The sequence below is a fragment of the Cyprinus carpio genome, chromosome A9, assembly GCF_018340385.1.
Source record: "Cyprinus carpio isolate SPL01 chromosome A9, ASM1834038v1, whole genome shotgun sequence".
NCBI lineage: Eukaryota > Metazoa > Chordata > Actinopteri > Cypriniformes > Cyprinidae > Cyprinus > Cyprinus carpio.
The window spans coordinates 26,127,647-26,271,825 of record NC_056580.1 but is presented as its reverse complement, the minus strand read 5'-3'; the positions used below and the strand labels follow the sequence as shown (position 1 = coordinate 26,271,825).

The 144,179-nt window shown below is 34.4% G+C and overlaps 10 protein-coding genes and 1 long non-coding RNA gene across 17 annotated transcripts in view; 6 read left to right on the top strand and 5 right to left on the bottom strand.

Moving 5' to 3' along the window:
* Nucleotides 1-40,790, bottom strand: part of lrp2a (low density lipoprotein receptor-related protein 2a) — a 90,501-nt gene extending 49,711 nt beyond the window's left edge. Inside the window, exons 1-26 of the mRNA XM_042764459.1 lie at nucleotides 40,636-40,790; nucleotides 29,774-29,887; nucleotides 28,066-28,188; nucleotides 27,674-27,790; nucleotides 25,842-25,952; nucleotides 24,414-24,527; nucleotides 24,185-24,301; nucleotides 23,926-24,069; nucleotides 22,716-22,835; nucleotides 22,489-22,617; nucleotides 21,068-21,237; nucleotides 16,843-17,066; nucleotides 16,083-16,289; nucleotides 15,770-15,972; nucleotides 13,805-13,945; nucleotides 13,467-13,670; nucleotides 11,910-12,102; nucleotides 9,499-9,624; nucleotides 9,114-9,244; nucleotides 7,359-7,496; nucleotides 6,937-7,218; nucleotides 6,112-6,351; nucleotides 5,728-5,847; nucleotides 5,309-5,425; nucleotides 4,139-4,519; nucleotides 1,063-1,311 (exon numbers count right to left, since the gene is read on the bottom strand). Of these exons, the coding sequence (XP_042620393.1) occupies nucleotides 1,063-1,311; nucleotides 4,139-4,519; nucleotides 5,309-5,425; nucleotides 5,728-5,847; nucleotides 6,112-6,351; nucleotides 6,937-7,218; nucleotides 7,359-7,496; nucleotides 9,114-9,244; nucleotides 9,499-9,624; nucleotides 11,910-12,102; nucleotides 13,467-13,670; nucleotides 13,805-13,945; nucleotides 15,770-15,972; nucleotides 16,083-16,289; nucleotides 16,843-17,066; nucleotides 21,068-21,237; nucleotides 22,489-22,617; nucleotides 22,716-22,835; nucleotides 23,926-24,069; nucleotides 24,185-24,301; nucleotides 24,414-24,527; nucleotides 25,842-25,952; nucleotides 27,674-27,790; nucleotides 28,066-28,188; nucleotides 29,774-29,887; nucleotides 40,636-40,732 (4,312 nt within the window). The 5' untranslated portion in view covers nucleotides 40,733-40,790. The remainder of the gene's footprint in view (nucleotides 1-1,062; nucleotides 1,312-4,138; nucleotides 4,520-5,308; nucleotides 5,426-5,727; nucleotides 5,848-6,111; nucleotides 6,352-6,936; nucleotides 7,219-7,358; nucleotides 7,497-9,113; nucleotides 9,245-9,498; nucleotides 9,625-11,909; nucleotides 12,103-13,466; nucleotides 13,671-13,804; nucleotides 13,946-15,769; nucleotides 15,973-16,082; nucleotides 16,290-16,842; nucleotides 17,067-21,067; nucleotides 21,238-22,488; nucleotides 22,618-22,715; nucleotides 22,836-23,925; nucleotides 24,070-24,184; nucleotides 24,302-24,413; nucleotides 24,528-25,841; nucleotides 25,953-27,673; nucleotides 27,791-28,065; nucleotides 28,189-29,773; nucleotides 29,888-40,635) is intronic.
* Nucleotides 40,791-42,435: 1,645 nt separating this feature from the next.
* zgc:172182 (coiled-coil domain-containing protein 89) lies at nucleotides 42,436-48,773 on the top strand. The gene is made up of 7 exons (XM_042764282.1): nucleotides 42,436-42,768; nucleotides 45,757-46,229; nucleotides 46,583-46,713; nucleotides 47,208-47,344; nucleotides 47,657-47,733; nucleotides 48,241-48,340; nucleotides 48,423-48,773. The coding sequence occupies exons 1-7, from the start codon at nucleotides 42,709-42,711 to the stop codon at nucleotides 48,507-48,509; spliced, it is 1,065 nt and encodes a 354-aa protein (XP_042620216.1). The 5' UTR covers nucleotides 42,436-42,708; the 3' UTR covers nucleotides 48,510-48,773.
* Nucleotides 48,774-55,634: 6,861 nt separating this feature from the next.
* Nucleotides 55,635-83,816, top strand: col28a2a (collagen, type XXVIII, alpha 2a). 2 transcript variants are annotated; one of them, XM_042764280.1, is made up of 36 exons: nucleotides 55,635-55,768; nucleotides 56,932-57,087; nucleotides 58,927-59,501; nucleotides 61,332-61,352; nucleotides 61,682-61,741; nucleotides 63,613-63,666; nucleotides 63,916-63,960; nucleotides 65,341-65,367; nucleotides 65,476-65,520; nucleotides 65,630-65,674; nucleotides 66,420-66,473; nucleotides 69,323-69,391; nucleotides 71,112-71,180; nucleotides 71,299-71,367; nucleotides 73,081-73,149; nucleotides 73,478-73,546; nucleotides 74,489-74,557; nucleotides 74,644-74,712; nucleotides 74,841-74,912; nucleotides 75,036-75,104; nucleotides 75,257-75,328; nucleotides 75,992-76,060; nucleotides 76,250-76,318; nucleotides 77,449-77,517; nucleotides 77,660-77,728; nucleotides 78,135-78,203; nucleotides 78,411-78,479; nucleotides 79,001-79,069; nucleotides 79,180-79,260; nucleotides 79,384-79,419; nucleotides 79,839-79,875; nucleotides 79,963-80,520; nucleotides 81,571-81,824; nucleotides 81,936-82,158; nucleotides 83,187-83,378; nucleotides 83,779-83,816. In XM_042764280.1, exons 2-36 carry the CDS (start codon nucleotides 56,934-56,936, stop codon nucleotides 83,784-83,786), a joined length of 3,648 nt encoding a protein of 1,215 aa, XP_042620214.1. In that variant the 5' UTR covers nucleotides 55,635-55,768; nucleotides 56,932-56,933; the 3' UTR covers nucleotides 83,787-83,816. The 2 variants fall into 2 exon arrangements, with proteins under 2 accessions (XP_042620214.1, XP_042620215.1); XM_042764281.1 differs by having other exon boundaries at nucleotides 56,924-57,087.
* Nucleotides 83,817-84,773: 957 nt separating this feature from the next.
* Nucleotides 84,774-89,484, top strand: bbs5 (Bardet-Biedl syndrome 5). Of its 2 annotated transcripts, XM_042764277.1 has the most exons (12): nucleotides 84,774-84,994; nucleotides 85,484-85,566; nucleotides 85,657-85,722; nucleotides 86,155-86,204; nucleotides 86,288-86,415; nucleotides 87,046-87,181; nucleotides 87,289-87,384; nucleotides 87,478-87,540; nucleotides 88,099-88,233; nucleotides 88,391-88,474; nucleotides 88,771-88,794; nucleotides 89,026-89,484. In XM_042764277.1, the coding sequence occupies exons 1-12, from the start codon at nucleotides 84,933-84,935 to the stop codon at nucleotides 89,125-89,127; spliced, it is 1,029 nt and encodes a 342-aa protein (XP_042620211.1). In that variant the 5' UTR covers nucleotides 84,774-84,932; the 3' UTR covers nucleotides 89,128-89,484. The 2 variants fall into 2 exon arrangements, with proteins under 2 accessions (XP_042620211.1, XP_042620213.1); XM_042764279.1 differs by lacking the exons at nucleotides 88,771-88,794; nucleotides 89,026-89,484 and adding an exon at nucleotides 88,585-88,760.
* A 561-nt stretch (nucleotides 89,485-90,045) lies between these two features.
* klhl41a (kelch-like family member 41a) lies at nucleotides 90,046-94,785 on the top strand. The gene is given in 7 exon segments (XM_042764276.1): nucleotides 90,046-91,033; nucleotides 91,036-91,454; nucleotides 92,674-92,831; nucleotides 92,913-93,020; nucleotides 93,108-93,293; nucleotides 93,929-94,075; nucleotides 94,380-94,785. Coding segments are annotated over 7 exon segments (1,785 nt in total). The 5' UTR covers nucleotides 90,046-90,378; the 3' UTR covers nucleotides 94,492-94,785.
* fastkd1 (FAST kinase domains 1) lies at nucleotides 94,605-106,314 on the bottom strand. 5 transcript variants are annotated; one of them, XM_042764273.1, is made up of 15 exons: nucleotides 106,052-106,314; nucleotides 104,506-104,948; nucleotides 103,961-104,029; nucleotides 102,158-102,283; nucleotides 101,675-102,073; nucleotides 101,218-101,328; nucleotides 100,199-100,330; nucleotides 98,695-99,181; nucleotides 97,881-97,995; nucleotides 97,664-97,792; nucleotides 96,808-96,939; nucleotides 96,431-96,544; nucleotides 95,433-95,577; nucleotides 95,232-95,346; nucleotides 94,605-95,157 (listed from the first exon to the last, which is right to left on the bottom strand). In XM_042764273.1, the coding sequence occupies exons 2-15, from the start codon at nucleotides 104,838-104,840 to the stop codon at nucleotides 95,065-95,067; spliced, it is 2,502 nt and encodes an 833-aa protein (XP_042620207.1). In that variant the 5' UTR covers nucleotides 104,841-104,948; nucleotides 106,052-106,314; the 3' UTR covers nucleotides 94,605-95,064. The 5 variants fall into 5 exon arrangements, with proteins under 5 accessions (XP_042620207.1, XP_042620208.1, XP_042620205.1 ...); XM_042764274.1 differs by having other exon boundaries at nucleotides 104,506-104,945; XM_042764271.1 differs by having other exon boundaries at nucleotides 104,506-104,883.
* Nucleotides 106,315-107,122: 808 nt separating this feature from the next.
* ccdc173 (coiled-coil domain containing 173) lies at nucleotides 107,123-112,954 on the bottom strand. Its single transcript, XM_042764270.1, has 9 exons — nucleotides 112,676-112,954; nucleotides 112,374-112,573; nucleotides 110,969-111,142; nucleotides 110,686-110,891; nucleotides 110,425-110,581; nucleotides 110,215-110,354; nucleotides 108,852-109,044; nucleotides 108,486-108,650; nucleotides 107,123-107,657 (listed from the first exon to the last, which is right to left on the bottom strand). The coding sequence occupies exons 1-9, from the start codon at nucleotides 112,740-112,742 to the stop codon at nucleotides 107,304-107,306; spliced, it is 1,656 nt and encodes a 551-aa protein (XP_042620204.1). The 5' UTR covers nucleotides 112,743-112,954; the 3' UTR covers nucleotides 107,123-107,303.
* A 3,546-nt stretch (nucleotides 112,955-116,500) lies between these two features.
* Nucleotides 116,501-124,132, top strand: LOC122146163 (D-3-phosphoglycerate dehydrogenase-like). Its single transcript, XM_042764268.1, has 12 exons — nucleotides 116,501-116,723; nucleotides 117,293-117,444; nucleotides 118,318-118,383; nucleotides 118,771-118,825; nucleotides 119,107-119,205; nucleotides 119,293-119,425; nucleotides 120,499-120,647; nucleotides 120,742-120,894; nucleotides 122,180-122,318; nucleotides 122,745-122,872; nucleotides 122,998-123,214; nucleotides 123,754-124,132. Exons 1-12 carry the CDS (start codon nucleotides 116,586-116,588, stop codon nucleotides 123,906-123,908), a joined length of 1,584 nt encoding a protein of 527 aa, XP_042620202.1. The 5' UTR covers nucleotides 116,501-116,585; the 3' UTR covers nucleotides 123,909-124,132.
* Nucleotides 122,697-125,594, bottom strand: LOC122146165. The gene is made up of 2 exons (XR_006160864.1): nucleotides 125,457-125,594; nucleotides 122,697-123,937 (listed from the first exon to the last, which is right to left on the bottom strand). It is a non-coding gene; the product is annotated as an uncharacterized LOC122146165 (long non-coding RNA).
* A 259-nt stretch (nucleotides 125,595-125,853) lies between these two features.
* Nucleotides 125,854-131,832, top strand: klhl23 (kelch-like family member 23). Its single transcript, XM_042764267.1, has 4 exons — nucleotides 125,854-126,189; nucleotides 128,189-129,406; nucleotides 130,233-130,385; nucleotides 130,552-131,832. Exons 2-4 carry the CDS (start codon nucleotides 128,194-128,196, stop codon nucleotides 130,860-130,862), a joined length of 1,677 nt encoding a protein of 558 aa, XP_042620201.1. The 5' UTR covers nucleotides 125,854-126,189; nucleotides 128,189-128,193; the 3' UTR covers nucleotides 130,863-131,832.
* Nucleotides 131,833-134,075: 2,243 nt separating this feature from the next.
* LOC122146164 (rRNA N6-adenosine-methyltransferase METTL5-like) lies at nucleotides 134,076-135,898 on the bottom strand. The gene is made up of 5 exons (XM_042764269.1): nucleotides 135,600-135,898; nucleotides 134,745-134,859; nucleotides 134,470-134,651; nucleotides 134,230-134,314; nucleotides 134,076-134,151 (listed from the first exon to the last, which is right to left on the bottom strand). The coding sequence occupies exons 1-4, from the start codon at nucleotides 135,697-135,699 to the stop codon at nucleotides 134,292-134,294; spliced, it is 420 nt and encodes a 139-aa protein (XP_042620203.1). The 5' UTR covers nucleotides 135,700-135,898; the 3' UTR covers nucleotides 134,076-134,151; nucleotides 134,230-134,291.
* Nucleotides 135,899-144,179: the final 8,281 nt, after the last annotated feature.

The following is a 144,179-nucleotide window of genomic DNA, read 5'->3' as shown; positions in this document are numbered from 1 at the left end:
AAGAAATAGAGTACAGAATGATTTAAAATATAATTACAATTTAAAATAGCTTTTTATATTTAAGCTTTTTATTTTCATATATTTTTAAATGAATTTTATTCCTGTGATTTAACAATAATAAATATTAAAAAATTATATATATATATATATATATATATATATATTTTTTTTTTTTTTTTTTTAAATAATAAAATATTACAAACAACATTTTAAAAATGTAAGCATTTATAATAAAAAAAAAAATCTCATTTTAAAATAAAGTCTTCGATACTAAGAAATAACACAAATGAAAGTATGAGAATTATGAAGTGACCAAAAAAAGTTAAACAATACACTTGATGCTTTTCATTTACTGTCCAATATTCAATCAATCTAATAAAAAATTAAACCAATAATTTTTCAAATTAAAATTTAGTTTTGCAATGAAATTCTTAAGAATGGACAATTTATATTTGCCTACAAAACTCCAATTGCAGTCATTCAAGCATAAGCCTTTAAATCAAAAGGCTTTCACAATGATGAGAAACATCAGTAATTCAGTCAGGTGTGTCCAACTTGTGACTGGCAGTCAGTGCTTTGTGCTTCATATTTGGATCGCAATATGTGATTATAATTTAAAGTAGACCGTTATCTCAAAACATATCAAATAACCTTGACAGGACTAGAAATTAATCCAAACATGCATCAGCTCTCAGTTATGAAACTAAGCAAGACATATCTGACATGGCCAAATAGAAGGATAAAAAAAGAGTCCCATTGAAAAGCAACATTCAGAAAGAAGATGAGGTATATCGGATGACAGCATTTTTCAACAGGTTATCTCGAGGGAATGGGCTCTTGTCAGTGGCAGAGCTCATAAACAACCCTTTGTTTGGTGATTACCACCTAATTACCCCCCCCATAAGAGAGTTTGTGACTGACATTATGTTATTTGTCTTATCAGTGGTAATCCGAGAGGCTACACAAGACCAATTGGCCTCCGGAGTCTAATCGTGGCTCCACTCCACTAATATCTGTCTTAGCACTGTCAGAGATCACAAAGCTCAGAGGAGACGCACAAACCTGAGGCCTTGCAGGTGCGTCCGTCTGCCTCTAGAGTGTATCCATCCTGACAATGGCAGCGGAAGGAGCCTCTCTCATTGAAGCAGTGCTGACTGCAGACACCCGGAGGATGGCATTCATCGATGTCCTCGCAGGTCTTTGAGTCGTTACTCAGCTGGAAGCCCATAGGACACGTGCACTGGGCTCCAAACGGGCCCTGAATGCAGCCGTGAGTGCAGCCCGCATTGTTATCCGTGCAGCTCTCCTGATCTATGAGGAAGCAGAGAAGTTCAGATGAAAGACAATGTGAAGAAAAAGCATGCATGACGATACAAGGTATTCTGCGAACATGCTGAGCACAACCATTAAAGGGCTGAGCAATATACAAAAAATCTGTATATTTCTAGATTTACTAATAAAAATGCATACAGTACAAAGTTTTTTTTTCCTTTTCATTCAAATGAACCATTTTTGTGACCAAACAGCCATTTTAATAAATTAAAAAAGTTTGATGCAAGACAGGGTTATTATATTAAACTAAAACCATTTTTAATTAAATAAAATATTTAAAAAACATTTTTTATTTCCACTAGTTGCCAAGGAAATATTTCTCATTTTCATTTAGTTTAACTAAAATAACTAAAATTAAAATTGAAATAAAAATGAATAAAAACTACATAGAGGTATAAAAAAACTGTAAAAATTAAAATGAAAACGTAAATTATAAAAAATAAAATAATTAAACCTATTAGTAAAAACTATAATAGTATATCACCGATGCTACAATAACACTGATGCAAAAAGTAAAACTATAGTTAAAAATGACCATGAAATGTTTTCCACTGCAAAAACAGCAATATTTATTTACATATATCAACATTTTAATAAACAAAAAAATTCCACATGGACAGTTATGTGAACGTTATCGATAGTACAAATGAATCAGTGAATCGGTTCGTCTGGTAGAAAAGGAATCAAAATTACAAACTCTAAAGTAATTTTTGTTACTATAAAGTTAAAAAAGGGAAATGTAATGTTTAAAAAGGTTTTCATTCAAATGAACCATTTTGTGACCTAACAGCCATTTGTGCCAATTAAATTCAAAATGCTTAATGCATGTAAAATACAGTAAAAATAATAAGTTAAAAGTGAGGCATATTTTACACAGTTCTTCACTAATTGAACAATGAATGAAGAATATTATTATTATTATTATTATTTATATATTTTCATGCACCATCTACATACATTTATATTAAAGCATTTTAATATAGAAAAATGCCACATGAACAGTTCTATGAACATTACAGATGATGCAAATGAATCAGTGAATCAGTTCGGCTGTTGGGAAATAAGTCAAACTAACCTACTCTAATGTTGTTTTTGCTACTAAAGTTTAAATAAACAAAAAAGGACTGGCAAACCCAATCTAATGTCACTGTCCTCAAGAAACTCAATGTCCCAAAAAGTGCATTAAAATCATTATAATATTCATAAAGTTGCTTAATTTCCAAAATCATTATGAATATATGGTGAATATTCAATATATTGCCCAGCCCTAATGTTTACTGTTTAAATCGAAGTGGTTGTGTACCATTTCTACGGACTAACACGTAATTTCTTTCAAAAACAGTACTACAAACTACATCTCTAAGTGACTATAATGCTAAACACACACAATCTTGCCATATTTAGACACTCTGATCATAACTGGACGGTTGGTGAGTACAGCCAGACAGATACTGAGATAGATTAGTGCTTCATGCAGAGGATTGTGGGTGATTAGGGATATAGCCTACCTGGTAAGGGCTCATCTGTGAGAGGGGAGAGCAACATGGAAGGAAAATCACAGATCATTGCAGTGTTATTTTCCAGATTAGCTAAACACATGCATGATTTGATGACACATGGGATTTATAACACAGACGACACACTGAAATATTCCATGTATTGAAATCAACCGACTGACCACATGGATGGCCATTTAATGGTTTCAATATCAACAGAAATATTAAAGATTTTAATGCAATCGAATGTTCTGACATAAGGCTGATGATACACGGGGCAACATTTTGAGCACTGTTGCCAGGCAACAGGCAAACAGGTCTAAAGTATCCAGAGAGAAATGTGTTACCCATTCTCAATGGGAAAGTGCCCAAGAAACATTGCTCAATAAAAGTTGCCCCGCAAAATTGCTCAAAAAGTGGCCCCATGTAACATCAGTCTTTCAATGCAAGATAAGCTCAAATAACAGTTTGTAACATGAATGTGGGTAACCAAACAGCTGCTGGACCCCATTGACTTCCATAGTATGGACAAAAAATAAATAAAAACAGAAGTTAATGGGCACCATAAACTGTTGGGTTACCCACATTCTTCAAAATTTACTCTTTTACATTCAACAGAAGAAAGAAACTCATACAGGTTTGAAACAATTTGAGGGTGAGTAAACAATGACAGAGTTTTCATTTTTGGGTGAACTATCCCTTTAAGAATGTTTAACCATATAGACAGCTCATTAGGTTTAAGAACAGAGTCAAGATGTTCATTAGGGAGCTAATAGCTAATAGGCTGACCATCAACTTCTAATCTTAACAAAAACTAGTCAATATGCTTTATTTATAAAGTGTATACACCATTCAAATACCACTAAAAAAAGAAAATAATACTTTTATTCTGCAAGGATAGATTTAATTGATCAAAAGCAACAGTAAAGACACTTCTAATGTTACCAAAGATTTATATTTTAAATAAAAGTTGTTCTATTCATTAAAAAAACTGTTTTTAACACTGATAATAATAAGAAATGTTTCTTAAGCAGCAAATCAGCATATTAGAATATTTTCTGAAGGATCATGTGACGTTGAAGACTAGAGTAATCAAAAGTTTGATCACAGGAATAAATGACATTTTAAAAGATATTCAAATAGAAAACAGTTATTACTGAATATTTAATCAAATAGATGCAGCCTTGGCGTGCAAAAGAGACTTCTTTCAAAATCATACAAAAATAATAACAATCCCGAACGTTTTGCAGAATAGTGTACATGTATTACGTACTGCTGTAAATCTCAGTGAAACATACGGCATGACTTACTGCAGAGAGGGGATTCGTCGGCGCCGTTGGGACAGTCTGGCGTGTTGTCGCACACCCTGCTGAGGTTAACACACACACTGTGTGCAGGGCACTGCCACTGCCAGCTGGGACAGCGGAACGGCGGCGTGGGACAGTCTCGCTCGTCGCTGCCATCCCGACAGTCATTATCACCGTCACATATCCAGCCACGGAAAACACAGTTCCCATTATCACAGCGGAACTGCGAGGTGGGGCACGTGCGCGGTGGGCACGCGTGGTGTTCGTCTGAGCCATCTTCACAGTCTGGGTGTCCGTCACATTCCCAGATCGCAGGAACACAACTGCCGTCTGACTGGCACTGAAACTCACTCTCATGGTGACACATGCCGGGTGGCCTAGTGGCTGGAAGGGTCAAAGGTCATGCTAGCTTAACATAAGATACATCATAAGATACATCATAAGTTTCCTGAGGTTTATATTAAATGAGGATTAATCAAGAACATGTCTAGGTCATGTTTCACCCCAAAATCATTCATTTTTTATAATGATTAAATTGAATTAAAAATATAAAATAATAATTTTTTTCTTTAAAAAAAAAAAGAAAGTTTTTTTTTGTAGGATCTTTAGAATTTTTTATTTTTTTTTTATTTTCATAATTTTAATTACTGTAATGCAAAACATTTCACATTCTTAGTACTATAGTGTAAATAAATGCAATAAGAATTATAATCTTATTTTAAAATAATGCATTTATGAAGTATGTGTTGTACCAACTTTAGAGTAAATAAAAATTGCTAATTTAAATTTTTTTTAAATCATTGTTACAGTACTTGTTTTATACAGTTTTAAACAATTATAACAATGTAAATTTAATATGAATCACCATTGAGAATGATGGGAATTACACAACTATGTTAATAACATTTTTAAAAATATATAATTATAAAAAAACAAACATCCAAAATAATGTCAAAATGCAAAATAATTATAATTATTATTATTATTTTCTTAAAATATGTAGCCTTTTCACTCCATTTATAATTTTTATCTTTAGATTCTAGGGTGAACAGTGACCTGGAAATGTTTTTGTTAGATTCACCCATTTATATACTGTACATGTAATGCAATTTCCTAAACAATTATCATGGTACTACTGAAGATTATCAGAACTGTTTATTTGTTTATACTTACGACAACCAGATTCATCCGAGCGATCGTTACAGTCAAACACCCCGTCACATCGGTAGTAGGAGTTCACACACTGATGCCCATTTGCACACTTAAACTCATAAGCTGTGCAGTTGTACACTGATGATCAGAAGAACAAGAATCACTCAGATCAAGAAAAACAAATCAACACCAAAAAATCTGTTTGATCTGATTTGAACTTCCATAAGAGATTTTATTATACTGTTTATTTTGTGAAGATTTGTGTGCAAGGAGTATTCTTCTATGTTTGCACAGCTATTGGTAGGCATGTCTGGTTTATGTTGAAATACTTAGTAAAGAATTTAAATGGTATTACAACATTTTTAATATATACACCATTTTTATATAAACAATATGTACCGTTATGATGAAATTTGCTCCTGCATATAATGGACTCTTACCACAGCCCTGTTCATCCGCTCCGTCTGCACAATCTCTGTCTCCATCACACACATAATTGGGGTCAATGCAGCGGTGGTCCGGACACTGGAACTGACCAGGGTGGCATGTGCCTATAGAATCTAGAAAAAGAGACATCAGAAGAAAAGTTTGATGCTCAGAAGATGCTCTTTCAAAGCTTGGAAACTTAATGGCATTCTCAGTTACATTTCATTCAGAAGAATACAAAGTTGAACAGCACAGAGCAATTAGCTGAAATAAAATAAGTGTAATTTTTTTTTTATTCAATTTTATTTCAGATCAAGTTTATTCTATGTCAAGTAAAAACTGATTATGTTTTTTTTATGGTTATGTTTTCAGTTAACTATAATATCCCTGGGTCTCACCACAGTTGTTCTCATCGGATCCGTCTCCGCAGTCATTGTCGGTGTCACAGAGCCATGTGCGAGGGATGCATTGATGGTTGGCGCAGCTGAACTGGTCGGCCTGGCAAGTGCCAGGGCTCTGGGTGGGACACTCCCTCTCGTCACTGCCATCAAAACAGTCATTGTGTCCGTCGCAGTGCCAGCTTCTGGGCACACAGTGCTGATTGGCACAGGTAAAGGCAATGGGCGAGCATGTGTTATCTGTGAGCCAGCACAGTGAAGAAAAATGAACACATTTATTTTCATAAATGTGAAAATAAATCACTCTTCAAGTGAAAAAAACTTTAAAATCTCATAAAAATGACAAAACCATCTCATAAAAACATCAAAAATCTCATAGAAATGCATGCATTCTTTTAACTCAAAGAGTAGAGCATGGCGCTAGCAACGCCAACATCATGGATTTCGAGTTTCGATGTTAATTTTAATTTGCTTTGGTTGAATTTATATTTATTGCCATCTTAGCTTCTCTAGTTTTAAGACATGTACAAAGTGTTTTGTTAGTTTTAGTGCAAAACACTTCATACACTACTCCTAAATGTAATGCACGTAAATGTAACGATGTGTATTGTGAAAAGCACTATACAAATAAACATGAACTGAACTTAATTGAATTTTGAATTGTTAAATTCACTGCTGTGCCAAGCTGAAAGTTGGTAAGAGGAACTGTGTAAAGAGCTTTGATAAAGTAACCTAATAAATGAAAACTGTGTCCTGGCGATTGCTCATTGCTACCTGCTTATCAGCACATGAATATTTGAATGAAATATAATTATAAAACATTACTATTAGCGCCACAGTTGGCCTCATCGCTGTTGTCATGACAGTCATCGACGCCGTCACATTGGTAGCTGTGGGGGACACACTTCCCGTTAGTGCATGAGAAGGAGTTGGAGCCACACTGGAGGGTCGGAGGCTCATTGGATGGATCATCCACACACGTCTGCTGATTCGCTTCCAGCTTCATTCCGTATGGACAGCCACACACTCGCTGGGAGTACGGCGCTGGGAAACAGAAATGACTGCAGTCTCCATTTGGGTTTGTTTGCCTGTTGCAGAAATTAGATCCTGTTGGGGGTAAAATGCAATGAACATTGATCATTCAACTATTCTGCAACCACATTTAGATAAATGGCCCTGATATGTTTGTGGAGACATTACATTCAATGGCAAATTGAGTAAATTAATCAAAAGAAAGTGAGCCTCACCAATCTGTGAATCAGCGTTGAAGGATTTGACATGCATGATGTGGCTGATCCCTTGGCGGATGATCATCATCTCCCCTCCGTCTGTTTTACGGACCCGCACGATTCCACCCAGCCGCCAGTCGGTGAAGTACACATAACCTGCACCAGCAAACTTCATTAATGTAATCGAACAGGCCATCTCTGAGAAATAACAGTTCATGATAGATAGACAGACAGACAGACAGACAGACAGATAGACAGACAGACAGACAGACAGACAGACAGGATTAGTTAGATAGATGGTTAGATAGATAGATAGATAGATAGATAGATAGATAGATAGATAGATAGATAGATAGATAGATAGATAGATAGATAGATAGATAGATAGAGAAACAGACAGACAGACAGACAGACAGACAGACAGATAGATAGATAGATAGATAGATAGATAGATAGATAGACAGCCAGACAGACAGACAGACAGACAGACAGATAGATAGATAGACAGACAGACAGACAGAAAGACAGACAGACAGACAGACAGACAGATAGATAGATAGATAGATAGATAGATAGATAGATAGATAGATAGATAGATAGATAGATAGACAGACAGAGAAACAGACAGACAGACAGACAGACAGACAGACAGATAGATAGATAGATAGATAGATAGATAGATAGATAGACAGACAGACAGACAGACAGACAGACAGACAGAGACAGACAGAGACAGACAGACAGACAGACAGACAGATAGATAGATAGATAGATAGATACATAGATAGATAGATAGACAGACAGACAGACAGACAGACAGATAGATAGACAGACAGACAGACAGATAGATTGATAGATAGATAGATACATAGATAGATAGATAGATAGACAGACAGACAGACAGACAGATAGATAGATAGATAGATAGACGGTAGGACATGATTATAGATGGTAGGAAGGAGAGACAGACAGATAGATGATAGACAGACAGACAGACAGATAGATAGACAGATAGATAGACAGACATAAGGTGTGTTCACACATTTACTGACAGACATACAGATAGATATAGACAGACAGACAGACAGATAGACAGGTAGACAGACAGAAAGGTAGGTTGGATTGATAGATAGATAGATACATAGATAGATAGATAGACAGACAGACAGACAGACAGATAGATAGATAGATAGACAGACAGACAGACAGACAGATAGATAGACAGATGGTCAGACAGTAGGAAGGAAGGAAGACAGACAGATACAGACAGACAGACAGACAGACAGACAGATAGATAGATAGATAGATAGATAGATAGATAGATACATAGATAGATAGATAGATAGACAGACAGACAGACAGACAGATAGATAGATAGATAGATAGATAGATAGACAGACAGACAGACAGACGGATAGATTGGATGGTAGGAAGGATGTATGACAGTTATTTAGACAGATAGACAGACAGACAGATAGACAGAAAGATAGACAGACAGATAGACAGACAGACAGACAGACAGACAGACAGACAGATAGAAAGACAGACAGACAGACAGACAGATAGACAGATAGATAGACAGACAGGCAGAAAGATAGACAGACAGACAGAGAGATCAGACAGACAGACAGACAGACGGATATAGATAGACAGACAGACAGATAGATAGATAGATAGATAGATAGATAGATAGATAGATAGATAGATAGATAGATAGATAGATAGATAGATAGATAGATAGATAGATAGATAGATAGATACTAATAAACTCACCTCCAAAAATAGTAAGTCCAAACGGATGGGAGATCTGAGTGATGCGATTCAAAGACAACCTGTTTTGTCCGTCAAAGTTGCTGTGCTCGATCTTATCAAAGAAGGCGTCCACCCAATACAGCCGCATGGCACTGAGAGGCAGAGACACGATCAAGAGGAGAGCGTTTTAGACCAATGCTGAGAAACAGGATTATGTCAGATCATGATTTAAGGAGATTAGGAGCGAATGCGCAAAACAAAACAAATAATGATGAGTCACGGCTTTAGGAAGCCGTCAAAGTTAAACCAAAGGGAGGAAGAAATATGAATGAAACAGAAATGGGTTATTGTTTGTGGTATTATGAGCACAACTGAATGCTGTATTATTGTGGTTTCAGTAACTCACCTCCAGTCAATGGCCAAGCCATTGGGCCAGCCGAGAGTGGTGTTTACAATCGACTGAGCATGTGACCCATCACCCCAGGCCCGCATAATCTTTGCAGGACGGTACCAGTCAGTCCAGAAAATATAACTGCCGAGCACAAAGACACACACATGGCTTTAAAGGAAATAGTTCATCCAAAAATAAACATTCTGTCATCATTCATTCATACTCATGCCATTTTTTTTATTTTAATTTTTTTTTTTTATTTCCTCAGATGAACAAAAGCTTCATTAGTTAGCAATTCTAATGAATGGCCACTAGAACTTTTACGCTTCAAAAAGGACACAGAGTCACCGTAAATGTACAATGATAGTTGTTCATATTATATACACAACAGTTCAAAAGTTTGGGTTTGGTAAGATTAGTTAAAATGTTTTTAAAATAAGTATTTTATGCTTACCAAGAGCATTTATTGCATTTATTTGATCAAAATACAGTAAAAACAGTAGTATGGTGAAATATGATTACAATTTAAAATGTTTTCTGTTTCAATATATTTTGAACTTTAATTCATTTATATTATTTTTCAGGATTCTTTGATGAATATAAAGTTCAAAAGAACTGCATTTATTTGAAATAGAAATCGTTTGTTACACATCAATTGTATTATCTGTCACTTTTTATTAATTTAATGTATCTTTGCTGCATAAAACAATTATTTTCTTCGAAACAACTAAAAACTTTTGAACAGTAGTGTGTGTGTGTATAAAATATAACACATAAGTATAACACATTTCAGATTACTCAAATTGTTCTTTTGTATTTCTTCAATTTCTGAAGTCTTCATGTACTACTTTTATAATATACCTTTCACTTTTAGTTTGTCAGCCTCAGTCCTCATTCATTAAACTCAAAAGAGGTGTCAAAAGTCATACAGGTTTGGGAACAATGCCAAAATCACCACAAATCTTCACCCCGTGCCATCACCAAAACCATCAGCTGAGTTTTATTTATAAACTGGGAGGTATAGACAGTTTATCTCAGTGCTATGTGGGGTTTTCCCCACTAAGCCAAGTTCTTAGTGTGCACTACAATAACAGCCTTCATGCAGCACTAATCTAGTCTCCTGGGTCCAGAGAACTCATGACTTTGAAGCCATTGGAAATGTCCCACTAGCACGGCATAAAGAGCTCCTTTATCTGTGCCAGGTTCAAAGCAGAAGCAATCTATGAATGGCTGGGCACCTCCTGCACTATGAAAGGTGTGACTGGACACAAGTGGACCGATTGTTAATGCTTTTTCATGGTCTTAGGGTGACAGAGAGGCTCCCCCAAGCTGTGTTTTTGGCTTATGGTCGCATGCTGAATTGTGTTTGTTGACATTTGAACGTGCCTGGGATTTCAAACCCATGGTCACAACCATTTTTTTCCACAAAAGAGGAAGTTTGAGTGTGTTCATTTTGAGAATGCAATATTTAACCTAAAATAGCAAGGGTTCTGTTCCAAAATCTATTAAGCTCCCTACATAGACATAATTTTATGGCTTCATAGTGAAAGCTTTCCAAAAGAAAGGCAGCATAACTATAGCATAATTATGTATCCCATAATGCAAGACAAATATTGATAAATAATATAATATTTATCAATTATATATAAATACGATTCATTAAATAACAGTTCACATCATCAACTAAAACTATAAAATAAAATAATAAAATAAAAAATAAAAAAATAAAAAATAAATAAACTAGACTTTTATAAAAATCTAAAAACTTTAAATAAAAAAAAATACAAAATTAGAAGCGTCCCCTTGGCAGCTAACTGAAATAAATAAGTATAATTTGGGTTTACTAAAATAATTAAAACTAAAAATGAACTAAGAAATAAATTAAAACAAAAATTTAAAACAAAACAAAAGCACATATCACAATTACAAAAACATAATAATTCAATATATTGATAAATACTAATAGTTAAAAAGTATTAATAAATAATTAACAGTTTATAAATAAAACTAAAATTACATTAAACAAGTTTCGATGAAAAAGAAACAATTAAAAATAACTGCAATAAAATTCAAAATGTACTGTTTTATCTAATATTTGCATGTACTACGTTTATTAATCTCTTCTTTAGCTTAGCAGCATGTTAATACCAAACTCTATTGAAAGTTATTAACAGAAGTCCAGTCTCATGTGTGCTTTGCATGTTATTTTTATGATGCACAGAGTTGCGGCCTATGTAGATCACTTCAAATTGGTCACTTATGAGGTTCCATTTCACTCGTCCTATAGAAGGTAGCTGCCTAATTAGGCAGAACACAGCAAGGTAGCTCACTAAGCTTTGAAACAGAGCCATTGTATTAACTACTTTTCTTTTCTTATGTCTATAAAATAAAATATCATAAAAAAGACTAGCCAATAAAGGACTCACCCAGCCACCGGGTGGACCACTATGGATCTGGGGTTATTGAGGTTTTGTATAATGGCTCGTCTGGACTTATCTGCGACCTTCATGACAGATATACTCCTGTAGCGTGGATCCGTCCAGTACAGGTTCTTCGATATCCAATCATAAGCGAGATCTTCCACACCATTCACCCGATTGGCTGCTAGTACCTCCCTGCCTGTGCAGTTTAAAGCAAAGCAACACAAAGATTAGAGCGCAATCCACTGCCAGTCGTATGCAAACTAAAAAGATATGAAAGCAAGAAAGAACTCAGATTGCAGCAAATGTTTTTACAGCAGTCATTAGTAACCTCCAGTTGAAGTATAAAATAGGATGCATTACACTGAGCAAAAGTGACAGTACAGACATTTATAACGATCTCAAATGATTTCCGTATCAAATAAATGCTGTTCTTTTGAACTCTCTAATCATCAAAGAATCCTGAAAAAAATCTATCTTGGTTTCCACAAAAATATTAAGCAGCACAACTGTTTTCTTGATTTTGTGACACTGAAGACTTGAGTATGCTGAAATTCAGCTTTGCATCACAGGAATAAATAACATTTATTAAGTTGTAATATTTCACAATTTTTACTGTATTTTTGTCAGTGCAAATGAATATGCTTTCACTTAGATGTGGCTCACGGGTGTTGAATGAAACGAGCAAACTCTATATTGTTTTGGGTTGAGTCGGGGGAGGAGGGTATTGGTGTCCTGGATTTCTATTAGAAATGTAGTCCAACACCAGTGAACTCATGTTGTTGGCCTTTGAAGGCAGCAAAATGTGTTGTTGGCACACAGCAAATATCCAGAGGGCTGAGTGGAGTATTCAGTTAGTATCAGTTTCTCACTTTATCTGCTTACAAGTCAAGCACATTTCATCAAACAGAGCACAGATTTTGTTCTTTTTTCACCAGCAAAATGAATGGGATAAAATACCTTGAAATGAAGAACACAAGGGTTGGAAATTACAGGAGGCTTGGGGCAAAAATAAATGCCCCCCAAATTCAAGATATGGGGCAAAAAATGTCCCTGCACAGTTAATTAATTACAACTGTCACAGTTAAAGTAAAATATACAAATGAATAAAAAATGTTGATTGTGGCATTACATTTATATTTTCTGACATTGCACCAAACATTTGTTTGTATGCATTGTTTTATGCAGCATTTAGCAAACACACATATCTGTTGAGTGCATGAATGCAACGGCTCATTGAAGGGGTTTAGATTTTGACCTGCCGTTTTTTATGCATTCTACTAATCAACTTTAATAATAATTATTATAATATCAATTATTTATCATAATATTGCACCGCTACCCTGTAATAAGTAGTTAATTTATAAATGTTTATTTTGATGTTGATCATATTGGTAACAGCCTATAGTATTCTGACAGATTTAATTAATTGATTAAATTTATTTTTACATAAAAAAGACAACAGGCACATTTACAAAGGTAAAAATTGCATATACGTATGTCTGAAAGAAGTTAGTTGAAATCGCTTACAGCAGCTTTACTGAAATATGAACGAATTCTCACCGGTTCCATCAATTTTCTGTTTGTAGATGATGTTCTTCACTGTATCAGAGAAGAAAACTGAATTGTCCGCAGCACTGAAGTCCACTCCAACGAAATAAGATGGAGTTCCTGTGATGGGGAGAATGATGTCTTCCTGTGTGGACAGGTTGAAGGGGATCCCTCTGACTGCCAGCTGACTGGAGAACAGCAGAAACTGCCGCACAGCTGCAAGACACATATTTTCTCAAGTTGCTGCATCCCAAAATGTAGATTTTTTGTGTGATATGGCCTCTTTTAAAACACATAAGATGCAAAGATGCAATAATAATTTGCATCTTTGTAGACCAGATCCGTCTTACCCAGGCATCTCTTGCCATCAGCATGTAGATCGTATCCCATTCGGCAGCGGCAGCGATATCCCAGGCCGCCGTTATCAGTTCTGTGACTCAGAACACAGATGTGTTCACAGCCTCCTCGATCGGCGCCACAGGGGTTACTTACTGTTCAATCAAACAAGCGTAGATGTCAATAAATCACAAAAAGTATAGCAATAATTTCATGATATCTGTCAGTATTTTTGATTAAAGTGGCTATGTTTAAAACCTCTCCTAATCACAGTAATTCAACACCGCTGTGCAACAGGACAGATTAACAAAACATTTACACTACAAATATGATGCAATATCATTGCATTTCTGGTTATTTTCATGTCTGTTTTCAGTGATTTCAGTTCAAAACTATTTGGGCCACATTCACACCTATATTGAGCACTGACCACTTGTGATCTCATACCAAAGACAAATCTTAATATTAGATGTAAACAAGATCATTGGGAACAGGAATTGCACCAAATATGTGATCTTAGAGCACAAAACCAGTCTTATATTGCACAGGTCTATTTGTAGCAATAGCCAAAACTAATACATTGTATGGGTCAAAATTATCCATTTTTCTTTTATGCCAAAAATCATTAGGATATTAAGTAAAGATCATGTTCCATGAAGATATTTTGTAAGTTTCCTACCGTAAATATATAAAAACTTCAGTTTTGATTAGTAATATGCATTGCTAAAGACTTCATTTGGACAACTTTAAAGGTAATTTCCTCAATATTTTGATTTTTTTGCACCCTCAGATTCCAGATTTTCAAATAGTTGTATCTCGGTTGTATATTGTCCTAACAAACCATACATCAATAAAAAGCTTATATATTCAGCTTTAATATGATGTGTAAATCTAAATTTTGTAAAAATTGACACCTAAGACTGGTTTTGTGGTCCAGGGTCACATACATAGTTTATTGCAAAATATGTTATATATATTACAATATTTAAATATTAATTTTTTTAATATTTACACATTTGCATGTATTTGATATATTTTATACATTTGCATATTTCAATGTTACATTTGGGACATTTTTAATTTTACATTATACACATTTAGAATTTCAACATTTTCAACATTTTACTATTGTAATATCAAAAGCAAAACTAGCTTGTGGGTGTGATCTAATTAGAGATAATGAAGCCAGATGGGAAAGACTGGACATCGCTTTGGTTTCATATGGATTGCTTTATCACATAATATTTGTTTCGATAAGACTTGCTTCGTTTAAAAGTTAACATGTCAAGCTTTTTATAGATACTGTATATCTATCATGTCTCTGTGTTGAGTATTTGCTGAGTTACAGTTCATTTTAATGACACATTTCTAAATGAAGATCATACAGACCAAGGCGGCAGACAGTGCACCCTGTTTGTTTTCTTTATTTTACAAAAGCACAAAGTTTTGTTGTTATTAAGTGTGTATACAAAATGATGTATGGCTCTTATCTGTACGATCAAAACTGAAAGGGGCTTTAAAAAATGCAACAAAACATGCCGGCGCGTTCATCGACCCCAGAGGGTTAAAACAACTCCAAATATATTGTATTTTTTACTTAAAATCAGTCAATATTGCACCAGATTTTTTTATTACACCATTTGCGATTTACTACTTTATGAAATAAGTAGTATATTCCCTCAAAAAGCAAGACTTTCAAAAACTGAATTTTTGTTATAATGTAATAACATTTGTTGTAATGTAATGAAGTTGTAATGTAATCTGAGGTGAAACTGGCCGTTGTGTTATTTTAGTACTGTTTATCTATCATTATTAGTATTCAATAATATTTTGAATTATAATATAAATATTTTTTATATTTTTCAGTTTTTTAATTGCAATATTAGTTTAAGCTTCAGCATTTTGATGCTGAATTCCTAACAGTTTAATATACATACTGTAATAAAGAGTGCCAGATTTCAGACTTTCTAGCTCCTTACCAAAAGGCTGTCTGTATGCATGGACCATCGTCAGGCCATGTGGTCTCTGAGAGGTCCTGTAGAGCTCTTGTGGGCTGTTGTCACTGTATTTATTAGCCTTCATAACTGCCATCTTAGTCCAGTCAGTGTAGTAGACTGAATGCTCAAACAGAGTAATAGCAAATGGATGAGGAATCACAGACCCACCATGGACCACAGTTTTCCTATTGGAGAATTCAAATAAGATCTTAACAGACTTCCGGAAAGTGCAAACAACTTTTGAAAATCAGCATGCATTTCCAAATAAAACATCTCTGCAACCCCTAGAAGATACCTGTGCAAGCCATCATAAGTCGTTGTTTCGATATAATCATATCGGCTGTCCACCCAATATACTCTTTTAGTCTCAAGGTCCAAAGTAATCCCAGCAGGCCAGCCGAGTTTGGTCCTGATGATCCCGTAGCGATTGGTACCATCCATGTAGGCCCTTTCCAAACCCGGTTCCCCATTCAAAGTATCCCAGTCAGAGAAGAAAAGGTACCTAAACTCAAACAAAACAACCTCATTGTGAAACAAGAGACACTGTTTTAATCGCATTTAACATCTAAAACAGAAAATCCTGAATTAAATGATCCCATTATAATGATGGATCATGATTTATTAATCTCACATTGCACTGAAAGAGATGAAGAGCAACTTGAACTTCAAAGGTATTTACACAAATATATTGTTAGCACTCAGTTTGGAGAGCATCGGGTTACGGATAAAACCCTTGGGGATAAGAACAAGATTTTGAAATGAATACCCAAAGAATGTTATTTTCAAACACCAAAGCGATGCAGCTATACGCACTTATTGTCACTTCTCAATTTAGCATGAGGCCACCTGGCCGTATGACCCTATCGGGTTTCCATGAAGTTCATCTTTGCTTAATTACTTCGGACTAATCCTCACAGACAGTGTACAACATTCTCCTTCTCAGTATCTGAGATCAGCTTCATGATTGCACTTACAATGGATGTGGATTAGTTGGAGGAAGCAAGGGTAAGATTAAAGTCAACGGGAAGCATCTGACGTCTCCCTTGGGAACTCACCCCACGGTCGGGTCAAGTGCAAGACCTCTCGGGTTGCCCAGGTGCTCGGCGATTAATGTGACCCGATTGCTCCCGTCCAAGTCCACCATGTCGATTCTGTTGACGCTGGCCTCCACCACGTACAGCTTGTTATTCACCCAGTCCACGGCCAGGTTTTCAGGATAGTCCACAGATACGTTCAGCACCACCCGCAAACGTGACCCGTCCATATCCACTGAAAACACCTTTTTGGAGCAAACAAGTTGTGGTTAGGGAAGTTGTCATTGAAGTTTTGATATCCGGCTGAAAAGACCAGCATATGTTGTAAATATTGTAAAATATCATAAATAATAACTATTATAAGTAACTGAAATTACTAAATAAAAACTATCAAAATCACTGGTAAAATAAAATAAAATAAAATAAAATAATGAAATTAAAAAGAAATAAAATAAAATATTAGGTGAAAAACTAAATGAAAATTAGAAATGCTGGTTAGAATTGAAATTACTAATTAAATTACTCAATTAATAAAATAAATATTATACATACAATTTTATAAATAATAAATATTATAAATTAACTGAAATGACGTAAAAACAACTAAAACCATTTTTGTACATTTAAATGATGAAATACTGTACAATAAAATATAAATAATAGATGAAAAGCCTAAACTAAGTGAAAATTAGAAATGCTGCCTTGCCAAGTTGAAGAACGGAATATACTTTAATTGAATTCACTTTCACTAAATTAACATTACAGAAATCTATGATAAATAATAAATATCATAAATACATGAATGATTTAAAAATTAACTGAAATTACTAAATAAATAACAACTACAACATTTTTGTTAAAACGAATAAAGTGAAATAAAATAAAATATAAATATTAGATGAAATATTTTAAACTAAATGAAAATTAAACATTTTGAAATTATTAACTAAATTTCTAAATAACTAAAATGAATATTCTAAATAAATAAATAAAAATTAAACTACTAAAAACATAAAAAACTAAAGAACTAAAACCGAAATACAATTAAAAATAAAATGGCATAATGAATACAATGGCTAAAAATTAAACTAAAATTAAAACTGAAACTATAAAAATAAAAGCAGTACTATATATATAAAAAAAATAAAAGTATACAAGTAATACAAAAATAACACTGGTTTAACCATCACAAATCCCTTGCCTTCCCAGCTTCACTTGAAAGACCACGATGGTCAATAAGCCTCAGGTTTGGATAACGAATGTCTAAACTAGTTTCTATGTGGCACGAAACCAGCCTATGAAAACTGATCTAAGATGGTCTTTTCAGCTGTAATCCTACAAGAACATAATCAAAACTTGCTCAAAACTTGACATTACATTCTCTTCTTAGATAATCATGGTAATAAGATTGTGGTCTGGCTTATATCATCTGACATCTGATAGTTTGGCTTTCTCCGCTGCCCCAGAGATGGTACTCTGAAACCACTGCCCTGTTGATTAAAAGATGGCACCAGTTTCTCAGGCTGGATCCCTTGGCATCATAACACAAGCTAAGGCACCAATGCTCTTTGCAAGCTTTGCCCTTCAGAAACCAGAGCCAAACGTCTAAAGACTATGATTCTAAGCTGACCCGTTTAACAGACACTCAAGCTGTGAAGGTGGTCTGGTGGTGTGGATCTCTGAGACCCCCTGCCATGATACTCCGAAGCCCGTCTCCTCACATGTACCCACTTTTTTTGTTCCATGGCTGATCTCCAAATCACAAAGTAGCCAAGAGTTTGAAACAAAGCTCTCTGAGCTGGCCAAAAAATGCATAAAAAAAGGGAAGAATATTGCACGCTCACTCCAGATCCTCTCAGGTTGCATAAAATTACGCAGAAATATGCAAGCATTTCCCTGCCTATCAGACACTTTCTGGAGATTAGAAAACGTGGAGTCTAGCACTGATTTGAGTCAGTTACTATGACTGCGGCCCTTTGGGAGTCAGAATGGACGCCCATTATTAGCGTATTAGCAGTATCTACAGGCATCAGCTGAAGAATTCCCTTTCCGCTGATGAAGAGCCAACTTCTTTCATAGCTTCCACAAGCTGTTTTTTTTTCTTTAATCCTCAGAGACCCAAGCACTGATATCTATTATATATTTTCTTCTTTTTCTCACTTTTTTTTTGTGTTGGGATGAATTTTGGTTAAACATTAATAAAGCAAAATGAAAAAACAAACAAACAAACAAACAAAAAAAATTTCAAGGTTGTAAAATGATTATTCATTATTCTATGAATTCCATGTTGGGAAATAAAAAATATACATATTACCGTTTTTACAATATAACTTACATTACAATATAATTAGTATATATACTGTACACTAGTACATTAAAAATGACATTCAAAATGAAAAATATTATTTTAAATGATTTAAAATGACATTTAGATGATTTATATTTCAAATAAATTTTGTTTTTTTTAACTTTCTATTCATAAAAGAGTCTTGGGAAAGAAAATACATCACAGTTTCTACAAAAACATGATATAATGTTTTCAACATTAATAACTATAAGCAATGTTTCTTGAGCAGAAATCAGCATATTAGAACGATTTCTGAAGGATCATGTGACACTGAATGATGCTGAAAATTCAGCTTTGCATCACAGGAATAAATTACATTTTAGAATATATTTAAATATAAAGCAGCTTTTTAAATTGTAATAATATTTCACAATTATTACAGTTTTTACTGTATTTTTAGTCATATAAATGAAGCCATGGTGAGCATAAGACACTTCTTTTAGAAACATTTAAAAATCTTACAGCCCCAAAACTTTTGACTGGTAGTGTGTCTACATATTCATATTATATAAGTGTAAAATGTATTACAAAGCAGTCATTAGTGGTGTCAATGACCCTGCTGTGTGACTCTGACATGCTGGAAAATTCACATTATAAAATCATTAACTTTTTGCTATTATGCATTTGAGAGTTGAAAGTTTGAACCCATTATTTAAACACTTTAAATATGTTTTAATTTCAAAGTGGGTCTCTGAGGGTTAACATAATATTGCTCGGTCTTGGTTGCTTCAGGAAGAGTTTAGGGAGGCTTGAAAGATACTGGCAAACTCTATTTGAGACAGACTTTATTTGGGCCTTTAGCCAAACGTTGTTGCTGGGGTGTATGAGAGGTGAGATCAGAGCAGACTGACTGGCACAATGAGTGAGTGAGTGTGTGTGTGTGTGTGTGTGTGTGTGTGTGTGTGTGTGTGTGTGTGTGTGTGTGTGTGTGTGTGTGTGTGTGTGTGTGTGTGTGTGTGTGTGTGTGTGTGTGTGTGTGTGTGTGTGTGTGTGTTGAGGGTCAGGGACGTTAGTACATCTCCAGGGAGGAAGAGCTGGTATAATGCAGAGCTTTGTTATCAAATGTAACATCGATATCTTACAAGGTTAGAACTTCAGTAATCTGTGAAATTCCACTTATTAAATTCAGGAAAACTGAGAACTTGTGGCAGGTGCCAGAGCATTAAATGAATGTAAGTGGGAAATATTAATGCCACACACCAAGCAATGAAATACAGTAAACTGTGCTCTAAGTCCATTGACTGGTCCAAGACTGCAGTATATATATATATATATATATATATATATATATATATATATATATATATATATATATATATATAGTTTATGATCAATATGGTAATTAATTAACTATATGTTAACTGTATTTAATTTGCATTAAACATCTGGGATTCAAGGGCTGTTCGATTACAATGACTGAATTTTACACACAAAAAAAATGCAAATAGTGTCAAAAAGACTGAAAAATATTGAGATACACTGTTTAAAAGGTTTCTGGTCGGTAAGGTTTTCTATTTGATTATATTTTATAAATGCATTTTATTTCTGTGATCAAAGCTGTATTTTCAGCATCATTACTCCAGTCTTCAGTGTCACATGATCCTTCAGAAATCATTCTAATATGCTGATTTGCTGCTCAAGAAACCTTTCTTATTACTACCAATGTTGCAAAACAGTTGTGCTGCTTAATATGTTTCTGGAAACTGTGATACATTTTATTTTTCAGGATTCTTTGTTGAATGGAAAGTTCAAAAGAGCAGCATTTATTTGAAATAGAAATCTTCTGTAACAATATAAATGTCTTTACTTTATAAATATCAGCCCTAATGCTATTTTTAGGAACTATATGCAACTTCAAAAGGACTGTTGTTGTTAGTCTGTAGTCTGTAGACCATTTACCTTATTTTGGATTGTGTCGGTCCAAAAGACCCTTTGCAGCTGGTAATGATAGTCCACACCAACAGCAACTCCTCTGTTCTGGGACTCGACCAGGGTTTGAGCGCTGTGTCCGTGGACATCAGCAATCAGCAAGTCTCTCCCATTGGAGAATATAAGCGAAGGCACCCCAGCTAAAGATGGCCAAACAAAGTGAATTAATGTGGAAGGATAGCTTCAAAGTGAAGGATTCAGTTTGACAATCTTTAGAGAACTCTTAATATAAATGTACTTTTGATAAGGCATAACAAATAAGTGAGAGAGTTATTCAGTTCCAGGGCCTGCCAAACAAATGGTTGGGAGGTAGACATTTCAGGAGCTTAATAACATGATGGCATTCAATGCAAACTGAGGTGCTTGAAGAGAGATGAGCTGCAAAAAGCCTGATTAATGGGCATATAAGATAACAGTTAACACCAGGAATATTAGTCTCAAAGCCATGATACTTACGTGAAAGCATGCAGGAAAATATAATGCAGAAGTAACAGAAAAAATTAAAAACAAACAATGAATAAATAAATACAATAATGAAAAAAAACTTGTTTAAAGTATATTTAAAATAAATATTAATTACAGTAATTTGATATGATTTATGAGAAAAAAAGACACTGGGTAAATAAATACAATAAATACATACAATATTTAATGTGGTTCATTATGGGAAAAAGTGATTAAATAAATACAATGTAAAAAAAAATACTAGTTAACCTGTGTAAAGTATATTTAAAATAAATATAAATTAATTTAATATGATTTTTCATGAGAAAGTAAATTGAGTAAATAAATACAAACTTGTGAAAAATATATTTTAAAAATAATATCAATTCATCTAATATGATTTTTTTTATCAGACAAATGTACACTGAGTAAATAAATAAAATTAAAAATACTTGTAACAATCTGTGTACAATATATTTAAAATAAATATTAAATAATTTAATATGATTTATTATGAATGGCTATCTGAATACACAAACTGTAAAATATGTTAATTTTGTCTGTTTAATTTCAATACATGATGTGTTCTAACCACACTCTAAAAAATTATTTTTCGAGGATGTAATTGGAGTGTTTTACAAGAAACATACATACTATTTTCTACTAATGTCTTTCTATTTCAGAATGTCAAGTTTTATTCATTGTGTTACTTGCCATTTCTTTCTAACTAACTGTGAAATTTAGCAGAATAACAGAATACTTTCTGATTGTAATACTGAAAAGTGCATGCTCTGTAAAGCTGTTTTGAAGCATGTTGTGAAAAGCTCTATACGAATAAACATGAATTGAACTGAAATGAATGAATCTATTGCAGCACTTCATCAAACACCTCCTACATACAGATATTGAGTATATAGGCAGCATGTTAGAGGCCTGAATGAACTCACATGACGGATTCGCTCGGCAGTATCTGTGCTGCTCCAGAAGGTAACCGTCCCGACAGCTGCAGCGATGGCTTCCGATCCGATCCTCACACAGCTGGTCACACATGCCCCACAGACTACAGTCATCATTATCTGCAAAGATGTGCACAGAGTACAGGGAGAGTTGATGACAAGTCACCAGTTTGATTGAATATGAGCAGCTATTTGTAATCATCGATCAGACGTTTTACCAATGCATGAGCGGCTGTCGTTTCTGCTGACCATGTATCCTGGCGGACAGGAACAGGTTCCTCCTTCGGGAGAGGCGAGACAGTGATGCTCACAGCTCAGAGATGCACAGCGCCAGATACCTGACACAAAACACAGCCGTACAGCACTCGAAATGTTAGGAAACACTTAGTTAAACCAAACACAAGCATTTTGGCAGATTGACATCATAATAAATGATAAACAAAATCTAAGACTACAACTAAAATTACACTGTATAAAATATTTTTTGTAGTTCTAAATAAAGATTATACCGCTATGTTTTACAATAAAAAACAATTTCAGTCTTTTTACTCCAAATTTTCACATTTAATTCAATTTGTCACTTGCTGTTTATTTTGAATTATTTGTGAAATTTACTAGCAATTTTTGAGTGAAAACTTTTCCACATTTTTTTCAGTGTATTAAAAATCATTTAACAGTAATAGAAACACAGCTGAAATAAAATAAAATATAAATATTCCATTATAAAATAAGAATTTAAGTACTAAAATTACTAAAACTGAAATAAAAAAAATATAGAAATATTAAAAAATGTTAACCAAAAATATTAAAATTGTCAATAGCAATAAAACTGAAAAATAATATTGTTATTAGATGAAAAACTTAAACCTAAATTATTAATTGAAAATAAAAAGAACTAAAGCTGAACAAAAACTAAAACTGAAATAAAATAGTAATATAAAAATACAAATAACAAAAGCACCTAACAACATTATTAACATTTAAATTAGCAATTTAAATGTAAACTGAAAATATAAAAGTGAAAAAAAAATTTTTTTTAAACTGACTGAAAATTGTTTCCACGGCAAATTTTTCAGCCTATTAAAAATGATTTTAAGTAATAGAAATAATGCTGAAAATAAAATATAAATATTTTATAAATAAATATAAAATACTTACTGTACATACATGTAAAAATTAGAAAATTAGAAATGTGGCCTGGCAATTAACTGAAATATGTTTTTATTTAATAAAATAAGTATTAAAATGACTACAAAACTAGCTAAAATGAACTGAAATAAAATAAATTAAAGCTATATGGAAATATAAAAAACAGAAACAAATAAAAATGACAAAAGCACATAATAAAATTAAATCACAAAATAAAAACTGAAAATATAAAAAAGTCTAAATATGAATTAATTTATAATATTTATGTGTGTAACTGACTGCAGTTGCGTCCGGCAGTGGTATTGGTTTCATCTTCTCCGTCCGGACAGTGTGCTGTCCCATCGCAGAGAAGGTCCAGAGGGATGCAAACACCAGAAGAAGGACACGGCCATTCCCCGGGATAACACTCACGCTGCACATTATCTAAGCACAACACAAAAAACACCATTTCAAGATACTTTCATGTTCTGAAATACAATCATTAGGAAGCCTGGCTTTTGCAATATTTAGCAGGAAGAAGGACATTTTAAGGATGTACCGCAGCCTCTCTCATCTGCATTGTCCTCGCAGTCATCCTCTCCATCACACAGCCAGACCTGATGAATGCAGCGGCCGCTGGGACAGGTGAAGTACGTTCCTCTGCAGGTCGGGTAGGCTGTAGAGAATGCATTAGTGAACGTTCATACCTGAGTAAAAGGCTTTTCTAAGATACCTTTTTACAGTCTTTATGGTTGCATTTGAGAAACTGTGACATGAAATATACATACTGCAGTTCTGTTCATCACTTCTGTCTCCACAATCATCGTCATGATCGCAGACGTATCCGCGAGGGATACATTCTCCATTACTGCACTGAAACTGACCGCTGCTGCACCGCTGGGCTGGAAACAAACAAGAAATATGTCTATCCACGACACAATTTCATAAAAGTTCAATAAAGCTGAAGATAACTATACTTGGTATATTTTCATCACACCAAAGGATGGAAAAAGGGTGAATATCAAAATAAAATTCAGCATAAAATACAGTATGATAAGGTATAGTAGAGCCAGAAATGAATTTTTTAGCATTGTTTCTTCCAATTTGTTCACATTATTACAAAAATAAAGCTATAAAAAGATTTGTGCGAGATGCATACCAAAATTTAAGCCTCTCAAACATGATTTGTCCTTGTTTTCAATTCACAAATGACATTTTTGGACATTTACACCAGGTTTGATATCACCGATGGCAAATGGCATCGGTTTTTGTATGATGTGACGAATCGTGACAAAAAATGAGACAGCAAATGGGATAATCAGTGAACAATGAATTAAATTTGCTTGATGAACTATGAAATGGCTTAATAACACTTGAAATATAGCACGAAAGTCACATATACTGCATTTATTGATAGTTTTAGGGTACTTTTATGGTGTTTTGTGAGCTTTGGTGTTTCTAAGTTGCCATCCACTTTCATTGTTTGGAAAAAAGCAGCTTGAACATTCTGTCTAATATCTTATATTGTGTTTCACCGAATCAGGGTTATTATTTACCAGAACTAAAAAAATTATTATAATAATTTTTAATTGAAATAAAATAAAATATACATATCAAATTAAAAACTTCAACAAATCATTAATTGAAAACAAATAAAACCTAAAACTGAAATAAAGATCAATTTATACCAAAAGATTAACGTTTAAAAAAAAAAAAAAAAGCACATAACCAAATTTCTCAAATTTAAAATATTGGTAAAATATTATAAAAAATATTTTTTAAAAATCGGTAAAAACTACAGTATTATATAAATAATATTACAAATAATAGAGAAACATCATGAGTATGAGTAAAAAAAATGAAAACTATATATTATAATCTAAAATAATACATATTATAGTCAAAAAAAATTCACAGTGATGCCATAGAAGAAGTATTTTGACTCCCCTGAAGAAACTTTTTAACGAGCCGTTCTTAAAAGAAGGTGTTTTTTTTTATTTTCTAAATAACTTTTTTTATGCTGTAAAGAACCTTTTGTCCAATGAAAACAATGTATGTTAAAGGTTCTTCATGGAATCGTAGATGCCAATGATAAAAAAGTCACAAAAAGTCACAGGCTTCAAATCTTGCAATTGTAAAAGTAGCGGAGACGTTTTCCAGGCCATCCAGTAGATGACTGTGTCAGTGTGTGTGTCCTGCCAGGGAAATACACTCACTGCAATTGGCTTCGTCTGAGCCGTCTCGGCAGTTGAGCACCTGGTCACAGCGCTGGCTCCTGTTATAACACGCCCCGTTAGCACACCTCAGCTCCGAGCACTCTGGGTAAACTGAGGAAAAGAGAGCACATCCAGTCATTCAATAAAATATAATCACTCTGTAATACAATACAGTGACGCAAGTAAAGAATCAGCATAAAGCTAATGTAGAAAACAAACACAAACATCTGCAGCCAAATGCCCATTATGTGCATAGCAAGTCTGGTAGAGTAAAGCAGTGTGTGATAAGAGCTCAGTGATGAACTTACACTCGCACTAATCCACAGAGGAATCTACAATCAACTCTGACAAACAAGAAGCATATTGTGGCCATTTCTGTCCATCAGCAAGACTCTTAATCTTACAAATTGATTAAAATGCCACAGGAGCCTTTGAGGGGGATGAAACACACACACACACACACACACACACACACACACATCTAGGGCTGGGCGATATACCAAATATTCATGACATATTTACAATATATTGCTATGATGTTTATGCACTTTATGATATTTAAACGTTGTTCGACTAGTGCAAGTATGAGAGCGTTAAATTCTTGAAATGCAATGCAACGTCGTGACCGTTCTGCATCCTTAATCTAATGCATTTCCGCATGAAATAGGATATTTAAGGAACAAGGACATGAGTTTGGGAACTGGCTGGATCATAAAAAGCATAGCAGAATGGAGTCAGGTAGTTAAAGGACAAGGGTGCAATGGGTTTGATATGAATTTATAAAGTGATTTCACTTTGGCATCTGATTGAAGCCGCATTAGAAAACAGAAACAGAATTAGTCAATTTGATTCAAAACTGTGAATCAGTTCAAAACAATTCACAGCTGATTCAAAACTAATGATGCATAATATTGAAAATGATTAAACAGCAATCTTATATTTATTAATTTCATGAAAAATTGTAGCGTTAAGCAGTTATTTTATTATTTTTGAGATACTATTATAGTTTTTGAAGTTATACAGTTACATAATTATTATATAGTTATTTTGAATTAGATTTAATTAGTTTGTATTTTTTGTTTTCATTTAAGTTTTAGTTATAGTTTTAGTCAATTTGTTGTGTCTTTGTCATTTTTATTGTCATTTATTTTTTTATTTTTTTTTATTTTTTTTGTTTAATATGTCTGTAAAGTCTTAAATTTTATTTCAGTTTTAGTCATTTTAGGACATCAAGTTAAATGAAAATGAGAAAATATAAAATGAGAAATGCTTAATGAAAATGAGAAATGTTGCTTTGGTAACTAGCTGGAATAAAATAAAAAAATTACATTCTATTTCGTTTACATTTATTTTATTTCAATTGAAAATGTTCTTTTATGGTTTAGTTTGTTTGAACTTTATATCCATCAAAGAATCCTGAAGAAAGTGTTACAGTTTCCACAAAAATATTAAGCAGCATGACTATTTTCAGTGTTGATAATAATAAAAAATGCTTCTCGAGCAGCAAATCTGAATATTAGAATGATTTCTGAAGGATCATGTGGAGTAATGATGCTGAAAATTCAGCTTTGCATCATAGGAATAAATTACATTTTACAATATATTCAAATAGAAAACAGCTACTTTAAACTGTAACAATTTATGTATTTTTGTTCAAATAAATGCAGCCTTGGTGGTAATAAGACATTTCAAAAACATAAAAAAAAACTTACCGACCCCAAACTTTTGAGTGGTTACATTAAATATCCATAAATTACCTTAAATATACTGTAAGTATTTAGCTATACTGCCCAGCTCTAATCCCGTCACACACACACCGACAGCATACTTACGGCAGTTTCTCTCATCTGCTCCGTCTAGACAGTCAGGCACATGGTCGCACCGGTATCCTCCCGGGACGCAGGCCCCATTCGTACAGGTGAACTGTGAACTGGAGCACGTCCTGCCAGCTGCCAGCAAAGATCAAAGACACATGGTTATAATATAAGTGCACTGGGTGGTCCTCATCTTCACTAAAGTGGCATGCTCTCCCTACAACACATGCATGCTTTGCCTTTTGTTTTTCAGGTTGTTGCCTGATATCGTGTTTCTCTGACATGACGGAAATTACATCCCTGTACATTACTGGGAGTCAATGGAGCTCTCAGCTCTGACGGACAGTCGTAATTGAAATGGAAGTAGAAAGCGAGGGAGAGACGGATGGGTGGAGATAAGGAGTACTCACGGCAGTGCTGCCTTTCATCGGAGCCATCCTCGCAATCCTCTTCATCATCGCAGACCCAGTGCTGAGGAATGCACTCGCCGTCACTCAAGCACTGGAACTGAGCGCTCTCGCAGGTGGGCTCGGCTGGAAGAGCATAATAACACAGCTAGAAGAGATCTGAGCTGGCCTGCGCTAAGAGTTTCCTTTCAAAGAGCTCCTTGACTGACTCCATAAGAGGAGGAATTTTAGAAATGACATGGATATACTGAAATAAATATCTTTTCATTTATTGGTCCAAACTTGTTTGAAATAGCAAAAAATTAATCATTTTTGTGTAGTATATACTGTATGTAATTCGCTAGTATTTTTGACTTGTTTTCCAGTAAAATATCTAAACATTCTTAAATTTACTTGAGAAACAAAATTACTGAAGATACTGAAGTCTTGTTTTCAGAAAAAACAAAAAACAATCAAAATTAAGTGATTTTTGATTGTTACAAAACAAGAAACATATGTCTGTGAGCTATGTAAAATAAAACAATGTAAAATGGGATTATTTTTCTTACCCCACTAATATATGTGACCTTGGACCACAAAACCAGTCTTAAGTGTCATTTTTTTGTAATTGAGATTTATACATCATATAAAAGTTGAATAAATCAGCTTTCCATTGATGTATGATTTATTAGGATCGGACATTATTTGGCTAAGATACAACTATTTGAAAATCTGGATTCTGAGGGTGCAAAAAAAAAATCAAAATACTGAGAAAATCGCCTTTAAATTTGTCCAAATGAATTCTTAGCAATGCATATTACTAATAAAAAATTAAGTTTTGATATATTTATGATAGGAAATTTACAAAATATCTTCATGGAACATGATCTTTACTTAATATCCTAATGATTTTTGGCATAAAAGAAAAATGGATAATTTTGACCCATACAATGTATTTTGGCTATTGTTAAAAAATATACCCCAGCGACTTAAGACTGCTTTTGTGCTCCAGGGTCACATATATTTTTCTTGTTTTAAGCAAAAACCCACTTTTTTTCAGAAAACAAAACTCAATATCTTCAGTCATTTTGCTTCTCAATGTATCTTAATTTAAGAATATTTAGATATTTGTACTAAAAACATGTTCAAATACTAAGCACATAATTTTTTTGCACTGTACCTTTCATTATGCCCAAAATACCTACTAAATTTGTCAAAATATGCAGTATACAGCAGTGAAAACTGCATTGGGTTTTGTATACCACAATGCAATGTGCCTAGCATGACCTTTTAACTTCTTAATTTTTAATCTTGTAGGTTTTCACCCCTCAAAACTCTTTTGGTCTATGCCACTCCATATTTTGCCAATGCCATGATTTCCAGAGATCTGCTGTCCATAGAAAGCTAGCCAGTTTTACACAGGAATTGATTTCTTGAATACATCTAGCATGAATGTGTGAAAACAGTCCTAAAACTGGTAAGAAACCTATGTTTCTAAAACTCAAAATGATGTAAAAAAAAAAAAAAAATGATGCTAGTAGTGCTAACCATGTTACTGTTTAAGCCAAAAACTACAATTCTAAAAACTCATTTTAAATTCCTGAGGGAACACATGGCCAGTGCTGAGGCCACTCGGGTTTACAGATTACAAACTGAATGGCTGTATTTCACACTTGCCACTCTTTATCAGCGTTCAGTGTGACCTTGTGACTGTGGAGGAAGAGTTACTTACGGCAGCCAATTTCGTCGCCGTTATCCGAACAGTCGGTTGTTCCATCACACCTCTGGCTTGCTGGAATACAACGGCCTGTCCCACAGCTGAAAGACCCCGCTTCACAACCTGAACCTACACAGAAAATGACAGCATCCTTTCACACATTAATTCTGTGTAACATTCTTACCTGATCTTTGACCTGATTGTGCCAGCTGACAGATGCCTAAAACCCTTGCATCCATTAGCTTTCACAAAAAGGAGAAAAACTCACGTTCATCATTCAGGGCTTCGGGCTTACTCAATGCAGACTGTACAAGATAGCAACCAAAGATCTACTCCCACACATCATAAAACTTGACCATGATGGATTTGAAAAGTCAAGATAATGTAATGTAATAAGAAATAATATAAACATTGCAGGAGTTACAACACAAGATAAGGTTCAAAGATCTCCCCCTACATGGACAATATCCTTCCCGACCGATCCAAAGACCTCCGACCTTTCTAGATGCAAACGTGCAATATACATGATCAATGTTGCAGTTCCGTGAGAATGTCTCTGAACAGTCCTAAAAGAATTATTTTGTATGTATCCTTGTCAATTACCTAAAATGTAACAGTGACTAAAAAAAACTGTCAAGTTTATATTTCAGAAAGAAAGCAAGATTTTTAAAGTGGCTGTACTCTTAATATACTTAAACTACTGTATTTATTTCAAAATTACATTGTTTATTTTGTACTTTTTTTTAATCTTTTGCATAACAGTTTAAAAAATGTATGTATGTGTATGTACAGTATGTGTATGTGTAACAAATAAGACAAATAAGACTCTAAAAGCTAAGTACATTGGAGGCGTTATCTACAAACTGTTCAGATTAAACAAAGATTACGCAGCAGTGCGTAAATTTTGCCTCTTTGTCACCATCTCTGTTTGAAACCTGCAATTGCAGTTATTTGTGGAATTATCTTGTTTATGTGGGTTGTGCATCGGCACGGCTCCTCAGCGTGGAGGAATCTAATGTTTTGAGATGTATGTGTTGGCTGTCAGTCAATGCACCAGTGTGGATATCCACGCACTGTACTTCAGAATTAGGTACGACGTCTTGGAAGTATGTCCAAAATATGAAGTTTAACTGGAAAAATCTGAACAAGTACACAACACGTCTGCCAGTTTTGTTCTGACCAACTGAATTTTTTTTTTAATCGCGCTACCAATCTAACGATCGCGAAGTTAGCTCAGATCACATAAAACCATGCAAATTATTATTATCATTATACTATGTTCTCAAACTGTTACCGTTTACAACATCAACACTGTGATTATGTGTATTTAGTGTGTATAAGCGTTATCTGTAGATATCAAATTTTGTACAGTCTAATCTCTAATTGTCATACCATTTAAATGTTATCGAAATAAATTGTTCTTTTAACCACAAAAAGCAATTTAATGTTCAAGCCATTTAAAACTGGAATATAATCTTATTTCAGTCACTTACATGTGTTTCATTACCATCATGCATTTAAGACTCTATTCTCAAAATGATAACTTTAATTATTCCAGCTGCTGTAAGAAGAGGCTACAAATGATCCGCCACCTGCAGCATCCACACACACGATATAGCCTACTAGCCGGGACTTTATGTATACAGACATGATGTAATGATGCAAAGACATATGACCTGAACCACTCAAATTAGAAAACATTATTACAAGCTTACCATTGTGAGCTATGGTAAGGAGATAGTTTGGAACACTGATTGGTTATGTACTTGCTCAATAATTGATTTTGGATAATTTTTAACCAAAGAAAAAGTTACAGAATGCAGCTTTAATTTTTGTCTAAAGTGAAATTATATTGCCTGAGATTGAAATAATGTATAAATAAGTCATTAAAAAGGAGCTAAAAATTATGCAAAATTTGAAAAATGATTATTTACAATGCATAGAAGCAAAATTGCATAAGATGTTAAGACATCACATCATTTTTTTTTTACACCATTTGCTAAATTTTGTCTTTGGTGTTTTGGTAAATAGTATAAAACAAGCAAAATTTAGTGAATAAAAATGAGCCCAATGAGACAATCAGCTCAGATATAGTCTTAATTCAACATATGTTCTCTGTAATCAAATAGTTTTATGTTAAACAATTTCGCATCTCAAGTAAGTGTATTTTGTTTGAGGATGTGTAAATATTTGTACGGAAAATCAGGACAGAAATACTAAAATCAATGTTTGCAGTGAAGAAAATCAAATCAAAGCAGCACCCATTTCAATTCTGAAAAGCATGCGCTCACACCTCTTTATGTGTGTGTGTGATTGTTATTTTTCAATGATGATGATTTTGGATTTAGGAAATGGAACTGAGAGAGAGGGGAGAAGCGTGCCAGTCGACAAGAAGGCACTTCTACAGCCCTAACTCTCCTTCATCCCACCCCTTCCTTTTGATCTCCCCCTGTGAGTAACATCTGAGGAGATAACGTACCACCCATCTACCTTCCCCGACGGGCTCCGGGACATATCGACACCCTCAGCATAGCTCAGCAGAGAAGCCCTCCATCAGGGCCGTCGGTCAGACGAGCGGAATGTGGGATTCTGATTGTCTCTCGCTGACACTGATGAATGGTGCGTCCTGTTCCTTGTCAGAAATGTAATTAGGATAAATATCGGTACCGGGTGGTACCGTAGCCCTTACACCCAAATTCCAAAAGCAAAGGGAGATGCAAGGTGGAATGACGTGGTGAAGGGCTGGAGGGTTGGAGGGGGAGCTGAGTGAGTATGTCTTATCACCGCTTACCTAAACACACACACACACAGTCTCTGGTCAAATGTATGTGATCTTCCCAAAAGAAGTTGCAGCATTCAAATTCAGAAGTTCCCAGAACTTAAATTTAAAGGCTCTATAATTATTTGATTAAATGTCCATGAGTAACCTCATGCATAATTCTTTTGTAAAGCAAATCATAACAGGATTAAACATCCAATGTATCTAATTTTGCATGCCCTCTGAAGACAGGTAAAGTCAGACTTGAGGTTAGGGATCCCTGTTAAAAAAAGTGACCAAACTTAGAAAGTTTTCCAAGTGACCAAACTTACAATTTTCACCTGGTAGACTATAAAATGGGCAAGAAAAATCTAGATTTACATTGAAATCGAGACCAGAATATCACAGATATTAGATCTGTGGTCACTTTGAACTTTGGTTACTAATTATTAACACAGCAACACCCTAGAAACCACTGAGAACACCATATCAATTGCTGGCAAACACCCAAAATATCCTACAAATTGCATAGCAACACTCTAGCAACCAAACAGAACATTGTACCAATTGCATAACAACACCCTAGTAACCCCCCAAAACATTCCACAAATTTACACAGTATCATCCTATCAACCAGCCAGAACATCCTACACATGGCATAGCAAAACCCTGGCAACCACTCAAACCATTCTACCAATTGCATAGCAACATCCTATCAACCACCCAGAATATCCTACAAATATATATATATATTTTTTTTTTTTCACTAAGCGTGGATGTTTGGATCAGTTGAAACAAGAATCTTATCTGACCTTCTTCCTTTTAGGGAACTCGTGTGACCCAATCAAACAGCTTGAGCGCACAGAGCCTGCCAATAGGAAACTGAGAACTGCGCTAAACTATGAGGTCATCATTGACATTTAGCCGACCAGTAACCTTGCTAAAAATCTGAGGTAATATGTTTAGACATCCGACTGACAAAAAAATTAGTCTTACAGTGCAATAAAGTAATCTCTAAATGGATGGAGGAACAACTCCCTCTTGTTGTGAGACATGGCAGGTTGGAAGTGTTTTAGCAAGATTTAAAGGGAAAGTTCACCCAGCAATGCCATACAACAACAGTTTAGTGTAACAATGAATATAAAGCTCCAAAAAAGATAAATATTCAAATTTATTTTTTTGTTTTCCAGGTTTGCATCGAATGCATTTTAATTTTTTGGGAGACCTATTCTTTTAATGTGCTTCCTTCTGTATGGAAAACTTTTTTTTTTCTCACAATTGCAAGTTTATATCTTGCAATTCTGATTTTTTTTCTTTTTTTCAGAATTGCAAGATATAAACTTTCAATTGCAAGAAAAAAAGTGCAATTCTGAGGAAAACCCGCTATTACCTTGTTTTATTCAGTGGCAGAAACAGGCTTCCATACTTCTGTACACAGGTAGTTTGTAAAATATTACTAGTCTCAATCCTGTCATAATACCTCTTCAATATTAATTTAAACGTATCGTAATGGACAGCATGTTGGTTCTGTGCCATGGCAAAACAAACGCTGTATTAGCAGAGCATTTATTATGTATGAGTCAGAAGTTTATCAGCCTCGTCCCCTGTGATGTGCTCTTTAATAATGGATTTCGTCCTCTGCCAGAAGGCCACGGGGTTTTGTGCTTGAGCTGCGGCGCTAAAAGCTCAGCGAGGGCCTCCTCATAGCGAGAGGTCTAGACCAAACACCAGAGCAAACGCTTTTAAAGCATGCCAGCCAAATGGGCTTCCTTTTTAACTCCTTCGGCAGCCAATTGGGAAACGAGCCTTTTTCCTGCTCAGTTTACTAATGATAAAATTGCTGCTCTACTCGCTCAAAGGAATCCTTTGTTGGAAGGACATGATCTCGAGGGTTTCAGCAGCGTCTGTAACGCACAGGTAGACAATTGGCATATACAGGATCTAGGAGGTGAGATGCTTTTACTGACACCCGCTCGCAAATAATAGAATTTTAAACATCAGCCATCGGCCGTTTCCACACGCGCTGCCAGGATATGAGTGAATCAGAATGCTAATACATTTTATACTTGATTTCTACCAGGGTTGTTATCAATAACTAAAAATTAAACCCCAAAAATATACAGATTTTTTACTTGAAATGTTGACTGAAATAAAATAAAACAAAAAAATTTTTTTTTTCATTTTTTATTCCTTATTTTCTTTCAATTCTAATTCAAGTTGAAGTACTAAAATAATTCAAACTAAATCTGTAATAAAAACAAATAAAACTATACATATATAAAAAAAGTATTATTTATAATAAATAATAAAATAAATAAAAAACAATACAAACAAAAAAAATATTGAAAAAATGTATTCCTCAGTTTTCTTTATTAAGTTTATTAAGTTTAGGTTGAAGCACTAAAATAATAAAACTTAAACTTAAATAAAAATTAATAAAAGCATACAGTTTATTTAAGAAAAAAAAATAAAAATGATAAAAACCAAAAAAGTTGGCAACAAAAAATTAAAAAAATAAAAGATTGTTCAAAATATTAACAAAAGCTATAATAGTATATCAATGACATTTAAATAACACAGATTTTCACTCCCAATTAATTGTTTTCTCTCAGTTTAACAGTATGAATCAGCTATACAACCTGTCAGTCGCTGCCAAAAGCTGAAACCTATCCGCCGAGACCCTGGAAAAAAAAAGCCAGTGTTTCCTGATAGTATCAGCAACTGGGAAAAGCGACAGGTAAAGTGAACAGCGGCGGGCCTATCCTGTTCCTGCACTCAGCAAAACGAAGCATTTAACCCCGTCATTTCCTGGGGTGTCTTTAAAAGGGTGTTATTTGGACGTCTTAACTAAGATTGCGCGAATGACAACAGTTATGCGATTGTCCCGGCGGGCCATTGTGAGGAAAACGGCTTGTATTATGCAAATGCTGTTCTCCTGTTGATGGGGACTGAACTTGTTTTTCCATCCTTCATTAATGTCTTTGCTTACCCTGCTTTGTTCTGTTTGCTGTTTCCTTTTTTGCCCCCCCTCCGTCCCCGTCTCCTCTCTTGGCATGTCTTTTCTAATTAGCCAACTTAAACCCTCAGCAGGCAAGAATCTCAAAAACTATCTGAGGGGAAAAACAAGGACGCGCCAACGTCGGGTCACAAAGAGAGTGCGGTGGAGGAATTTTCATTAGAATGAAGCCTCCCAAAGGCTTAGACCCCACTGTGAGACCACAATGGCACAATGGCCTGGCTGGCGGGGCTGCAGCCCCATAACTGAAAGTGTCAGCACGCCAAAAGGGCCGATGGAGATGGATAACAGAATGGGGGAATACAGTAGAGCTTCCTGCGAGAAAGAAAGCCGAAAAGAGGCCCATCGGCCCATCCTCCTCCATTCTGCCATCCCTCTTTCCCTTTAAAAAAAATAAAGGCACTTGCCAGCCACTAGCAAGCCCCCCAAAACATCTCTTTCCAGTCCCGTGGGGGCCATGGGAGAGGTGTCACTTCTTTCATCAATGCCGCCTTGTTTTGGGGCGAATGCATGCGCAGGAATGGCTGGCAGACCCCAGTGCCAGAGCTGGCCGGTCATACTGCAGAGCCGAGTGCGGCAGCCCATTTCATATGGAAATCTATGACACAGAATGCAGTCAATTGCTTTACAACTGACTTTGGCTCGCATGGCCTAAACAGAGTCTTGGAGAAAAGACTTACTGGTACGGGAAGCAGCTTGGCATTGGTGGCGAGTGGAAAGGAGGCAAACATAGAGTCGGGAAGCCTATTAAGCCATTCAGATCAGCACCGCTGTCTCTTATTGGAAACTTTAGAACAAATTTGAGATTGTGAGATTGAAATATTGTCCAAATTATTTGTAAAATGTGAAATAATCAGCACCAAAAATGTGCTAGTTCCAAAATCTACAGGTCATAAATAGTGTAAAAATAAACAATAAACAACATTTTGACATAATTTATTCATTTTGAATCTATAAATATACTATTAGTTACTAATTCATGTTTAAAATGCATTAGTATATGCAGAAATTAACATTAACCCAGAATAATAAATGCTGTATAAATGCTGTTAATTTAGCCAGGGTTTAAAATATATATATATATATTGTATTACTTAAAGGGTAACAATTTAAAATAAGGTCCATTAGTTAATGTTACTAAATGCATTAACTAATATTAAAAATGAGCTATACATTTCCTACCATCAGTATGTTTCATTTTCTGTTCATGTTAAATACAGTAATGTAGTTAACAAATGTTAACAAATGGAACCTCGTTGTAAAGTGTTACCAAATAAACATTAACTGAAATAAAATCTAATATCAGAAAGGGCCCAAATGCTAAGGGAACAATTTCATTTAGTTAGTTTAAGTACTAAAATAACTGAAACTAATTAACCTAAACTAGAAACTAAAACTTTAAACTAAAAAAAAAAAAAAAAATGCACAACAAATTTACTAAAATTTTACCTAAAATTAAAATGAAAACAGAAAATATAAAAATAAAATCTAATTCAAAATATTAATAAAAACTATATTAGTATTTCAATTATACTTAACACCGCATTTAGTTTTTTTTTTACATTTTTAAAAACATCTTTTGTATTGCACATAAAATATACAATTATACAGGTTTAGAATGACACAAGGGTGAGCAGATGACCACAGGTTGTTCAATTTTGGTCTCTTTTAAGTTAAAATGATTTACAACCCACTCTCACTCAATCTAACGTCTTCAAACGAGAACACCATCACACAGGCTTCTCAGCTTTCAGATGGCACTGCGGCAGTGACTGATACAGCCAGTGAGGGTGCTGTTTACACTGAGAGGATCAGAAGTCTTCATTAGTGCCAACTGTGTTAACTTCTGCTCCTGTTTCTAATACAGCAGCCCTGTTGCTCAAGGACTCTCACCGGAAAAGCCCAGAAGCCTGTGTGAGGTTTAAGGAGCACGTGCAGAACAGGAAAATGTGATTTCGGCATTTTCTCACTGTTCAAAATGCTGACGTCATTATTGTCTGTTTAGCTTGTTCACACATTTGTATTATAACCTACACACAGAAATGAACACCAAACACACGTCAAGCAGACATGCAATTCTTTCTAGAATGTTAAATTATTTTTTAGTGAAAGTAATGATATTGCTTAGTGGAAGTTTTTTTTTATGTTAGTAGATGTTTTTTTTTAATGGTATTTGTGAAATTTTGAAGGTGTCTAGTGACTTTTGTGTTCAGTTTTGGGATGCTTGAGTTTGAGTACAAAAGTGCTACTTCAGTCCCTGGCAAACTTTAAAATGTTTTAAGATGGGAAGAGTTGCAATAGTTACTAGTATTTTCCCATTCATTTGCTCCATAAGGATTTCAAACCGCTCTTCAATAAAAAGTTCTAAGCCTTGAACCAAACCAACCAGCTCCGAGAGGAATCACAACAGAACAATTATTAATTTGAGGCAAGAAAGTATTCGAAAGTCTACTCCCATCCCATGCAGCACAATAAAATACATAATAGTCAAATCAAATTGATTTGCATAGCACATTGTTTCAAAACAGCCTTTCAGAAAGCCATGATGTATGTATTAGGATAAAGCTGGATATACTATATAGCAAATTTTAAATATATCGCTGGGCAATTATATAGTTTGTGGTGAAAGAAACAATCAAACAGTTGAGATTTGCTATTGCTTTGCATGAGTTTTACTGTATTTACTGTATGTATATGGATAAAGTTGGATCCAACTTTAAATATTGTCGGGCAATAATATAGTTTACATTATGTGACAATATAAATATCTAAAGTACACTGTAAAATGATTAAAATTTATAGAACGTACAAGTAGTTTGAAAGTGTTGGACATTATTGGGATTGTTTATAGAAGTTTGTTTGCACCACAGGATTAAAAATTAAGATCGATAACTGTGACTTTTTATCTCACGATTTCCGATTTTTTTCCGAATTCCGAATTTTTTTTAGCAATGCTGAGAAAAAGTCAGAATTACAAGATATAAAATTCAGTATTTCAAGATATAAACAAGTAATTGTGAGATGCAAACTCATAACTGCAAGATAGATTTGGTGAGATAAAAGTCACAATTGCCTTCTTTTATTATTATTCCACGGAGGAAACAGAACTGAGAGATGTAAACTCACAATTCAGAAAAAAGTCTGAATTTTAAGATACTGTAAGACATTGTTATTGCCTTTATCTATCTATCTATCTATCTATATATACATATATATTTATATATATATATATATATATATATATATATATATATATATATATATATATATATATATATATATATATATTAATCTGTGGTGGAAACAAGCTTACATTGAAGTTTACTGTAAACAGAGTCAAATGCAAAGGTGTTTAGATTATGCACTTTAAAGCTTGCTGACAGCCAGGTTCAGATAAGGCCCTCTGTCCAGCATCAAACTGATTTCCACTCTTTTTTGTGGATGGAAATCCTGTTACAGATCATGAGGCCCCTCACTGATCCACATCTGACTGAGTCTACTGAATGAGATATCATTGTTCGCTGATCTTCATGGTATTGTCTGCACCCATGGCTGCACATAATAATGAAAAAAAAAGGCTGCTGGTGAATGTGACACTGAGTGAAAGTGTCCTTTTAATCATTGCAATCCAAAGATGGCTAATACAAGACTAATGAAAGTGAATTTAAAAAAAAAACAAAAACAAGTTGTCAGTCAGCAGCATCATCATCACATTTGCAGGCAATGAGTAACACGCTCATGGCTGTAAATATTAATTTGCACAGGACGGGTTCACAAGTTGGTTAATAAACATCATGACATGAGGTGTCAAAACTGTTTAGACTGTGCCAACTCAGGGTTTTTCCCCAAAAAATAGTCCAAGTTTAAATTAAAATGCATCATGCTAAACAAGGTAACCAGTAACTACCTTCAAAGACCTTTGACCCCCAGCTCTGAAACCGAGAGTCAGAGGAACCAACAGGAAGTGAGGCTCAGCGGATTAGAGAAAGTAACCTGTCCCCCCTCCATCAAGACCCTTCGGTCATTTCCTCCAAAACACATGCTGAATAAAGCTGGATTACTGGAACTCATTCCTGGCTCGCATTTCTGAGGAGATCAATCAAGCCACAAACTTAAACCTAACGCAAACTTAGCAGTACGAATACCCAAAAGACCGTGCGAGAAGATGCGATTTTGAAGCCTTGAGGTTGTAATGGTCAGTAAACTGAATTTAATTTGCTTTCTTAAACGCAACCATCCCACCCTACGAACAAACAAACACAGACGGTTTAATCTCAATAAAGACAACCACAGCTAATGTTCACTAGGATAACAAAGGGATTCATGAGCAGCAGTGCTAGTCTTGAACGGCAGCTGCTGAGTAATTAGTTGCTTGATTCACATAAGAAGCTTACATACTAAGGGTTGGGCAAAAAGAAAGCAGATTACACTTGGAGAAGCTCTAGCCATGCAAACACACATTTGCACCAGAGCAACCTGCTGCTGTCAAGTCACTAACAAAACGCGCGTCTCAAACTCTACCGCCCCTCCTCGCTGACTGGTTAAGTCTTTCAGAAACAGGCCCGAGCGCAGAAATGTGTTGAATTTGCTTTGTACAGCAGCTTGGGGTCCTGCTTGAGATTGTCTTCAAGTCACATGCTCGTCTCTGTTACATAGCAACGCCAAAGCCCACGCAAAAGTTCTCCGAGAGCCTCAGATCTGTCTGAGCGAGGCTTTGTGCGCCACAGCGACAATGTTTCAATATTCATCTTAAACTTTTTTTTTTAAAACAAATAGTTGTTCTGTCACATATAGGTGTTATTTTTACGATCTAATTTTATTTTGAGCGAAAATCCGTTTGTTATAAATAACAATGCCGTTATTCGCACCGTTATTCGATGAGCGATTGTTTCTTTTTCCACAAAAAAAAAAAAAAAAAAAAAAGAGTGAGAATCTATTTGCACTTTTCCCCCAGTTACGCAGGTCAATTAAACCAGAATAATTTTGATATGATGCAAAGCTACTTGCCTGTTATGTCTATTGTTAGAAAAGTCGCACTACAAGGGGACCATGTCTAAAACAAGAATGATACTAAACACGTTAATAATAAAAGTCGCACCGTACCTTGACAATCGCAATGAAGCACGCATACAGTTATAATGAGGAGAAGCTGGAGGTGCATTGTGATGCACGGTCCCGGCTGGTGTGTCCAGCCCCTCATGAAGCCAGATGGAGCTCTTGGGACTGAGATGCAGTGAAGTGGCTCTTACTCACTTGTCCCGGGCTGATGAAAAAGGGCGTGCACATGACGCTCCCCAGTCCCCCCCTCAGCTCGCCCCACAGGATCAAATCCTTAACTAGCTCCCAGGAACCTGCTGAGCTCACTGTCTGACTCGACTACATGATGTGTGGATGCTGCAGTCACAGTAGCCTGTGCGAAATAGTCACAGGTCACTGGTATTACTGCTGTTACAATAAAAAGAAATCTAATAACTGTTATAAATAATAATTATTATTAGCCATTTCTTTATTTACTGAGATACCTGTTGCTGATTTGCATGTTCCCCGATTTTGCAACGGAATGAATGGCAGGTTGATAAAATGATTTTAGAGATTTTCTGACATAAGATAATATATTATTAGTATGTATGTATGTATATATATCTATATATATATATATATATATATATATATATATATGTGTGTGTGTGTGTGTGTGTGTGATTTATTATATTATTACACTGAAAAATGTTGGTGTAGGATTTTCACTCAAACAATTTTCACTCAAAAATTTCATAAAGCGTTACAGAGAAATGGTAAAAGTAACACATTAAAACTTTAAAAGAAAGAATCTTTTTTAACAGTGCACTGTAAGAATGTTTTCATCACAACATTAAAACCTTCTTGATACTCTACATCGGTAATGCACTGCAGTGTGTAGCCTTTGGCTATTTTACATCACGTTTAGGGAAGCACATTTAAGTTTCCTAAACTTGTGTCTGATTGAACAATAAATAGAAATGGCCATTCAGTCGTTTTCAAAATCTAATGCAGGCTTGTCAATAGACGGTGCGGATTATTGTAGTCAATTAAAAAAACAATGTGACATCATTGTCTTATCAGTTTAAGGCAGTCAAACTGGTGATCAGCCACCTAATGACCATCTTTCAACTGTTAATGACCAGCTTAAACCAGTTAGAAACCAGCTACTCTCTTCAGAAACACAGCTACCAATTCAATAATAACAAACTGACTGTGGTTTTTGTAGAGTCTGTTGTAAAACCACAGCATGATACTTCTAAGGTTGGACGCTCGAGTCCATATTTTTGCAATGAGACAAATTATTATTGATAAGAACCCACAGCTGTCTCTGATTCTCAAGATTGAGCACAAGTTCAAGTTTTCCATAGGCTGAGCAGGCCGGACTCAAATAATGCAGAACACGGTTTTAAATGCGTTACTTAAGGTCAGTGGATTTCTATAAGGCAGGTTAAAGATCTAGTGCTTAGCTAATAATTGATCCTTTTGGGCCAAAACTAAAGTTGCATAAAGATTCGATGTATGTTAAAGTGAGCCTTTTATGTCCTGTGATCCTCACTTCATGATTAAAGAGCTCCCACTGATTAAAACATCTTAAACCAGCCTAAGATGGTTTGAAGATCTTGGCTGGGAAAACTCTAAAACAAACCATAAGAACAGTCTGTTGATTTTTTTTTTTCAACAGAGCTAAGGCTGTAGATTATAACGTAATGCTAATCAAAATAATTCTTTATTATTAAATCTTCTAATCAACCTAATGCAAATGTATAAAAACAATTCTGCACCTTTCGAACCAGTGTAGCGCCATACAGCACAGAGGAGTGGCGACATCTAGTGGTAGAACTCGAGCACTACACCTGCATTTTCAGCCCAATCTGCTCAACCTGAGGGGAAACCACAAAACATACATATCTGGAACAACAGTGCGTGTTATAAATATTAGTCGATTTTTAAAATGCCGCATTACATTCTCAAATGTAGTCTATTCAAGGGGAAAACACGCAAAATGATCGTGACGAAATTCGCTGTTGCTAGGGGCAACCGGGGAAACTTTGTATCGCCACAAGCTGTAACATCACTGCAGCTCATTGCGGTTGAGACGCCTTGGTGAAGAAACCTGCTTTTTTTTCTGCAAAACACAGCCGTGGGAGATTCAACATGACATCTCCACAGAAAATCCAAATAGACCTCAAAACGATGATCAAAGACACCAAACAGGTACGTTGGAGAGCGTGTGATGTTTTACAAAACTGTTTACGCCCATTTCAGCGACTGACACGCGTGATCTGTGTTTGCGTGTCAAAATCGACCAACCACCGACTGTTTTCATATTGTTTGTGATAACATCGTGGTTTGAAGCACATAATTCGCCCAAAAATACCAAAGCAACCGGATACGCATTGCTAAAAAAAAAAAAAAAATTGAAAAAAAATTGAAAAAAAATTGAAAAAAAAAAATGTTTTGTTTTTTGTTTTACACATTTCATTTTAAGACTGAATTAATAGTTTCGCTTTATAATACGTGAGGTGCAATACTCTACTTGCAGTCTGTGAGCTTTAAAACCAATAATCTCCCAGTAGGGTAAACATACCGGGGCTTGTTGTCACATTTTTTAACCCTATTTAATATTTTCATTGAATTTATTTTACTTCCTCCAATTCAGTTTCGTTGACACACAGCTTCAACATTTCCACCGATACTGCTTAAGAAAATAAAAATAAACAAAACAGATCATACAACACGCATCGACTTTTTTTCATAACACGCCTCTGTGGCGTCACACTGAATGGGGTAACTTGTCACAATGGTCATAAATAGCATCATGCAAGCACATATGCGTAGTGTAACTTACAAAAACTCCATTGTTTTGGTCAATAAATATTACAGTACACTGAACAAAATTATATGAATAATATTTAGATATCTCAAACATGTGACAACTTGCCCCAACAGATACCCTACTTCTGAAATATCAGATAAACCTTTATTTAAAATCTGCCATCATAATATATTAGGCTCTTGCTTGACTTGTGCATCCAAGTGTAGTTTTATTGTGGTTACTTGTGTAATGGAGCAGACCAGGTGAAGTCAGGTCACAAGCAGTGCAAAATAAATAAATAAATAAAATAAATAAAAATAATATTATTATTATTATTTAACTTTTTTTAAGCGTAGCTATCAAAAATAAAATGTCTAGCACAAAAATAAACACCAGTCATGAGGAAATGGGTAAAGCAATGAAAACTGACAAAAAGAAATGATTGTAATGCTTCTAAAATAAAATAGAGGATCTACCCTGATTAACAAATACTAAATAATAATAATAATAATAATAATAATAAAAACATTATTAAAAAAAAAATCCCAAATAAGGCTCATACAAACAGGATATAGACCTAAGTCTACCAAAACCATCTGAGGTGTGTATTAAAAAACAACATTCAGAAATGAAACCTAAACAAAAACAAACCTATGAATAATACCCATAATTTTTAAATGATCATACAGCTGTATCCATAACTAAACCAATAATAAAATGAATCCTCATAACTAGCAACATGTGAATGTGACCCTCCCTCCTGACTGAAATGGTCCAGTCCCATTTCCTGCTGGACTCTAGTGGCAGAAAGGTGGAGCCAAAGCCCCATTTTCTCTTTTGCCTGATTGTACCTGAAAAACATCCTTGGAAAGAAATAATTCAGGAACTTTGTATTGCCAGCACTTCCTGTGTTTTTTGCCTCCTTATTTTGAATCGCTTGTATTTCTCAATTGTTAGTTATTTTGAATAAAAGCATCTCTTATAATAAAAAAAAGTATGTAATTTACAGTGCCAATGTGAAACTGTACAAGAAATAGACCAATTTACCATCCGGGCTGATTAATAAACAATATTTTGTCATTTTGACTCATTCTTCCAACAGCTTTGTCAGTGCAGAAACATTTTCTAAATTATTTTAAAATATTTCTGAGTAAATATTGTAATAAATAAATTTTTTTTTTAATGTAATTTAAATTCAGCAATTTTGCATGTGCTATGACTTATTATTAATAATAATAATAATAATAATAATATGTTTTAGTTATATAGCGCCTTTCAAACACCCAAGGACACTTTACATAAGGTAAATAACATAGTATACAACATATAAACATAAAATATGCAATATATAGGGGGCAGCTGTGGCCTAATTGTTAGAGAGTTTTACTTGCAACCCGGAGGTCGCAGGTTCGAGTCTCGGTGCTGGCAGAAGTTGTAGGTGGGAGGGAGTGAATGAACAGCGCTCTCTTCCACCCTCAATACCCATGGCTGCATTCCCCTTGAGCAAGGCACTGAACCCCCAGTTGCTCCCCGGGCGCTGGATATATAGCTGCCCACTGCTCCGGGTGTGTGTTCATGGTGTGTTCACATTTCTTACTGCTGTGTGTGTGCACTTGATGGGTTAAATGCAGAGCACCAATTCCGAGTGTGGGTTACCATACTTGGCACTTTCACTATACAAGATAAGTTACAAGATAAGTTAATAATGGAATAGTACACAAAAATACATTTTCACCCTCAGGCCTTCCAAGATTTAGATGAGTTTGTTTCTTCATTGGAACAAATTTGGAGAAATTAAGCATTACATCACTTGCTGTTCACAAGTAATTCACACGACTCTAGTCCAGCAGTTATCATCTTGTGAAGTGATCATCTGCACTGTTTGTAAGAAACGGATCCATGTTTTTAACTTCAAACCGCTGCTTACAGCCCTCTATCGAGTCCTCTATCCTTAAAATTGCTTTCTCCAGTGGAAAAAGTTGTCTTGTCTGAATCAGGAGAGAAATATGCACAGGCAAAGCACTTTTTACAAGCAAAGCAAGTGATGTAATGCTAAATTTCTCCACACCTGTTCCGATGAAAAAAACAAACTCAGCTACATCTTGGATGGCCTGAGGGTCAGTACATTTTTAGCAACTTTTCATTGTTGGGTGAACTACTTCTTTAGTTTGATTATACTGGCAACTGTATTAGCTATTTGACAGCCTTTTCTCTAAATATCAGTATCAGGCTTTAAAAACCCATCTAGAGCCAATTATGCATCTCATGCATCTTTCAGAATTGATTCTTAGACAATTTCAATTTAGCAGAAATCACTTCTTGTGTTGTTAAATATAATGACTTGTATTAGCACAGATTTAAACCTAGATCTTAATCCTTCCTCTAAGGATATGGACGATGTGCACCAAGCACTGGAAAAGCTCAGAAGTCTCTCTCAGGAAGAAAGGACAGAAGCAGAAGTGCTGCGATCAAGAATCGACGAGCAGTCAACTCTCATCTGCATCCTGAAACAGAGAGCAGACGAGATGCTTCTGCGCTGTCAGGCTCTGGAGAAGATCAACACAGAGCTGGAGAACCTGAGAGCCAATGTGCAGCTGGAGCTGGAGAACGAGAGGAAGAAATCCGAACTGCTGGAGCAGAGATTCATGCACCTGGCCTCCAACCACCGAGAGCTGATCAACTTCAAGAACGAGTACAAGAGCCAGAATGTGAAGCTGGAGAAAGAGAATGAGAGACTCAGAAAGGAAAATGAAACGCTTTTCAGTGAGGAAGTGCAAGAAAAAGAGAAGACCATCCTCAAACTGACTCAAGAGCTCAAGGACTTGGCAGAGCAACATAAGAGACTAGAAACAGAGTATCAGTAAGGAACGCTTCTCGGTTTCAGTATGTTCTGGAAGTAAAAACCTCATTGATCTCCATAGAGAAATACATTTATTAATGATAAAGAATGCTTAATTGCCATATTTCTGGTAAAAAAAACAAACAAAAAAAAACAATCTACATAGAACATAGAATTCATAATGCTGAAGAGAGACTCAAGTTTTCAAAAACTCATGCTTATTAGAACTATTTATTAATTAATTTTTAAAAATGCATATGGAGAAAATGAATGGCAAAATTAGTTCCAGAACTGAAAAAGTTGACGGTTACTGTTTACTTTATATGATTCAGTGAAATAAGTACAATTGAACTGAATCTTTATGATCCCCACAGGGAGAAAACAACAGGTTTCCAGATTAAACTGAAAGAACTGATCAACCTCCATCAGATTAAAGAGGCGTCTTTGAAGAACGAACTGAGCGACACACAGAAACAGCTGAAGAATGCTGTAGAGATGTGTGCAGGTATGTGTTCAATATTTCACCAAAGCCAAACAATAATAACAAACTTAGTAAGAATTATAATTATAGTTTTTGCAAGTTGATGACATTTAAAATAGTTTTTTTTTTTTGTTTTTCAAAATTTGAATTTATTACATATTCCATTTTCATTTTCATTTTAGTTTAAGTTTTAGTACTTTAGTTGTGTTTTTGCTTATTTATTTATTTTGTTTTTTAAATGTCTATATATAGTTTTTGTTCATTTTTATTTCAGTTTTAGTTTTAGTTATATTAGTGCATGAAGCTAAACTAAATGGAAATGTGAAACGTTGCCAAAAAGTTTAAGTATTTTTTATTTTTAACAAAAAATGTTTTTATGTTAATGTCCTGAAGCAAAGCTAGTTGAGAATTTAAAAGATGTGGACTACGCTAAGCATGAACAAAAGTCTTTAAATTTGTGTAGTTGTCCAGTTGTAACTTGCACACTGTTAAACACCTCACACATTTCTCTCCAACAGAGTTGGATTTCAAACTAAGACAAACTCAGGAAAAAGAATCAATGAGAGAGACAGACACTCAAGAGAGACTGGAGAAACTCGAGAAGGAAAAGGATGATCTTATTGATCTCTCAATGCAGCGTGGGAAAATTATACTGGTGAGCAATAAAAATAATGCATATTTGCATTGCTTTAACCATTCTTTGTTTGATTCCACCTTCTTGCATGCCACGATTGGTCGATTATGTACAATGCATGCATGCTATTGGTCAAACTACATTTAAGTCATTACCTATAGCAAGTACAATAGCAAAACAAAGCCAAAACCCAGACATTTTAGGCAATTTAGATATCCCGTCCAGGACACGTCTGGGGGAAAAAAGGATGTATTCTTACCCTAGTTTCATTATTAATTATCAGTTACATTACTGTTTGTTTTGGAGTAATGATTTCATTGCAATGTGTTAAAGGACAAGCAAGCTGAAATTCAGGAGCTGGAGCAGAAAAGACAGGAAGCTGAGAACGGCAGACTAGATGCAGAAAACAGGTTTGAATCTCAAAACAACTTTTATGCATTAATACTAGACTTTCTGTATAAATAACACATGCCATGTTTATTAAAGGAGTAATTCACCCAAAAGTGAAACTTTGATTATCATTTACGCAGTTTCAAGTCATTCCAACCCTGTGATTTTTTCCTTCCATGAAACATAAAATTCGATTTTTCGGCAGAATGCTTCTATTTCCATTTGAGGACATTAGATAAAGAATACATCTGTCAGACTAAAGAAAGCACCATAAATGTATGATAAAGGCAGTCTCATAGTGGTAGAAAGAAAATATTGCATGGTCAGAATGACATGAGGGTAAATTTGGGTGAACTGTTCCTTTGCCATTAACCAGTACAACAGACAAAAGATCAGTTCCGGATTTTTGACTTCCTTTATGACTTTGAGTTTCTGTTTGCACATGACCAATGTCCATAATGCATTACTTTCTTAGTTTGTCTTTCTCAAGTTTTTTTTTTTTTTTTTTTTTTTTTTTTTTAAATCAGGTTTGAAACAGAAGCTGCAGCTGTGAACCGTGAATTAAGAGTGAAGGATCTACAGGACGCCTTAGAGAGGGCAGAGGACACCTGCAATGAGTTGAAAAAGGTCTGCTAAAAGAAAACCTGTATGTATATTGGACATCTTGGTCTCAGTAGCATATCAATGTTTTTACATATCACATTTTTAGGAGTTTGAGGCATTTAAAAAGCACAGCAGTGGACTGCTTGAGAAGGAGAAGGAGTTAAACTGCAAACTTCGGCACATGATCATCTGAGCCATCCATCCCTTTCCATCATCATCATCAAATCATCATCAAAATCAGCCATAATATAGCGACAACTACTGGCTCATCGCATATGGAGCACTTGTATATAATGAACCAGAAGACACAGGTGAAATGAGATTTTTCTTAAGAGAATGTCTTCCGTCAGTAGGGGCAGTTTAAAGTATTTCTGTAGGGGAGTTTGATAGTTTGCAAATAGGTTGTTTTGGCTAAACTGTGACTTTTATAAATAAAAATAGCATTTTTAAACTATAACTGTTAGTGTTTTTAGTGTCGACTGTCAAAGGCTCTGTCATGATTATTAGAAAATCACCTGATTGCGATTAATTGGAAAATCTCTGATCATTGTGAGCTTTAAATTCAAGTCAAATATTGCCTTTCAAATAAGGGAATTTTTCAACTAATTTGCAAATATAGGTTTTGAAATCCCACATTTTTTTTTAGCTCTCTCCAACCAAGATGATTATATCATATGATGCTTTTCAGATAATTTAGGGGTTTAAGACCAAGTAAAGAAAGTTTTAAGGAATAATTTCAATGGAACAGAATTCATCAACATGGCCTCTGAATGCACTTATATATTATTAATATACTTCCAGACCCCCTCCAGGAACAGGATTGGACACCCCTGCTCTATGTAGATTCTTAAATCAAGACACACAGAAGCAAAATGACTTCTTATGTCTCATTTCATAAGAAATTGATCAAAATGAAGGAGTTTATGATTAAAACGAACAAATATCTGCAAGTGAGCGCAGAGAAAATTAACAGAATTCAAAGGGAAAAAAGTTTTCATTCCTCATTGACAGATATTTGTTCATGCTTCAAGCTAATTTTGTTCAGTTTCTCAGAAAACAAGACTTCATATATTCAGTTTACAGTTAAGGGTTTAAGAATTTTTGATATTTGTACTGGAAAACAATGCAACATTTATTTCAACCACTTTATAATTTTAAGACTTCTTGCTTAGATTTAAGACCTTTTTAAGGACTCAATATTTGGAAAGATGAATAAAGACTTTTTAAGACCTGCAGAAACCTTGTAATTAATTAGAATTTTCAAAATTAAAGGAATAGTTCACCTAAAAAAATTAATTCTGTCATTATTTACTCACCCTTTTTTGTACAATATTGTTTGGATTCCAACGTTCCTCAAAATATCATCTTTTGTGTTCTTCAGAAGAAAATGTTTTAAAAAACAGATTAAATTGCTAATCACCACTATTTGTACAGTATGACCAGTCAGAACTGAATCACTGAGACAGCTCTATCTGATGCTCATCTGTATATGCAATAAATTAGACTGTTCTGTATGTAGCCTCGTTCCTGAGAAGATAAAACTATTCGACTGCGTTAGTAAAAGCTCTCAAGCCATATAGCACGTACAAATGCAATGCTTACCTTCCTATAGTTCCTTCCTGCACTTTAGGTCATGCATTGGTTCACCATGTATTCCTCCATGCATCGATATAACAGAATGAAACTATGTTTCTGTCCAAGTAATAACAGCATGTCTTCTGCATTTACTGTACTGTTTATGAACAACCTTCGGCATAAAATTACAGTATTTTGCTAACGTTTTGCTCTTTGTAATTTTTAGTGTTGTAATTTTAGTGTCATTCTTAAACTTATTTGTGGCCAAATAACAGGTAGTTAGTGTAATTGTATAGTTGTCATCTGGTCTGCATCTGTATATATGTTTTGTAGAATAGAGCATCTGGATGAATTTACAGATGTTTACACTTAAAAGCATGTACAGTAAGTCGCCTCTTGAGTTAACTAGTTAAAGACGTTTTCATTGCATCTTGCATTGCATTAAGTGATGAAATATTTTAGCCCTAAACTGGGGATATTTAGTCATGTAGCAGAGCCTTTTCTTTTCCAAAAACGATGGTCCTTCTAGGATGTGAACCTGAGAACTAGCTCAGATCTTTAACCTTTAAGGTTAGGTATGTTAGTCCTTATATCATCTGTGTGAGTTTTTAATGACTGTGAGGTTGCGGTCAAAATGCTGGATTCCTTTGTGTTCTCGTAACTGCACGTTGCCATAGTCTGTCACCATTTCATGCATCTCATCAAGTTGAAGCAAGTTTGCATCCGGGCCACAACTGACCAGTGCAACTGCCCTTTGATTGCATTTGACCTGGTCAGCAGTTCATAACCTCACTGTCATGACAATCTGTTTCCTCAGAAGTGCTGCGAATATGGGAATTGCCTTATATGGGAATAACTGGAATGGTGTGAATGGCCCTGTTTCTGTGACCTTTTTCTATGTTGTAATTCTTTCCAGGCACACTGATGTAGAGGGGACTTGACTGTTAAGATCATTTATTTTAGATGATACAGTATGTAAAGCATTTCGAGTATAAATAAAAACAAAATGGAAAAGTTCAACTTTTTTGTAATGATTTACTGTATGATCCTCCATCTCTCCTCTAAGAACATCCCTGCATTCATTGAATGGCAAGAATATCTGGTGGCTTGTTTTATAGGCACTTTTCTGGCCTAGCTAGTCTGTGAGACTGGCTTAAACTAGCTAAGACCAGCACACCAGGCTGGTGTAAGCTGGGAGCGATGTCCAGGTCACATTTTAGTCCAAAATCAAAAGAAGAGTCAATTAATCAACAATAATGACTCAAGCATGGTCGGTTATAAAGAATTAACAAAAGAGCAAAAAAATGGAAAATGGTCCTACAATGACCTTTTTTTTCACATTGCATTTTTAAATGTGTTACGACTGTTAAGCTGCAAAAGATGCAATAACATTTCTCTGTTTATTTTTATATTGTGCAAATAGTCACTGGCTCTCATTCATGCCGTTTTTTATTCATTTTAACTTTATTGCATGTAAGTTTTAGATCTGGATGTTGGGCCATAGCAATGTCTCATCACAAGTCCATAAGCAGCACAACTGTTTTCAGTACTGATAATAATAAGAAATGTTCCATGAGCAGCAAATCAGCATATTAGAATGATTTCTGAAGGATCATGTGACACTGAAGACTGGAGTAATGATGCTGAAAATTCACCATTGCATCACATATATTAAAAATAAATTACATTTCAAAATATATTAAATATAAATCAGTAATTATAAGTTGTAATAATATTTCACAACATTACTGTATGTTTCAATTTAAATAAATGCAGCTTTGGAGAGCAAGACTTCTTTCCATATCTGTCCTTGTTGCCTCATAGCTTCCCTTCCTTTTAACTATTTCCTAGTTTCCAACTTGTAATTACTAGTCTGACAAAGATGTGACACTTTTTACAAATCGAAAACTCATAATTATAGTAATTCCAAAAACACATAGTAATTCCAAAAACACATGCAGCTAATTGGATAAACAAGGAAAGTATAAATAATCAGGATCAGAATGAGCTTTATTCACCAAGTGTATGCACAACACACAAGGAACACACAAGGAAGTTGTTGTGGGGGGTTTAGGAGATCTTGTTACAAACATACATATATACAAATATGACATTGAGAACAGAAAGTACATTTACATAAGACTAAGGAAAAATTAATAGTAAAATAAACAGTAATAATAATAATGTATACATCTGATTTATGTACAGATTTGTGCATTATTTACTGTATATATATTGTAAATGCATTTACATAATTCTTGAGAGAGAGGCAATAATTAGTTATTAAGAAATGAATTACAGAAGGCATGTGGTCATGTCTGTGTTAACTGTTTAAGCTGGAGATAGCATGGGGGGAAAACTCCCACCACATATGTTGGCTCCGCCCACAGCTAAAGCCACGCCCCAGCAGCTGCACTTTCGCCCAGACTCTCACCTGATCAATCTTTGGGTCGTTTCCTCACCTTTGATGCTTATTATATATAGTATATTCCCACCACAGCAGGGATTTCAGACAATGGAAAGAGCAGAGCAGTTCCCGAGTCATTCTTCAGAGAGAAATGAATAATTTGTGGCTGAGCTGCACAATTACGATTGCCTTATTTTTAGGTTTAGATCAAATGTTTAATTAGTAACTGTAAAGCATTTCATTGCATTGATCAAAGGTTTTCACATTTGGAATCATTTTGTGAAAATTCCAAACAACTGGATTACGCTCTTTCCATAACCATGCACTAAACATAGATGATGAATAACAAAAAAAGATTCACAACATTATTACATTTATGCATTATAATTTTGTTATTGTTAATTTATGTTAAATGGTGATGAATATTTAAGTTAATATGTAAAGTGTTTAATTTTCTTTTGCATCCTCTAACCCAGCTAACAAAAATATATTCTAAGAAATTTTAGCAAACGTTCCCATTAGGTACTGAAAACCTTATTTCTAAATGTTCTCCTAACATTCAAAACGTCCAATCTTTTAGATTAAAAAATAAAATAAAAATGTTCTCTGAACATTCTGAAACAAGTTTAGAAATGTTAGATTAATATCCAGAAAATGTTTCAGAAAAATAACATTCAATATACATTGTATAAATAATTTGTGTGTGTGTGTGATAGCATTTTGAGAACATTATTAAAGACTAAATAACTTTGAATGAACATTCTATTAATCTTATATTGGAAAAGTTTGTTCAAAACTTTGAGAGAATCTAGCCAAAGTTCTAAGAATTTTCCTTGCTTGCTGTGCAAATGTTATTTACACTGACTAAAAACAGATGCCATTTAAGTCAAGTAAAACTGATTAAAACGAGTGAACAAGACATGATGTAAAATATTTACTACATTTAAAGAATATGTCCGCCAAAAGGCAAAAACTGACTAAAACTGTAAAAAATGAACACTGGTTAAATTATAGGGGTCTTTTTTATATCAGAAGAAAGACACACTGCTGATATATTAAAAAGATTTCATTTCAGATTTCTTTTTCCTATACATTCACATTTTTGTATAAGCCTCATTTATAGTTTACAATAGGTAGCATTAAAAGGGTAAAATGAGCTGTTGCTGAAACAAAGCATTCCAGAATGTCAGTCATAGCCTGCAGAGTCTGAAACTGAAATCCCTGTCACCCACAGCACAGCTGAAGAAAAGAGCCTCGGCTTCTGGACGTGCAAACACTTGTATCATACTTGCACCCGGGTCACGGGTCACGTACGCTCACACCCGGGTCTCAAAGCAACCGGGACACAGGGGTGAAATGCCCCAGATAAAGAAACTGTGGAAACATTCCTCTTTTCGTTTTTGTTGCCATCTTGCTATTTTTCTGTTTGTGCTATTTTATAAAATAAAAATGGAAAAAATGTTTATTCTCATTATCATTAATGATATACGTATAATGATATATGTGACTATTTACTGAAGATCTGTTTCTGTTTTGTTAGCCTTTTATCAAATAGTTCTTGAGGTCATGCATTTTTTTTTTAAAGAAATACTTTTTAATACTTTTATCCAGTAAAGACATTACATTGATTAAAAGTGACAATATAGACATTTATAATGTTACAAAAGATTCTATTTCAAATAAATTATGTTCTTTTGAACTTTCTATTAATCAAAGAACCCCCCCCCCCAAAAAAAAATGCATTACAGTTTATAAAAAAATATTATGCAGCTCAGCTGTTTTCAGATTTGATTATAGTAATGTTTCTTAAGCGGCAAATCAGCATATTAGAATGATTTCTGAAGGATCATGTGACACTGAAGACTGGAGTAATGATGCTGAAGATTCAGATTTGCATCACAGGAATAAATTACATTTTAAAACATATTCAAATCGAAAAAAGTTATTTTAAATTGTAATAATATTTTACAATATTACTGTTTTACTATATTTTTAATCAAATAAATGCTGCCTTGTTGAGCAAAAGAGACTTCTTTCAAACTTTAGAACGGTATAGTGTATATACCGGATTTTTGTGGAAACTTTCTTTCAGAACAGCAGGGACGATCTCACTTCACATTGTAGTCGTATTTAAGGCCAGTGCAATACCCTGATGACCAGAACGGAGGGATGGGACAATGCTAAAGAAAAGGCTAGATGAGGTCAGGCCCTCTGATTACCATGACAACCACCATAGCATCTAGTGGAATGTCTGAAGAAAGAGTAAAGACTTGTAAAACTAACCCCACCCATACTCCCCTTTGTTTGTCTCATTTCATATATCTTAAGTCTGTCTTGTGGCATAAAAGCCCAAACCAGGAGTAGCAGATCCGTAGAATAGTTCTGTCAGTATCTGTACATCCACATATCTTTTCAAGTTCACTACACAATGACAGTTCATGATGAACTATTTGGGTCCAAAAAGCAGAACAAAATCATAAAAGTAATCCATATTTAGACTTGTGCGCTATATTGCACATCTTCTGAAGTCATGCTATAGCTTTGTGTTTCATAAAAAAACTTTGGATGACAGAATTTTCCTTTGTGGATCAGTTATTCTTTAAATGATCTGAATATAATATTTAGGCTTAAATTTATGATTTATGTATTTGAATTGCATATAAAAAATTCCATCTATTTGGATTGCACATTAACTTAATGTTATTTGTCACTCAAAGAAATAAATAAATAAATCATGGTGTAGTTTATTAACTATTTGCATCTTTGATTTTATGTAAATTATATTTTCAAAGTGCATTCATTCAAATCACTTAGAATCAGCATTAAACTGTTAATTGTGAAAACGATTACATATATTCAGTTCAAAAAATGCTTCAGAGCAGTTGAATAAGCAATATTCAATGAATTCAATTGTATAAGATTGAAACAAATTGGACTATTTCATGATAAATATATAAACCTGGCTTCTATGTATTTAACACATTCAGTTTTTTAGAAATCTTACCTGCTTCATTAATGTTTGACTGACAAGTATGCATCACATTAGGTTTATATTATCGTAAAACTGTGTCATCCAAATGGAAGGAAATTTTATGTGCAGTTCAAATACATAAATCTTACATTTAGGCCTAAATATCTTTTGAGAGTGGACTTTTTAAAATGAAATAACTGGAAAAGGTACATGAGACATATCTAAAGTGCAGTATTGCAGTACACTTTTAGGTTCACTCTTTTTGCAGTCCTGAGTGGAGACATGCAATGCTACTAAAGAGTTCGGTGGGTCCTCCTCCCCTTAAAAGTGGGAGGGAAATGGGCTGTGACAGTCGTAGACACAGCCTGAGGACACCGTCTACTTCTGTTGACTCAGGCAGAAGTGCACTTCACTTCAGAGCCTCCTTCATTCGCTCACACGTCACCTGAGGAACGCTGTGCTGCGCACCTGCGCTGCTCGCTTGTGGCAAGAGACAAAGGTGAGTCACTTTTCGACATCTAATAAAAATATGAGTGTTTCTTTTATTACTGTTTTTTCAGCTTTGCATTTTTAGTCTGGTAATAAAGTCTCTATGGAAGGTAATATACTACCATAATGTACAGTACATGCCAAGCAGGTTTGTATGAAAAATAAAATCAGTGTGAATTATAGGATACATGTGCCCTTGGAAATTGTTAATGGTTTATTGATTCATGTTTGAGAAGAAATGCATTAATTCAAAAAGAAAATAAGAAAAAGTGTTTTGCATAAAAAAGAGATCTTTTTGTATTGCATGTGCATTATTTTAAGCATGTTTACCCTACCAATGTTACCCTACCAAATCATTATAAATATTTTGTAGCATATTAAAGTAAAGGAAATTAGTAAAATAATCAAAACAAATACTTTTAATGTACTTTTCTTTTCTTTTTTTCTCACATTTTTTCACAGTAATGAGAATTATTATAAAAATTATATTTTTGTATTGCATGTGCATTATTTTCATGTCATTTAAGCATGCTTCCTCTACAAATGTTATAATTTGCATTATTATAAATCTTTTGTAGCATATTAAAGGAAATCACTGAAAAATAATCAAAACAAATACTTTTAATGTTCTGTAAATACTTTTTTCAAATTGTTTTTGTATTTTTTTCTCAAAAAAAAATTCCACAGTAATGAGAATTATTATATCATTATATAATAGAATATTTTGATGACATTTCCCACTTGCCAAATTTCTTATTGCTATTTTATATATACAATCAATGGCCTTAAAATAAGCTTAATTGTCTTCATGCAAAATATAATGTCTTATTTTCGTCTTTTGATTTTGGCATGAAATGTGATCTTGTGGAGAAAGAAAATGTGCTTTACATAAAGAAAATTATAAAAATGTAAAAAATATCTATGCATTGCATTATTTTTAATGATATTTAAAGCATTGCTTCCTCCACTTTTATATTTTTCAATTTGCATTATTATAAATGGTTTTGTAATTTATTAAAGTAAATATACCAAACAATCAGTGGCCTTAAAATAAGCATAATTCTCTTCATGCAAAATCTTATTTTTGTCTTTTGATTTTGGGGTAAATTGTGTTCTGGACATGTTCTATTAAAGTTTTTAATAATATATACTAATATATTATTAGTTTTGCAGGAATGACAGTCATGGCTCACACGTTGAGCTGGTCTCTGTTGTGTTTTGGTTTACTGAGTGTTTGGGCTCAAGATTTCTATGAGGAAAAAACCGGGCCAACAAGAGTTAAGACCAGGGGACAGACGGCAGCTATTTCACAAAGACACGAGGGTCAAGGTGAGGCGACTCATTGTTAATATGTGACAGTACGTATGCATGCAAGTAAATTCATATTTTCTGGTTTTTAAAACCCTATTTTCATGTCCCGTCCTACATGTTTTCTCATTGAATATCCGGTTTCACACATTATGGGGCTAAAATGGGTTGCAAATGTGTTTCATGTTGACTTTAAATGCTGGTTGTCTTACCATCTATGTACTATAAACTTATAGGTCACCATAAGTACATCTTATAAAGCTCATCATAAAGCTATGCCTTATGTTTATGCCTAAAAACATGCAATGTCATGTTACGACATACTAGACATATAGCAGCATATTTAAAGAGCGTCTAGAAGGAGGATATGTCTGGATGTAGTGATTTTGGAGCCCTGAGGCATTCAGTTCTCCTAACATGAACATGATTTATTCATATCTGTCTAAGAGCCGGTAGGTTATGTCTTGTCACCGGTGACATGAAGACTGATGAGCTGCTGTGTTAAAAGTAAGATCAGTTGACAGATGTATTGCTTCTTGAGCCCAAAAAGGATCATTAGGGGACTTAGAGGATAAAGATAACATTGTCTTTTTAAAAAACATTCTGGAATAATGTAACTTTTAAAAGAAATGTAGACAGACAAATAGCCAGATAGATGAGGGCTGAGCACTATTCAGAACTGAATTTGCTTTTTAAATTCCAAAATTGAATTGAGGCTGTAAACAGGATGTGGAATTGGAATTTGAAATTAATGAAGCATGACAACTGGAATGACATGCAAAGAAATGCATATTGATGCTGTCAGTCTACTTTTTGATTGCTTTTAATTAATTTATATATATATATATGTGTGTGTGTGTGTGTGTGTGTGTGTGTGTGTCCTGCTTCCTGCTTAGTAGAAATATGTATTTTCTGGCCATTATTTTGTGTGTGTATTAATTCACTTATATTTTATAGATCAATTAATTTACAACGATTTAATTTATTCAATACTTTATACAATATTATATATACTGTATAATGTATCTAATTTACTCCCTTCATCATATATATAATTTACTCAACATTTTATAAAAATATTATATAGTTAATTTACCAAATTCACACAATATATCTAATATATCGTTTATTCAATATTTAATAAAATATTATTTTTTTCTTTATGCATTATGAATGTTATCATACACAACATATTATTTATTTCTGGTAACAAACACACACACACACACACACACACACACACACACACACACACACACACACAGTTTTATTACTGATTATTATATTTTATTATTTTCATAAATTTACTTACTTATTAAACTTATTTAACTTACTTATTTTAGAACATTTTCTTTCCCACAATGATCTAATTTACACAAAGTATAAAATACGATCTACTTTACTCAGATGTAATATATCTAATTTACTCAATATTTAATAAAATATTATATATTTATATATGAATTTTGATTATATTATATATGAATCTTTATATTTATTTTTTATAAATCCAAAAACAATGTAAAAAAAAACACATTTTGTGGTTTTGATAGCTGTGCTAATTGATGACAATGTTTAACTTAGTAAAGAGAAATATGTTGACTCATATTCTACATAACAGGGAATAAATTAATAATTACTCAGTATTACTCATGTATTCATTTGTTTTGTCACAAAACGTATTATGGACTAATGAATTTCCTTTGTTGTTTGACTATGTTGAATTTATTTGAATTGCTACACAGTAAATTTCCAATCAAATGAAAAGAGAGTCAGTTCTTAAATTTATAGCCAACTGTTTAATAGTTTGTTAACTTTTCTTTAACATCGTTTTCCCTTTTTCCTTTGCTGTGGTGTCAGCCATCTTGGATGAGGACTGCAGTCTGGAGCTGGCCTTCCTGCTGGACAGCTCTGAGACAGCCAAGGACAACCACAAGCAGGAAAAACAGTTCACGATGGACATTATAGAAGGCCTCCAGAGCATCCGCTTGGATACAGGTCGCAAACTCAGCTGGAGAGCGGCCCTGCTTCAGTACAGCAGCCACGTCATTATCGAGCAGACCCTCAAACAGTGGAAAGGTTCGGAGAACTTCAAGAACAGCATCACACCGATGGCCTACATCGGCCACGGCACTTACACCACCTACGCCATCACCAACATGACCAAGATATTTGTGGAAGAATCGAGCCCAGAAAGCATCAAGATTGCCCTGCTCCTCACAGATGGGACTTTTCATCCCAGAAACCCTGATATCTTCTCTGCTATGGCTGATGCAAAGAACCAGGGCGTGAAGGTCTTCACGATTGGCATCACCCGTAGCGCCAATGAACCTGCCAACACAGCAAACCTGAGACTGCTGGCCAGTACACCGGCCAACAAATTCCTCTATAATCTACAGGACACGAATGTCATGGAAAAAGTCATAATTCAGATTGTAAGTACGATGTCTCCAATCACCCATTCTGTCCTCATACTGTATGTATAGGCAGGCCCACACAAAATTCTCCACAAATTTCCATTCAACTCATTCCAGCAACTTGAGTATTTGTGTATTCATAATTTTGGCTTCAGCTACCAATAAGGGTATATTCAGCTTCATTTATTACTTTTTAACGTTTAAATGCATTTCACAGAATTCCACAGTTTTTTTCTTTACCTAAAATGAGTGCAGGAAATGCAAAATGTCTCCAGATTTTATCTGGGTTTGTTCAAGAGTTATATGCTACTAACACTTCTCCAGCAGAGAAGTAGCCAACTACATAGAATTCTTTTTACACGTTTGGGTATCTATACAGATTTGATCCCATTTCAATTCACAAACTTTCATTTCGATTCAGGGATTTGAATTGATTCTGATTCATTTGTGCATATTTTAGTTTTATTGTCCATAGATTACAAAATCAATCAATATCAAACACACAGCCAATTAATAATATAAGCCTGAAAATGATTATAACTTAATGTTGAAGGGTTCAGTGTGTCCATTTAGACTGAGGATTATTCAAACGGTAGCTTACTACTGAATCTTTTTTTTTTTTTTTTGTGCAGATTATTGGTCGCACTCATAGACTGTACGGTTGCAATGTATGTTTTTGATTCACTAAACCCGTTCAAAAATGATTGTGTCTCAGTCTACACTTGGTCGTGTTCATTCCAGTTAAAGTTCCAGTTCAACTTAACGTAGGATGTGGCCAATTCAATTAAAATTCACACTCATGACTCAGTTCTTAAATTCTAAAATTGACTAACTGTTATATACTGTTTCTGTTAGTTTTATATTCTTTTACATTATCATTATTATTATTCCATCATTGACTGTGATTGTAACTTGATGAAAGATCCAGTGAGTTCATTCATTTGATTCCTCAGACTGATTCAACATCTGAATCTTTTTGAATGATTCATTTAAAGAAACAAGTCGACTCATAAGACTCACTATGGTTGCACTATTTTCTTTTGATTTGCTAAGAATCAAAGAACCAATTCAAAGGAGTTATTCTCTTGGAGTCGGGTTGCACTAGTTGATGATAATGTTGCACTGAACAATATGGCGTGCACCCAACAATGAAAACTCAATAGAAATATGTAATTTCAGGCCATTATTTTATGGTACATTATTTTATTGGTGGGGTGGGGGGGTGGATCAGCCTAAACTGGTTTGCTGGTCTTAGTTGGTCACCTGATTGTTGGTTTCTTCTGGTCAGGTTTGCTGGTTTTAGAGGGGGACTTGTTAGCTGGTCTGGCTGGGAGACCTGTTAAACCAGATAAGACCAGCTAACAATATTTGGTCAAGTGTTTGACATGTACAGGTATTTGAACATAAAGAAGAAAAAATAATTATGTGCTGCTAGTGTTTTGGGACCCCTGACACCTAACAATTGGCCTTTCTACACTTCATTTACTATAATAAGAGTAAACATGTCCTGTTTCTGACATGCATCTAGGTTTATATATTCCATAAATCTTTGTTGTCATTCCTACTGTTATATGGATATGTATTTAAAGCAGGTTTCATTTTTCTCATTTGAGAAAAGACTAGGCATGTTAAGCAAGACTAGGCATGTTAAATGATACTGCGTCCTTTAATCACATTTGTTGCTCGGGGAGGTTAGTATAATGTATGGCCTGATATTAACTGTTCACACTTTACCCAAACTGCAAAAAATGAAAGCTTTGCCATTGCCGAAGAGCAGCAATTATAATCTAATATACCAGCTATTGTTTGAACTAAATCTAATCTTCTTGTTTTTACATCTCTACACAGGCTCAGCTGGCAAACGATGGGGTAAGTAAATAATATTTCTAGTCTTTTATGTTAATATTGCATTAGTGCAGTGTTGAGGAATAGCTTACTATCCTCCCAAACTCTGTACTATAGTAGTCAGATTCATTGTAGTGAACCATTTCTTTCAGATTAGCAAATGAAATTAACTGATTTGAAAAATTATTATGTATTTAGCATAGAATTATGTATTTAGTCAAATGTACACACACACACCATTTTTTTTTTTTTTTTTATGCCATAAAGAATATTTTCCTATCTCAGCATTATTGAAACACAAAAAAAAAACAAAAAAAAACCTTTTCCATTTACACACTTTTCTCTATTTTTAGTGTCCTCTGTCCCCAAAGTGTGCTTGTGAGAAGGGCGAGAGAGGACTCAGTGGCCCGGCTGTAAGTATTTTCATTTTAAACTTCCTTCAACATGGGACAGTGTTTCCACGCGAGCCCACAGGCGCATTTTTCTCCTCTTTTTTCTGTTCCTAAGAGGTATGGATTCCTTTGAAGAATGCCAACAGTGGGAAAAGACAGGCATGATTCTAACTGCTTTGCTTTATAAAAGTCAGGATAATTATCGTCTTTGTCAGGACCCCTCAGCACTACCTTGGGGAAAACACAAAATAAGATTCCTCATAAGAAGTCTTCTTCATGTTGAGTCTGTTGAAACTGAAGACAGTGTAATTGCATGTTTTCGCTGAAAACCTTGACTTTAAAACACTTACGGGTCCAAATTTAACATTATGCCACACCTGCCAATGATGGGTTAATAGCCTTAGTAATATATATATATATATATATATATATATATATATATATATATATATATATATATATATATATATATATTTGTCCCTATAACTGCAGTAATTTAGCATTCTTTCCTTGCATTTTTTAAAAACACATAAGCCATTGTATCACTTGCAGAAATATACGCAGTCTTCAAAGTTACTACTTCAAGTTGAGTTTGATCAAATAGATGCACTGAACAAGTTCAGACTGACTTGAGATGGAATTATATGAAATTGATTGCTCATTAATATGGTTTATAAACCTAAACTGTAGTGTGTAGAAGGGAGGATCATTTTAGAGACAGTTATTCATTGACAGATGCCTACCCATCATTATCCAGGTGCTTTCACCTCTCTGGGATTCCACACATTCTCATGACTATAAATTATAGTCCTCAGTAATTGTTCTCGATAATTTACCGTTTTCTGGCCTGTACCTTTAGACCCTGTCCAGATGCAGAGTAAACTCATGACACAATAAACCAGATGACATAAAAAACTCAAACTCCAGAATAATTTCATTTGAACTCGTTAAAAAAACAGTTCACTCTACATGATATTTTACATCGTTTTTTAATAATTTTTTTATTATAATTATTATTATTTTTTTATTTAAAATTACTTATATTTATTGTCAGATTTAGCTAACTTCTTGGAACAATTATTTACAAATTTGTCCCCAAATAGTAGCTAGGTTAGAAACATAAACCAGTGTTGGTATTGTTAACTAAAACTTAAAAAGATTAAAAAGCTGAAATGATCTAATAAAATTTAAATATTAGATGAAAATTGTAAAAAAAAAAAAAAAAAAAATGAAATGTTGCCTTGGCAAATTTTAAGCTGAAGTACTGAAATTCCTAAAAATAAAACTGAAATAAAAATAAAGCTAAATAGAAATACAATAAAAAAATGACTAAAACTTAAAAATGATGAAAAAAATAAGATGTACATGGACAATATAAGAATGAAAAAATATTATTAAAAATATTTATCATTAAAAATATTATTAAATATTATTTAAATATTATTAAATATTAAAATAGTATATAAATAATGCTAAAATAATGCCTACATAAAAAACTAGGGGTTGCTTGCCAAACTGTTGTTACTGTATGTGCCCTCTATGTAAATTAAAGGGACAGTCCACCCAGATTTGAACACAAAAGAAGATATTTTGAAGAATGTTCCAAGTTTCTGGTCCCATTGACTTCCATAGTATTTTTGTCTATATAATGAACGTCAATAGGACCTGAATCCATTTGCTTACCGACATTCTTCAAAATATAAAACAAAATGCATACAGGTTTTCATTTTGGGGTGGATTATCCGTTTAAGTGCATGCACTGAATTTTGATTGGTTAGCTTTACGGGTCTAATAAACCCATCAGACACATGAGGTCAATCGTTTTTTCACTCAGAGCAAACATTTTTAGTGCCATTGACACTGCTGCTCACTTTCTCCTATTTCCCCTGCAGGGAAAGAAGGGTCGTCCAGGTGAGGACGGAGCCCCTGGGGCTAAAGGTCACAAGGTCAGAATTTTGTCTTTATTACTGTAAAGTCTATCTGTCATTCTCTCTGATGTGTGCTTGCTTCTGTGGATGCACACGGGAAATGTGATGAGGAAGCTGATCGCTAGTTATATTGTTGTATACAGTATTTGTCTCTTCATGTTTCTCATTTAGTTTTCGTATCACTTTCTCAGATTGAACAGGAATCAAGACTGATAGACTGTATTCTACAACCCTTTTTGAAAAACACTTGTTTTGTGCTCTTGTTAGGGTGAAGCTGGTTTGAGTGGACTTCCTGGTCGTGAGGGTACAGAGGTGAGGGCACAAAATCACTATAAGCTTCAAGTATTGTGCTACATCATTAAATAATTGAAAAAATATTTGCTATTTGCTATCTGGGTACTATTTGCTAATTAGGTAAAATGAAAAGGATGTACAAAAAAAAAGGTCTTCTAAACTTCAAATGTCCAGTGGTGTAATCATCAAAACAATAGTAACACAAACACAAACACAAATACAATATGTGTGTGTGTGTGTGTGTGTGTGTGTGTGTGTGTGTGTGTGTGTGTATGTATATATATATATATATATATATATATATATATATATATATATATATATATATATATATATATATATATATATATATATATATATATATATGTATATATATATATGTAAAAAAAAAAAGACAAAAAAAAGGTCATCTAAACTTCAAATGTCCGGTGGTGTAATCATCAAAACAATAGTAACACAAACACAAATACAATATGTGTGTGTGTGTGTGTGTGTGTGTGTGTGTGTGTGTGTATATATATATATATATATATATATATATATATATATATATATATATACACACACGGTTGTGATGTTATTTCCTGTTTTATGGTTTTCTTGTCATATGACAAAATAGTTTCCTTTTTTTTTTATTATTACATCACATTGACCTTTATTTGGCAGACTTTTTAAAAAAAAAACAAAAAAACAAAACTGCTTTACTGTAACATTAATAAAAGATTTTCAAATTACTTAAATTTGTTTTCAAATATTTTTTCATTACAATTTCCAGACAGTCACGGCACCTAGACATTATTGACTTGAAGCCTAAAAAAAAAAAAAAACATTAAAAGTAACCTTAACTCACAAATTAAAATATGTTGTCAAATATGTATGAACTGCATTTTATGTATTTTTTTAAATGAATTTAATATATCCAGAGAGTAGATTAGTGTCACATCATTGACCAACATGCAAAAATAAACATAAAAAAATACAAATTAGGGCTGTCAAATGATTAATCACGATTAATCACATCCAAAATAAAAGTTTTGTTTACATAATATATGTATGTGTACAGGGTATATTTATTATGTATATATAAATACACACACATAAAGTATATATTTAGAAAAAGATTTACATGTATATACATTTATATATTTATATTCTTATATTTTATATTATATATAAATATATTTAATATATAAACATAACATATTCTTCTTAAATATATACATGCATGTGTGTGTATTTATATATACATAATAAATATACAGCAGTATACACACATATATTATGTAAACAAAACTTTTATTTTGGATGTGATTAATCGTGATTAATCATTTGACAGCCCTAATACAAATAAAAATAAAATAATAATAATAAAATAATGTCTTCCTGTTTTGTTCTCAGGGGAAACCAGGCTACAAAGGAGAGAAGGTATTAAATCCCTGCACCTATTCATAATATATTTTCATAATATATTTATTTTGAACCACACAGTCATATAAGACTGTCATGACTATGATCTTTTCTGACCGTCTATAGGGTGAAAGAGGAGAATGTGGCACTCCAGGAATCAAAGGAGACCGGGTGTGTAGCCCTTCAGATGTTGCATTTTCTGCACACTCCTCCATTATGTAATGAACACAGTAATACAGTATATGTTTCAAACGTTTAATTATATTGTAACATCTGATAGGGTCCTGAAGGTCCAGTTGGTACTCAAGGGTCCAGAGGTTTGCAGGTGGGTCTGGTTATATATTTATTTCATATTTATTCTAAAATATAACATCCATCTGTATATTTAAACATATTACCATGTGTACCGTTTGCAGTCGTTTCTTTTAAAGCCATACCTGTTGCAGTAAGTGTTGTAGCGAAAAGTGTTTTCAAAGTTGTTCATTATTTGTGAAATTTACTAGCAATTTCTGAGTGAAAATTGTTTAAAAGTAAATCCTGCACCAAATATGCAAATGTGGTTTGATCCAATTACAGAATGTTTTGGAGTCATTCACAGCTGTATTTAGCATTGACCACTATAGTATTTAGATCACATGAAACAGATGTTTCCATGTATTTCTACATGGAACTAAAAACATACCATATTTATTTATTTTAAACTAAACATGAGAGCTTATTACTATGGAAGCTTGTTTCCAAAACAGGATTAAAAAATATAAAAGGGATTTGCAATTTGAACTTTAGTCATTCTGAGTTTCTCACAATTTAAATATTTCTCGGAATTGTGAGAAAAAAGTAAGAATTGTGAGATAAAAATCACAGTTACTAATTACCAATTTTTTTTTATCCTGTAGTGGGTAAATGTTAAAACACATGTTGAATTTCCCACAACATATGATTAAACTTATATTTTACTGTATTATAAAGCAGCATAATGCATAGGTGTCTACAGACAGAGTTAGACAGCCCTAAAAATTCTAATGTTCATGCTAGACACTGTAACATGCCATTTCATGTTTCCCCTGCAGGGTTTACCAGGACCACAGGGTGACATCGGACCAGAAGGCCCACAGGGAAAGAAGGTCTGTGGCTTATAATCACAAACCATTATCACGTTTAACACGCACACCTGGAAAAGTTTCACTGTCTCTCATGACTCCAGAAGCCATTGCTTATTCGGCATGTTATTGTGCATGAGAAAACCCATGCACTGGAGGTCTGTTTGTTTGCTACATCCATTAGATAAATGGATGTTTAGGCCAAAGTGGATGAGAAATATTGATGCATTCCCGTTTCTTGAGAAGGAATTATCATTTATATCCATATTCGACTAAATGATACACTCTGATGGTAACAGGAGGTGCAGAATAGAGACAGACTTTTAGATTTCACTCCATTATGTTAACATGAGTATGATATATTTTATGCATCCCTTTAAAAGTGAATTTGAGATTTTCTTACTAGTTTTATCATGATTTTAGAGGAATGGTTCTTCAAAAAATGTATTTTTTTCTTTATTTACTCCTCATGCTGTTCTAAACCAATATGCTATTATTTTTTTCTGTGGAATACAAATTATATAACAAACAAATAATCAAAAGTTAATAATTTTTTTTTTTTTTTTTAATGTACAGAAAGCTATAGACTTTAATCAGGTTGGTCGGCATGATGATTTTTACGCAGATAAAAACAAAGCTGTGAGGGATAGACTTGTACAGTCCTTGTGATGGCATGCACTGTATAATGATCCAAGATCACAACTCATAACTTTCAAAACAGTTTTTTGGAGTTTTTATATACTGAAAGATTTTTCAGAAAGAACTTTCGTCAGCTGGACAGTTGGTATGTTGTTAAACCACAGTACAGTACATTAAACACAGAGTACTGATATCCATAACATCATTTTTATTCATGCCAAAAATGACCCTAACAAAGGTCTATTACATGGCTTTAGAAATCTTAGCATGAGTCATATGGACTGCTATTTTGGCTCTTTTTTACATAGACATTGACTATGAACTAGTATCATATTAAAAAGACATGCAATTCTTTTAATTTTCTCCTTTGTCATTGATTCTAATGAGGGTGAGTAAATAAGGAATTTAGGAGATAGGTAGGAAAACTGATCCTTTCTCTGACTTTCAGACAAAATCTTCTAAGTGTCTTCTTTCAAAAGAGACCAGGGTTATGTCTGCGATGCAAAGGGTTCACAAACTGCCAAAGTTTTAGTATAAGCATGTCTTGCGCTTGTGCTCAAAAAGGGGACGAAGATGAATGAATGTGTTTTGACATGTTTTGGATTTCCTTTACTAGAGGTCTGCTGCTCTTCCAGTCGTTTCCCCTTGTTTAATTTAACTGCAGGAAGCTGTCAAGGTTTAGACAGCTTTACAGATGTCCTCACTAACTAAGGATCCTTCTTCTTTCATGCATGGGTTCACAAATCAGTGTCACAGACAGTCATGAAGGACAAATTAATGTGTTCTACCTGTTTAGAAGCAGATTTATCTAAAAATAGATGGTACTGCGATAATAAACGGTCATTATTATTTTGAATAATATACCCTTACTCCCTAAGGTTAAAAGTCAACCAATGAGATGCTAGAAAGTGTTTGTCAGGTCTTTAAAAGGACTATGGGTGGTCCGAAATTATTGTCATGGTAGCTAATAACAGCAGAAATGTGTATGATGGAAAAATGCTGTGCAAAGTATAAATTCATGCACAGACATATAGATGACGTGAACAAAGAGGATTTCCAGCCTGTGGAAAGGCAGCACAGTAAGGGGATATTGTTAATGTCATGAGCAGATTTGTGACTGCTCGCACTGACCTACTTGTTTAGATTGGATTGTACTTTGTACTTTTTAAAAACAGTTCAGCTCTATAAGGTCCTGGTTGAAAATCAAAGGAATAGTTCACCCAAAAATGAAAATTAGCTGAAAATGAACTCACCCTCAGGCCATCCGAGATGTAGATTGTTTCTTCACAGGAACAGATTTGGAGAAATATAGCATTGCATCACTTGCTCACCAATTAATCTTCTGCAGTGAATGGGTGCCGTCAGAATGAGAGTCCAAACAGCTGATAAAAACATCACAATAATTCACAAGTAATCCACACCACTCTAGTCCATCAATGAACATCTTATGAAGTGACAAGCTTTGTAAGAAACAAATACATCGAGATAATTTAACAATAAACTTGTGGCCAAAATACAAGTCCATAATCCATAATAACATAACACTTCTACAGATGGTGCAATGCTATTGTGCACCCTAAATATGGACATATTTATATATAAACTAATTGAAAGTCATGTGCTTTCAGTGGAAGTGGATTTCTGTCAGCACCATTTTAAGTTATGATTTTACAAACTGAGGGACAAGTTGAAATTGTTTTCACTGATAATCAACAGCATGTCACAGATACTGTACATACAGCTTGAGTTATACTGAACACAGAACATTCCTTTAATGTTTCTCTGAGACGACAACTTGAATTTAAAGGGATAGTTCAGCCAAAAATGAAAAAGTTTCTTTCTTCTCTTGAAAACGATAGAGGATATTTTGAAGAAAGTTGGTAAACAATTGCTGGTAGCCAGTGACTTCCATAGTATGGAAAAAATACCATGGAAGTCAAATGAAAGAAACAGGTTTGGTACAACATGAGAGTGAATAAATTATGGCAAAATTGTCATTTTTGGGTAATCTTTCCCTTTAAATAAATACATACCTGATTTCTCTCATTTTTCACCTTAAGAATGAAATTCTTATAAGAAACTCAGAAATGTCTTGAGATTCTGTATGAATCTATGTGAGATTTCACACAATGAGAAATGTCTTCCATGAGAAATAATGAATGTGATGCTTAATGAATTAGATCTATCTAATCATTTTTTTGTTTGTCTGTTTGTTTGTTTGTAATTAATCCCAGGGTGAGCGCGGCCCTGCTGGCCCGCCTGGAATTCAGGGCGACAGTGGAATTGGACTTCCTGGACCAAAGGTCAGCTGTATTTACCTTTTTCACTGCAAATCCACTTAAATTCTCCAAAATCACAGCAAGCAATCAGATTTTAACGCTGGGGGAAACACCTAAACTGATTTACTGGTTTTAGTGGGTTTAGTTGAGTTTCAGTCATTTTTCAGCTAGGAGACCAGCTAAACCATCATAACAACAGCTTGGCTGGTTTAAGATGTTTTTTTCCTTTGACTTTCCATATGAGCCACTTTAAAGTGGTCCTATTATGCTCTTTTACAAGGTCTTGATTTTGTTTTGGGGGTGTACTAGAACAGGCTCTCACACTAGGTTGTTCGAAAAACATTATTTTTCACATATTTTACATTATTACAACACCTCTCTCCCAGTCTGGCATGAACGGCTGGAATAGTTCCTGTATCAAATGAAGGCCCGCCTTCTGAAATATGAAATGTGCTGTGATAGGCAGCACTCTGCGCCTGGTCAGGAAATGTCATGCCCCTTATCATAGCCTCCTGTTGCGAGTTTCAGTGTAAATACTGCATCAAAATCAAATCAATTTAAGCACGGATGATTTTAACCACTCTAAGCTCATCTGCCTTGGGATCACTAGCGTGTCTCCGACACAGTGATAACACTCGTTGCCTTCTCTAGTGCAGCTCAACCAGGTCTCGTCTCATTCGTCAATATTTGTGATCTCACAAATCCCGGAAAATATACGTTGTAGTCCAAACGAGTCGTTCATTGTAGTTTTTGAAAAGTGATTTCTGTTTAATAAAATATCTCCTTTTGAAGTGGACTTTGAGCTTTGTAACTTTGCAGATCTTTTTTAAGCTCAAACAGCAACATTACAGACTAAATAAAGTTGAAAAAATGAAAAAGCATAATAGCACCCCTTTAACCTAGAACCCTATAAAACGCACTGTATCATATTTGATACACAAATATTAAATTAAAATATAAATTTTAAGACCTCTAAATGATCAACATGATTAAAACTTTGCTTAAAAACCCGTTGCACACAATCTACTACATGCCTTCAGTCGTACGATTGATAGTTTATACATTTTTACTAAGTATAGGTCATGTGTATTTTTGCCTTGAAACTTTTATACAGTAAATGTAAGAATAACTTTTATATTGAATATAAAATAACATTTTAGTAATATTTCAAGATTTCAACATCTACTGGACTGAAGAAACTAAGGTTTAATTATCCTTACATCATTTATTAGAAAAATCACATTAAAAAAGTATCAAATGCATATTATTGGGAAATATAAAGTGAAAACTGATATTTCTATGCATTTTATGTAAGTAGTCTGTTATACCATTATAAAGATCTCATTTATATTTCAACCCATCAGAATTTCATCTTACTTTTTGGCCATATAAATATCAGCATCTGCACCAAAATGCATATTTTTGCTCAGTTTGGGCCTCTGAATAAAAGGTGTCGTTCTTCCTCAAGTATGAGCTCCATATTCTCCTATATCATATGAACCATAAAGCCCGATGTATCAAAAATGATACACAACAAAAAATAAAAAAGCTTTTTTATTTTACTTTATAATCTGTCTAAAGGTTTCATGAAAGGCCTAAAGGGTTAATTTCTCAATATTTGCACTGTGCATTTTTTAGATGACATGGATGGTAATAGTTATGGATTCTCAGATATGCTGTGATTTTCTATAGAGTATTTCTTACTTTTTCTCCTGAATTGTTCACGTCTTTGATCCGTCTGCAGGGAGATATGGGATTTCAGGGCAGACCAGGTCCTTCGGGTCCACCTGGCATAGGCGAGCCAGGTCTGCCTGTAAGTACAGAAGCAGAAATTTGGAAATATTCAACTGTTTACTAATCAGTACACACTGAATTTACACCCATAGATCTGATTAAATGTCATTTTTTCTCACATTTCTTCATCAAATCAGGGGCCTCAAGGGCCACAGGGGGTTCAAGGGGAGAAAGGGCCACGAGGAGAGGGTTTTCCAGGTCCAAAGGTAAGGTTAGCCCAAAAATGCCATGTTCTCACTTAAGTCACTCTCTGCTCTTTAATCTACCTGGAGATTTGTAGCAGCCAAAGGCTATCTGGGAAGATCTAAGTAAACAAATGCATTAAAGACTTGTAATTTTTTATAATACCTCATTAGAGGCGCAAAGTTCCCTGGTAAATCCGCATTTTAAAACCCAAGGCTGTTAATTATTGTATGTTCCAGATACATTAGCCTGAGGATGCAAGACAGAATTTAATGGATCTGTTTTCTTTGACCTCTATAAACACTCTTTGCAATCCGTCTAATGTTAGCAGTCTAACTAGGTCTACATCAAAGCCGGAACTGCATATAAAATGTAACCGTAAATTAAAAATACAGCAAAGAAATGTGATTCATGTCAAAGAGAACCTCAGTGCTTTAAAAACCTTCATCCAGTAGCTAAACTAAATTATATCTCAATTCTTTTCAGATTTATGATGATGTTCAGTATTCGTGATGATGCAAATCAAGTTTTTAATGAATCTTAAATGATTCACAGGAATTAACTGAACTTACCAGCTCTTACACCATTTTTGCTTCTGAAGCTAATTATTAAAACATACTCATGCAATATCTTAAGTACAATTTGTTTTCTTTCCTGTGTTGACAAATTTCCTATTAAAACAGGATGTCGGGCATATGTTCAGTGTCAGGTGGTATTGGGGGGGGGGGGGGGGGGGTTAGCACTTTTAAGATGTGTCATCAATATTTTTGACCTATTTTTCCAGAGAAAGAAATTTATTGATTTGGTTTCATAAGTGCTCTGGATATATCAAATGCATTGTGGACATTATCATGACATTTGGTAATATTCCTTTATCATTATCATTAAGGTAATTATTGCAAAAATTATAACTTGACTTCTTTTATCAATGTTTAGTTTCTCCAATCAGTTTATTTTTCTGCTAACATTTACCAATTAAATGCATGTGACGATAAGAAATAATAAGCAGGGTTATCGTTAACTGCAACTAAAACCATTAAAAATAGTTTTCAGTAATTGCAATAAATTTGAAATAAAAAAATCAAGTTTAAGAAAAACTTTTAACTTAAAAAAACAAACAAAAATAAGTAAATATGTTTAAGTACTAAATTTACTAAAACTAAATAAATGTTTATTTATTTTTAAAAATATTTATCTAAATATAAATATGAAAAAGTCTAAATTATTAAGTCAAAATTACTAAAGATTATAAATGAAAAGATTACTAAGATTATAAATGAAAACTGAAAATATATAAATAAAAGTTCATTTAAAATATTAAAAATAAAATAATTTTGTTTTTATTAAAAATAAAGGCTGATTTAAAATCTTAACAAAATATCACTTGAATTTATTGCAGGTGAAGATTTAATTTAAATTACTATTTAGAAATGAATCGGTGCGACTCAACTCAAATTCAGAATAAAACCAAGATCAACAAATCCTGGATTAGCTCTAATTTAATCCTTATGAGTGCAACCTATACTATCAGACAAATCCAGCCACTTTGGATAAACACCAGTTAAGGCTCACTGAGGAATTGCACTGTATTATTACCAGTTGGGAAAACAGGTGTTTCCTAAATCTCATAGACAAAGAAACAATACATGCATTTCAGTAAATGCATCTGAATGGCAGAGAAAGGGAGGTTAGCATTTCAGCAACACTGGGATGATGACGCCTCTTTTGTTTGACAGGGGGACCGAGGTCTGGAGGGGCCGAAGGGACCAAGAGGACAGCAGGGCATTGGAATCAAAGGCGACAAGGTGGGCTGTAAATATATCAGCCCATGAATGGAATTCACACAACCACACCATCTATGACACACAAAAGGCTTAATGAAGTATGTAAACTGGCCCAAAGTTCCCATTTAAACACCAGGGACTGATTGGATGGTAATAAAGAGCGAGAAAGAGCAGATGGGAGGGCGGCACAGCTCAGCTTACTGTGGGAAAAGATGAGTCCTGCTCACCTATACTGAATAAAACCCCAGTCATTTCTTATGCTCAAAATATACAGATTATTATTTGTGTAAATTAAATCTCAGGATGTATTAATCTATCTGAAACTGACTCATCCTCTTTGTGTCTTCAGGGTGAGTTTGGGCCTCCAGGTTTACCAGGACCGATTGGACTCCCAGGGCTTGGCATTCAGGGAGAAAAGGTGATATGATGTGTTCTTCCTTGACTTATGTGTTCTTAACTGTCCTTGACTTGTTCACAGGGTCTAATGAATTGAGGAAATGTACATGAATGGACATCCATTTTTTTATTTATAAAATATATGCTGTCCTCATCAGCTAAACTGCACCTTGCCATAACAAATAGAGAGATAAATATCATTTACAACAGAAATCATTCTAATATGATGCTCAAGAAACATTTCTTATTATCAATTTGAAAACTGTGAAACACTACCATTCAAATGTGTGGTTTAAGTAATATTACAAATAATAATAATAATAATAATAATAAAAGACTTAAATATCAATAAATTGATCAAAATTGACAGTAAAGACATTTATAATATTATGAAAGACTTTTATTTCAAATAAACGCTGTAATTTTGAACTTTATCAAAGAATCCTTAAAAAAATGTATTACAGTTTCCACAAAAAACGTCAGCAGCAAATACCATAAGATGTTTTTGACATTGATGATAATAACAAGATCCTTTGTTAATATTCGATAATAAATCGATAATAACTAAACAGATAACTAAGTAAATCAGCATATTAGAATGATGTCTGAAGGATCATGTGACACTGAAGACTGGAGTAATGATGCTGAAAATTCAGCTGCGCATCACAGGTATAAATTACATTTTCAAATATATTACAATAGAAAACAGTTATTTTAAATTGTAATAATATTTCAAAATATTTTTGTTTTCACTGTGTTTTTGATCAAATAAATATAGCCTTTGTGAAGCATAAGAGACCTTTTTCAAAAATATATAAAAAATTAATTATTCTAAACTTTTGACTGGTAGTATCCTTTTGACACACACAATTAGGTATAACATATGTATGTATGAACTTTTTCTATATTTTTTAATATATTAAAATTAGATTTCTCATATATTTCTTACATTTCTTAATATCAGGGTGTCGAGGGTCCGAGGGGGCCTCCAGGAGGAAGAGGACCACCAGGAGAGGGTTTCCCTGGTTCCAAGGTTGGTAGAAAATATTATAATTAATGGCAAGCTGTAAAAGGAAATACGTTCTTGGCTCAATTTTTGACTATTTTCCATTTTTCTAGGGAGAACAAGGTTTACCAGGAGAGATGGGCACCCCGGGGGAGAGAGGGCAGGGCGAACCTGGATCAAAGGTTTGTGTTCTTAAATCCAGGGTGGTGTAGGTTTAAAAAATGTATGGGACATTTATGATGGAAGCTAGTTTTTAGACCATAATGAAGACTTTAGAATGTGGTACTAAGTACTGATATTATTTCTTCAGGGTGAGCCTGGTGCATCTGGACTGGCTGGTGTACCTGGACTTCCAGGGGAGGACGGAGCTCCAGGACAAAAGGTAACTCCGCTTTCTGATGTGAGGTCATCTAACGATTGAGACCGAGTGTTCTGCTGATTAGATACGTCTCTAAGCAAATAAGCAAGTTTATCGGATATTAAATGCAGTGTTTCTCTTCATCAGGGTGAGCCTGGGGCAACAGGTTTGAGGGGACCTGAGGGGACTCCAGGAATTGGCACTCAAGGAGAGAAGGTACAATACTCCCCACATTAAACATTTTAATATTCAATATGTTCAGATTTTAGGTATCTTGTGATTGTCATCTAGTCGAAATGTCAAAAAAGGCTTTAGTATCATTATCTTCAGTGTATGTGGAATGATATTCTGTATTCTAATCTTAATAGGGAGATCAAGGCCAGCGTGGCATACGAGGGTTGCCAGGTCCTCTTGGTATAAGTGGCCCTTCGGGACCAAAGGTGAGAATATCTAAAGAAATAGAGCGCAACCTTGGTTCTGGAAGTATTTGGACTTTTTCTCCATAGGCATTACAAAAAAGTATTAAATAACGAGTTAAAAAACTAAGCTGTAAACTAAAGCAACCTTATTAAATTTATAAGATTACTAAAGGTTTTAAATAAATGATCTTTTGAACTTCAAAGTCTATATCATGGTCCATCGAAGAATCCTTAGAAACAGTATCACAGTTTCCACAAAATGGTTATTTTAAATTGAACTAGTACTTTACAATATTACTGTTTTAACTGTAATTTTGATCAGTTTACAAAAATCTTACCAACACTTTTGAACGGTAGTGTATGTTTACAGCAAAATATTTAAATGCTTGCAAATACAAAAGAGTGTAGGGAGAAAACGAATGAGGTTTCTATTTCCAGGACCTCACTGTTGTGCTCTATAGGGAAGCATGGAAATAATAAAGAACAAATATAATAATATTGAAATTAAAACAAAAAGATGAAATGTAAAAAAATCCTGCTTGATATTTTTTTTTTTTTTTGACTCCAAGTTTTCAAAACCACTCATTGTTTGAAATAACAAGTGCACTAAATGTCTGTGGTTTCGCACATAGTTTTAGAAGTAATGCAGTACCATCATTGGAACATTACACTGTTGTTTTTTAGGGAGAGCCAGGTACGCCAGGAAGGCTGGGCATGCCAGGATTACCTGGACGAGCTCTAGCAGGACCAAAGGTAACAAAAGCCAAGCTACTATAACTGTGCCACTCCTACAGGCTGGCGGGCCGTCGTTGTGTTAATGGCCCACTGCCAACACCATGAATCAGAACGTTTCTATTTCAAGATTCATCATAGCCAACTTAGCAATAAAACCGAGAAGTAACTGAGAAGTAATGCTATGACCTCATCTTCTCGTGCCTTCAGGGTGATGTAGGTCCCGCTGGTCCTCCAGGACTGATTGGAGAGACTGGTTATGGTCTGCCTGGTCCTAAGGTAGGTGGGATTTTTTAACCTGTAGAACAATTAAGAAAACGAGTAAAAGGAATAAGAGGCTTTGATGGAGCTATATATATATATATATATATATATATATATATTATATATAGATATATATATATATATATATATATATATATATATAAAGGATCTCTATATAGCTTTTTTTTACTGGTCAAAAGTGTGTAAAAATGTAGAGTTTTTTAATATGTTTTTGAAAGAAATGCATTTATGATGAAAGATTTTGATTATGCTAATCATAAAACAGCAAACTTTTTTAATATAGACAATTGTGACCCTGGAGCACAAAATCAGTCTTAAGTCGATGGTGTATATTTGTAGCAATAGCCAAAAATACATTGTATGAGTCAAAATTATAGATTTTTCTTTAATGCCAAAAATCATTAGGATATTAAGTAAAGATCATGTTCCATGAAGATATTTTGTAAATTTCCTACCATAAATATATCAGTAATATGCATTGCTAAGGACTTCATTTGGACAACTTTAAATGCGATTTTCTCAATATTTAGATTTTTTTGCACCCTCAGATTCCAGATTTTCAAATAGTTGTATCTCGGCTAAATATTATCCAAACAAACCATACATCAATGAAAAGCTTATTTATTTAGCTTTCGGATTATGTATAAATCTCAATTTAAAAAAGATCTACACATAAGACTGGTTTTGTGGTCCAGGGTCACATTTGGCATATTTTTTATGTTTTTAAAACAAGTCTCTTATACTAACCAAGGCTACATTTATTTGATCAATTTTTTGTTTAAATAAATAAATAAATAATGTGAAATATTATTACAGTTTAAATAACTGATTTCTATTTAAATATTTTCTAAATTTTAATTTTTTCCTTTGAATTTTCAGCATCATTACTCCAGTCTTCAGTGTCACGTGATCCTTCAGAAATAATTCTAATATGCTGAGCTGGTGCTTTAAAATGTAAAAATATTTCCCAATATTACTGTTTTTTTTTTATTTACAAAAATGCAGCCTTGGTGAGCAAAGATTTCTTTCAAAAACATTTTAAAAAATCTGTGAATCGGTGATCGAAGTGGTATTCAAATCAAATCGGTGAATATGAAGTGGTATTCCTTCCTTGTCACATTTAGGGTGATCGAGGTAACCCGGGACCACCCGGGCCATTTGGGCCTAAAGGTGAAGGATTCCCTGGTCTAGTGGTAAGCAACTTTGTACATCCCTATTTCCATATAACATCACTGCATGCCCATACATCACTTAAAATTTGAAGTCATTATAATTATAGTTCCCATAATCAGGTTTGTTGCTGAGTATTTGACCATGTGTGTTTATTTTACACAGGGTCTGCCTGGTTTACCAGGACCACCGGGTGAGCCCGGCCCTGAAGGCATTGGTGTTCCTGGACCAAAGGTGAAGTTACCACTTTTTGTATTTATGATGATGTATGAGGGTCAATTGTGGCTTTCAGAAATGTGTTCAGACACTGCAACTTTATTAAATATGACTTGATTATTTACACAATAACAAGATAATGAACAGAATTTAATTCTTTGAAATGCAGATTTTTTTCAAACTGATTTCTGTAAATGTATCACTCATGACAGCTTGTTTCACAGTTTACAAAGTATTAGTAAAGTATTAAAATTCACTCAGAAGTGTGTTATTGCGATACAACAAAGCAGTGGCAATTATTTATAAATACTCAATATATTCAAGTTCAATATATTAAGTCATGTTTGACGAGAACATGAAAATGTCCTGCATAGTAGGAATCATTTTAAATGGTGCTTTTGGTAAAACTTCAGTTTCATTTCAGGGAGACATTGGTTTCAGGGGTTTGCCTGGTTTGCCAGGACCAACTGGTGAAGGACTGCAGGGACCACCGGTAAGATTGATATTTATGTCATCTGACATAAACTCTCCCTTGAATCTCTCTGACTACAGTAATGAACTTGTGACACTGAACACCCCACATGTCCAGAACAAGAGCTCTGAACAGCATGCATAGGGAGTCTGTCTGTGTTGCTGTGGGGATTGAAGAAGACAAGTTGTCTTTTCCGCCCTTGTTAATTCTGCTGTCTTGCTGTTTCAGGGCAACATGGGAAGACCAGGTCCTCCAGGACCACAAGGACCCCCAGGGGAAGGCATTCAGGGACCCAAAGTAGGTTAACTATCTACTACCTGCTTTATAGGGCTGGGCAATTTAACTAAAATTATATTTTTTCACGATATTCAACCTGGATATTTCTTTGTTTATTTCTGTTTCTATTTATTTTTTTATTTTATTTTATTTTATTTTATTTTATCCATTTATTTATTTATTTTATTTTCTTTGAAGAATGTTGGTGACCAAACAGTTTTGGTTCCCATTGACTTCCACTGTATTTTTGGTCCATTTAATTGAAGTGTGTGGAAACCTACTTTCCACAGAAAGTCAGGTTTGGAACGTCATAAGAGTGAATAAATAACGACTGAATATTCTTTTCTTTCTTTTTTTTTTGGCTAACGAAAGAAAAAAAAATGTGATACTGAAAAATAAAATATGACAATGACAAATAATTAATTAATTTTAGCAGTATAATCATGAATATTCAAAATATTGCCCAGCTCTACACATAATAGCATTGTGTCCAAGTCATGATGACTTGGTCAGCAAATAAACTAGTTTGTTAAATCCATCAGGGTGATCATGGGGCTCCTGGAGTGACAGGGCCGAGGGGCCCATCAGGAGAGGGACTTCCAGGCTCCAAGGTGAGACTTTGGTTTAGATCATACTAACTAAAGAGGATGGGGTAGTTATAAATGGGTAAATATGGGTCAGAAAAAAGGTTGATTCATCTGTAAATCTCTCTGTCCTGTAGGGTGATCGTGGTTTGCAGGGCGAGAGGGGCTTCAAAGGAATGAAAGGTGACTTGGGTGACCCAGGGAATCCAGGACTAGCTGTAAGTTAATTTACTCACTATAAACCATCTTCTGTGTCAGAGCAAACAGAATTTAAATGTTGTGAATACTAAATCACATTGTAAATCAGCTTGTTTAATGAATGTTTTAATCTCTCCCTTTAGGGAAGACCAGGAATCAAGGGCGAACAAGGGCTCACGGTAAGATCAAATACATTTGCATCTTTTCAGCTGTATTTTGAGTTATTTCTAAAAAAATGTGCAACCATATGCATTGCATATATAAGTAAATTCTGTCATTTTTTAATTATTATTTTTTTAGATAGAAGGCATAATCAAGCAGATTAATGTGTTCATTTTAGGAAACTATGGAACAATATGCATTGTAAATATTAGCAAATTAAGTCATTTTTTATGATTTTTCAGAGAGAAGACAATCAAGCTGAATAATGTGTTAATTAAGCTATGCAATCGTATGCATTGTAAATATCTGTACATACAGTAATTGTTTAATTATATTTCAGAGAGAAGACAATCAAGCTGAATAATGTGTTAATTTTAGGAAAACTATGCAACCATATACATTGTAAATAAAGTCAGTCATTTTTTTATTGTTTCAGAGAGAAGACATAATCAAGCTGATTAAGGAGATTTGTGGTGAGTTTTACTCTTTAAATATGACAAAACAAATGATTTGATCATGAAATAACAGGTGTGTCATGATATGACTTCACATATTTCTAGGATGTGGTATTAAGTGCAAGGAAAGGCCCATGGAGCTGGTGTTTGTGATTGACAGCTCTGAAAGCGTGGGCCCGGAAAACTTTGAGATCATTAAGGACTTCGTCACAGCTTTAGTGGACCGCGTCACAGTGGGCCGTAACGCCACGAGAATCGGTCTGGTTCTTTACAGCTTGGACGTCCATCTGGAGTTCAACCTGGCCAGGTATATGACCAAGCAGGATGTCAAGAAGGCGATCAGGAACATGCCTTACATGGGAGAGGGCACCTACACTGGCACCGCCATCCGCAAAGCCACACAAGAGGCCTTTTACAGTGCCAGGAACGGGGTCAGAAAAGTAGCCATTGTCATTACAGATGGACAGACGGATAAAAGAGAACCCGTTAAGCTGGATATGGCAGTACGTGAAGCTCAAGTGGCGAATATTGAGATGTATGCGCTGGGAATCGTGAACACTTCTGACCCAACGCAGGCCGAGTTCCTGAGGGAGCTCAACCTCATCGCTTCTGACCCTGACAGTGAACATATGTTCCTCATTGATGACTACAACACACTGCCAGGTGAGCATGGAAGAAAATTAAAGTATATACACACAGTTTTTGTTGTTTTTATTTATTTATTTATTTTGGCATATAGGCCTGGGCAATATAAAAAAAAAAAAAGAATTATGTGTGTGTGTGTGTGTGTGTGTGTGTGTGTGTGTGTGTGTGTATTTGTGTAAAATGCATTTTCATACAGTAATTGTCATAAAACAAATACTGACATAGAATACTGTCAATAGGTTGAAAAATAGAATAAAATAAAATATTTTATATAAAATAATAAAATGTATTAAATATAAAATATATTTCATACTTATAGACATGTAAAATATATTAACAATATTGGATTTGTCACTATTAAATTATATTTTAATATAAAATGAATAATAACATTTATTTCATATAATATAATATAATATAATATAATATAATATAATATAATATAATATAATTTTTATACTAACATAAATATTGATAATATTGAAATTTACCAATAGGGTGAAAAATATAATAAAATTATATAAAATATAATATGTTTTTATAACATCCATCGTCTCCAATTATTATGAAAATGTTTAATGCAAGAATTAAGATACAGCAAAAGTTATTTAAAAAAGGGTCTCTAGTTAAAATAATCAACACATGTTTTCTGTATTTATATATTTAACTATGTTTATGTGCAAACACCAATATAACAATACATACTGTAGTAATATATACATGCATATAAAAAATGTAATAAATGAAAAATGCCACGCAGAGACATGGTTATGTTGGGGTTGTTCTGAATCGTTTAATTGAAACAGACAATTTGAACAGATTTCCAAAAATTAATACATTTTAGCAATTTTAACTGTATTTTTCCAAATTAACTTAAATCAGAGAAACTATTTAAACATCTATAAATTAGTCTTAATTTAATGGATGTGCTCCTTTGCCAAATTGTTAAATGAAAATAACTGCACTATTATCAATGTTGCTTAATTTTGCATCACCAGCAAAATCATAATGAATAATCCTAACTGCAAACTAATTGCATCTTTCTCTGTGTTTGGTCTCCTTCTGCAGCTCTGGAGTCTAAACTGGTCAGCCAGTTCTGTGAGGATGAGAACGGGGCCCTTTTCTTCAACCGGATTACCAACGGCTTGAACGGAAACAATGGATACGGCTACAGTAACGGCCAAGAGGATGTTTCCTCATACAGGAACAGTGTGTATGGGAGAAGATTTCAGGAGATTTCACACGACAGATCACAGAGTCACACGAGAGGCAGAGGACACGGCATACTTCTTCCCATCAACCCTGGCCCTCTCAAAGCACAGGTCAACTACCACAACTAACTAACTAACTGTCAACTTCTTTTGCACGCTATATTAATGCAGACTGATTTGAACCAGGCCACTGTCTGATTCTGTGTTGTTGCTGTTGTGCAGGTGGAGAGTGACTATGAAGGTGAGGATCTAGACATAAAGACACAAACTCAAGGTGGCGCCACTGTTGCAGCTGTCAGTAAGACTGTCCAACCTGTACAGCCAGGATCCTCTTCATCGTCATCTTCATCATCATCTTCATCATCAGTATCATTATCTTCATCAGTGTCAACACATTCTACTTCAGTGAGTGTGAATGCAAAGCCTCGTCCTGTTGTGATAAAAGGTATTTACTATTGTTATACAATATAAATATTGACCTCAACAGACTGAAAATATCATATATTACAAATTATTAAATATTACAAATTAATATTCTATAGTATAAAATAGAGAATAATAAAAATATATGTGATAAAACAAATTTTAAATAATAAATAATAAAATATTTTTTACATAATTTATATACAATCATAAAACATAAATGCTGACAATACATAATATTACCATTAAGCTGAAACGTTTAATTAAAATTATTATTTATTATAGAAAATTATAAAATTATAATAAATATAATATGTTTTTATAAATGCCATTGTCACCAAATATTTTGAAAAAGTTTAATGCAAGAATTAAAATACAGCAAAAGCTAGTTTAAAAATGTAACTAGTTATTATAATGTAATATAATATAATATAATAAACATTGACATAGAATACTGACAATAAGCTGAAAAGATATTAAAATAGTATTTTTGCAATATAAAAAAATACTAAAACTGTTTTATATAATAAAATATATATTATATAAAATTAATATAATTAATATATTGTACTAGAATATTCTATTCTATATACTAGAATATATTATTTTGTAATAAAACTAATTTTGACAATATTGAAAAAGAGAACAAATTATATTTTTAATATATAAATAATGAATTATAAAATATATTTTTTTTATATAAAAGCTGTTATAAAATAAATATTGACAGTACAAACAATCATGGGCTATATATATATATATATATATATATATATATATATATATATATATATATATATATATATATACACTATCACACACACACACACACACACATATATATATATATTAATCTAAAATAATGATTAATAAAATTGCTTTAAATATATTCTAATATATTATTTTATACAAAGTTATTATAAAACACTGACAACATTGAAAAATATTACAAATTATATTTTTATAATATAAACAATTTTAAACAAAAGTTGTTTTTATTTTCTGAAAGTGTTTAGTGATGTTACTTTCTCTTCTTCGGTGGTGCGTCAGAATCAGCTCCACTGGATCCTCGATGTTCGCTCAGTCTGAGTCAGGGCTCCTGTAGAGACTACGTCATTCACTGGTACTACGACAAACAGGCAAACGCTTGTGCGCAGTTCTGGTACGGAGGCTGTCAGGGCAACGATAACCGCTTCCAGACGGAAGAAGAATGCAAGAAGACCTGTGTCCTCACCAGCACAGGTATTATTCACTCCTACAGACATGAAGGAAGCAGTGTTAACAGCAGTATTATAATGTCTTTTTTTGTTACATTTAGCAAAAATAAGCAGTAAAAATTAATCTGCCTATTGTTAACTAAAACTAAAACTAATAAAATCAATTTTGGTAATCTGGTCATTTAAAATAAAGTTAAAAAAATAAAAATAATAGATGAAACAAATTAAAATATAATAATAATAATATAATATATATATATATATATATATATATATATATATATATATATATATATACACACACAAACACACACACATACTGTATATTAAAATGAAAATAAATGAACAACTATATATCACACATACTGAACTTCAGGTTTTGCATGTTTCTGGCATACTGACTTTTTCTGCCTTTGTTTTCACAGCAGGCTAAACGGGAAGAAGAGCTACATCAATGAATAGTGATAAATCAGCTTTATGTTGTTGAGGGTGTGCACATGCCACAATGGTCACTTCTTTTTTAATATCATAAAACTGTTTCCTACCATTATGCTCAGGATCTGGAGAAAATGTTTTTGCGGACCCAAATAAGATTTTACAAGCAAGTACCTGCTAACGTGAAACACAGGTGTTATTATGAAGCTTCAAAGGCCATTTATTCATATGCACAACACACATTTTTTATATTTCTCAGTATCCACTTGAGAATCTGTGCACTGCTCTGCATGCAGAAATATTACTAACAACCTTCACTGGGAATTGATTGTATATATGTTTTGTTTTATTTAAAATGTATTTACAATTTGTGACTTGAGTAAAGCAACATACATATTTACTGTAATAGGTTGCAGAAGTGCCATAAATGATGTTTTAGGAATTTCATTGGGATGTTATTTTATTATTTTGTATAGGGAATAAAACAAATAAACAAACAAATCAAACAGTTAAGTCACTAATTCATTCAATTCAATTATGATTTTCATAAAAGGAAAACATGTTGTATATATTCTTTCTTTGTGTGTGTCTTTATAATTTTATTCAGATGAAATAGTTTTGCATTCCTGAATTTTGTATTGAAAACAAGGTTTGCAAAATTTATAAATGAACCAGCCCTGTCCCAACAGCTTTCTGAAATAAGCTGTTATTGAATTATAGACTGTTTTATACAAATGATATTTTTGAATGTGTTCTTTTGTGGAATTTTTGAATAAAATGTTTGGTTAATAATTATGTCTAACTTGTTATTGAATGAGAAAACATAAGAAATATAATTTATACCTTTTGCTACATCTAAATACGCATTTATTTTATACACATGCATATCACAGCTATTATTAAATAGCCATATACAAATATATATAATAATAAGTAATAAAGCAAGCAGCATTTATCTACTTTCAGATAATCGCGGTTTGTCCCTTCCAGCCCACCGTACTCACTGTTACCGTGGTGACGTGAAGACGCTCTGCGCTAAATCCTCTTACACACCGACTTGAGCGTTTCAGTCAATATCATCGAAGGAAAAACATATGTATTTTGATTTAATTCCCTTCTAAAACGCTGACAGTAAGGCTCGACCATGGCGTCGGTGTTGGACGCACTCTGGGAGGACAGAGACGTGAGATTTGATATCACTCAGCAGTAAGTCCTCAGGCTAATCTGCTAGCTCAGAAGCTAGCGACGTTTATTTATTAAATCGGATACATTAATAGCGAACTAGGAGGATGTTTTATGCTCTTTACACGTCGATAAAGATGAAAATTACACGTGCTAGTGTTTCCATATGACGGTTTTGTTGTAATCACAGCGCTAGAAACCCAGAGTACACTGAATATTACATATATCTTATTATAAAATAAATACATTTTAAATAAACATAATACATAAGGCATATTATTACACCCTAATTCTAATAACACGTGTTTTGCTAAAACTACAAGGTGCTTCCAAAGCAAAAAAAATGCTTTATATATTTAGTTTACGTCACAAAATCATGGTAACGGTTTACATTTTGAAGAAAGGTAATATATAGTTACCTTTATTATGTGTGCCTGTTTTTTATTTTAATGAAGCATTTAGTGTTTTATTCTCCTCTTAGACCGAAGCAGCTGATTTTATGTTTCATTTAAGGCAGATGAAAACCAGGCCCGGTGAAGCGCTCATCGACTGCCTGGATTCAATCGAGGACACCAAGGGAAATAATGGGGATAGAGGTGATTAAATGCATTATTTCAGCCTTGTTACCTGTGGTTACCCTTGTGTATGTATATTACATTGTCATAATCTTTTGTGTCTTTCTATAGGAAGACTCCTGGTGACCAATTTGAGGATAATTTGGCATTCTTTGGCACTTCCAAGAGTCAACTTGTGTGAGTATTTTTGAAATATTCAATAATAATAATTTAAAAAATGTAATATTATTAACTTTATGCTGGTGTCCGCTACAGTGGAAAGATCTAAATGTCATCTTTTATTGCACTGGACAGATGTAGCTCTTTCATTAAACATAATTTTGATCATTTTTAAGTTAAAAAATAAATATTTGTCATTTGTGATGTAATCATTCATGCATCAGAGGGCTGTTTAAAGGGTTAGTTCACCCAAAAATTAAATTGACCTCATGATTTACTCACCCTCGAGCCATCCTAGGTGTATATGACTTTCTTCTTTCAGACGAATCCCTTCGGAGTTATATTAAAAAATGTCCAGGCTCTTCCAAGATTAATTGGTGCTACTTTTCAATAGTCCAGAAGAAGTCTTGTCTTTTATTTACCTTTTATTTTATTTTTATTTATGGTCAGCTGTGGGATACAACTGCATTATTAATATCACCACAAGGACAGCAAATTCAGTGAGTCATCTTTCTTCATGTTTTCATCAAATCCTTTTTAATAGCTCAGGTAGATGTCAAATTTCCTCTTTTTTTTTCTCCAGAAACTGAGAGGTCAGACTGAAGCGCTTTATATATTAACCAAATCTAATAACACTAGATTTGAGTTCATATTCACCAATGTGGTCCCAGGAAGTCCAAGACTGTTTACATCCGTCATTGCGGTTCACAGGTACTTATGGTTTACATAATGACATGGCATTTTGACTAAATCAATAACTAATATTTAAATCTACAGTATTTACTGTAGATCTGTAGTTCAGTATATATACAATATTCTGTGAAATATATTTTGTGAATTGCAGAATAATAAATTCCACAATTTTTTAATTGTTTTTTTTTTAACCGTAAAACGTATTTTAATAGCACTTTGAACAAATTCTGAGTACTTTAAAAAATATTATTATTAGATTTAAAGAGGGACATAAAGACATGCCACATAATCTGACAAAACAGAAAGCCCCTGGGTTAAATGATTGGTTGAATTTAGTATTATGTACGTTTTGGAGATGGTAACTTACAAAATTAATGATAAAAGGTTTCTTAAAAGAAATTATCACCTTTTAATGAAACAAATTACTCAGAGGAAATATAATTATAGGAAAGCCTATAAAAAATGTTACATAAGGAACAAAATATTATGCTGAAATTATTGGAATGTCAATAAAATATATTTATTTAATTAATTGTATTCATTCAGCTGACACTAACAATAAGATATGTTAAGGCGTGCCTTTACATAAGGCCTGTAAAATATTAATATTAAAATAGTTACCAAACTAATTATTTGTGTTTCTTTCAGAGCTTATGAGACTTCCAAAATGTATCGGGATCTAAAACTAAGAGGAGCTCTTATTCAGAATAAACAGCTGAGGCTTCTGCCACAGGAGCAGGTTTATGACAAAATTAATGGAGTCTGGAACCTGTCTAGCGATCAGGTATTTTCAGTGGATTTACAGTATTATTATAAAATGTTTAATAGGAATTTAACTGAGAAAATCTGTTGTTGTGACCTTAAACAATGAAGCATGGCCTTGTGTTTCAGGGCAATCTTGGAACGTTTTTCATTACTAATGTGAGGATAGTGTGGCATGCCAACATGAACGAGAGCTTCAACGTCAGCATTCCCTATCTGCAAATTGTGGGTGTTTCTTTTGCTTCAAAACACTGAGTCATCAGCAGTGAGTTGTAATTATTAAAACTGTGCTTTCTTTTTCTTATTATTTTGTTTGAACGCTCAATAAGGATTAGAGACTCTAAATTTGGACTTGCTCTTGTGATTGAGAGCTCTCAGCAGGTAAGTTTGGACCAACATCAAGATCATCAGAAAAACTTTTTCATATGTGTTGTATTATGTGACTTATAATGACCCTAACATCTCATTAAAAGCATAAATTTTTCTACCCCCTCTCATCACAATAATTTTTAAATAAATGCTGTTCTTGTTAACTTTTTATTTATTAAAGAATCCTTATAAAAATGTATCATGCTGTCCACAAAAAAATGTGGCAACACAACTGTTTTCAAAATTAATGATAATAAGAACTGTTCCTTGAGCAGCAAATCTGGTTGTTTTAATGGTTTATGATGGATAATGTGACATTTTAGTTTGGAGTAATGATGCTGAAAATTCAGATTTGCATCACAGGAATAAATTACATTTTAAAATATATTCAAATAGGAAACAGTCATTTTAAATTGTAATATTTCACTGTATTTTTTTTAAATAAATGCAGCCTTTACTTATTTAAAAAACATTAAAGATCTTACTGACCCCAATTTTTGAACGGTTGTCTGTGGCAGTAATTCCCTGAAGTGAATGTAGCGACATTTTGTGCTGATTCCTCTCTCCTAGACAGGAGGTTATGTGCTGGGATTCAAGATCGATCCAATGGACAAGTTACAAGATGCAGTGAAGGAAATCAACTCCTTACACAAAGTGTACTCAGCAAACCCCATTTTTGGTGTGGAATATGAGATGGAAGAAAAGGTAGTAACAAAGATTTTTGATGTATAGTGAAAAATACAATAATTTTGAAAACTGCACATCAGTATTAAACATGGCTAGAGTGGCTCCACTTTTCTGTAGATTAAAAGCAAAAAATCTGGTAAATAACATAGAAAAATAAATACGCTTTCTGTCTTAGCCTCAGCCTCTGGAGGAGCTGACCGTAGAACAGCTGCCCGATGACGTGGAGATTGAGCCAGATGAGCACACAGACGCTTTTACCGTGAGTTTTACCTCATATGCTACTCTCAGAGATAATGACACTCTACTTTCACCACGTAGTGCTCTGTGTTTGTGTGTGTGTGTGTGTGTGTGTGTGTGTGTGTTTCACAGGCTGAAAATAGCTGATCGCTTAAGCCTCAAATCACAATGCCCCATCAACACAGACTTTTGTTGTCTGGTGTCAAAGATGTTTACACAGAGCACTGATGATTCTGACATCAGGAATCCTCTCTTATTTAAGACTTAAAGTAGATGTACAATCACTGATGTGCAATTTCTTCTCTTTTTCACCTCAAGGCTTATTTTGCTGATGGAAATAAGGTAAATTCTATCTATCTATCTATCTATCTATCTATCTATCTATCTATCTATCTATCTATCTATCTATCTATCTATCTATCTATCTATCTGTCTATCTGTCTGTCTGTCTGTCTGTTTGTCTATCATCTGTCTATAATTTGTTGTATGTATCTAGCTATCATCCAGCTATCTATCAGTCTATATGTCTGGACAAAATTTCCATTTAAATGACATCTTTTTTCTCTCCTTAAGCAACATGATCGTGAGCCGGTGTTCTCTGAAGAGCTGGGTCTGGCTATAGAGAAATTAAAAGATGGATTCACATTACAGGGACTCTGGGAAGTCATGGGTTAAAACGCTCAAACACTCTGTACCATTATATGTATTTTGGCATTGCGTTGTTACATTATTTCATTTTTCATTAGCAAAATGTCAAAATTTTATTTATTTTAAGAATATTTATTTGATATTTGATAATGGCATGTTTATAAATCATATGCAAACCAAGTAAGGAAAAAAAGCTGGAAAAAATTAAAAGTTACTTTTGTATAATATTATACACAGAATAGTATACACAGAAATGGAAACATTTATTTATGTATCAGATATCAAATAATATTTGTATATTAGAAACTGTAAGCTTGTTTATGTAGAGAACTTCACATGCTAATTCTGCTGTTGTGTTGTAAGAAAACACATGATGTAGGAAAATGTTTCTTGTGTTTCATCAGTTTTGATAGTAGTGGTTTGTTCAAACCATCATATGCAGTTCACTGGCTCAGGTTTGTCAAGTCTGTTTAAAAATGTGTCAGAGGAGCTCAACTACTTCACAAAAGACCAGAAGAGCATATAAATTGATCTCTGCCTGACAGCAGCTGTTTGCTGACCTTTTAGGCAACAGAAGATTATAAAGTAAAAAGAGCATTTAAAAGAATACTTCACAAAAATAATTATTAACTCACCCTCATGTTGTACCAAACTTGTGTGCTGTTATGTTTTCTGTGGAACAAAAATCTAAAATGTAAGTTTAGAAAAATGTACAAACTATTTACAATGATCTTTTATAGTCTGTCAGGCTACAAAAAGAAGCTCACGGAAGTGCATAAATAATGACACCATTTTCATTTCTGGCTGAACTTTTCCTTTAAATAGCAACCACACATGAAGAGTACAACATGAACGAGTCACAGACCTATAAACTTAATCATACAAGTGACACCATGTGCAAAACCGAGGTAATGACACACACCTTTAAAATGATTTAAAACTCTGTAGTCACCTGTTGAATTCCTACTGACGCGTCACTCCTTCCATCCTTTAGTAATACAGCACCAAACACACATTCAATTACAAAACACCCTTGACCTGTGAGTGTGTCCAAGTTTCACAGTTGTCTTTTTCAGTCATTGACAGCTGCATGATGCGACACTGGGCTCCCGTTTGGTCAGCCTGAATTCTTTCTGACTGTATGAGGGGTCTATATTTAGAGGGGCAGACTTAAATTGCAGTGTTGTGTTGGAGCTCTGTGTTATTTCAGCCTCTTATGACTGAAACCGCAAGACAAGAGAAAGTATAGCATCCTCTTCGAGTCCTGCAAGATTTGAGATGGAACCCATGAGTTTCAAGGAGGACCTGAGGCTCTTTCAGAGCACCCTGCTCCAGGACGGTTTGAAGGAACTTCTGAAGGAGAACAAGTTAGTGGATTGTATTCTGAAGGTTGGAGATCAGAGTCTGCCCTGCCACAGACTCATCATGGCTGCATGTAGCCCGTATTTCAGAGAGCTGTACTTTACTGAAGACGGTGTTGAGAAGAAAGACTCCAGCAAGGAAGTAGTACTGGAGAGCGTTGATCCCAACATTATGGACATGATTGTGAACTATCTCTACTCTGCAGACATCGAAATCACAGATGAGAATGTGCAAGACATCTTCGCAGTCGCCAATAGGTTCCAGATCCCATCCCTGTTCACCGTTTGCGTCAACTATCTCCAAAACAAGCTTTCGTTGGGTAACTGCTTGGCCATCTTCAGAATGGGACTGGTTTTGGACTGTCCCAGACTCGCTATAGCTGCTAGGGACTTCATAGCGGATCGTTTTGAGACTTTATCCAAGGATGAGGACTTTCTTGAGTTCAATGCTCCCGAGTTGTTCGCTATCATCGGGTGTGATGCCCTGAACGTGGAAAAAGAAGAGGTTGTGTTTGAGCTCTTGATGAAATGGGTCGGGAAGAACAAGGAAATCCGGGTGCGGGGTTTGGTTGTGGTTTTGATTTCGTACGCTTCCGACTTCTACCCGAGAAATACTTCAAGGAGAAAGTGGAAAAGGACGACATCATCAAGGCCGACCCCGAGCTCGCCAAGAAGCTGAAGGTCATCAAAGAGGCGTTTGCTGGAAAACTTCCGCAAGTGGAAGGAGAAGAGGGGGAAAAAGTGTTGCCTGGTTATCTCAATAACAGCAAACGAATGGGGATGTTCAACAGGGATCTCATCCTGATGATAAACGACACAGCGGCCGTGGCCTATGATGCTCATGAAAACGAATGCTTCCTAGCAGCCATAGCAGAGCAGATACCTCGAAATCACGTCAGCATCACATCAAAGAAGAACCTTCTCTATGTTTTGGGAGGACTGTTTGTTGATGAAGAAAACAAGGAATCCCCACTGCAGTGCTATTTCTACCAGGTTAGGCTAAGTCACTCAAAAGGCTGTTCACACCAAGGTTTATAACTATAACAAAAACATTTTATAGTTGTGGTGTGGTCTTACCTATTCTCATAGAGTAAGTATAACAACATAGAGAAAATTGTTGACAGGCAATCAGAATTTACCCGCCTTAAAAGCACAACGTTATACGAGGTTATAGCTGTTTATAATTATCGTTTTTGGTGTGAACACACCGTAATTTATTCAAAATGAAAACGTTCTCATCATTGACTCAGCTTCAGGTTGTTCCAAACCTGTTATACTTTTCTTTTGGGAACACTTGTGTTGTGCCGACCCGGGATTTAGCACACAAGGACTAATTTTATGGTACGATTTAAGAGTAACATTCCTTCTCTTAACTTCTTAGAGTTTATCACTTGCACCATGTGTTGTCGTACTTTTAACCCTTGGTCATGAAATCCTACTCTTGTGTTTTTAAACACAAATCACGTTTTCAGACAACCAATCAACAAATTAACAGCACTTGCCTCATTAAATATTCATGTAGCCTTATTAAATTTACATATTAATTACAGAAGATGCGAATAGAAATGTTATTTATCCAGTAAATGCTATCAAAAAATTTGCACAGAATTTACAAATTTACAGCAGAAAATAACTGAAACGGATATACATGTATTTAATTTTATATGACTCATGTGATAGCCTATATGTTCCTATTTTATAGTTTTATAAATGTATTTATATAATCTTTATTTATATATAGTCTTTTCATTTTAGTTTAAATGTTTTAGTAATTTTATTTTATTTTTGTCTGTATACAGTAATTTTTATGAATTTTTTATTTCAGTTTTAGTTTTTGTTATTTTAGCACAAATGGAAATACAAAATGTTTCCTCGACAACTAGCTGACATAAAATGTTTAGGTTTTTATTTTTTTTAAGTAATTATTTTAAGTAATTTTTATGGTTTTAGATTTAGTTAAGAATGTCCAATTTTGTGTTGCAAATGCAAACTGGTTTGGAATGACTAGAAGGTGAGTAAATGATGACTAGATTTTTTATTTATGGGTGCACTATTCATTAAATTGTATGATTTTATATTTCTGGGAAGTGGTTTTCGGTGCAAAAAAGTCCCAAATCATTAACAGGCCTAACACAAAGGCCTATATCATCAGAGAAAATAAACTAAAGATATATACATTTGAAATTCATTTTAAATCATGCATATTCTTCAGCTGGACACTCATTCTCCAAATTGGATAGCCCTGCCACCGATGCCATCGCCCAGGTGTCTGTTCACTATGGGGGAGTTTGAAAACCTCTTGTTTGCAGTTGCTGGTAAAGACCTGCAGACCAACGAGTCTCTGGACTCAGTGCTGTGTTATGATGTCGAGTAAGTTTCTTCTACACTTTCTGCTACATGCATAACCCAAATACTTACGTCCATCTAATTACCTTTTGTTGCTCTCTGCAGTAAGATGAAGTGGCAGGAGACCAAAAAACTGCCCTTGAGAATTCACGGTCACAGTGCAATCTCACAAAATGGACTAGTTTACTGCATAGGAGGAAAGACGGATGAGAAGTAAGTCAGATTTGAGTTAACATGATCATAAATACAAAATAAAAGCCTGAGATTAAGCTTTATTGCTTGTTTTCATCTGTGGAACAGTAAAACCATCGACAAGATGTTTGCGTACAACCACAAGAAGTCTGAATGGAAAGAGCTGGCAGCCATGAAAACACCCAGGTCAATGTTTGGAGCCGTCCTCCACAAAGGAAAGATCATTGTGGTTGGAGGGGTCAATGAAGATGGCCTTTTAGACTCTTGTGAAGCCTATGACTTTGGAACAAACAAGTATGTATACATCACTAGTTTTTAAGTGATACTTAATCCTGGAACCGTATATATATATATATATATACTGTATATATATATATATATATATATATATATATATATATATATAACATTCAAAGTTTCAAAAAGCTGTTTCTCCCGCCACTTAATAATTATTAAGTTACCTAGTTTTCCAGCTAGCTTTTAAAATATAGACATTATCATATAGATAATACATTTAACACCACCAAACATCATTCAGCAAATCCATTACTGATCTGAGCTGTTGTTCTCATTTTCCCTCCAAAATGATGTCACTTCCTAAAGAATGTCACAATTTAAATGGCTCTTGTTAACATGTTAACTAACAAAATCGAAAAATTATATTGAGGACACATGGAAAACCTATAAAATTATGACCAAATTAAAAAATATTCTCAGCAAAATGTTTGGTTTGAACCATATAGATTTGGAAAAAAAAAAAATGGAGCAAAGTTTTTAATAATTCTAATAACTTGCCAGTTTTTCATTTGAGAAGTTAGATATAAATACCCCAGTTTACTTAACTGAGATATTGTGGTAGTTATCCTTTGAAGTTATCCTCTACAAAACTATCAGAATCAGTTTAAACCCTGTTTTTTTTCCCCCAACAGATGGGAGCCGTTTGCTGAATTTGTGCAGGAGCGAAGTTCTGTGAATTTGGTCAGTGCTGCTGGTGTCTTGTATGCGGTGGGTGGCTTCGCCATGCAGGAGAACGAGGACAAACAGTGTGTGCCATCAGAAATCACAGACATCTGGCAGTAAGTGGAAAAAAAAGGATCATGTGACACTGAAGACTACAGAAATGATGCTGAAACTTGCATCACAGGAATAAATAACATTTTTAAATGCATTCAAATAGAAAACAGTTATTTTAAATGGTAATATTATTTCACAATATGACTGTTTTTACTGTATTTTTGATCAAATAAATGCAGCCTTGGTGAACAATAAGAGAAAAGGTTTTGAAATCATAAAAAGTGCATGTAAACTTTTAACTGGTAATGTATCATTCCAACTGGGATAAAATCTAAAAACAAAAAAACTCTTTTTTTTTTTAAACAGGTATGAGGAGGACAAGAAACAGTGGACTGGAATGATACAAGAGATGCGATATGCTGCTGGCGCCTCCTGCGTTTCTATGAGACTAAATGCAGCAAAGATGCCTAAACTTTAAAACATCATCATCACTTACAGTTTGTGCCCAATAACAAAGTGTAACTATATTTTGAAGCAGCATAATCCGCTTAAAACATTTAAAGTCAATATGAAATCACATTCACTATAATGCACATTCCCAGTCTTTTAATCAAAATTCAACTTTCTCCACCTCTAAAACAAACTTTCTTTTGATGCTGACATTACAAATCACTCATCCCTCTTCTTTACAGACGTAAATTTCGTAAAGAAATCTGTTTCATGTTGACTTTAAGAGTAAAAATGACCACAGATGTATATTTCATGTTGGGTTCTGTTGTAAAAAAAAAAGGTGCAGTTGAGAAAAACATTTCTACAATGGATGTCAAAATTAAAACTTAGTTTTTTCATCCATACACAACTCTTTTCTCTTTTATAAAAATGCATAATAATAAATACATATTTAAAGGCAAACAGCAAAGCATTTCTTCCTTGTGAACAAAAAATGACGTAATAATATCATTTATTACAAAATGAGCTATTAATATAAGATTGCAATTCTATCTTGCAGCTTAGACAGTCTGCAAACAATCTGATGTTTCAAGATAATGTCTCAAGGTAACTCTGAGAATATTTTCTTCCTCAGATATTCTTTCCATGCATCTTCTGTGGAAAGCTCCATTGAGTTCCATTCAAAGTGAGGAATCTGTGCAGAAATATGCATTATTAGCAAAACCACACTTTTTCAGAATCAGAATTATGCTTTATCTTTCTACTGACCTGTAATACATGATATCCTAAAATTTCCAGATGTCTTTTCTTCATCATGGCCTCTCCTTTCATGTGCCAGGAATTTTTGCAGAAGGATTTGGAGTCCAGGAATTCCAATGCAATGCTAGACAGATTTAGAGAATCATATTATATATGTTTTTTACTTGTTCTTGTACACATTAGAGCGTGTGCAGGTCACATGACGCATACCGGCGAGCTCCGGATGGCAGCTCCGTCCTCTCTCTGTCTGCCGATCCGGACTGCCAGTGAACGTTTCCGCTCTCGCTGATCTGCAGCTGAATCGGCTCGCTGTACGGTACCGGATGAAGATGGCGATCCAGGACAAGTTCAAAATCTGATGGCAAAAATATCACAGTTGTCATTGCCTACAGAAGCAGCAATGCTGTATCTAGGACTCTCATCCTGTACCACCGTATGTCTGTAAATGTATTTAGTCAATAAAATATTACACTTGGTCACTGTACATCAAATCAACGCTAATATACTTAATGACACAAAGCACTCAACAATAAATCATACTGACAAGGTAATGCTTAAGCATAGAAATGAACTTGTGTTGCATCAAATCAAATCAAATAAAAATAATTACAGTTTTTCAGTTAAAACAGATGTTAGACCTAAAGGCAAATTATTTTGCGTTTATTTTTGTTTGACAAGGTAATGCTTAAGCATGGAAATTAAATTTTTGCATAAAATAAAATAAAAAATTAAATTAAAATGATGTTAAACCTAAGACAAATTATTTAGTCTTTTTTGACAAAGTAATGCTTAAGCATGAAATTAAATTGTATAAAAGAAAAGAAAATTAGTTAAAACAGATGTTAGACCTGAGGCAAATTATTTTGCCTTTATTTTTGTTTGACAAGGTAATGCTTTAGCATGGAAATGAAATTGTTGCATATATATATATATATATATATATATATATATATATATATATATATATATATATATATATATATATATATATATATATATATATATATATATAAGACAAATTATTTAGTCCTTCTATGACAAGGTAATGTTTAAGCATGAATTAAATTATATTGCACTATACAATACACTATACAAACTATATGCAATATAACAACTATAATAAAACAAAACAGGGCGAATTTTAGCAGCACTGAAAAACCAGTAATCAAAATGGTCCATTCTGCATGTAACACAGGCTCAAAACTCACCGACGGTATAGAAGTATGGAGTCAGCACTCCTACTTTGGCACAGTTCATCCCACCCAGGACGTCACCGAGCATCTTATGGATCTGCTGCTGAGCTGGACTAATGGAGCTGTTGGCTACAGTGTGGAAAACAAGATTTCTAAATGAAAAATTTGATTCCTTACATTTAACAGTTTCAAGCTATTTGACTACTGGGTAAGTAAAATTTGAAAGAAAAGAAAAGAATGTTTATATTCGGCAAGGATGCATTAAACCGCATAATGGTTTCTACGATTTAAACATTAATAATAATCGGACATGTTTGTTGAGCAGCAAATCAGCATATTAGAATGATTTCTGAAGATCATCTGACACTGAAGACTGCAGTAATGATGCTGACCTCTTTTCTGCAGCCGTTTACAGTAGCGCTCATGAAACCAGGGCACCTGGAACTCAGGACACTCCAGACACACGGCCCGATTCAGCTCCATGAGACGGAGACGGATGCGCATGTTTAGAGCATCTGGAAAGGCTGTCAGCAATGAAAAAAAAACACTCAAATAAACAACAAAGCGCTAATAAATATCACCATACTTCCCCAGTTGATTGTTTACAATAAGAATTGCAAAAAATGTTGTATTACTGAACAGCTGATAAAAACATCACAATAATCCAGAAGTAATCCACACCACTCCAGTCCATCAGTTAACATCTGGTGAAGTGAAAAGCTGCGTGTTTGTATGAAACAAATCCATCATTAAGACATTTTAACTCCATAATCCATAATAAAGCTTCCTCCAGTGAAAAAGTCCATCACCTGTTGTTTCTCAAATCCAAACTCAAAACTGGGCTCTTTTTGCTTGTAAACAGCACATGATGTGTGCACATTTCTCTCCTGATTATAGACACATATTTAAGCTGGAAACTAAACTGTTTGAAGTTATAAATGTCTTAATGATGGATTTGTTTCTTACAAATGCAGCTTTTCACTTCACACGACATTAACTGATGGACTGATGTGGATTATTGTGATGTTTTTATCAGCTGTTTGGACTCTCATTCTGACGGCACCCATTCACTGCAGAGGATCCATTGGTGAGCAAGTGATGTGATGCTACATTTCTCCAAATCTGTTCAGATGAAGAAACAAACTCATCTACATCTTGATGGCCTGAGGTTAGGTAAATTTTCAGCAAGTTAAATATAACTATATTATCTCATATAATGAAGTTATAACATCTCAAAAACAGACATACTCTCCAAATGGGCATCCAACTTTGCAAGAAAGTCCACGTTGAAGATCTCTCTGACCACCTCTTCAGGGAAATAATCAGCCAAAGCCAGCGCATAAGCAAAGAGAACCAGAAGGTGAGGGTCCAAGGAGCCTGTTTGAATCAGCAAAAACAGGTTACATTCCAACCTCAAGTCTTTAAGATTAGAATTTTTTATAAATGCATAGAGGAAGGATCTTACTAATATATGGAGTGAAATGTTGAATGCACACATCAAAAAACTCCTCCGCCTTCGGTGGGTCATAATTTAGCACAGCAAAAGGCAGCAAAATGGAATAGGTTGCAGAGTAATGAATCTGTTAGGAAGAGTCAAACATAAAGTATTTAATAACAGGTGCTTCCGATAATTTTTTTCTTTTAAATAATAATTAAAAGAAACGTTTCAGCAAATCAGCATATAAGAATTATTTCTGAAGTATTATGTGACACTGGAGTAATGATGCTGAAAATTCAGTTTTACATCACAGGAATAAATTACATTTAAAAATGGATTCAAATAGAAAACATTTATTTTAAAGTGTAATTATATTTCAAAATTTTTACAGTTTTTACTGTATCAAATAAATACAGCCTTGGTGAGCACAAGAGATTTCTTTCAATAACAAAAATCTTACTGGCCCCAAACTTTTAAACAGTAATGTATATATCTCATCAAATGGAAATAAATAAATAAATAAATAATATATAAAACAAAATGCATTCAACTAAATGAAATAAGCTTAAATACTAAAAAGTACTAACACTGAAATAAATTAAAGCTAAATATAATTTAAAACAAACCTAAGAGCACATACCAAAATTACAAAAACAAAATGAAAATATAAAAATTAAAGAATTTTCAATAATAATAATAATAGTAGTACATAAATACTACTGAAATTACATTATAAAAACACATACAATTAACATTATTTTTAACCTTATATAAATTAAGCTTTAAAATTAACCCTATAATAAATAAAATGTATTGAAACAGTATTTAAAATGACTCCCACCTTGTCTATATTTTCAATCGTCACACTAGCGATACGGTCCATCAGCGCAGCACAGAAGTAGTTAGTCCTGGTCAGATAAACGCCTAGCTCATGCACGTTAGTCCAGGATACCTGGTCAATCAGTTTCTGCATGGTGACCATAGTCTCTTCCAGCAGCATCTCATCAAACCACTCCCCCGACAAGCACTTCACTTCCTCCAGCACCCCGTCCAGACTCTCGAAGCCGTGCAGCCGCTCACGACCGCAGCGGTTCAGGGTCTGGAGCAGGCGGACGTACTTGCTGGAGGTGTTGTGCCGGTACGAGGGATCGTTGCGTATCCACTTGGCGATGACCATGGCGTAAGTGTTGAGGTCGTTTAGGTTGCACTGTGGGATCACGGCGTTCACCCGGGAAAGGACGGCCTCATCAGGACGGGGAGAAGGAAGCACGGACAGAACCCTGGTTAGCATGGTCACCTCGTATGGATACACACTGCCCTGCAGGTGACTATGAGACAGAAAAAGAACAATCATTAAAAATGTAAATGTGTTAAAAAAAAAAAGTGTCATTTCTTTAGAATAAAGTCTCATTAGTTACTAGTTAATGCATTTGCTAAAATGAACAAATAATGCCCAATATATTTCTTTTTTACAGAATGTATTAGTCTGTTGTTATTTTTTTTCTTTAAGTTAGTTAATAAAATAAAACAATCTGTTTATATAATAATTATATCATAATAATATAACTATTAAATTATTTTAATTATATGATAATAATATAATAATAATTATTTTTTTTATAATAATATAAAAATTAATTGTTTGTCCATGTTACTTATGTTAACATTAGTTTCGTTAGTTTCGTGGTATATATATATATATATATATATATATATATATATATATATATATATATATATATATATATATATATATATATATATATAATTATTAAATGTTGCAATTCATATTAAATAAGATTAATAAAGTTTTTGAAAGTACCGTTTATTGTTAGTTCCCAAAGACTCCAAATAAAATGACTTTAAATGATATATACACTACTGTTCAGAGGTTTGGAGTAAGTCTGAATTTTTTTTAAGAGATTAATATTCTACACTGATAATAATCAGAAATGTTTCTTGAGCAGCAAATCTGCATATTAGAATGATTTCTGAAGGATCATCGTGACACTGAAGACTGGAGTAATGATGCTGAAAATTCAGCTTTACATCACAGGAATAAAATACATTTTAAAATATAATCAAATAAAAAACAGTTATTTTAAATTGCAATAATATTTCACAGTATTGCTGCCTTTACTGTATTCAAACAAATGCAGCCTTGGTGAGAATAAAAAACTTCTCTGAAACATCTTACCAAACCCACAGTAGTGAAAAACAACAGCATACAGCTTCAGAATGTCACAAGGGTGAGTAAATAATGACAGAATTTTACATTCTGTATGAACTATGCCTTTAATTCTAAGACTGTGAGACTGAAGTTCAGAGCTTTAGGAAACACTTACTGCAGCAGTTTGGCTCTCAGTCTGGAGAAGATCTGGGGATTCTGGCAGTGCAGCAGGATGAGAGACTGAGTGATTCGAGTGATTTCCACTGACCTATACGTCTCCAGATTCTTTAAGAGCACTGCTACCATCCTGTCAAAAAAGACAGATCTCCTCTCCTGTTTCTAGTCATGACTGCCATGCAATAAAATTGATCTGAGATGGGATACGACAATTACTACTCTGCTGTTAAGGCTGGATGGTATGAAGATATAAATCAAATATAAGATTAGATCAATAATAATAATAATCATTCATGATCAATAATCTTACATTTTAGTTTGTGAAGAAAAAAAATCAACTGTGATCAATTTAATATACTGGATTATCCAAATATGCAGTACTACATATTAACATTAAAATAAAAACAATTTGACACATTTTGAAAAATAATACACACACACACATAAATATATATATATACAATATATACTGTAAGTATCATTCAAATATTTGGGGTCAGTATGGTTTTCTTAAATGGTTTTGAAAGACTCTTATGCTTACCAAGGCTGCATTTATTTAAAAAAAAAAATACAGTAAAAATAACTATATAGTGTAATATTGTTACAACTGAATATAACTATTTTCTATTTGATTATATTTGAAAATGTAATTTATTCCTGTGATGCAAAGCTGAATTTTCAGCATCATTACTGCAGTCTTCAGTGTCACATGATCCTTCAGAAATCAGTCTAATATGCTGATTTCCTGCTCAAGAAACTTTTTTTTTTAATTTTGGAAAAAGACCAGCATTTATTTGAAATATAAGTCTTTGCTGTCACTTTTGATCAAATCTGATCAAATCTGATCTTAGTTTATAAAAAAAACTTACTGACCCCAAACTTTTGAACACTAGTGTTCCATTAAAATATAAAGTGATTGCAGTGACATACGATTTTAGTTGATTTTACCAACCCCAACTCTAATAATTATCTGTCTGCAAGGTTCTGACATGTGAATGTTGTGCAGATTGTTCTTACTTGTTTATCAACTGAAGGTTTCTGCACTGCATCTCCTCCATTGTCTCCACCACACCTAAAGCCTGATGGGGATTCAGCTCATCAGCCAATAGCAGCGCAGTACTCTCTAACCTGCGAGACCAATCAAACAAATCAAATCATGCTGTTGTGATTCTTCGCTGAGCTGGTTTGTCTGGTTCATGGCTCATAACAAGTTTACTTGAAATCCCTATGGAGAAACTGATAAATACACTCACTGTTAAAATATATCATACAGACACCAAGGAGTCAATAATAATAATAAAAAAAAACAATGCAACATTTCAAAGGCAACATCTAAGATAAAGATTAGTTTGTTTCTTCATGGGAACAGATTTGGAGAAATTTAGACAGAAACAGAAAAAAGATAAGAATGAATAAGAACACTGATATATCAGAACATTTATTAAAAGAATAAGGGATACTTTCCCTTGCTCACCCCTCTCTGACACCTTGCCCTCCTAAAGGTCCTAAAGAAGCAAAGAGTTTGGTGAAAGTGGCAGGATCTGTGCTTGTGTCCACCAGCTCCATGAGTCTCTGTCTCACAGCCAGCCGGAAATCACAGTTATTGTACTGCATCGAGTGATACAGTCCCAGGATGATGCTGATGTGCTCTACGTCCATCCGGGGGACGTTCTGCAGGAGAAGCTGGTTGCATTTCTCCAGGAGGGGGCGGTGAATCTGTTTGACGTTTCGAAGGAACTGCACGACCCTTCTGGGGTTGTTGAAGTGCAATGGGTTCGTTTGGTCCAGGAGGAAGTCTGCTTTTTTAAACAGTGCATCCCGTAGTTGTGGCGACACCAGGGCAAAAATACTGTTCATCAAGGGTGTGAGCACTCTGTAAGGAGGATATGAGTAAATACGTTTGTCTCTTTTGGTGCATTACACCTTTAATGTGCATGATGGTTTAAAAAACACACACCTGGCATCCTGAATCGAGTCCAGTCTTTGACTCACTATTTGTGTAATCTGACCCATCAGCGGACTGTGCTGCAGGAACTGATCGCTCAGACAAACCGCAAACTTTGAGAGGGTTGCCATCTGGAGTCTGAAAAGCACAGAGAGCTTGATTTAGATAAACACATTAATGTTTCATTTCACTTTTATGGGGCATGTATATGCAATTAATGTTTTTAAATAATCGTTTAACAGCAGAATTCCTGGTGAAAACTACATTAACCATGTGGCACTGCAAATGACATAAGGAGAATCTATTCTCTCAATTTATATATATATTTACTCAAAACGTGGATGCATAAATACAAATATAAAAAATATACATTTTAAACATTGTAATTTTGTGTAATTATATTGCGTGCCTGTGTGTGTACATATATATATATGCATATTTTATAATAAAGTATTTTGTATTTTCCATTATTTATACAGAATATATAAGGATATTTTGCATAAATACATATGCAGATATATACTGTATATATATATATATATATATATTTCACATTTATTTACACACACTATATATGCATGTTTTACATAAATAAACTAAATATGCATAGATAAGTATATTTCGTACCTAAAGGGACATGGTGGACCTTTTCAAAGAATGAACCTTTTCCTCCCACCCAATATTTTTCCTACCACCATGTCCCTTTAGGGGCTCTGTAATTTCGCAATAATAAATAACACATACTGTAAATTTTGCTCTTATATGAATATTTATATGCATTTTGCATAAGAAGATTTACTTGCATATTTTGTAATAAACAAAAATATATTGCATAGTTCACATTTATGTATAAGAAGATCAGGCCCTTTCTTTCCGAACATGCTGCACAACTCCTTGTTCAAGCTCTTGTTCTGTCCAGGCTAGACTATTGCAACGCTCTCTTGGCAGGTCTTCCAGCCAGTTCTATCAAACCTTTATAATTAATCCAGAACGCGGCAGCAAGATTAATTTTTAATGAGCCGTCACACCTCTATTTATCAATTTGCACTGGCTACCAATAGCTGCTCGCATAAAATTCAAGGCATTGATGTTTGCCTACAAAACCACCACTGGCTCTGCACCCCTTTACCTAAATTCATTACTTCAGACTTATGTGCCCTCTAGAAGCTTGCGTTCTACAAGTGAACATCGCTTGATTGTGCCATCCCAAAGAAGCACAAAGTCACTTTTACGGACTTTTAAATTAAATGTTCCCTCCTGGTGGAATGACCTCCCCAACTCAATCCGAGCAGCTGAGTACATAGCCATCTTTAAGAATCGGCTTAAAACACATCTCTTCCATCTTTATTTGACCCTCTAACTTTTTCACTCACTATTCTAATTCTATTAAAAAAAAAAAAAAAAAAAAAAATTAACTACCTTTTTAATCTTTTTGTATTCTATCTATTTTATTTTCATTTATTATACAATTATAAAAAAGACCTCTAACACTAGCTTGCTCTATTCTTTTTCTATTCTATCTGTTTTCTTTTTATTTATTATATTATTTAAAAGCCCTTGCTACGTATACTGTGTTTAGGCTAACTGAGACTTGTTATAGCACTTATATATCATTGCTCTTTTGTTGTTTTTGATTGCTTCCATTGTCCTCATTTGTAAGTCGCTTTGGATAAAAGCGTCTGCTAAATGACTAAATGTAAATGTAAATGTATATAATACAAAAATGCCTATTTTGCATAAAATATATGCATATAATTGCAGATTTTGCAATAATCATAGAATATATTTGCATTTATGTGCAGCTTTTTCATGTACCTCTCTAGTCTGTTCCAAGCCTCTGTCACCAGCTGCTGAACAAGAGAGTCATGGTGTTCTACTTGAAGCCTGCATAACAAGACAAACACAAGAAAAGACTGGTCATTTTCCCCACACACATTTCATTAGGACACCATATATAAAGTCCTCTGTTCCAGAACCTGCCCTAGATAGATAGCTGCCTACTTAGGGAGCATTCTGACTGAAACGAAACATGACCAAATGCCTAGAAATCTTTTTGATTCAAATAGATTGAACAGAGGAAAAATGAATAACACAACACTCTAAATATGCACAAATACTGAGTAAAAAAAAAGCCAAATATTTTAATAAGAATCTCACTCGTATGGCATGTTAGAAAAACTTTTTCACTCCAATGCAATGCATTAATGTATTGGTTTTTCCCAAAGAATTCATGCGATTCTGCATTAAAATTTGACTCAGGCAAGGTATCTCAAAAGGCAGCTTGATGCCTACCTATAATACCTTTCTAGGTAGCTTTTGGAACAGAGCTTTTACTTGACCTTCATATTTTCACTCTGTACCTGAGCACAACATAAAGCATATCCACCACTGAAGCATCATCCATGAGGCTGATCTTATTTTCAGCCAGAACCTGAAGCGTCAGGAACTGCGGGTGATTCCGGACCTGCTCGATTGTCCTGAGCATGTGTGGCCGCTCTCTTTGAAACTTCCACAGCTGTCCAATAGCATAGCTGACATGGCTCGCGGACAGCTTAGCTTTGTTCCGGCCCACCACATCGAACACCTGGTCTTCAGCAGAGCACGTCTGAAGCTGGTCTAGCACCTGATCACGGCTGACGGCCCCGCTGTGAAACAGCCTGCGGGAACACACCCGGAACGATCGGAGCCGGAACATGGCAGAGGACGGACGGCGTCAGGATACACTCCACATCGGCCTACTAGACAGATCAGACCAACCGATGATTCACATCATCAGGTTTTGTCCATGTAAGCTTGAATGCTGCTATTCAAGCAAAAGAACATCAAATATTAAGACATTCTGAAATACATGTAAATCATGCACTCATTATTAGTATGCTCGTAATATAATTTTCATAAAATTAAATTAGAAAGGACTGCAATCAAAACTGCTATTCACTGAAAACAGAACAAAATTCATAAGCACTTTAAATTATGATTATAATAATTGTAATAAATAAAAACATTTTTTGTGCATAAATCATGCCTTTTTCATTTTTTTCATATAGGCTGTATGACAAAAAAATGCATGATTAGTACAATATTATACAATATATAATATACTATATATATAAACACACACACACACACACACTATATATATATTATGCATGAAAGAAAATTATTTATTATAAATATGAATGAAGAGGAAACAATCAATCCTGAAAATCTTGCAGGTATTACATTAATATATATTAAATATAAATAATAAAAATGGATAATTACAAATAATATATTTGATAATAAATAATGCATGTAATTGAAATCAATCCTGCAAAATTGCAAATATTATATACATAAATTGGGTTTATTGGAGATGTCATTATATATATATATATATATATATATATATATATATATATATATATATATATATATATATATATATTGAAATATTTGAGAAAAATGTATATGCATGAGGAGGAAACTATTTGAAACTATATATATATTATATATATATATATATATATATATATATATATATATATATATATATAATAGATAGATAGATAAATTCAGTTATTTTTATTGGAAGTATATATATATATATATATATATTATTAAGTATATGTACATAATGTCATCATGTATGTATGTCTGTTCCGTTTCGTGTATATGAATTCTTACAATCTTTGTTAAAAGCTTAGTTTTGCTTTTGCCATAACCCAAATTAGCTGAATTTTGATGTCATCAGTCTTTTAGACTCTTATCTAATGCCCTTAACATGTCTGCCAGAGAGTCACCTAGCAAACACAAACTAAGAGTAAGTTCTTAACACTGAAGGTCAGCTCCATCTGACAGCAGCAGATGTGTTGAACAGGATGATGTTCTATATAAACAAGCCCGGTTAAGAGAGATTCACAGTACCTTCAACATCAGATAGCCATGACATAACACACACACATGTGCACACAGAACGCGTGCCCTGTGCTGCAGCAGACCGTGTTATTACAGGACAGATGTGCTCAACAGTCCCACAGATGCGCGCTACTGATTGTGTTGGATGTACAGCTGCTTAACGTGCAAGAAAGAACAATGTTTGACGACCATGTGTACAGAAAAGGGCAACACTTGGGTGTCATGATCAATGCTAATACAGTCTTCCTGTAAATTGAAGCGCACAGCCAAAAGTCACGGGGTCTGTCAAAATAAAAGTCACACGCTGTGGTAAGAAAAAATAAAGTATATTGAAAAAATAATGGATTTCGCGGAGGGATATATACATGTATTAATAATAAAATAATATAACATATTATATAATATATTACAAATATTATAGATAATAGATAGAAATATATAAACAGATACATTTATAAATGCATAAGTAATTACATATGTAAATCATTATATCATTCATATATGAATATATCATTATAATTCATACTGCAATTAATAAATAAAAAAAGTTATTATTAAATTCCTGATATTTAAATGACTTTAAAAAAAATACTGTATTGTTAATTTACTATTTAGACAAATTATATATATATTTCATGATTTACATGTGCATTGTTGCCCTTAAAAAGGGCATTTAGAAAGTTAGAAAATTATGTACTCAGGATTGATTGTATACACAGCTGGTAACAATGCTGCTGTCATATTAATATTAGTAATCTTGTTTTATTGTAGAAATAATGCCTATCTTGGTCATTTTGTGTCTTTCTGGTATAATGGAAAAAAAATGAAAAAGGAGCTAAAATACAAATTAGCTTTAATGTAACACTTTTCAGGTAATAGTAAAATAATTAGCCTATTAGATGTAATTAATTTTTTATATAAAATAATAAAAGCAAAATCATACTTTTATTTGAGTTTCAATTTAGTAACTAATACTCAAGTTTCTAGGAATAATACTGTTATTTATAACCAAATTTTTACACACATCAGAATATTTCTAAACATAAACACCCAAATAGTGTGTAAAAATAATTTTTATTTTGGCAAACCTTTGTGGGGTTAAAAAGCCATTTTATTTATTTATAAGGACAACACACATTAATCAACATTTCTGTAAATGTGCCAGAATCAGTTTGCATTAATCAAAATGCAGCAATTACAATTTCTTTAGCATAAAATCTTTATTATTGCAATAGTAAAAAAAACTTGATGTTGTGAAGTGTTACCAGGTAAATCCTAGTCTTTTCTTGGACTGCTGAATGTCAGGGGTCTCGTTCAGCTCTTTTATGTTTTGAGTGGTGCCACTCACATAACTGGGCATCTGAACACCTGACTCATCATGGACTAGATAACTTGGTCTAAGTCCACCGAACACGGGCCCCAGACCCCCTCCGATGCCCTCTCTGGCAGCCTTCAGGAGCGGGTAGGTGATTCTCCCTGCCTTCCCGGCTGTTTCAATGACCTGTTCTGCGTATTTCTGAAACTGGTTTTCCTCCTCAACAATGAGAGCCGTGTTCTTAGCCACAAAGTACTTCTCTTCTTTTTTCGTACGGTGATGCCTTGCACGTTTTTCAGCTTCACAAAACCAGTGTTGCATTTGAAAGAAATCATAGTTAAATGTATAGTATGAAACTTATAAAAGAATCAGTTCACCCAAAGATAAAAATTTGCTGAAAATGTAGTCACCCTCAGCCCATCCAAGATGTAGATGAGTGTGTTTCTTCATCGAAACAGATTTGGAGAAATGTAGCATCACTTGCTCACCAATGGATGCTCTGCAGTGAATGGGTGCCGTCAGAATGAGAGTCCAAACAGCTGATAAAAACTTCACAATAATCCACAAGTAATCCACACCACTCCAGTCCATCAGTTAACGTCTTGTGAAGTGAAAAGCTGCATGTTTGTAAGAAACAAATCCATAATTTAGACATTTTAACTTTAAACGGTTGATTCTAGACAAAATACGAGTCCATAATCCATAATAACGCTTCCTCCAGTGAAAAAGTCCATCTCCTGTTGTCCTCTCACATCAAAATCCACCCACATATGGGTTTAGAAGTGTTTTGGACTGTTTTGGCTTGCAAACAGGGCTTGATCTGTGCATATTTCTCTCCTGATTCAGACGACATAGCTTTTTCAATGGAGAAAGCAATATTGCAGATAGAGGACTCAGTTTGAAGTTAATAAAGTAAGACATTAATTGATGGACTGGAGTGATGTGGTTTATTGTGATGTTTTTATCAGCTGTTTGGACTCTCATTCTGATGGCACCCATTTACTGCAGAGCATCCATCGATGAGCAAGTGATGCAATGCTAAATTTCTCCAAATCTGTTCAGATGAAGAAACAAACTCATTTACATCTTGGTGAGTTCATTTTCAGCACACTGTAGAGCTATACCCACCATCTCTTGTATATAGCTGTCCTGTAGTGATTTGCCTTCTTCCCTAGCTTTTTGAGCTTGAAGTTCTTGCTTTTCCATGAAGATTTTATCTGCTTCCTTCTTTGCATTCAGCATCTCCAGAGCTTTCTGCTTCTCTTCCTCTGCCTTTCGTTCCTGCTCTTTCCTCTAATACAGAGTTAAGAAAATGCGTATTTCAATGTCTTTCAAATTATATATATATAAACAGTAAAGTCACTGTAATACATGCCCTCTTGTCCCTGGTTGCTTTAGTTTAGTTTAATCAGAAATCTAAATAATCATGTATCCATTACTAGAAAACTTTGAAGATTTAAGTATTCATGAATACTTTAAGAATGGGTCATTTACCATAGACTCTCTGTGTGCAGCGATGGAGCTCAACATGGCTGCATGTTTTTCTTCTTTCTCACGCTGTTCTCGGGCCTCTTTGGCCTCACGTTCAGCGACCGCTTTCACGATGATCTCTTCCTCATTGCTGACTTGTTGCTGCTTTTGCACTGCTAACTTCTGTATAATAGTCTCTCTGTGTCTCTGGAGCTCTCTAAAGCAAAAAGAAATGCAAATACAAGCCTAGGCCTGAGACAAAGCAAGCAATGAAGAGAATCAGTCTTTCTCTCCAGGGTTCCCACACTTCACCCACACAATGAATTTCCATGACTTTTTCATAACCCTGTCAGTCATATATTATTCATGGATAAGCATGTTGTAGAAATGTGGATGTCTATTTGTATATCAGGTAACAATTTTTTTGGAATTAGGACATTTATTATTAGACTGAGTGTTCAAATGTTCCAGATTGAAGATGGTTTGCAGGCTTTTTTACATGACACAAGTACTCAAAAAGAGCTGTTTCTAGCTGATTAAATATTTTATTACAGGGTAAAGTCAACAGTGTTGTTATTGGTAAATAAAACTAGAACAATTAAAAATAGTTTTGCATTAATTTTTAATAAATCTGAAATAAAATAACTATTAGACAACCTTAAACTTAAAAAACTTAAATGAAAAATGGAAGTGGTGCCTTGGCAACTACGTGAAATAAAATAAACTGAAGTTTAAGTACTAAGATTATTAAATCTAAACAAGGTTATTATAGTTAACTAAAACTGAAACTAAAAATAAAGCCATTAAACAGATTAAAAATATAAGATAATAAAAACTATACAGACATATAAAAAACTACTAAAAAAGACAAAAACATACAACAAAATTACTAAAATTTTAATTAAAATTAAAATAAAATTTTTTTTTTTTAAAAATTGCATTACAAATATTAATAAAAAAAAATATCTCAATGACACTGAAGCTAATAGAAATGAAAAAAGCACAAACCAAAATCCCTAAAACTTAAGCTAAAATTAGAATGAACAAATAAAAATATCAAAACATATTATCAAAAAATATCAATAAATACTTTAAATAATACTAAAATAACAAATAAGTCCACGATGTCTAGAAAATCACAATTATAAAATAACAAAAATGCCTCAAATATTAAAAATGCTGCCAAATTTATTTTATTAATATATCAAGTTTAGTATGCTTTCGAAGTTTTTAACATAAAGAGTTGGAATACTGTGTACAGTTTGGAAAGAATAAGCCTTCATATATGTAAAAAATGCTCCTGAAAATGATCTTCAAGTTAATTTCCGACTACCCATTTATACCCACAAGAATAATTTACACTGTGTAAGCATGTAATTTACAATACCTAAATATTTCCTCCTGCTTCTCTTTCCTCATTTTCATGACTTTTTCTTTATGTTTGGCGAGCTGCTTGCGTTTCTCCTCCTCTTCCTCCTGCCTCTGAGCCTCTGTTGCTTTCATCAGCTCTCTATTGGTCAAATAATCCTGATGAAAGACAGAAGAATGGATTTCAAAAGAGTATCTATCTATAAATGCTGTTTAACAATCGCCTTACCTGATGAGCCTTCATCACGCTTCCCTTCTCTTCCTGTTTCTTGTGCTCTTTCATGGACTGTTCCCACAGATGAAGATCTCTGAGTCGCTCAATTTCTTCAGCTTCATGTTTGACCTCCTGCCTCTCCTGCTCTTTCTTCATTTCATGATCTTTTATCCTAATAGAGCAGGAAACATCAGGACTTTGTTATTAGGTCCTTCTGCATGACCTACAGTACATCATTGCTGCCCGATGCACTGAAGCACATTAATGTCTCCTTACTGTTGTTTCAAGCTCTCAGCAGTGGCCAGCTGGTCTTGTTTCCTCTGTCTGGCCTTCTGTCGCTCCTGCTGGAGGGCCTGTTCTTCTCTGTAAGCCATTTCAGCCACGACATCTCTGTCTATGTCCTTGCTGGCATTTTGCTTCATGCGTTTTAACTCAATCTGAGCCTCTCTTTCCTTCAGAACCTCTGTCAGCAACAGAGCGCTCTATAAAAAACAAAAGGATAGTTTCAACTACCATTTCACAACAGAAGAAGTGTGATCAAATAATGTGAGACACACACATGGAAGCCTTTCACTCTGTCGGTCTGGTAGTACTGCTGGGTTTTTGCTTTCTCAATGGCCTCCTTTCGTATCTGGGCCTGGTATTTCGCTTCTTCTAAGTCAATTTGTTTCCGCTCCTCTTCTTCTATCGCCTCTCGAAATTTTTTCGCCTCTAGCTTTTTTTGTCGCTGTCCCTGTAAGGGAAAAAATATTGATTTGTTTTTCTCCATGGAAGACATTTTGCAAAAGTCAAGCATTTATATTAATCTTTTTTTTCTTTTAATCTTTTACTTTTTAATTTTTTATTAAGAAACACCAAAAATATTACATCAAGACAGCTTTTATATTACAGTCAGCATATTCAACATTATAACAAAGGCATAGACAAAATGAAAAGTGGATGGAGAGAAGTACAGAAAAAAAGCTAAAATAAAACATCATACAAATATCTGCACTGGCTCAAAATAACCTTCTAAACATGTTATAGAAGGTTCTAAATGTTATTTTTGTATTATTGAGACAGTATTATAGTTTTCATTAATATATATATATATATATATATATATATATATATATATATATATATATATATATATATATATATATATATATATTCTGTTTTCATTTTTATATAAGTTCAAAGTTTTAATCATTTTGTTGTTTTTGTAATTTTCAGTAGTATTTATATATATATATATATATATATATATATATATATATATATATATATATATATATATATATATATATATATATATATATACATATATGTAGATATTATTAATTTATTTCAGTTTTAATTTTAGTTACTTTAGTACATCAAGTACATCATACTATATTAAAACAGGAACCATTGCCTTGGCAACTAGCTGAAAAAAATGTGTGTATATATACACACACACACACACAAAAACACACACTCATACAGTATATATATATATATATATATATATATATATATATATATATATATATATATATATATATATATATATATATATATATTTCTTTTTTTTCAGTTAACATTTCTTTTATTTAAAGTAACTTTTTTTTAATGATATTAATTTCAGTTTCAATTTAGTTTTACTAGCTATAATAACCCTGTTCTAAGCACGAAAACAGCCATATAAATAAGTACAAAATTATCACAGGGGTATTATAATAAAATATTACATGCAAAAATTATAATAAATTATAATAAATAATATACTTACCTTCAAAATATTATAATCAATTATTTTAGCAACTAAATCTAACAAAATCACATGATTTTTTTTTTTTTTAATAAAGACTCACTGATATTAATCAAAACGTTTCCTACTTAAAAGTATTTAGGTTGACATTTACTTATCTTTTGGGTTTTTCAAGCAAATATTGCTCACCATGTCTACAAAGAGAGCTACAATAATTACAGCGCGCGCTTACAGCGATGGTGTTGGACCAGTGTTTGACGAGCTCTTTAGAGCGCATGTGCAGCGCCTCGCGCTGTTCGGCCGCTGCGATCACACTCCTGTTGCGCTGATTCACCCCGTTCACACTGTCCTGCAGGCGCTGCCACTCCGATTTAGATAAAATCACTACTTGACGAAGATCTGCTTCGGTTTTCTCCACCTCCGAGCTCACAGCTGCGTGCATTCGACAACATATTTTACAAGTGATTATAAAATGTTATTAATATAATGTTACATATTATCTTGGTGCGCTAGTTAGTAAGCTTTCATTCTCACCTTGTTTACTCGAGCCTTTCCTCCGCCCGTACTGAACGACACCTGTCCTTACTGACGCTGTTGACATTTTACCCGCTTTTTTATTTCCTCTCACATCCGTTGATCTTGATGTTCGTTGAGATGTTTATATTTTTTTATTCCTTCATACATCGGCAGACTTGGCTAACGTTGGTAACATGTTCGGACTCGCTACACTGTGTTGCTCGGCAACCACTTCAACTTTTGTTACACTGTTCCCCGGCAACCCTGCCTAGTGAAGTAGGTGACGTCATGCGAAGCCTTAAAGAGCCAGCCACCTAGAAAATAAACCCCTCTCCTGCAGTTTCACGTTGGAACAGCCTTTTTGATCATTTAAATTGGGAAAATGTATGATCCATGCAGCTAAAGTTTTTTCTTACAAATAAAGGAAAATATATATCTTTTAAATTACTCCATAACATTTACCCTGTCAAAAATTTCTGTCTGATTTTGACACAAAATTCTCCTTTTGACAGAATGGCACTGAACTTCTTCATTTGTTTCGGTCATTCAGTTATATATGGAAACACAGAATGTTTGATTGAATAATAAAGACACAAAAATCATTCCATAGTTATACCTCTCATCTCTGGAAAGATGTTAGTTTATCTCAAATAGGATAGGCCTACTATCTTACAAGACTTTTCAATGAATACCAAATGTACTAATTTTGGATTTTTTGAAGCAGATCCCAATGCATTTTGTAATAAACCTTATTCTCTTCTTATGTAGATTCTATATTCACCAATGTAAATTTTAGAATTGTAAACCATTTTTGTTTTTTTTTTTTTTTTTTTTTTTTTTTTTTTTTTTTTATGTTGTGTTGTTTGTTGTTTTTGTTTTCTTTCTTTCTTTCTCTCTACTGTTGTTATTTTTAATTGTTGTGTTCTAATTTTGTTGCAATATAGTGTAAATGGAATGTTCAAAAAAATAAATCTAGAAAATAAACTAGTTTTGTCCTCAAAAATGTTGTTTTTATTATAATTTTGAAAACCCAAAGCATTCATATCTAGAATATGTTGTTAATTAATTATTTTTATTTTATTTTAAGTCTTCCACTTTTTCTGTAGAATTTAACTCTATAATTTCATCCCTTAGACATATAAACAACATTTTAAGGGCTTATTTAAAGATATGATTAAACCTTATAATTATTAGGCCTATAATAATGTTTAATATAAAAAATATAGAAAATAAACTGAGCTGATATAGCAGTTGATTCTGAAATTAAATTTCATTCATATAATATAATTACATTTAATATAGACTGATAGCCTAGTTTATGCATGACTAATCACACATTTTTTCTCTCTCCAGTAAATAGGTTTATTTTTAATGTTTTTATGCATTTTTGACAAATGCAATATGTTGTCACACTATGGTTTATTTTCACAATAGGAACTTTTATTAAAGTTCCAATACTAAGGGCTTTTCATCAAAATGTAAAACGATTATGACTTTTCATCAAATAGGCTAGTAAAACACATTATTGTCATTCAGTGTTTTTTAGTTTTAAAATGTTTTTCTTGTAACTGTCATGTTTTGTATGATGAATCTCAATTAAATAAATAACAATCAAACAAATTTAGATATTGCTAACAGATAAGACCACAAGAGTAAAGGTCAACCAAATAAACCTCTGTCATGTGCTCATCTAATTGATCAGACGCATGATCTTGTGTGAAGAATTAGTCCAACTGACAGTTATAAACTTCTTTTCATCCTCTATACTGACTTTAATCTCAAAGAAGTAGATCCTTTATATAATAAACTATCACTGTATCGAGGGCCAAACCTGCATAAATAAATAAATAAATACAAGTAAAACAGTGGAAGCATATGGGTAGCAATATTCAGTTTAAAATGTAATATATAAAACGGCAATATATTTCTGTATTTAAATTGATATTTTCCCATACATATGTGCAACGTTTAGTACAAAATGAAAATTCCAATATATAAAACAAATAACTGTATAAATACATTTGGAAATAAATACATGTGAATACATATAAAAATAAATGAACACATAAATAAATAATAAATAAATAAATAAATAAAGCAAGCTAAATACAGAAAATAATAAATAGGTGACATTTAAAAATAGTAATACTAAAATTAATTTAGGACTACATACTATTATTGTCACATTTAATTGTTAGCCATGCATTGCTTCATTTATTTCCATATTGTTCATTTATTTAGTTATTGTTAATTTCTGCAGGTTTAAGCATCCATATTATAGTAAGTCAATGTGTTTTCACAAGTCGCAATGATTACTGTTAGCACTTGTTACTTTTGTATATAAACACACACACACACACACACACACACACACACACACACACACACACACACACACACACACACACATATACATATATATATAGGGGAGACTGGGTATGGTTGTAACATGGGGAGAGTTGTAACAACATCATTTCCACTTTCAGGGATAAGCTAGGAGTCCTATGATTTCATTGTTTACCCACTTCCACCCTGATCTTATATGAATGATTGTCAAGGCTGTAAATAGGTATATGTAGATTTTATAAAGAAAATTTTTTTTTTGATGTAAAAATCTGATTTTTTTGACCAAAACTATATTTTGCTTAGTACTTAAACTGTTGCAGATAGAATCCTGTAACTTACTTAGAAATAAATTGTAGATTCTCAGGCAAAATGTGATGCAGTTTTAAACTGGTAATTTCAAACCATAATGCTATCACAGCTAACTAAACATTGGAGGGGTGGGGTAAATTGTAACACATTTTAGCATCCCCTTACATAGAACTGAGAACTTTAATGTTGTCTATATGTAACATTTTTGGCAGCTTAAAGCCAAATGAAGTGTGGGTGAAATGTGCCCTATGCAGTTTCTGGGTCCACCAAGTCTGCACTCCAGGGTTAAAAACTTTTGATTGTCACCATTGTGACTCTAATTGAGAAAATTCATACATAGACACAATCTCACACAAATTTGTACAATTTTTGTTAGATCTACATATTCTTCCTCGGTATAATGGAGTTGAGTGTTCAGTTTAAGCATAAATACTGTTAAGGAAGTTTGTTCTAGTAGCCTAATTCACACACACACACACGCACACACACAATGCACACACGCACGCACACACACACATGCACACACGCACACACACAAACGCACGCACGCACACACTCCTGCATCGATCAGAACATGGATTTGAGTCATGGTCATTCGTAGAAAGCGCGACATTGTGTTTTTTAGATTGTGTCAATAAACCTGTTTTTGAAGCAGACTTTATACTATATATATATATATATATATATATATATATATATATATATATATTATATATATATATACATATTTTTATTGTTGTTGTATGATTATTAGTGGTTATTAGCATCCAAAATAAAAGTTTTTGTTTTGCATAATATATGTGTTAGTTCTGTGTATATTTATTATGTATATATAAATACACACATACAGTGTCTATATTCATATAATTTATATTATAAATAAATATAATTAATATATAAAATAGTATTTTTCTGAAATATATACATGGATGTGTGTGTATTTATATATACAAAATAAATATACACAGTACATACATTATGCAAACAAAAACTTTTATTTCGGATGCATTAATCGTGCTCTCAAATGATTAATCGCATCCAAAATAAAAGTTTATATATATATAGATGGATATTATTGAATATATATAAATATTATTGTTCCCTCTTAAAGTATGTAAATCGAGGCTGTTCAATAAATTAAATAAATAAATAAAAAGGAGGAACTTTTAGGGAGGCGCGTGAAGGGCGGAGTTTATGAGAGGAGATCTTTGAAAGAACGCCACAGAACATCAGTCAGTGATCTGAAGAGAGTCGAGTCACTGAAGTCACAGGAATGGCGCCGCTATCAGTCAAACGCGTTTTAATCAGTGAAAGCGTCGATCCATGCTGCAAAACTATTCTGAAGGAGAACGGCATTGAAGTGACGGAGAAGCAGCAGATGACTAAAGAAGAGTTGATCGCAGAGATTCAGGTAAGTAAAGTGATTCTTTAACCGAATGACTCTCAAATTCAGCAGCAACTTCAGCAGAATATCAAGTGCCTTGATCTGAATCGCCGCCAGCGAAAGAATGGCGTTCTCCAAAGCAGCAAGAGTGTGCCTGAAAAAATATTAGCATGTGTGAATGTGTGACTGTCACCCCTCCTCCTTCTCCTCTTCACAATCTGATGCAACAGCAGCCTGTATCTGCACCATGTGAATCGTCTCAGTCAATTCCTAATAATTTTATTAGACCGCAAGTTAAACATGAATTTATATATTCGAGGTATGTTCTTTTTCCCCCAGTGCATTGTGCTTAATGCACGTGTTTTGCTCTGTGCATGTGTTTTTAGTTGGGTTTTAATTTATTATGTATTTGCTTGGTTATAATAAAATGCATACATTTGTTTTTTCTTTGTGCATTAATAAAAAAAAACAATACTGAATGCATGTTGACTTGTCACTATTGTCATGTCACGTGTTGTCCTGCCTAGAAGGGTTTGGGAAAAACTTAATAAACCCTGTTTTACATGCTAATTCTGTTTACATATCTTTTCCCCAAGAATTATGATGGTTTAGTCGTCAGATCAGCAACCAAAGTTACCTGTGATGTCATCAATGCTGGCAGTAACTTGAAGATCATTGGACGCGCCGGAACAGGAGTCGACAACGTGGACGTGGATGCAGCAACCAAGAGCGGCATTATTGTCATGAAGTAATGAAGCATGTTGAGTCTTGCTCTGACCTCTATTCTGTTTGTTTTCGATCCTAAAGCAAGTTGATCTAGTCGTGCACTCTTCTTTTCTTAAAGTAATGGTTTACTCGAGAATGAAATTATCAACATTTATTGCATCTCGTGTCATGTTTTCTAATGAAACACATTTTAGGTGATGTTAAAGGAATAGTTCACCCACAAATTAATATTTGCTGGAAATGAACTCACCGTCATGCCATCCAAGATGTAAATAAGTTTGTTTCTTTATTAGAACGGATTTGGAGATATTTAACATTACATCACCTGCTCATCAATGGATCCTCTGCAGTGAATGGGTGCCGTCAGAATGAGAGTCCAAACAGCTGATAAAAACATCACAATAATCCACAAGTAATCCACCCCACTCCAGTCTATCAGTTACCAATGTGTGAAATGAAAAGCTGTGCATTTGTAAGAAAAAAAATCCATCATTAAAGGAATAGTTAATGAAAAATCTGTCAATATTTACTCGCCCTCAAATTATTCCAAACTGGCAACCAAACAGTTGCTGGTCCCCATTGACTTCCATAATATGGAAAAAAGTAAGTCAATTAGGACAAGAAGCTGAACAAACGGCTTTTCACTTTACAAGATGTATGGATTACTTGTGGATTATTGTGATGTTTTTATCAGCTGTTTGGACTCTCATTCTGACGGCACCCATTCACTGCAGAGGATCCATTGGTGAGTAAGTGATGCTAAATTTCTCCTACATCTTGGATGGCCTGAGGGTCAGTACATTCGGATGAACTATTACTTAAAGTAGAATGGCCAGGAATTCTTTTCCTAAATGTTTTATTTGTTTATTCATTTTTTCATAATTTAATTTTTCAGCACTCCGAGTGGAAACACAATCAGTGCTGCTGAGCTCACTTGTGCTCTTTTGATGAGCTTGTCAAGGTAAACTGGCAAAATGACTGTTTACTAAAGTACTTCTGTTTGTTGTTTTAAGGGTTTTGAGATGAATAATTTAACGTGTTATGAAATATGTTTTAACTTTCAGAACTTTATAGTCTCTGATGTATGACTCTGGGTCTGAAATAGGGTAGAACATTATAAAAATGTAAAAAAAAAAAAAAAAAACATAAATGATACAAAAAAACGTTATATTTCTATGAAATATTTTTTTTAAAAATTATTATATATAATAATATTAATAAAAAATATATAATAATAATAATAATAATAATAAATTATATTTATTTATTTATTATTATTATTATTATTATTATTATTATTATTATTATTATTATATTTTTTATTTTTATTTTTTCCTGTATTTCTTAGACATATTCCACAAGCTGTCATGTCAATGAAGGATGGAAAATGGGATCGTAAAAAGGTATGTGCACTTGTTCTCAGTGTGGCTGTTGGCATTATTTAAATGGCATTGCATTATGGGATAGAGTACTGCATGCACCATCCTGTTGTATATTGCACATTTTGGCCATATACTGAAACTTTGTGCACAGTACACATAGTTCAGAAATAGTCAGAGTAGTGATTTCATAGTCATACTTTCCCGTCTGTTCAGTCAGTCGTCACTAATCGATTGCGATCACTGAAAGGGTTGCTCCACATTTTTGTGTTAGATGGCTGAGTGCTTTGCTAATGATTTTGCAGTTCATGGGCGCAGAGCTATATGGAAAAGTTCTTGGGATAGTAGGGCTTGGAAGAATCGGCAAAGAGGTGGCATCGAGAATGCAGTCCTTCGGTATGAGGGTAAGATCATTGTGTCCTAAAAACTGTCCTGACTTGAAATGCAAATGCTATTAAAACTTTTTTTTTTTTTAATTGCATCCCTGATAGACCATTGGTTACGACCCCATCACCCCTCTGGAGGTTTCTGCGAGCTGGGGTGTGGAGCAGATGTCTCTGGAGGAGCTGTGGCCACAGTGTGATTATATCACAGTCCATACTCCACTCATGCCCTCCACCACAGGTACACACACACACACAACATTTTGCTAGTTTGTTGCACAATTTTGACGAATATTGTGATGCATCTCATATTGCTGCTTAAATTGCCAAGACTTGAGTCTAAAATCCTGAGCAGTGATATTTTAGTATCATTGATATACTTGTTAAACTTGTTATATGCTGGTTAAACGTGCATGAAAACACCTTTTACAAACCAATTGCATGTTTTACTGAAAGTGTTATCTATTAAATCCAATTAACAAAACATGCAATACCATTAAATATAAAGTATCTGTTTAAATATGTGTTATTTTAATAAAATTGTAGTTTTATTTGTTTTATGGAAAGCTTGGTTAATCAGACAACTAATAGACTATTAACTACATCTCTTCTTTTTATTATACAAATGTGTCATTTAAAAATATCTACAAATGTATAAAACTGGTTCGAAACACGGTTCACAAAGGTTTCAAAGCTTCACAAAGCAGTGTTTCGAAAGCGCCCATCACTAGATATACTATTATAGTTTTTTTTTTATTAATATCTCAAATTAGTTTTCAAATCAAGTTTTTATTTTTAATATTTAACATTTTTATTTTAGTTTTAAAGTTTTAGTAATTTTGTATTGTAATTTTTATTAGTTTTTTTTTTTAAAACATAGTTTTTTTTTCAGTTTATTTTAGTAAATCAAGTTAAACTAAACGAAAATGAGAAATGTTGCCTTGACAACTAGCTGAAATAATTTTTTTTTACTTTTTTACTTTTAGTTAACTATAATAACCCTGGTCCTGAGGTACATGTATCTTATCTTGTGTAATCTTAAAATGAAATTTTAAATCATGCATTTAATAATAATAATAATAATAATAATAATAATAATTTATTGTAATAATAATTACAATAATTTATATTTTAATAACAACAACAATAAAATGTATTATTGTTGTTGTTGTTATTATTATTATTATTATTATTATTATTATTATTATTAAATGCAGTTTATTAATTGCACTACTAGGCTATATTGTGGTTCTATTTGAATTTTTCATGAATTTCCCCACTGTAAAATCAAACTTTTGCTGATGTGCTACACAGGTCTCCTTAATGACGCTTCATTTGCTAAGTGTAAGAAAGGTGTGAAGGTGGTGAACTGTGCTCGTGGCGGCATCATTGACGAAGCCGCCCTCCTCCGGGCTCTGGAGTCGGGACAGTGTGGAGGAGCGGGGCTGGATGTGTTTGTGGAGGTGAGAATGCTTTTAGCTTCTTGCCACTGGTCAATGGCATTGCATGCAAACATATTTAAAATAATACTGATAATGTCTTTTTCGGCGGGTTCAGGAACCTCCAAAAGACCGGGCGCTGGTGAACCATCCCAATGTGATCAGCTGTCCTCATCTGGGAGCCAGCACTAAAGAAGCTCAGGCCCGCTGTGGGAGAGATATCGCCCTGCAGATTGTGGACATGGTCACGGGAAAAGCATTAGTGGGAGCCGTGAGTCATTTAATCACTGTTATTTTTTATGAGGGAGCAATATTTCCCTCCTGAAAATTTTTCAGAGACATTTTATTTATGAGGGGATATTTTTTTTTCTAATCATATAAAATCATAAGAAATTATCTTTGGTTGTCAAATAGTTAAATTATCACCGAAGTAGCTGTTTCACAGAAATAGCTGTAAATAATGCACATTTTTATATATTTAGGGTAAGTCTTTTAATTTGTAGAATGGAAAAAAATTTCACCACAGATACAGTATTTCTTTTTAAATCCAAAACTGCTTTTCTAAAAACCCAAACAAAATTCAGGAAACAGATTCCCACAGTCAGGGAAAGTCTGGAAATATCAGGATTTTTTTTTTTAATATAATCTATACAGGATATACTGAAAGAAAAAATGTCAGCACATCACAGCTCCAAAAAATAAATATAAAAAAAAATATCAAATTTCTCAAACTCCCACCCTGAAAGATTACACTTGTTATGAATCAACAGCTCTATTAAATCGGGGACTAGGAAATGTTTTTACACTGAAAGAACATAAATGGACATTTTTAAAGAAGTTTCTTCTGGGAAAATTATTTATTTATTTATTTTTTAAATCAAATATCAATTTGATAGATTTTTGTTTATTTATTTTTATTTTGTTTGTAAAAATAATATTGTTAAATTATCGTATACAATTCATTGAAGTATTAAGACTATTTTAAATCGTATTATTCTTGAGTTTGCCATGAATATAGCCTTTGAAGCTGATATGGCTCAAAATTATAAATAATTACACAAACTATTAAATTGGGGCAGGAGAAAGTATATTAACTGGAACTTAAACTGAAAAAAAAAAAAAAAACACATTACCTACAACTCTGATTTTTAATTGAATTGAATTGTTTAATGTCAGCATGAAATGAAAATTCACCCTGTTTTTGTAAACGTGTGTTTTTGATCTTAAGGTGAACAAATCATCCATGCATTTTATTTATTTTTGTCATTTTGAACCCCTTTTTTTTTAATCAAAATATCCTAATTGGATCTTCCAGTGACAAGGCAGACTTCTTTCTGGTGACATATGCAATCATTTAGTCTGTTTTAACTCCGCCCCTTTCTTTCAGTTGGCTGCAAGGTTACATTTAGCTCCTCCTCCATCCAATGAACAACCGAAACATAAAACCCAGTCCCTGCCCTACATTCCTTTTTTTTCAGTAACGTGTATCACTCGGATGTATGTCACAACACAGAATGAAAGATCACGACATTAAGTCCTTTTTTTTTCATCCCCAGGTGAATGCTCAGGTGTTGGTCAGTACTTTCTCTCCTGACTCTCATCAGTGGATTCGGCTGGGAGAGTCCATGGGCAGAGTGTTGAAGGCCTGCACTGCTTCTAAAGAACCCTACAGTCAGGTCCACGTCACATCACTTGGTAAGTGCAGTAATTCACCCAATATGTTGTTAAAATGGTTGTCATTCACTCACTAACTGAACGAGTGCTTAAAACAAATGACAAGAAATCAATCCTGTTGTTGGGACAGTATGTACATTTTGTACATCACTTACATTTTTACTCAGGCGCAAACCTTCCCAGATGTACTTATCAGAGCTCATTGTCTGTCAGACATATTTGATTGAATTGTAATAGTTCTACTCTACTGAGAAATTAGTTTTTATTCTGTTGATGCCATCTTGTGGCAAGCTCATGCATTTGCATGCATTTAGCTGAGATATTATACAGTATACCTATATATATATATTATATATTATTGTATAATTATAAACATTTTATTATATAATGAATGTACAATTTAACAATAATATATCAAATATGCATTTATTTATTTTTGCTGTTCAGGGGAATCCTTGAAGAAGTCCTCTGGGTTTTTGAGCTCAGCAGCTGTAGTTGGTTTGCTCGCTGAAGGTCCTCAGAAAGGCCCCAACTTGGTGAATGCACTGCCTCTAGCTGCAGAGACCGGAATTACAGTAAGACTTCTTTACAGTTAATTTTATATTTTTGAACTACTCCGTATTTTAAGTTAAAGCACGCCATCTAGGTGTTTTATTTTCCCAGCAGTGCTCTGATCTGTCCCTGTGTCACAAACCACCAGGTGCAGACGGATCATAAAGACTCGGATGAGCGTGAGGTGTGTGTGGTGGAGGTCTCTGTGAATGGCAGTAGCTTTACGACTGTTGGCTCGGTGCAGGCCGGGGTTCCTGTGCTGCTGGAGCTGAATGGAAGTGTGTTTCGACAGCCTGTTCCTCTCACTGGACACCTGCTGTTCTTCAAAGCATCCAATTCCACCGAGCTCCTGCTCTCTGTGACCGGTAAAGGCTGATTCACATTCTGCACAAACAACCTTAAATGGAAAGAACATCGGAGATGAGTTTCTGCAGGGAAACTGATGGAAAACCTAGTAATATTAGGAAGTTTAAAAGTGATATTCAGCTCAGAAATTGCTCTTTAAGAGTATCATTTAAAAAAAAAAAAAAAAAACTTAAAATTTATTGGTCAAAAGGCACAAGAAACTTATTTTTTGATACAGGTAATTTTATTTACAGTTACAGTTATATGAGTGTTTTCACATACTTAAATATTTATAAATTATAAATATCATTTAAATTAAAATTTATATAAATTAAAATGTAAACAGTCTGCAAGGTTAGTTTTTCCCTTTATTTTTTTCATCCATATAGGTGCTGTCAATTTGCAAAAAACTATATAGCACTAAAAACTAAAACAAAACTAACAATACTATAAAAGTGCTTCTTTATGCTTTCATTATATGGAAAAAAACATGGGTTGAGAATGGCTTATGAGTGAATGATGACACTTAAAAATAATGCTGCTTTCCTATCTTTCTCAGGGGTTTTGGCGGCAGCAGGTGTGGAGCTGCAGTCCTTCAGTGCCTCTACTGCCAGCAGTGGTGAGCAGTGGTACTGCATGGGCATCTCTTCGCTACTGGGGGACATCGGGGCCCTGAAGTCCTTAGCGAAAGAGGCTGCACAGCTCACGGTCTGAATATCTGTCATTGATGCTGATGGGAAACACTAAACATTCCAGCAGCTTAAGCTCTAGCCTGACTGAATTTCATTGCTCACTGTAATTCACATTGTTCATAACACTTCAATTCCTAAAACAACAGTGTGAAAAAAATAGTCCTATTTTGACTTTTTGTTGTTAGTGTTTACTAAAACCACTGTATTCCAGATGAAAGTGTTTGATTAAAATAACAACAATCAGTGCTTTGCAGTAGAGTTTGTCTCTTTTCATCATACTTAACTAAACTTAAGGTTTGCCGTTGGATCTTTTGTAGAAAAATGACAAATAGCTGATGCCAATGTCCTGCTAAACAATATAGAAATTTACTGAACACTATAACAGATCTTAACAGATCGTAATTTTTTTCAGATGTCTTTTCTGCTAATCAAGGAAAACAGGAAAAAACATTAATATTGTGAAATAATATTACAACTTAAAATAATAGTTTTCTATTTTAATATACTTTAAAGTATAATTTATTCCTGTGATGCAAAGCTGAATTTTCAGCATCATTTCTCCAGTCTTCAGTGTCACATGATCCTTCAGAAATCTAATAGGCGATGATGATTTATCAAAGTTGGAAACCGTTTTGCTGCTTAATATTTTGATACTTTTTTTTTAGGATTCTTTGATGAACAAAAAGTTAAAAATAACAGCACTTATTTAAAATGGAAATTTTTTGTAACAATATACAGTACTGTTCAAAAGTTTGTAGTCAGTATATTTTTCCCTTTTACTTTTCTCCCCCCTCTTTTTTCTTTTCTTTTTTTAAAGAAATGAATGCTTTTATTTAGCAGGGATGTGTTAAATTGATAAAAAGTGATCATATAGACTTGTTACTTTTGTTTAATATTGTTAGAAAAGATTTATATTTTAAATAAACGTTGTTCTTTTTAACTTTATTCATCAAATAATCTTGAACAAAGTATCACAGATTTAAAAAAAAAAAAAAAAAAAAAATGAAGCAGCACAATAGTTTCCAGCACTGATAATAAATCAGCATATTAGAATGATTTCTGAAGGATCACGTGACACTGAAGACTGCAGTAATGGCTGAAAATTCAGCTTTGCATCATATAAATAAATTATATTTTAAAGTATATTAAAATAGAAAACCATTATTTTAAATGGTAATAATATTTTACAATATTTTTTTTTTTTTTTTTACTGTAGTTTTTGTCAAATAAAATGTAGCCATGATGAACAGAAAAGACTTCTGTAAAACACATTAAAAATCTTACTGATCCCAAACTTCTGAACAGCAGCGTATATACATATATATGCCAAAAAAAATATTTTAGCTCCTTTTCATTCCCAAAACGTTTGTGTGTATTTAAAATCATACTTGGCCCTTTTCCCACATACTTGCTGCTTCTCTTTAGATACATAGATGTATAAATGATAGATAATTCTGCTTATATGAACACACATAGTATTTTTAGCATGTATTTCCTTTCTGACCAAATTAATGTTCCAAGAACGTTCCAGGGAGCCAAACACTGTTAGCAAACATTAATGTTTACTTACCGCGAGATTGCAGAATGCCTTCAATTTAAAACCTTGAATTATTAGCACTTAAACATTATTAATTTGAAATCACGTCAGAGAAATACACTTTGATTAAAAATCGCCTCGCTTCACGTGCGCTCGCTTCATCGACTGACCCGACTGACCCCTCACACTGTTTCCATGGTAACCGTGAGTTATTTCTGTCCTTTTAATGTTACACTGTGGACTTAATAGCGACTACACACCAATAATTCACTGTCGCTAAGCTATAAACGAACGCTCTTGCGTTCAGGCAACGGTAAAGCGTTTAGAATGGATTAATTCTTGGTGTTCGGCCGCCCTTGGTACAGTTTCCCTCAGGCGTTATTATGCAACGGCTTTAATCCTTATTAGGATTATACACTCGACATTGCCATGACAACTAAAACGTGAACTGGTGTTACGTCTCAGCTGATTGAAAAATCAAACTTACGGCTTTTTAAACGTATTTCTGAAGATGGGACGCTAACGTAAGTACTGGTTTGGTCCCATGGCTGAAGGACGCGGCTGTGTTGAATCAGTAGCGGCGGCTGACAGCAGCGAGGCTCCTAATATAATACACAGACACCAAAATAGGAGCGCGACATTCTCTCCAGAGGCTGACGCTAAATACAGGGGCCACATGTCTGATCTGTCCGAGGACAAGCCGCACTGTTGGGGATAAACCTTCTCCAGCGAAGAAAGGACGAGCTTTGTCAATCATTCGGGTCAGGTAAGCTTGTTTTTACATAGGGGCTAGTTGTCACAAGCGCTTTAACTGTAACTGTAGCGTTAGTTAAAATGCATTGTTTGTTTTCATCATTAGCTGTGTTTTTGTCGGTTGGCTGTTCAAAACGGTTATTATTCAAACTAAAACGTCTTCGTTACTTGAAAGGAAATACGTTTTTAAATATATACAAATACTTATACGTTATTAAATATATATATACAAATACTTATTTAATTTCAGTTAGTTGCGAAGGCGGTTCTCATTTTCACTTTATGTAGTAATACAACTAAAACGGAAATAAAAAAATACACACAATATAGACATATATTAAGAAACAACAACAAAAAATGTACTTAAACTTTAACAAAAATTAAAAAGGAAAATTTAAAAAAGCTAATTCAAAGTATTAAAAACTTTAATAGTATTTCACTGATGCTAAATAACACTGGTTTAAAATGGTCTTAAATTAGGATTTCTTCTGAGAATTTTGTGCTCAAAATATATTTTTGTAAAACCTGTAAACAAGTGAACCCATATACATAGAAAAACTGCTATGACAAAAAATGGTCATATTTTGTAAGTTACCATTTACATTTAGCTTTTTTTTTTTTGTTTGGTTGTGTAAAATTGTTTTACTGATTACATTTTGCTTAAAGCGCGTTTAATGCCTAGTATGACAACTTACCCTATTTAAATATGACAACATAACAGTCAACATTTGTGAAGATATATAAGCAGGTTTGTGTCTTCACAGAAAGCTACATTCAAAAATAATATTCATAAATATTAACTGGAATAAACATGATAAAAATGTGCAATAGTGACATTTTAATTGACATGTAATCCATTATATGTATCATATTGTCATGGACCGTAAACTAAATATCCTAGAGTTGAGCATAACTAGAAGCATTTATACAGTACAGACCAAAAGTTTGGAAACATTACTATTTTTAATGTTTTTGAAAGAAGTTTCTTCTGCTCATCAAGCCTGCATTTATTTGATCAAAAATACAGAAAAAACAGTAATATTGTGAAATATTATTACAACTTAAAATAATAGTTTTCTATTTGAATATACTTTAAAAAAAAAAAATAGTTTGTTCCTGTGATGCAAAGCTGAATTTTTCAGCATCATTACTCCAGCCTTCAGTGTCACATGTAACATCCAGTCTATCACATGATCATTTAGAAATCATTCTAATATTCTGATTTATTATGAGTGTTGGAAACAGTTCTGCTGTCTAATATATTTGATGAATAAAAGGTTAAAAAGAACTGCATTTATTCAAAAAAAAAAAAAAAATTCTAATAATATATATTCTAATAATATATTTTCTTTACTATCACTTTTTATCAATTTAACACATCCTTGCTGAATAAAAGTATTGATTTTATTTAAAAAAAGAAAGAAAAAAAAATTACTGACCCCCAAATTACTGACCAGTAGTGTATATTGTTATTACAAAATATTTATATTTTAAAAACATAGCTTCTTTTTTTTTTTTTTTTTTTTTTTATTCATCAAAGTATCCTAAAAAAGTATCACATGTTCTGAAAAAATATTAAGCAGCAGAACTGTTTCCAACTTTGATAATGAATCATCATATTAGAATAATTTCTAAAGGATCATGTGATAATGATCCTAAAAATTCAGCTTTGCATCACAGAAATAAATGATAATTTAAAGTATAATAAATTTAAAAACAATTATTTTGAATTGTAATAATATATCACAATATTAAATTTTTTTCTGTATTTTTGATCAAATAAATGCAGGCTTGATGAGCAGAAGAAACTTATTTCAAAAACATTAAAAATAGTAATGTTTCCAAACTTTTGGTCTGTACTGTATATATATATCTATGTGTGTGTGTGTGTGTGTATATGTATGTATGTATGTATGTATACACCGTAAATGAATTTTCCTTGATGATGATAATTTATCTTAGCTAATTTTATTAGGACACTGAAAACTCATTTGAAAATCATCTCTTTCCAGTTGCAATGTCAGGAAAAGGTCAAAGCGGTTACTCCTACGAGTTCTGCGATGCCTCTCACTCCTCCGAGGTGCTGGAAGCTCTTCATGAGTTTCACAGCAGCGGTCTGTTCACAGACGTCACCCTGCAGTCTTCATCCGGACTGCTCTTCCACTGCCACAAGGCTGTCCTATCAGCCCGCAGCTCCTATTTCAGGGTAATGTTCACCTTAGACATGAGAGAACGTTTGAACAACACCATCAGCCTACCTTGCATAAACGGAGAGATTCTGGGTGCTTTGGTGAGCTACATCTACACTTCAAAGATCAGCATAACCCAGAACAACGTCCAAAGTCTTCTGGAAGCCGCAGACCTGTTGCAGTTCAACTCGCTCAAAAAAGCCTGCGAGAGCTTCTTGATTCGTCTGCTGGACGTCGATAACTGCCTCGGGATGCACTCGTTCGCCGAGCTTCACGTGTGCTCTGATTTGCAGCATGAGGCTTTGAGGATCATACTGAGTCGCTTTGAAGAACTCACACTTCAGGAGGAGTTCCTACAGGTGGATTTCCAAAAGCTCATGGGAATTTTAGAAACAGAGAACCTTAATGTGTGGAAAGAAGTGACTTTATTGGATGCGGTGGTCAAATGGGTCGCCCATGACACGGCTCCTCGAATAGACCACCTTCAAGAGCTTCTCAAATGCATCCACTTGGAAGTGGATGACGCTTGCCTCAAAACTGCTTTGGATCTACGCAAATGTTGCTCTGAAAGCAAACTGCGATCTCTGATTCGTACCTCCTTAAAGCCGAGCAAAGGTTTCTCACAGTGCCGCAAAAAGCTAACGTGCAACTTGTATGTTATTGGTGGATATTACTGGCATCCGTTGTGTGAAGTCCACATGTGGGACCCTGTTTCCAACACATGGGTTCAGGGCAAAGACATGCCTGATTTTGAAAGAGAGAGTTATAGCGTGGCACTTCAAGGCCCTGATATCTATGTGACTGGAGGATACAGGACACAGACTGTGGATGCTTTAGACACCGTGTGGATTTATAACACTGACTCGGATGAATGGACAGAAGGATGTCCCATGATCACAGCCAGATACTACCACTGCTCCGTGGCTTTACGTGGATGCATATACGCCATTGGTGGATATACGGCAGGAGCTCCTACTCAAGAAACTGAATTCTATGATCCTTTGAAGAGGAGATGGTTTCCTGTGGCTGATATGATACAGGGTATGAGAATTTCAGTTGATTTACACACATCTATTGGATTGGTTGGCTGAATGAGGAGTTCTGAAAAATTTTTTTTAGAGGTCATGGTGCTGGAAGTATTTTCCCCTATTTTAGGGATTTAAAAATAAAATACTTCAGTAAAGAGGCATTTACCAAATCTACCAGATCCAAGATGAATGGCAACATCACAACATTTCATTTTAAGCAAAAATTATATAAAATAGGCAAATAAATAAATAAAAAAGACTGTAAAAAGTCTTCTACAAAGGAACAAGACTGTACTTAAATGTTGTCATGTCATTTGCAATGGTTGATTTGTTACATAATAAAAAATTAAAACCATGAAAAACCAGAAACCATGGTAAAGCATTTTAATTAAAAAAAAAAAAATTCAATGTCTGTAACAACATTTTAAATGTATGGAGAAATATTCAGATTCAGACTACTGAGGTCAATTTGAGGTCAGTAATATTTTTACTTATATACCTTTAAATATATAGAAGATCATTTTCGCCCAGCCCTACTGAAAATTCAGCTTTGCATCACAGGGATAAGTGACTTTTTAAAATATGTTCAAATAGAAAGCTGTTATTTAAAGTTTTATTCATTTTTCAAAATATTGTTTTTACTGCATCAAATGAATGTAGCCATGGTGGGTATAATAGACTTTTTTCAAAATTAAAATCTAATGCGTATAGTGCAGTTCTTCACCAGGATTTTAGCTTTTTAAAAAGTAAAAAAATCGTACACATTAAAACTTTCAAATATTGTAAATCTAATATGTCATTTGATGGAAGTTCAGCGTCTTTCTGTTTTGACTTTAAAGGCGTGGGAAATGCAACCGCTTGTGTGGTGAATGACAGAGTCTATGTAACCGGAGGGCATTATGGGTACAGAGGAACCTGCACTTACGAGAAGATTCAGACTTACTGTCCAGATATCAATGAGTGGAGCATCACAACGATATGTCCACATCCTGGTGAGCCACCTACTTTTTTTTTAATGGTTTAGATCTCTAGGCTACAACCACCATAGGTTGGTTGCTGACTTAGATCAGAAACGAGCCCAGCTGGTTTCTCTCATAATTTAACATTCTTCACTATCTCTTGTGATTTGAAAAGCTCATCAAAACTCTTTACTTTCAGAGTACGGCCTCTGCTCGGTCTCCTTGAACAATAAGCTTTATCTGGTCGGTGGTCAGACCACCATCACAGACTGTTACGATCCCGAGAGAGATGAATGGAGACAGATGTGTGCGATGAAGGAGAGAAGGATGGAGTGCGGCTCGGCTGTTATAAACGGGTGCATCTATGTAGCAGGTGGGTATTCATACTCTAAAGGGACATATCTGCAGAGTATAGAGAGGTACGACCCTGAGATAGACTGCTGGGAGATAGTGGGAAACCTCCCATCAGCTGCACGCTCACACGGCTGCGTTTGTGTGTTCAGTGTGTGAAATCACAGCACAATCACTGTCTGTGGAGCCGCGTCCAGTGGGGTCTAAATGTCTGAGACAAATTTTATTTAAACATAGAAATAAATTGTTAGAGCAAATGTTGTAAAGTGAATAGGCAATACTTTAGGAACTAATTCAGGGTTCCTGTGAATCTTCTATTTCAAAATTCCATACTTTTCCGGTATGGATTTCAGTGGATGTTTTCACATTTTTCCAGCCTATTTTTAACACCTGATAAATGTGTTTAAAATCCAGCTGTTGACTATATTTGCTATTATGTTGCCAAATAACTGCAGTAATATTGTAGCCATGTATTGAAGCTCATACGAATCAATAAACACCAAACCCAGACAGCTTCACAGCATTTCATTAAAACCGAAATGCTAAAATACAGGATTACGTTTGACATGCTTTCACTGACTGCAAACATTGTTTTGCGTGTTTTAAATTCATATTCTAAATTAAAAAAATTCTAAATAGTAATTTGTCACTAAATAGTCACTGATTACATTATTAAATGTAAAAATAACATTGCCACTGATTACATGAGAAATGTATGATGTCAATATATTATATTTGTTCAACATGTGAAGTCACTGATAATGTGTGAGACACAGTTTGTCTGTTATCTCTGCTGGAAGATAAAGGGCTGTTTCTAAATATATACCGAACAGCACAATAGATTACAGCACTTCACTTTTTGCACAGTACCTTTTTGAAGACTAATATTTTGCAGTGTTTTAAATCAAGAAATGATTTATTCTTTAGTATTATTAATATTTATTTGGATTGATTTTGTATTTGTAATATGATTGTGAACCCAGGATTTTATAAATATAAATATGTGTGATGTATATTGTGTAATTTATAGTTTTTAGTTATTGTGATGTTTTATCAACTGTGTATGCTGCCAAAAATGTGAAAAGCATAAATTTAAATAAAGTTCCAACAAGCATGTTTGTAAATCCTACATAGACGCTGGTATTTCTGTGGTATCCACCCAAAAATGATGCAGTATGGTCATTTAGAAAACTTATTTTGAAGAACAGTGTATTTTTATCTATTAAAATATTACTAAAATTTTGAAAAAGCAACACAAACTCCTTTTTGCCCATCATGTTTATGTTGGAGTGAATCGTATGAAGTCCACTTGAATATCAACCTAAAATAATCGAATAGAAAAATCATGTAACTAGTTTGTCAATGTAAAGTCTGAAAAAATGTGTCTACATGTGTCCAGTGCAATATTTTTGTGGCAATTAACATACTGGTTTGTAACAAAACATTGACTTACCGACTTCTTTTTGTGGAACTTATAAGATGCTGGCAGGTCGTATCTGAGCTCTGTGAGAGAGAAAACAACGACTTGGGACAAAAAAACCCATCATATCACTATAAAGCTTATTACAACCTACAGGGTAATCAGGTTTTTTGTGCCCCAGATCTGATCCCAGTCATTGAATATCTTCTGATACCGAGTCCCGATCCGATATTAGTATTTGACGCACAATTCAAGTACATTGAAGTTATTAAAATCAATCCAATGTATACAGAGAGTAAAAGTAATATGTGTATATACATAAAGATACACTTTCTTTATGTATATACACTAGTAGAACATGGGACTACTGATGTAAACTTTTATTATTTTCTATATACAATAATTGCAACATAAATGTAAAAAAGTGGAGATATGGTTAGAAAGCATGAATAATGGCGTGAATAATCGGGTTTGGCAAATCTACTGGAAAGTGAATACTGCCACCTACTACACGACACGGCATGACAGCTGACATAAAATAAGGATTGGCTTTGTTCGGCGTTGCTGGGAACGTCCACAAAAACATCATACCCATTTATGCCATGGGGGAAAACAAACAATTCGAGTTAACGGGCGGAGACCTTGTTAGGCGCTTGATCTTTACTTTTTGTGGTGATTTCGACTTTTCGATTTTTTTCTTGGTGCAATGCCGAAAAGTTGCTTTGTGGCACTCTGTACCTCTAATAAGTAAAAAAAAACCCTGATCTTAAGACGGACTACCAGAGGTAGCACTGAGCGGGTAGCACAGATAGGCTACACTACTTACCCTGCAATGATCTGTCATTAGTCCTGTCCCCTGCACGGCTTACAGTAACCCACCTTCACATCACAATCAAATGAATCTCACTCCCTGATATTCTGTGATGTCCTAATCTATTAAAACATTTATTTTATATTATTATACACAATCCCTTATAAAAATCAGCTATGGTTTTACTATAGTAAAAGTATAGTAGGCATACCATGTTACTCAAGTCTTTATCTCTTTATTAAAATTAAGCAAAAAAAAATGACAAATGTTTACTTTCATAAGCCGTCTCGTTCTCGTATAGGCTTGTAGTAAGCTGTCTCTTGCTCAATTAGGTAACAAAAAATATGGTGAAACGACACCTCTGGCCGTTCTGTTGGATTTGTCCAGTCACAGATACCGTATGGACAGTCCGACCCAATATGGCTCAGTTTTTATGTGTATGTTGCTCTGTCGAGCGGCAGAAATGATTTTATGTAGGCCATTCTGAGTCAACATCATGCTTTTTCAATGAGGGGGAAAGGACTGTTTTCCCTCACGCTGACTCCACCCACACAGTTATGATGCGACACCGATCAGGTCTATACCAATGAGTAAAAAAAAAAATAAATGCTTGCTCGGCCCTGATACTTGGGTACAATTTTTTTTTGTTTGTTTATGAAGTCTTTTATGCTCAGTGTGGCTGTGTGTGTGTATATTTATATATATATATATATATATATATATATATATATATATATATATATATATATATATTGTAATATATTTTGTGTAATTTATTCCTGTGATGCAAAGCTGAATTTTCTGCCTCATTACTCCAGTCTTGAGTGTCACATGATCCTTCAGACATCATTCTAATATGTTGATTTGCTGCTTAAGAAACATTTCTTCTTATTATAAATGCTGAAAACTGTTTTTGTGGAAACTTTTTCAGGATCCTTTGAGGAATAAAAACCATTTATATAACATTATAAATGTCTTTTCTGTCACTTTTGATAGATTTAATGCGTCCTTGCTGAAATAAAAGTTTTCATTTTTTGCTATATATATATATATATATATATATATATATATATATATATATATATATATATATATATATATATATATATATATATATATATATATTTGAATGGTAGTGCGTGTTTTTAGGTGCAATAAATATTACCTGCAATGACTTCCATTTTCATTTTCCAATCATTTGCTTTCTTCTGAATGTGCTGCACAAAAATGCAAATCAACTGTAAGTTTTTCGTATGAATATAATTGAAATACTAAGACATAATATGGCAACTTACATCTCGTGTTGAGGTCTTGTGAAGGGAATACACTGCTGTATTTGCCATGGAAATCGCTGTCTTCAGGAACTGCGATTGTCAATACCTGAAATTGAAGATATGGAAATAATAACAAGAATCAAGGTCAACCAATGGACTTTGGGAAAACTGTTCGACAACAGATATTATTTTGGCAGTTTTGCAAATAAAAACAAGAAATGCAGATTATGTCAACAGCACAGCAGCACAGATGACTCTTACCCTGGTTGTGCTTCGTGCCGAATGGCGGGTTCATGATGACCGTGTCAAACTTTTTGGCAAAAGAGGATCCAATAGAGCACACGTCACACTGGACCATATCAATGTTTGACAGTTCAAAATCCTCAACATTTCCTTTGAATATATCCAAGGCGTCTTCGTCAATGTCAAATCCAACACACAGTCTTGAGAGGAAAGATTACAGTTATGCTGATTCGCATCATTTTTAAAACTAGAGTTATTTCAGGCTATAGATGAAAGGATATTGTTTGTCTTACCCAGCATCAAGCACTGCAGCTCCTATAGACAGAACCCCACATCCACAGCCCAAGTCTGCAACTAGTTTATGCTGTATGTCATCAAATGTGTTGTGGATGGTGTACAACATACAGCCTACAATGTGAAAAATCACAGGACAACTGGATGGTATCTTATGCCATAATAAAGTATATTAAACCAAAAAGACCACTCAAGGCCATCTGTCCCTGAATTAAATATTCATTAACGGTCTTTAAATTGTACAATGCCTACTATTTTTAAAGTAGCACGTGAAACTGTGCATTATGCAATGATAAAAAGTTTTCAATCAGTATGTCATGTTGTCGTCACATGACCTCATTATGTGCATATTTAATTCAGTAAGTGGCTTAAGTGAACCTGTTCTGCCACAGAATAAAAATATAAAGGTAATAAAAAAAAGGTGAAAAGTTCTTTTTATCTCAAAATTCTGACTTTGCGTGTTTACGTTTCACAGTTCTGAGTTCATTTCACAATTGCAAGTTTATAACAATTCTGACTTTATTTTGCACAATTGCAAGTTAACCATACAAAGTCAGCAAAATGTGAACTCAAAATTGCAGATTTATCCTCTGTGGCAGAAACTGTCTTCCAGTTGCAAAAAAAAAAAAAAAACTTTTTTTTTTTGGTAAAATGTTATAAAACTTCTTAAACCTCCCGTATTTCAGATATGAACAACATAAAATTTGCGTACTGCGCACAGTATTTATACTAGCTATAGGAATCGTAAGAATAGTATAAGTATGCTAATCCGAATACAGAACAGACGCATCCAATATCACAAATCTTATGGTTAAAAATGCATACAGTGGATACAAATACAGTATAATGCTCACCCGCTATATGCGGACTGGTGAGGTACTGCTCCAGGAGTATTTTGGGCTCCTCAAATCCATCCACCTGTTGAAGGCAGCTTTCTAGCTCTTTGAGCTTCATATCTACATCAGATGTTCCAGTGAATCCTGCTCATAGCACTCTGTGTTTCTATAGTTCATAGTAATGCTAATCAGATCAGAAACGTCGACTGATCATGATTTCACGACCGATCTTCAGACTTCTAGTGATATGGTGACTTTCCTCAAGTAGAAAACTCACTTTGGATCAAACAGGTAAACATGTAGTGCACTTACATGTGTGTTTTCCGCTTGTACTTCTGCAAGCTTATCTCGCCAGCGGTGAGTATTCTGAGTATACCATCTGCTGGCTGATTACTGCCATGGCGCACATTTATCATATGTTGTGATTAGATACTTTTTTATTCATATTAGTTAGTTTTTAACATTATACAATTATGATTAACTGAACACACTTTTTTAATAAAATGAGAACATGAGAAAATGGCAGTGTATTAAGAAACATTCTGGTGTTTCTTATTAGTTTCTTTTTATATATATATTTTTTTAAATAGTTAAAAACAAACAAACAAACAAGCGTTTTCTTGTTGCTACTAACCATGCAATGACTCCTTATTCCCTTTGTAGATCACTTTGCTGGCCCTACTGTAGTTCAGATATGAATTTGGAATATAGTAATAACACACTACTAATACAAATATCAGCAAAAAAATCTTTTTTTTTTTTTATATCCTATTCATGAAAGTGTCTTATCATGTCTGAGCTTGACCACAACATATTTTATTTTATTTTTTTTGTTTTGTTGTAAATAAAATCTTAACAAAATCAGGAAATTATATATGAACAAGCACCCACATAATCATTCAGATTGATGTATTTTTAATATAATTAAATTTAAGAACACTTTAACAAACTCTCTGTATTTTAGTGGTAAAGTTATCAGCGGAACTTTATTTTGCATGTCTGTTTGCCCTGTAAAGAAGGAAACCAAGATGCATTAGATTGATCAAAGGTGATAGTAAAAACATTACAAAACATTTCTATTTCTTTCGAACTGAATTAAATTGGGTATAAATGCACAGACTAAAATGAGGAACTAAACTATAAACAGGAGCTAGGAGTACAAGAGGCCCCAGTGAAGCTGAATGGAAGACAGATGATGGTGGAGCCGAAGGGTCGAAGGACAGAGACAGAATCCTGGCCTCTGAGGGTCAAGATGGAGCCAAAAGGTCACGATTCCCAGGCTGTGGCAGTGAATCCAAAGACCACTGGGGCTGGCTAGGACACTGGCCTTTTCTTTATAACGGTTTTCTAATTTAGCTTGTTGCATTCATATTCTGAGCTATTCTGCTTGTCTGCAAAAAGTATGCTTTATTAAAGCAACACTATGTAACTTTTTCTGTGTTCAAAATGTGCAAAATGTATATAATGAGCGAGTACATTATAAATTTATCTACCAAACCGCCTTTTTGTCTTATCCCAAATCACTACGGTACATTTATAGTAAGTGATTATTTTTGGACTATTGTCGCCATAGACATAAACTTGGAGAAGTAGCTCCGGTTAGAATGTTCTTTCGTGGGATGCGAGCAGTTCTGTTTATCAACCGCTAGAGCACCAAAATTTACATATGGTGCTTTTCCACTGCGTGGTACGACTCGGCTTGGCCTGGCTCTGTACGGTACGGTTCGGCTCGGTTCGGCACAGTTTGCGTTTCCACTGCAGTTTAGTATCGTTTTAGAGTGGGCGGGATTATTTACATGTTGTTATAGTTGTGCCACCTCTACTGCCAAGACTCCTAAAAAAAACTTCTTCATTCTGTGTCGCCCCATCAAGCTCTTGCTGGATCCGCTCCTCTGCTATCAATGAGAGGAACGTCTGTTCTTCCGTAACAGACAACAAAACAGTTGCGTTCGATCGTTGGCTGACTCTGCTGATTTTTATTCTAGCGGTTCTTTTTTGTTTGTGTCGCAAGTTCAGTGACGCAGGTAGTGACGATTCTCTCCGGCCAATCTGTGATCAGCAGAGCTTACACGTCACATTTTGATAATGGTACGGTTCATTTGGAACCTCAACCGAGTTGGTACTAAAAAAAGTACCAGGTACTGTGCCCAGTGGAAAAGCACCCAAAAGTGAACCATACCAATCCGTACTGTGCCGTACCATGAAGTGGAACCAATAGTGTTGCTTTAAAGGTTTGTGTAGTGATTAGTTGCTGTTCCTGTTATTGTCCACTAGATGGCAATAGTAACAAACATAGGTAGCAGATACATAGGAGTAAAAACAGAACAAAGAAGTGGTAGAGAAGCCTAAGCTAAAACCGAGGTTGTGTGCTGAAGAAATAAAGAGGCTGCACACCAGTTCATACAGTACATTTATTTTTCAGAGTGTTTATTCAACAAACACCACATGGTACCAGGAGTGTATTGTCCTTTGATACAACAGAGATGGATGCTGTTAAACCACCGGAATTCTTGAAACTCACCGGGATTGTAGACATCAGTTGGCGGACATTTAAGCAGCAATTCACACTCTTCATGCAAGCTGTTGGTCTAGATGATGAATCAGATTCACAGAAAATACCGTTGCTCCTGACAGTAGCTGGACCTCAAGCAATTGAAGTATACAATACTTTCACGTTCGTGGATGCTGCGGATAGAGGAACATATGATAAGGTCATTAAGAAATTTGATGAGCACTGCTCACCCAAGAAAAATGAAACATACGAGAGATATGTTTCACTCACGCACTCAATCACAAGGAGAAAGTTTTGACTCTTTTTTTTGACTGATTTGAAACTTAAGTCAAAAACATGCAATTTCAGAATCTTGACTGAATCTATGATAAGAGATCAAATTGTCTTTGGAATTTATGACAAGAAAATAAGAGAAAGACTGCTTAGAGAAATGGAGTTAACATTAGATGGTGCTGTAAAGATTTGTCATGCGAGCGAGCTTGCTTTGTTGCATTCTAGATCTTTCAGTGATAAAGAAGACACCACTGTTGCTGACAGTCCAGTACTTGGCGCTGTTACTCACAAAATGAAAAGGCCGAGTCAAAAAGCTACTCTGAGGACAAGCACAGATTCATTCAGCTGTAAAAGATGTGGTTCAAAGCATCGACCTAAACAATGCCCAGCGCTTGGAAAGCAATGTGGGAAATGCAAAGGCATGAACCATTTTGCTAAGCAATATTTTTCAAAGAAACAAGCAAAGCAATCAACAAATGTGCATGTTGTGGAAGAGACTGAATTGTCAGACACCTTCTTTGTGGGCATGATCAACAGTGATGCAGAAACTGTTCAGCAAAAGTACAAAGCAAAAGAAGGAAATGATTCAGATATGAACTGTGTGTCTAAGGACAAATGGATTGTGTCGCTGCCAAGTCAATGGAATGATTGTGCCACTTAAACTTGATACAGGAGCGAAGGCCAATCTCATAAACACAAGGGACATAAAGGAAATGAAAATCAAGCCCCAGATAAAAAGAAACCCTGTGTTGCTCAAAACCTACAATGGACAGGACATAAAGATTCAAGGTGTGTGCAGACTCAAAGTTTGTGTCAAAAACAAAACTCATCACCTGCTCTTTGTTGTAGTCCCAGATCATCATCAATCTCTCCTTGGTGACAGAGCCTGCGAGGAATTAGGACTGGTAAAAAGAGTGTACTGCATCAATAGCCATGATGTAACACCAACAAAACAGGACACTGCAAATTACATAGTTCGCGGATTTGATTATGTTTTCAAAGGACTGGGAGCTGTACCATTCATTTACAAAATTCAGCTCAAAGAAGACGCTCACCCTGTAGTTCATGTTCCAAGAAGGGTTTCTGCACCACTAAAAGAGAAACTAAAAAAGGAACTTGACCGGATGACAGCTCTAGGAGTAATCAAGAAAGTGGAGGAACCTACAGACTGGGTAAACTCAATGGTTTGTGTTAAAAAGAAAAACGGGGATCTGAGAGTATGCATGGATCCTAGAGACCTGAATGCAAACATAAAAAGGGAACACTACCAGATTCCAAAGGGTGAGGAGATTACAAGAGAAATGACTGGTGCACAGTATTTCAGCAAGTTTGATGCTTCATGGGGATTCTGGCAATTGAAGCTTCATGAAGACAGTACCAAATACTGCACGTTCAATACACTGTCTGGACATTATTCATTCCTACGTCTACCCTTTGGCATAATTTCAGCCTCAGAAATCTTTCATTGTGCCGTGGAGCATGTCATAGGGGGACTGGAGGGAGTATGTGCATATGTCGATGAAATAGTTGTTTGGGGACCATCAGTGCAAGAACACAATCAGAGACTTATCCAGCTACTTCAAAGAATTCAGAAATATGGCGTCAAGTTGAACAGAGCTAAATATCTGTTTGGAGTCACTGAAATTACCTTTCTAGGTGATAAGTTGTCTGGGCGTGGTGTTGAACCTGACAAAAGCAAAATTCAGGCAATTCTGGATATGCTGAGTCCAGTGGGCAAAAAAGGTGTGCTGACAATAATGGGAATGGTGAACTTCATTGGTAAGTTCATTCCAAACCTTTCCGCAAAAACTGCGAGCCTCAGAGAACAGTTGAATCATAAAGCTGAGTTCAAGTGGACAAATAAACATGGACAAGAATGGAAAATGCTCAAGTCAACTCTGACAACAGAACCAGTTCTCACTTACTTTGATTCTTCTAAAAGCATCAAAATCTCTGCAGACACATCAAAGGATGGATTAGGTGCAGTCTTACTCCAAGCAGATGCCCAAGGCTGGAAAGCCATAGCCTATGCCCCCAGGACTATGACGCAATCTGAATGCAGATATGCTCAGACTGAAAAAGAATGCCTCGGACTTGTTTCTGGATTTGAGAAATTTCACAACTGTGTCTATGGCTTACCATCGTTCACAGCAGAAATGGACCATAAGCCTTTAATTGCAATCATCAGAAAAAAATCTGAATGAGATGTCTCCACGCATTCAACTTCTAATGATGAAACTGCAACGGTATGACATTGAATTAGTCTACACTCTAGGCAAATACATAGTCCTAGCTGATGCAATGAATAACATTCAAATTCTTAGATGTGAGTTCCACGGAAGATGTTGTGAACATGCATGTGAATCTCATTGTTGAATCACTTCCAGTCTCTGATCAGAAGCTCAAGCAAATATCTGAGGAGACAGCAAAAGATCCCATTCTCTAAGCTGTAATTGACAATCTGAACAACAACTGGGTCAAAAGTTCCTGTGCACAATTCTACAATGTGAGATCTGAGCTCAGTGTGGCAGATGGTATTCTTCTGAGACGAGACAGAATAGTTGTTCCACAAGTGCTGAGAGAAGAGATGCTTTCCAGGATACATGAAGGACATCTTGGAATAGAGAAATGCAAAAGGAGATTCAGGGATTCAGTCTATTGTCCTGGAAGAATTTCTGACATTGAGAAAATTGTCAGTACTTGTGAAGTATGCCTAAAACATCAAAACAGGCAAGCAAGAAAACCTATGATCACAACAGACCTACCTCAGTATCCCTGGCAGAAAGTGGGTACCGATCTGTTTCACTTTAATGGAAAAGAATACTTGCTGGTGGTGGATTACTTTTCTAGATTCCTGGAAATCACCCAGCTGTCTAACTCCTCAAGTGCATGTGTGATTCAGCATTTGAAGTAATTTTTTGCCAGGCATGGCATTCCACTAGTAGTGATGAGTTACAACGGCCCATGCTACAAACTTCAGGATTTCGCTGCTCACTATGATTTCAAACACGTGACTTCAAGTCCCCATCGTGCTCAATCTAATGGGAAAGCAGAAAAAGGGGTGCATATTGTGAAGCATTGCTTAAGAAAGCATCAGAAGGCAAGTCAGATCCATATCTACCTCTTCTGAGCTACCGAGCAACACCTCTTGAGCATGGTGCATCACCTGCAGAGCTGTTAATGAATCGTAAGATAAGAACAACGCTTCCTTTCAGAATGAACACAAAACGAGACAACATGGGTAGTGCAACTGTAAGGCAGAAACAGAAAGCACTCCAAAAGAGATAAAAGACAAACTATGACAAACAAACAAAAATGCTGAAAGTGTTATCAATGAATGACATTGTGAGTGGAAGATGCAAACTGCTGGGACAAGAAGGCTGTTGTTTTGGAAGAAGTAAATCCAAGATCATATGTTGTTAGAACAGAGAATGGACAAATTCTTAGGAGAAATCACAGAAGTCGCAAGTCTTAAGACACAAGAAACAAACAACACACTGGCTGACAAGAAAGGAGAAGAAATTCTGGTCTCACCTGAAGAACAAGTACCACCAAGCATGCAGTCTTCTTTGTCTTCTTCCATTCCCTTGGATAATGGTCATTCTGCAGAAACCAATAATGACTCTCCTATACTAAGAAGATCACCGCATATAAAAAAACCTGATTGACTTAATTTGTAAATGGCTATGCCTAGTTACATTTGAAAAGCACCAAACAAATGCTTTGTTTTTGTTTTAAATGGCTTTTTAGTGACAATTTAATAATTTTGTGTTAAACTGCCTCTTGTTTATGCACTACAGTTTGTGTTTTATTTTGAAGGAAAGGGGATGTAGTGATTAGTTGATCCCGCCATTTCCCTGCCCCGCCATTTCCCCGTCATTTCCAAAGAGCCATGAGCATGAAGAACCCCTCCAGTCTGGCGGAGCTTGTGGAGGCTGTGGAGCTCGCTGAAGCTTCGTTTGCTCATGATGTGGGAGAGAGAGCAGTGTCCATGCCTCGGAGGGTGACGGTGGAGCAGCATCTACCGGAGGGCACTTCCCGACCAGTGAGCAGGCCGGCGCCCCCACGCAAGTGGATGAGCCCATGCCGACTAAGCACCCTTTCCCAGGAGCATGAGCGTGGCTGGCTGGCTGTATAGTGCATCACGCAGTCCCTCGAGGAGCCCCAGAGCGCGTAGTAAAAATCTAAGAAAACTGGTGAGAGCAGTCTTAGACTCCGGGAGCTCCATTATCCTGTTACAGCCCAGCATTTTTCAACCCTGTCCAGATAAAATGGGACAACGGGAGAAGCTCAGTCCATGCTGTTAGCCACCGACAGTGAACGGGAGGGTGAGTGTCATGTTCCTGCTCCTAACATGTATATGGATCTCTTTCAACAGATCACGGCAGGTGGTTCATTCGGACGGGAGCAAAGGGAAGATCATCGGTTAAAAAACTGCTGGGCCCAGGTCCGCCTGGTGGAGGAAGAGGTCCGTCTTCCAGCACCACACCCCCTCCCATACTTCGTGGTCAAGAAGGGTCTGCTCTACTGCGCCTCGCAGTGGTGGGGGGAGGAAAATTTGCTTCTAGTAGTTCCCCGGACCAAGGTAGAGACAGTCATCAAACTGGCCCACTCTCATCCAATGGCAGGACACCTAGGCATGAAAAATACTATCCAAAAAATATGGGATCGGTTTCACTGGCCCGGTATGGATGCCGAAGTCAAGCGGTACTGCCAGACCTGCCCAACCTGCCAGCAGACCTCCCCTCAGCGTCCTCCCCCCAGCCCGTTGATACCGCTACCCATCATTGAGGTGCCCTTCGCCCACATTGGAATGGACCTGGTAGGGCCATTGCCAAAGTCTGCCCGGGGCCATGAACACATCCTCGTTATAGTGGATTATGTGACCCGGTACCCTGAAGCTGTACCGCTGCAGAAAGCAACAGCCAAGGCCATCGCAAAAGAGCTCTTCCTACTGTTCAGCCGGGTAGGCATCCCCTCTGAGATCCTGACTGACCAGGGAACCCCCTTTATGTCCTGGCTCATGGCAGACCTATGTCAGCTCCTCCAGGTGAAGCAGTTAGGCACCTCCATCTACCACCCCAAGACTGACGTATTAGTGGAGAGGTTTAGCCAAACGGTGAAATGGATGCTACGACTGGTGGTTGCTGAAGATGGGCGTGATTGGGACCTCATGCTTCCCTATGTGCTCTTTGGGATCCGGGAAGTCCCGTAAGCTAATTACTTTTGAATTACTTTTCGGACAACAACACCGGGGATTGTTTGATGTGGCCAGAGAAGCCTGGGAACAGCAGCCTGCCCCACACAGAACTGTGATTGAGCACGTACGGGAGATGAGGGAGTGAATCGAGAGGGTCATGCCTATCGTAAGGGAACAACTGGTGGAGTCCCAGCCCGGGAATTTCAACCAGGTGACTTAGTGCTTGTTCTGGTACCTACAGCCACGTCTAAGTTCCTGGCGTCTTGGCAAGGGCCATATACCATTACAGAGAAGGTAGGGCCAGTCACCTATCGGGTTCGCCAGCCGGGTCAACGGTGGGAGCAGCAGCTGTACCTTATAAATCTCCTGAAGAGATGGACTGCTCCACTAGAACAACTGGCAGCCCTCGCTAGTGTTGAGCCTCCGCTACATGGGAATGGGCTTCCATACAGGAAGGATCTAAGACACTACTTTGAAGGTTTCTTTCTTTTTTTCATTTTGCGGTTCAGGGCTTCTGTAATTTTTGACTTAATACAGTAGAAAACAAATAATGAGAAACCACATCCTGGATCCTCCTGGGAAAGAAAGAAAGAAAGAAATAAACAAACAAAAT

Bases quoted from the DNA above. Each gene is read 5' to 3' on its own strand.
- LOC122146163 (XM_042764268.1), top strand. From the start codon at position 116,586: ATGGCGCCGCTATCAGTCAAACGCGTTTTAATCAGTGAAAGCGTCGAT. The intron at 116,724-117,292 runs GTAAGTAAAGTG...CTTTTCCCCAAG, and splicing joins AGTTGATCGCAGAGATTCAG to AATTATGATGGTTTAGTCGT. The intron at 118,826-119,106 runs GTATGTGCACTT...ATGATTTTGCAG, and splicing joins GAAAATGGGATCGTAAAAAG to TTCATGGGCGCAGAGCTATA.
- zgc:172182 (XM_042764282.1), top strand. From the start codon at position 42,709: ATGACATCTCCACAGAAAATCCAAATAGACCTCAAAACGATGATCAAA. The intron at 46,714-47,207 runs GTATGTGTTCAA...TCTCTCCAACAG, and splicing joins TGCTGTAGAGATGTGTGCAG to AGTTGGATTTCAAACTAAGA. The intron at 47,345-47,656 runs GTGAGCAATAAA...AATGTGTTAAAG, and splicing joins AGCGTGGGAAAATTATACTG to GACAAGCAAGCTGAAATTCA.
- klhl23 (XM_042764267.1), top strand. From the start codon at position 128,194: ATGTCAGGAAAAGGTCAAAGCGGTTACTCCTACGAGTTCTGCGATGCC. The intron at 129,407-130,232 runs GTATGAGAATTT...TTGACTTTAAAG, and splicing joins TGTGGCTGATATGATACAGG to GCGTGGGAAATGCAACCGCT. The intron at 130,386-130,551 runs GTGAGCCACCTA...CTTTACTTTCAG, and splicing joins AACGATATGTCCACATCCTG to AGTACGGCCTCTGCTCGGTC.
- bbs5 (XM_042764277.1), top strand. From the start codon at position 84,933: ATGGCGTCGGTGTTGGACGCACTCTGGGAGGACAGAGACGTGAGATTT. The intron at 84,995-85,483 runs GTAAGTCCTCAG...GTTTCATTTAAG, and splicing joins AGATTTGATATCACTCAGCA to GCAGATGAAAACCAGGCCCG. The intron at 86,205-86,287 runs GTGAGTCATCTT...TTTTTTCTCCAG, and splicing joins CCACAAGGACAGCAAATTCA to AAACTGAGAGGTCAGACTGA.
- fastkd1 (XM_042764273.1), bottom strand. From the start codon at position 104,840: ATGTTCCGGCTCCGATCGTTCCGGGTGTGTTCCCGCAGGCTGTTTCAC. The intron at 95,578-96,430 runs GTGAGTTTTGAG...TTTTGCCATCAG, and splicing joins TCCATACTTCTATACCGTCG to ATTTTGAACTTGTCCTGGAT. The intron at 95,158-95,231 runs GTCAGTAGAAAG...ATTTCTGCACAG, and splicing joins TAGGATATCATGTATTACAG to ATTCCTCACTTTGAATGGAA.
- col28a2a (XM_042764280.1), top strand. From the start codon at position 56,934: ATGACAGTCATGGCTCACACGTTGAGCTGGTCTCTGTTGTGTTTTGGT. The intron at 61,353-61,681 runs GTAAGTAAATAA...CTCTATTTTTAG, and splicing joins CTCAGCTGGCAAACGATGGG to TGTCCTCTGTCCCCAAAGTG. The intron at 79,420-79,838 runs GTAAGATCAAAT...TTATTGTTTCAG, and splicing joins AGGGCGAACAAGGGCTCACG to AGAGAAGACATAATCAAGCT.
- ccdc173 (XM_042764270.1), bottom strand. From the start codon at position 112,742: ATGTCAACAGCGTCAGTAAGGACAGGTGTCGTTCAGTACGGGCGGAGG. The intron at 112,574-112,675 runs GTGAGAATGAAA...GAATGCACGCAG, and splicing joins GAAAGGCTCGAGTAAACAAG to CTGTGAGCTCGGAGGTGGAG. The intron at 107,658-108,485 runs GTGGGTATAGCT...TGGTTTTGTGAA, and splicing joins ACAGCTATATACAAGAGATG to GCTGAAAAACGTGCAAGGCA.
- LOC122146164 (XM_042764269.1), bottom strand. From the start codon at position 135,699: ATGAAGCTCAAAGAGCTAGAAAGCTGCCTTCAACAGGTGGATGGATTT. The intron at 134,652-134,744 runs GTAAGACAAACA...TTTCCTCTCAAG, and splicing joins GCTGCAGTGCTTGATGCTGG to ACTGTGTGTTGGATTTGACA. The intron at 134,315-134,469 runs GTAAGAGTCATC...CTTCAATTTCAG, and splicing joins CGGCACGAAGCACAACCAGG to GTATTGACAATCGCAGTTCC.